General features: G+C 47.6%; 4 protein-coding genes and 1 non-coding gene across 6 annotated transcripts; 2 read left to right on the forward strand and 3 right to left on the reverse strand.

Annotated features, from left to right (window-relative positions):
* Nucleotides 1-14076: 14076 nt before the first annotated feature.
* SNIP1 (Smad nuclear interacting protein 1) lies at nt 14077-33132 on the reverse strand. The gene is made up of 4 exons (XM_039474487.2): nt 32860-33132; nt 31570-31672; nt 18481-19079; nt 14077-15527 (listed from the first exon to the last, which is right to left on the reverse strand). The coding sequence occupies exons 1-4, from the start codon at nt 33081-33083 to the stop codon at nt 15263-15265; spliced, it is 1191 nt and encodes a 396-aa protein (XP_039330421.1). The 5' UTR covers nt 33084-33132; the 3' UTR covers nt 14077-15262.
* LOC120366284 (U4 spliceosomal RNA) lies at nt 15639-15776 on the forward strand. The gene has a single exon (XR_005581011.2). It is a non-coding gene; the product is annotated as a U4 spliceosomal RNA (small nuclear RNA).
* Nucleotides 33133-36192: 3060 nt separating the features above from the next.
* DNALI1 (dynein axonemal light intermediate chain 1) lies at nt 36193-46121 on the forward strand. The gene is made up of 6 exons (XM_010347582.3): nt 36193-36346; nt 36902-37047; nt 39093-39262; nt 40951-41129; nt 41474-41638; nt 44151-46121. Exons 1-6 carry the CDS (start codon nt 36197-36199, stop codon nt 44184-44186), a joined length of 846 nt encoding a protein of 281 aa, XP_010345884.1. The 5' UTR covers nt 36193-36196; the 3' UTR covers nt 44187-46121.
* GNL2 (G protein nucleolar 2) lies at nt 46072-71785 on the reverse strand. 2 transcript variants are annotated; one of them, XM_010347581.3, is made up of 16 exons: nt 71586-71785; nt 69957-70041; nt 68900-68994; nt 66833-66972; nt 64018-64202; nt 61740-61806; nt 60655-60813; nt 59530-59643; nt 56067-56195; nt 55223-55327; nt 54287-54445; nt 53959-54078; nt 48392-48843; nt 47807-47889; nt 47215-47306; nt 46072-46270 (listed from the first exon to the last, which is right to left on the reverse strand). In XM_010347581.3, the coding sequence occupies exons 1-16, from the start codon at nt 71647-71649 to the stop codon at nt 46127-46129; spliced, it is 2193 nt and encodes a 730-aa protein (XP_010345883.1). In that variant the 5' UTR covers nt 71650-71785; the 3' UTR covers nt 46072-46126. The 2 variants fall into 2 exon arrangements, with proteins under 2 accessions (XP_010345883.1, XP_074236633.1); XM_074380532.1 differs by lacking the exon at nt 59530-59643.
* A 17263-nt stretch (nt 71786-89048) lies between these two features.
* Nucleotides 89049-114839, reverse strand: RSPO1 (R-spondin 1). Its single transcript, XM_010347579.3, has 6 exons — nt 114501-114839; nt 109549-109930; nt 94957-95148; nt 92166-92315; nt 91694-91882; nt 89049-90912 (listed from the first exon to the last, which is right to left on the reverse strand). Exons 2-6 carry the CDS (start codon nt 109640-109642, stop codon nt 90746-90748), a joined length of 792 nt encoding a protein of 263 aa, XP_010345881.1. The 5' UTR covers nt 109643-109930; nt 114501-114839; the 3' UTR covers nt 89049-90745.
* Between the last annotated feature and the right edge of the window lie 26966 nt (nt 114840-141805).

A 141805-nucleotide genomic window follows, 5' to 3' on the forward strand; every position in this document is an offset into this window, starting at 1 on the left:
CAAGAGCGAAACTCTGTCTCAAAAAAAAAAAAAAAAAAAAAAAAAAAATTAGAAAAATAGTAATCATGAACATTTTATAGTGTCTTATAATTCAAGAATCTGAAGTCTGTGTGTATCTGAAGTCTGTGTGATTTCTGCTGCTTCTTACCTAAGTGCTTAAAAACATAACTGTATCTTCAGAGAATAAATGTAAATAATTAGAAAGGAGATGTTTTTTAAGAAAAGCAACTCTTGGCCGGGCACGGTGGCTCAAGCCTGTAATCCCAGCACTTTGGGAGGCCGAGGCGGGTGGATCACGAGGTCGAGAGATCGAGACCATCCTGGTCAACATGGTGAAACCCCGTCTCTACTAAAAATACAAAAAATTAGCTGGGCATGGTGGCACGTGTCTGTAATCCCAGCTACTCAGGAGGCTGAGGCAGGAGAATTGCCTGAACCCAGGAGGCGGAGGTTGCAGTGAGCCAAGATCGCGCCATTGCACTCCAGCCTGGGTAACAAGAGCGAAACTCCGTCTCAAAAAAAAAAAAAAAAAAAAGCAACTATTTCTCAAGAAAGTAATTGTATTAATGTTGTCAAAGTTGTCAGAATCAAAATAGATTCACAAATGTTAAAACAAAAACAAAGTCCGGGTGTGGTGACTAATGCCTGTAATCCAAGCACTTTGGAGGCCAAGGCCGGCGGATCACCTGAGGTTGGGAGTTCAAGACCAGCCTGACCAACATGGTGAAACCCCGTCTTTAAAATAAATAAATAAATAAATAAAACAAAACAAAAACTCTGGGCCGGGCATGGTGGTTAACTCCTGTAATCACAGCACTTTGGGGGACTGAGGCAAGTGGATCACCTGAGGTTGGGAGTTGGAGACCATCCTGACCAACATGGAAAAACCCCATCTCTATTTAAAAAAAAAAAAGAAAAAAAATTAGCCAGGAGTGGTGGTGGGCACCTGGATTCCCAGCTACTTGGGAGGCTAAGGCAGGAGAATTGCTTGAACACAGGAGGTGGAGGTTGCAGTGAGTTGAGATCATATGGCTGCACTCCAGCCTGGATAAGAAGACCAAAACTCGATCTCAAAAAAAAAAAACACCCTTAAAAAAGTTAATTAACTAAAATTTTTAAAAATAATTAATTTTGGCCGGGCGCGGTGGCTCAAGCCTGTAATCCCAGCACTTTGGGAGGCCCAGGCGGGTGGATCACGAGGTGGAGAGATCGAGACCATCCTGGTCAACATGGTGAAACCCCGTCTCTACTAAAGATACAAAAAATGAGCTGGGCATGGTGGCAGGTGCCTGTAATCCCAGCTACTCAGGAGGCTGAGGCAGGAGAATTGCCTGAACCCAGGAGTCGGAGGTTGCGGTGAGCCGAGATCGCGCCACTGCACTCCAGCCTGGGTAACAAGAGCGAAACTCCATCTCAAAAAAAAAAAAAAAAAAAAAAAATTAATTTTTCTAGTTTCAGATTAAAATGCTGTCTTTGCGTATGACCAGCCTGGGTGACATAGTATGACCCTGTCTCTGCTTATAAAAAGAAATAAACAAACAAAAAGAAAATGCTGTCTTTTTCATTCTGATTGGTAACTTTATTTCTTTATACATGTATATGTATCTATTTAGTTTTTTAATTTTTTTAGAGATTGGTCTTGTTCTTTTGCCCAGATCAAAATGCAGTGGCACAATCGTAGCTCACTGCAGCATTGAACTCCTGGACTCAAGCAATCCTCCCACAGCAGCCTCCTAAGTAGCTGAGACTACAGGCGTGGGCCACCACACCCAGCTGTCTCAAGGTAAAACTTTTCCTATTGAGACTTCTCAGATTTATATTTCAGAAGCTCAACATTTGCTGTACCTTACTGCATGTGCTTTTCAGGTCATATTTCACTGTCTTCTATATTTTTCTCCCCTTGCCAAAGTATAGCTTTATTTTTGGCTGAGGTGCTGACACTCCCCTTCAACCTGTCAATTCTTGTGATTTTTTTTTCTCCCGAGTCTACTGTTATGGTCTGATGTTGAAGTGTTTCTCTTGAAAGTCTAGAAAAGCAAGGTTTGCCTACAGTTTAACTGGATTCTATGCTCTTGGCTTTTCTTGATGTGTCTGAATTGTTCCATGAAACCAGGAAATGTCCCATGCTGTTACTAAGAGCCATGTACTCTCCTGCTTATGGCATTCCTTTTCTAGCTTATCTTCTTCTCATATACATTCCTCTAATAATATAATGTACACTCATAACACTGGACTCATTCTTCCTGTGTCTAATTAAAGTGTCTTTTTCATCAGGTCTGACTTTCGGGGTATCTAAATGGGCTTCCCGTATGGACATATGGGAAAGCATTTATACTACAGGAAGTTTTTCTTTACCTTTCTGCTAACTGACCGAAAAAAATGACATTACATTTTATCAAGGTAATTCCTGCATTGGCTTTTTTCTTTCTTTCTTTCTTTCTTTTTTTTTCGAGATGGAGTCTTTCTCTGTTGCCCACACTAGAGTTCAGTGGTGCAATCTTGGCTCACTGCAACCTCCGTCTCCCAGGTTCAAGCAATTCTCCTGCCATAGCCTCCCAAGTAGCTGATAAAATTTTAGTATTTTTTAAAATTAGAGATGGGGCGTTACCATGTTGGCTAGGCTGGTCTCAAACTCCTGACACCTGCCTTGGCCTCAGAAAGTGCTGGGATTACAGGCATGAGCCACCGTGCCTGGTTTTTTTTTTTTTTTTTTTTTTTTTTAAACAGAGTTTTGTTCTTGTTGCCCAGGCTGAAGTTCAATGGCATGATTTCTGCTCACTGCAACCTCCACATTCTAGGTTCAAGCGATTCTCCTGCCTCAGCCTCCCAAGTAGCTGGGATTACAGGCACCTGCCACCATGCACAGCTAATTTTTGTATTTTTGGTAGAGACAGGAGTTTACCACATTTGTCAGGCTGGTCTCGAACTCCTCGTGTCTCAACCTCAGGTGATCCACCCGCCTCCCAAAGTGCTGAGATTACAGGCGTGAGCCACAGCACTCGGCTTCTTCTTCTTTTTTTTTTTTTTTTTTTTTTTTTTTTGAGACAGGGTCTTGCTTTGTCACCCAGGCTGGAGTGCAGTGACATTATCATGCCTCACGCCAGCCTTGACCTCCTGGGTTCAGGCGATCCTCCTGCCTCAGTCTCCTAAATAGCCGGGACTGCAGGTAAGGGCCACCATGCCTGGCTAATTTTTAAATTTTTTTGCAGAGATGGAGTCTCACTTTGTTGCTTAGGCTTGTTTTGAACTCCTAGCCTCAAGTGATCCTTCCACCTCAGCATTCCAAAGGTGAGATTACAAGCGTGAGCCACCATGCCCAGCCTACATGTACTCTCAAACAGAGTTCTGATAACTTTAAGATCAATAGACTATACAAAAATTTCCAGAACGCTAATAAAGAAATTGATGGGTTCATGAAATTTGTGATCAAGATTCAAGCAAAACAAATAATTAATTACAGGAAATAAAATAATGAATGAAGACAGTGTTTTTATGGCTTTCACTTAAAGCATTGTTAATTTTTTATTAAATATTTTCCAAATGTAAGGAATTTTTCTGGGTAAGCTATCTAGTTTGCATTTGCTTTTTCTTTCTACTTGATTCCTCCAAATTTTGGAAACTAGTCATGAGTGTAAGGACACTGGTGGAAAAACTGAAGATACAGAAACCTGCCCCACTCACACCCATATGATGGAGGAACTTTAGAAGCTGTTGTCTCAGAGCAAGTCATGCCTGGGAGTTCCTTCTCATAGATGGGGAATGATTTCTGATTCTCACAAAGCCCTCAGTGCTAGTGATTCTTCTATGTTCAGTATACCTTGGTTACTGGATTTTGAAGGCTGGTGACCTTCAATACATAGGGCCTTGGTATCTGCGAAATGTCTGTCCTACCTCAGAGCACACAGAGGGAATGAAATAAACACACAGCATTTGGGAAAAAAAAAAAATCAAGAGTTTTTATTTACATCAGTTCAATAAAAATCTGTTCTCCCTGGATGACAGATAAAAAAAAAAAAAAAAAAACAAAAAAAAAACAAAAACAAAAAACTGCTCTTTCTTTGCAGGCAGGATACAGTTGGAAACATTGGTTATGTTACTAAGGCTTTGACTGAAATGTTACGTTTAAGAATATGCATACAGGCCGGGCGTGGTGGCTCAAGCCTGTAATCCCAGCACTTTGGGAAGCCGAGGTGGGTGGATCACGAGGTCGAGAGATCGAGACCATCCTGGTCAACACGGTGAAACCCTGTCTCTAAGAAAAATACAAAAATTAGCTGGGCATGGTGGCGCATGCCTGTAATCCCAGCTACTCAGGAGGCTGAGGCAGGAGAATTGCCTGAACCCAGGAGGCGGAGGTTGCGGTGAGCTGAGATCGCGCCATTGCACTCCAGCCTGGGTAACAACAGCGAAACTCCGTCTCAAAAAAATAAAATAAAATAAAAAATAAAAAAATAAAAAAAAGAATATGCATACAATACCTAGCTTCAAGAGTTCCTAGCCTTACACTAGGTGAGTAAAAATTGACATCTTGGCTGGGCGAGGTGATTCACACTTGTAATCCCAGCACTTTAGGAGGCCAAGGTGGGCGGATCATAGGGTCAGGAGTTCGAGACCAGCCTGGCCAAAACAGTGAAACCCCATCTCTACTAAAAATACAAAAATTAGGCCGGGCACAGTGGCTCACGCCTATAATCCCAGCACTTTGGGAGGCCGAGACGGGTGGATCACAAGGTCAAGAGATCGAGACCATCCTGCTCAACGTGGTGAAACCCCGTCTCTACTAAAAATACAAAAGTTAGCTGGGCATGGTGGTGCACGCCTGTAGTCTCAGCTACTCGGGAGGCTGAGGCAGGAGAATTGCTTGAACCCAGGAGATGGAGGTTGTGGTGAGCCGAGATCCCGCCATTGCACTCCAGCCTGGGTAACAAGAGAGAAACTCCGTCTCAAAAAAAAACCAAAAAAACAAATAAACAAAAATTGGTTGGGCGTGGTGGCGGGTGCCTGTAATCCCAGCTAATTACAGGAGGAGGCAGAAGAACCGCTGAGGCTGAGGAGAAGAACCGCTTGAACCCGGGAGGTGGAGTTTGCAGTGAGCCGAGGTCACGCCACTGTACTCCCCCTGGGTGACAGAGCAAGGCTCTGTCTAAAAAAAAAAAAAAAAAAAAAAAAAAATTGACGTATTTCAGTGGGTGTGGTGGCTTAAGCCTGAAACCTCAACACTTTGGGAGGCCGAGGCAGGCAGATCACCTTAGGTGGGGAGTTCAAGACCAACCTGGCCAACATGGTGAAACCCATCTCTACTAAAAATACAAAAATTAGCCAGGCGTAGTGGTGTATGCCTGTAATCCCAGCTACTCAGGAGGCTGAGGCAGGAGAATCATTGGAATCAGGGAGGTAGAGGTTGCAGTAAGCTGAGATTGTGCCATGCACTCCAGCCTGGGGGCAGAGCAAGACTTAATCTCAAAAAAAAAAAAAAAAAAAAGACATCTTTCACATTTTTTCCCTTTTGATCAAGATCTGGCAGATCCAAGAACCTTTAAACTGTGAGTAAAATTTAAAGCTTGCCTTGGTGTGACTTCCTAGGCTCAAGAGTGTCTTAAATCTGAGATTTGTATGTAATCAAAGTAGAGAGAAAATGTTTTTGGTTTTTTTGCTTTTTTTTTTTTTTCACTCTGTTGCCTAGGTTGGACTACAGTTGTGCCATCACTGCTCACTGCAGCCCAGACTTCCTGGTCTCCTCCTATCTCAGCCTCCTAAGTAGCTAGGAATACAGGTGCACGCTACCATGCCCAGCTAATTTTTTGTATTTTTCTTTTTTTTCTTTTTTTAATTTAGAGACAGGGTTTCACCATGTTGGTCAGGCTGCTCTCAAACTCCTGACCTCAGTTGATCCACCTGCCTCAGCCCCCCAAAGTTAATTTTTTGTATTGTTAGTAGTTTTGCCATATTGCCCAGGCTATGTCTTAAACTCCCAGGCTCAAGCAATTTGCCTGCCTCAGCGTCCCTAAGGGATGAGATTACAGGCATGAGCCACTGCACCTAGCCAAAAAGTTGTCTTCAAAAGAAAACCTAGGCCATTCATGGTGACTCACACCTGTAATACCAGCCTCTTGGGAGGCTGAGGTGGGAAGACTGCTTGAGGCCAGGAGTTTGAGACCACCCTGGGCAACATAGCAGAATGCTGTCTCTACAAGTAATTTAAAAAATTAGCCAGGGGTGGTAGCATGCTTGTAGTTGCAGCTACATGGGAGACTGAGGCAGGAGGATGGCTTGAGCCCAGGAGTTTGAGGCTGCAGTGAACTATGATTGTGCCACTGTATTCTAGCATGGGCAACACAGTGAGACCCAATCTCTGAAAAAAAAAAAAGTTCAAGGTTGGGCACGGTGGTTCATGCCTGTAAACCCAGCATTTTGGGAGGCTGAGGCAGGAGGATCACTTGAGTTTAGGAGTTCGAGACTGGCCTGGGCAACATAGTGAGAACTTGTCTCTACAGGAAAGAAAAAAAAAAGCCAGGCTAACAGCTGAGGTGAGAGGATTGTTTGAGCCCAAGAGGTCAAGGCTGCAATGAGCTGAGATTGCACCATTGCACCTCAGCATGGGTGAGAGAGCAAGTCTCTGTCTAAAAACAACAAAAAAAAAGGAGGGGTGTGGTGGCCCACTTATAATCCCAGCACTTTGGGAGGCTGAGGCAGGAGATCAGTTGAGCCTAGGAGTTCGAGACCAGCCCTGTCAACACAGGAAAACTCTGTCTCTGCTAAAATTTAAAAAATTAGCCAGGCATTGTGGTGTATGCCTGTAGTCCCAGTTACTTGGTAGGCTAAGGTGCACAGATGGCTTGAGCCCAGGAAAGCAAGGCTGCAGTCAGTGGTGTTGTGCTACTGCACTCCAGCCTGAGTGACAAAGCAATACCCTGTCTCAAAAAAATAATAAATGGGCTGGGCGCCGTGGCTCACGCCTGTAATCTCAGCACTTTGGGAGGCTGAGGCAGATGGATCACATGAGGTCAGGAGTTCGAGACCAGCTTGGCCAACATGGTAAAACTTCATGTCTACTAAAAATACAAAACTTAGCCAGGTGTTGTGGTGGGCATCTGCAACCCCAGCTACTCGGGAGGCTGAGGCAGGAGAATTGCTTGAACCTGGGAGGCAGAGGTTGTGGTAAGCAGAGATTGCACCACTGTACTCCAGCATGGGCGAGAGAGTGAGACTCCATCTCAAATAATAATAATAATAATAATAATAATAATAATAATAATAAATAAAATAAATGAATTGGTTTTCTATAAGTCTAGATTCAAGGCTCAAAACCATTATGTAGATTCGAATTGTCATATTACTATCAATTTTACTATGTATTTTCCCTTTTTTTTTTTTTTTTTTTTTAAGACAGGGTTTCACCATGTTGGTCAGGCTAGTCTTGAACTCCCGACCTCAGGTGATCCTCTTGCCTTGGCCTCCAAAGTGCTTGGATTACAGGCGTGAGCCACCATGCCCAGCCATATTTTCTCTTTTAAAACTTTGTATTTGTTGTTAAATTTTGCCGAAGTACGACTTCTAACAAAATAATCCTGGCCCAGCACTTTGAGATGATAGGAAAACACTACCGAACAGAGAAAATTCAGCTTAATAATGGACCCCAGGTAGATTTATTCTGAGCACCTCTCCCTTGCTCAAATGTGGCTACAAGTGTTCTGACCTGACTCGTAGTCACTGATCACTCCTCCCAGTGTGGGATGAGCCCCACGACCTGGACAGCTCCATTCCAGCATTGAGAGACATCAAAACCTAACTACAGGATGATTGACGAGTGATGCTTTCAGAAAAAGATCTTGATCAAAAGGGGAAAATCTGAAAGATGTCAGAATCAAAATCAAAACCTAACTACAGGATGATTGACGAGTGATGCTTTCAGAAAAAGATCTTGATCAAAAGGGGAAAATCTGAAAGATGTCAGAATCAAAATAGAGTTGGTAACGTTAAGAAAACCCTGACAAATAGAGCCAGGATCGCCACGAAGAGAGACTTCTCATGCTTGTACATAACAAGACTACAAAAACCACAACATTTTTTTCTTTGTATCAATTTTATTCAACTTTTATAAGTATAAAACAATGAACACTCTGCCAGAATTAAATGTTTTACTGTGGTGTTGCATTTACTTACTATTAAATTGTATCTTTGCCAAGTTTCCTTAATTATCTGGTGTGGAAATATAACTGAACTGATCCTGGAATAAATAACTTAAGACAAAACAAAACAAAAACCCAAAGCAGACAAAAAAAAAAAAATTGATATTACACTACACTGAATTCTCCACCCCCAACTCTCAAAGATATGTATTGCACTTCCTTCCTCTCTACTCTCGAACATTGTATTTATTGAATCCTCCTTTTTTTTTTTGAGACAGAGTTTCGCTCTTGTTACCCAGGCTGGAGTGCAATGGCTCGATCTCGGCTCACCGCAACCTCCGCCTCCTGGGTTCAGGCAATTCTCCTGCCTCAGCCTCCTGAGTAGCTGGGATTACAGGCACGCACCACCATGCCCAGCTAATTTTTTGTATTTTTAGTAGAGACGGGGTTTCACCATGTTGACCAGGTTGGTCTCGATCTCTTGATCCACCCGCCTCGGCCTCCCAAAGTGCTGGGATTACAGGCTTGAGCTACCGCGCCAGGCCTATTGAATCCCTTTTTGCACTAAGTATCTGACCTATAGACTTCCAACCTCCTGGTTCAGTAGGGCTAAGTCATGATGTGGATCTGTTTAGCCACTGCCAGCTGCAACTTCTCTTTGCTTTTGCTTGGATCCATTCTTCCTGGGCCCCATATGATCCTCTTTGAAAAACCACAACCTGGCCAGGGTGGTGGCTCATGCCTGTAATCCCAGCACTTTGGGAGGCCAAGGCAGGTGGATCACCTGAGGTCAAGAGTTCAAGACCACTTTGGCCAACATGGTGAAACCCCGTCTCTACTAAAAATATAAAAAATTAGCTGGGTGTGGTGGCATGAGACTGTAATCCCGGCTACTTGGGAGGCTGAAGCAGGAGAATCGATTGAACCTGGGAGGTGGAGGTTGCAGTGAGCTGAGATCACGCCACTGCACTCTAGCCTGGGCAACAAAAGCGAAACTCCACCTCAGAAAAAAAAAAAAAAAAAGAAGAAGACCACTGCAACCTTACACAGAAAATACCTCTGCAGCCAGGCGAGGTGGCTCACGCTTGTAATCCCAGCACTTTGGGCGGCTGAGGTGGGCAGATCACGAGGTCAAGAGATCGAGGCCATCCTGGCCAACATGGTGAAACCCCATCTCTACTAAAAATACAAAAATTAGCCGGGCATGGTGGCTTGTGCCTGTAGTCCCAGCTACTCGGGAGGCTGAGGCAGGAGAATCGCTTGAACCTGGGAGGTGGAGATTGCAATGAGCTGAGATTCGTGTCACTGCACTCCAGCCTGGCGACAGAGTAAGACTCCATTTAAAACAAAACAAAACAAAACAAAAAAAAAACCTCTACAAGAACATTTGCCTAGCAACTGACTGTCCAACCTGGGACTAGCATCCCAGGACGTAGCCAAGGATAATGATTTCAAAACAATTACGTAACCCTCTTCGTTTTTCCCTTTAAACCCCTATGTCTTCCTTTACCTCTCTGAATATCCACATAGTTTACTATGACATGGTATTCTTGTTTCAGTGCTCTACTCTCAAATAAATTTCTTATAGACAGTCTTTCTCGGGTAGGTGCAGTAGCTCACGCCTATAATCCCAGCACTTTGGGAGGCCGAGATGGGTGGATCACCTGAGGTTAGGAGATCAAGACCAGCCTGGCCAACATAGTGAACCCCTATCTCTAACCAAAAATACAAACAATTAGCTGGGCGTGGTGGCGGGTGCCTGCAATCCCAGTTACTTGGGAGGCTGAGGCAGGAGGATTGCTTGAACCCAGGAGGCAGAGATTGCAGTGAGCCAAGACTGTGCCATTGAACTCCAGCCTAGGTAACAAAAGCAAAACTGTCTCCAAAAAAAAAAAAGGTCTATCTCTGTTATATAAGTTGACGATTTCTATCAGACAGACAACCTGGGAGACACTAATAGTACAGGGTCAAGGCTTGTTTTTTCCCGAACTCCCAGGCTGCAAATCCCTGGGAAGACTGGGAAGATTCCATTTCTGATCCACTGTTTTAACTCTGCAAGTTTGCCATGCCAGTTTATTAATTACTTAATTTTTGTGGGAAACATCTACCAAACTCCCCACTGTACATAGGCTTTGGGTTTTGATTTCTACCCCATTCAACATACAGTAAGGTCTGATTTGCTAGAATCAAATATGGCTTGCCTTTTGATCAAATGTGGTTTTCAGGAATTTATGCTCCATTTCTCTCTGGATTCTTGTTTACTTTACTTTAGGCCTGATTACTTTTTTTTTTGAGATGGAGTCTTGCTTTGTCTCAAAGTCAGCCTTGTCTCCCAGGTTGGAGTGCAGTGGTGCAATCTTGGCTTACTGCAACCTCTGCCTCCTGGGTCGAAGTGATTCTCCTGCCTCAACCTCCTGTGTATCTGGGATTACACGTATGCGCCACCACGCCTGGCAACATGGTGAAGATGGGGTTTCACCATGTTGGTCAGGCTGGTCTTGAACTCCTGACCTCGTGATCTGCCTGCCTTGGCCTCCCAGAGTGCTGGGATTACAGGCATGAGCCACCGTGCCCGGCCAGCGTGATTACTTTCTACTAATTTTTCAATTTTTGGATGCCTGTAAGAAATTTTTGTTTTGGCTGGGTGCAGTGGCTCATGCCTGTAATCCCAGCACTTTGGGAGGCAGAGGCAGGCAGATTACCTGAAGGCAGGAGTTTGAGACCAGCCTGACCAACATGGTGAAACCCGTCTCTACTAAAAATACGAAAATTACCCAAGCATCGTGGCAGTTGCCTGTAATCCCAGCTACTCGGGAGACTGAGGCAGGAGAATCACTTGAATCTGGGATACGGAGGCTGCAGGTAGAGAGATTAACAATTCTCCTGCCTCAATCTGGGTAATAGAACAAGACTATGTCTTAAAAAAAAAAAAAAAGGTGGGGGGGCATCTGGAACCAGAGTGACTGGGTCTGAATTCCAGTCCTACTTAACCACTGTGACCATAATGTCCCTGTGCCTCAGTTTTCTTATCTGCAAAATGGAACAACAGTTGAAGCCTGCCTTGTTGGGTTGTGAGGATTAAATGAGTACATATATGAAGTAGGACACATATAAAATGCTTAGGTCTATGGCTGGTACATAGAAAGTGCTCAGTATTGGTTAGTTTTATGATTGAAGTCTCACTTTACATGTTCTTTGGCATCCAATTACTATTGGTCTATTTTTATGAACCAATATGATGATTTCCAAGCAGCTCTAGCTGTGACTTGGTGAGGTAAGGATTTGCTCGAGCCATTCGCCATGGCACAGAGTCCCACCTCCTGTGAGTTCCTTAAACCCCCTATTTATGAATCAGACAGCCTAATGAATCAGTTGTTTTTTCTTTCCTTAAATCTCTCTGCTAAGCTCTGCAGGTAGGAACAGTCCAGTAGGAAGATCACTGAGGCAGGACTGAGGTGATTTCTCATCCCAGGTTTACCACTGACTTGCTGTGGGACTTTAGGTAAACAACGTCATTTATGTGGTCTTTTCCACAGTCCACTGCAGACCTGCTAGTCTCTGGACTCTCAGTCTGCCCCAATGTCCTCCTTTACTACTGATTCACAACCAACCTATTTTCTAAGGTATGCCTCAACTGTTATCTATTCCACAAGGTGGAGCCCACCTCCAAATTATGTGTTTTCCTTTTCTTTTTCTTTTTTTTTTTTTTTTAAAGATGAGGTGTCACTCTATCACCCAGGCTGGTCTCGAACTCCTGGGCTCAAGTGATCTTCCTGCCTCAGCCTCCTGAGTAGCTGGGACTACCGGCACATACCACCACACCTGGATATTGCTCCCGTTCTAACTTAACAGCTGTAAACCAACTGCATAAACGTATGCAACTATTGCTGACTGGATTAATTTAGAGTAAATGTGAACACATTAACTGCTTTTAAAAGTTTCCCATTTGATAAATATACTGGAAATTTTACCCAAGAGACCAAATGAAGCTTTATATTTCAAAACCTGTTTCAATTAAGCAGCCTTTTCACTTGATATAAACTCACATACCCAGGAACACTATGGGCTCAGAACATTATTTCACAAGCAGGCATTGCCAGCACGTTGTTTGTGTCACATTTAGATTCCGATTAACATGACATCATTTTGTTCCTCAGAGCCGCAACTAACTTCCACAATGGGAAGGATGTGGAAAAAAAAAAAAAAAAAACAACCATCTGTGCACTGTATCAAATGAGAATCAACCTGACATACACAATAAAAGTATTTGAAAGTTACATCACCAGTTGCACTTAATGAGCCATCCTTTGTCAATGTTAGAATGAGGGAACCAGGCCGGGCGCGGTGGCTCAAGCCTGTAATCCCAGCACTTTGGGAGGCCGAGGCGGGTGGATCACGAGGTCAAGAGATCGAGACCATCCTGGTCAACATGGTGAAACCCCGTCTCTACTAAAAATACAAAAAAATTAGCTGGGCATGGTGGTGCGTGCCTGTAATCCCAGCTACTCAGGAGGCTGAGGCAGGAGAATTGCTTGAACCCAGGAGGCAGAGGTTGCGGTGAGCCGAGATCGCGCCATTGCACTCCAGCCTGGGTAACAAGAGCGAAACTCCGTCTCAAAAAAAAAAAAAAAAAAAGAATGAGGGAACCAGGATATGCAGGATATGATTAGGAAGGAACTCAAAGGGGAAAATCTGAAGATTCTGTCCCATACCTCTGCAGAACTGTGGACCCCCACAGAGGACTCAGGGGAGGGGCTCAGAAGCAAAGGGCTGTTTTGAAAATAGTTTGATTTTGACACAATGATGTACAGACAAGCCAGCCACAGTGGAGAAAAGATAGAGAATGAATAAGTTTCAAATAGCCAAGATGAACATGAGCTTCTAAACAGAATGAATTTTAATTCGAGAAGAAAGCTTTAGGGTTATATCAAATCAAATAAGAAGTCCGCTGGTGATATCTGGCTGTAGAGGCGGGTACTGTCTTTTGACATGCTTTCTTCAAAGAAAGAGGGGAAGGGAAAACAAGACCAAAAAACACCTTCTCCGATATGTGGTATAAAGAATTTCCTAACCCAGGACGACATTCCTCCACTAAAGCAAAAACTGACTCAACAATTAGGACTTCTTACTGAAAAATGTAGGCAAAGTGGCCATCTATCATAGTGCCCACCAGGATGACGTTTGTAGCAAAACCCAAGGCTACCACAAAGCAGTGCTACTGTAGCACAAACTGAGCAAAGAGGTCCTAGAGTTAGATGCCAGCTCAGTGCTTAAATCCTCAAGAGAAAACCAGTCTGGATCACAAGAAAAGTTCATCAAAACAAAACCTACTTTTCAGACAAGCACATATATATGATCTACGGCATATACCAAAATGAAGAAAATAGCAGTTACAGTGGCCAATATAAAACACATCCTTCAACTTTTTTTTTCCCCTGAGATGGAGTCTGGCTCTGTTGCCCAGGCTGGAGTGCAGTGGCACAATCTCGGCTCACTGCAACCTCCAGCTCCTGGGTTCAAGTAACTCTCCTGACTCAGCCTCCTGAGGAGCTGGGATTACAGGCATCTGCCACCATCTCCAGCTAATTTTTCTATTTTTAGTAGAGATGGGGATTCACAATGTTGGCCCAACTGTTCTTGAACTCCTGACCTCAGATGATCCACCCACCTTGGTCTCCCAAAGTGCTGGGATTACAGGCGTGAGCCACCGTGCCCGACCCAACTTACCTTTCATCTAATAACCTTATTAAATCATTAGATGACCTTCCCCCAACACACCCCAAGTCACCATCTGGCATTCCACTGACTTGGAGGCCACACACCTGCCCCACAAGACTCTAAACAGCTACCTATTTTTATCTCAAAAGTACTGACAGAAGGCTCCATTAGCAGCAAACAGACCTATGAACATAGTTCCTCTATGCTAGGAAAACATTACTCTTTGAAATGGGGCTATATTTACAAATTTTATTACTTTTTATCCCAAAAATACATGTAAATGAAAACCTGCTCTTCAAATGCAGGGAGGCCTTTGCCTAACATTGTCATATGAAAATCAGTATCAGCTCTTTAACACACAATTTACATATATACATACATACATACACACTATATGTAAGCAGCTAATACTTTTCTACTTACACATATTCCTCTGGTGGAAAACTAGGGAACTAGGAAATTCCCCTACTTTCCAGCCTTGGGAAGGTAAATACAACCTCTCTGAACAATTTTTTAAAGGACGAAATGTGTAGAAACATGTAAACAACACAACCTGCTTTAGACATATACACGTTATTAAAGTAAGACCCTGTCACATCAGTGACAGTGTATTTCTCAGAGAGAAAAAAAGCAGGTAACATTTGAATAAAAACATAAAACTGAAGCACAGTTAGTATGATCAAAATTGTTATGTACATCCTCCATGGAGAAATCAGGAATTCTCTCAAAGAACAGATCCATGGCCAATTTCAGTCACTTGCGACACTGAATCAGCACCCACTGGTGGCAACCACGATCCTTCTGTACAGTCATGGGCTTAATTAAGCAGGTGCCATAAAGCATCTGTTTAAGAGTCAATAATGCTTACTGACTGCGTACATTCCCACCCCCAAAACACTAAGTGCAAAATCAACTTCTACGCTCAAGACCTCAACCAGGTCAAAGCTTTGGTATATACTGGAGGTTGTTTGGTGACAACCAAAGCTTAGTAAGATTCTCTGCTCAGGGGTTTGCCCCAGAAGAAAAACACCTGGTCCAGAAAGTTTAACATCTATATAAATAAAGTAACTGTACAAAGAGAACAAGCCACGATTTTCCCTTAACCAAGGGTTCATAGTTTCCTAAGCAGCAGTTCCGAAAACACCAACTAAAACCACAATGCTTCTACTAAAACACAATGTGCTGTAATTGGTGAGACTGTTTTGAAAACAAATGCCTGCAGGCATGTGGCCAATGTGCCACAGAAAAAAATTTAACAAACATTAGTCAGTGAATTTAAATGGTAACACAATCGGGTCAGCAACACAGGAAAAGAGTTAAGGCAATAAGAGGCATTACAGAGAGCACCATGGCTCTCTGAGTCAATCAAAGCCTTCCAAGAAGGAAAAGGTGTCTCAGTCTGTGTTCTTAGTTTGCTAGCTGTCAGACACTTCTTCCTCCTCCTCCTCATCCTCGTCGTCTTTCCTGTCTATTTCAGAAGTGTCTGAGGACTCATGGAGCAAGACGTATTCTCTGCTACTGAACCCAAATTTGAGTACATCCTTTTCTTTTAGTTCATAGTATCTCTGGGGCTCAATACGTTTGTTGTTTAAGAAGGTTCCATTGCCTGAGCCAAGGTCAATGATGTAGGGCTTCACTCTTCGGCCAACCGTGCCATCAGCCCGGGTATATTCCACAAGCCTAGCAGAGAAAAAGGAGAGAAACCTGTGAGCAAAGTCCTGCCTCAGATCATCCAGCCTCTTTAAACCTCTTTGTTAAAACAGCCTAGATGACGTAAACAACCTGGCTTGAGCTTTTGCGCAGTGGCAGTATCGTAGCCAATGAGGTTTATCTGAGGCATGATTATTGCTAATTGAAAACTTTTCCTAATACCTTGCAACAACTTGAAATATAGTCAGCATTGGCAATCTTTGACAGTCTCTACGGAGACTAAAAAAAAACAAACCTGGCTTGACCACAGTTAAAATTAAAATTCTGAGAATCAAATAAATCAAAGGAAAAGCATGGCCCTGGGAAGGGAAATTGGGAATTTACATATACTTAGCAGAAAAGGTGAGAATGGTTTGCCGGAGGGTGGGCATAGTAGATCAAAAGGTAAAAATGAAGAATCCAATGTCTCTTGCTGTGGTTAAGAAAACACATTTTTTGGCCGGGCGCGGTGGCTCATGTCTGTAATTCCAGCACTTTGGGAGGCCAAGGTGGGTGGATCATGAGGTCAAGAGATCAAGACCATCGTGGTCAATATGGTGAAACCCCGTCTCTACTAAAAATACAAAAAACTAGCTGGGCATGGTGGCACGTGCCTGTGATCCCAGCTACTCAGGAGGCTGAGGCAGGAGAATTGCCTGAACCCAGGAGGCAGAGGTTGCGGTGAGCCGAGATCGCGCCATTGCACTCCAGCCTGGGTAACAAGAGCGAAACTCCGCCTCAAAAAAAACAAAACAAAACAAAATATGTTTTTCCTGTCGTTTATAAACAATATAATGTTTCTTTAACCTATATTTCAATATATTTTAGTTCCTGTCCAAATGGGAAAAAAAAGTGGACTTAGACTTCAGAGTCAAGGGAGCTATATTTGAGGCAGAGTTCTACTACGGCAGGGGTCCTCAGCTCCGGGGCCAGGGACTGTGGCCTGTTAGGAACTGGGCCACACAGCAAGAGGTGAGCAGTGGGCCGGCAGGCAAGCAAGCCAAGGTTCATCTGTATTTTCAGCTGCTCCCCATCACTTGTATTACTGCCTGAGCCCTGCCTCCTGTCAGGTCAGCGATGGCATTAGAGTCTCATAGGAGCGTGAACCCCATTGTGAACTGTGTACAGGTGGGATCTAGGTTGTGTGCTCTTTATGAGTCTAATGCCTGATCTCTCACTGTCTCCCATCACCCCCAGACAGGACTGCCTAACTGCAGGAAAACAAGCTCAGGGCTTCCAGTGATTCTAGATTATGGTAAGTTACGTAACTATTACATTATACATTCTAATGTGATAACAGAAAATAAAGTGCACAGTAAATGTAACGTGCTTCAGTCATCCCAAAACCATCTCCACTGATCCATGGACAAACTGTCTTCCACGAAACTGGTCCTTGGTACAAAAAAGGTTGGGGTCCATTGTACTATAGCAATCATTTATTAGGCAAGTCACTTGGTTTTGCTGGGCTTCAGTTTTCTCATCTGTCAAATGGGGATATAAATACTTGTCCATTCAAAGTCAGGCGGCCATGTTAAAAAAAAAAAAATGGGCCAGGCACAGTGGCTTGTGCCTGTAATCTCAACACTTTGGGAAGCCAAGATGGGGGGATCACAAGGTCAGAAGTTTGAGACCAGCCTGGCCAGTATGGTGAAACCCCGTCTCTACTGAAAATACAAATTAGCTGGGCATGGCAGCGCATGCCTGTAGTCCCAGCTACTAGGGAGACTGATACAGAAAAATCGCTTGAACCTTGAACCTGGGAGGTGAAGACTGCAGTGAGCTGAGACTGCTAGGCAATAGAACAAGACTCCATCTCCAAAAACAAACAAACAAAAAAACAACAAAAAAAAAAACAAAAACGGCCAGGTGTGGTGGCTCAAGCCTGTAATCCCAGCACTTTGGGAAGCTAAGGTGGGTGGATCATGAGGGGTCAGGAGTTCAAGACCGGCCTGGACAACATAGTGAAACCCTGTCTCTACTAAAAATGCAAAAATTGGCTGGGCATGGTGGCACATTCATGTAGTCCGAGCTGCTCAGGAGGCTGAGGAACGAGAATTGCTTGAACCCAAGGAGGCAGAGGTTGCAGAGCCGAGACTGCACCACCGCACTCCAGCCTGGGTGACAGAAGAATACCCTGTCTCAAAAAAAAAAGCCACCACCACCAACAAAAAACAAAACAAAACAAACCTGCTGGGTGCAGTGGCTCACACCTGTTACCTCAGCACTTTGGGAGGCCAAGGCGGGTGAATCACTTGAGGACAGGAGTTCGAAACCAGCCTGGCCAACATGAGGAAACCCCATCTCTACTAAAGTAAATATAAAAATTAGCCAAGCATGGTGGCACGCACCTGTAATCCCAGCTACTTGGGAAGCTGAGGCAGGAGAATTGTTTGAACCCGGGAGGCAGAGGTTGCAGCGAGCTGATATCGCACCATTGCATTCCAGCCTGGGCGACAAGAGCAAAACTCCGTCTCAACCCCCAAACCCCCAACACACAAAGAAACAAAAACCTGCCTTATCCTTCTCACAGGATTGTTGTAAGAATCATCACAGATGTCCCATGCAAGCTATCAAGATCCAGGTTCAAAATTAGCTGGCACAGAGGCACATGCCTGTGGTCCCAGTTACTCAGGAGGCTGAGGCAGGAGGCAATTATTTGTGCCCAGGGGGTTGCCACTAGAGTGAGCTGTGTTAGCACCACTGCACTCCAGACAGGGTGACAGAGTGAAATCTTATCTCAAAGAAATGAAAAATAAAAGTTTAATGTTCTTATAAATATATAAGCAATTATTTAAAGGAATTAGTTAAATTAACAATACTCTTTAGAGAAGATAGGAGGGGTATGGGATTCTTCTGCATAAACATGAACAAAAATCTTAGTAATCCTAACGAACCCAGTGATTGTTTCTGCTCACATTAAAGTTTCTTCCTCCATGTTACTTACCGATATTGAAAAACTGCATGCTGCTTTGAACAAGATGGGTGATCGATTGGAATGTCTGCAATGCGGCGGTGTCGACCCAGTAGGTATGCACTCTGTCGATGTATGTACATGACTGGCAGCACCTCATCATTTTTAAACGGGTAGAGACGCCACCGTTTTTTGGGGATACGTGCTTCTGGGGGCTCACTATATTTAATGACTACACCCCGGAAAGTGTTGGTGTCCTCAAGAAGCGCCCCAGAAAGTTCAAAGCTTGGTTTTTCTTTAACAGGCACCTCTTTTTCTTTGTTGTTGCCACCAGGCCGAGGAACCAACTCCTGAGACTCACTACCACCGCCACCAACATCACTCCTCTGGCGATGCTCCCGTCGCCTGGCATTATAAAACTCCCGCTCGTCTTCCTGAGCCTGCAGGTTCTGAGTGTCTCGATCCCGTCCCTGACCCTGCCCACTCCCAGGCCTCTCGTTAGATGTTCTCCTTTGGTGGGAATGGCCCCGGTGTCTGTCCCGGTCACTGTTCCTAGCTCTCCTGTGTTCCTGTTCTGATGGTTCCCTGTGCTGCCGATCCTCCCGTCCTCTCCGGGGATGATCCTCACGCTCCTGAAATTCAAATAGATTCCATAATTTTAAAAGCAGTCTACAATCTAAAGGTAGCCCAAATCTAGTTCATTCAAAAAGTCTTTTGTCATTTGGACTTTGGCATTCAGAACAACATTTCCCACAGAAATAAGATTATTTGGTGGTGATGTTCCCTTGCAAGGCCTCAAAGATTATATCTCATGCCTCTATTCAGCTATAGCCCTCCTAGCACAATCCCATGTCCAGAGCCCTAAAAACAAGAGACTAGTCAGAAAAAAGAAGAATAAATAATTCCCTCTCTTTCAGAACAAAGATAACTATAGGCAAACTTACAGAGAAGAGTATACAGAAAATAGAACAGAGTTAAGTAGTCGGGTACAATATATGTAAAGAAAGAAGCTAGCTTTCTCTCATGTCGAAAATGAAAATAGTATAATACTAAGTTTTTAAATCCTACTTTCCCAGTTAAAAAAAATCAAATAGGAATAAACTTAAGAAACATGAAAGACATGTAAGAAGAAATCTGTAAAAATTCATTAAAATAGATCTTTTTTTAAAGACCTGAAGAAATGGAGAAACATATCATGGTTTCTTGAAAAACACAGCATTGAAAATCAGCCTAGGCCGGGTGCGGTGGCTCATGCCTGTAATCCCAGCACTTTGGGAGGCCATGATGGGTGGATCACAAGGTCAGGAGTTCAAGGCCAGCCTGACCAACATGGTAAAACCCTGTCTCTATTAAAAATACAAAATTAGCTGGGTGTGGTGGCATATGCCTATAATCCCAGCTACTCAGAAGGCTGAGACAGGAAACCACTTGAACCTGGGAGGCTGCAGTGAGCCAAGATCACATTGCACTCCAGCCTGGGCAACAAGAGTGAAACTCCTTCTAAAAAAAAAAAAAAAAAAAAAAAAAAGGGCTGGGCGTGGTGGCTCAAGCCTGTGATCCCAGCACTTTGGGAGGCCGAGGCGGGTGGATCACGAGGTCGTGAGATCGAGACCATCCTGGTCAACATGGTGAAACCCCGTCTCTACTAAAAATACAAAAAATTAGCTGGGCATGGTGGCGCGTGCCTGTAATCCCAGCTGCTCAGGAGGCTGAGGCAGGGAGAATTGCCTGAACCCAGGAGGCGGAGGTTGCGGTAAGCCAAGATCGTGCCATTGCACTCCAGCCTGGGTAACAAGAGCAAAACTCCGTCTCAAAAAAAAAAAAAAAAAAAAAAAAGAAAAATCAGCCTGGTAGAAAATAAAATGTTTGCAACACAAACCACACAGTAGTCCCAGGGGGATACATTCTAAATGTGGTGAATGGCTAAAACCATGGATAGTACTGAACTGCAACACATTTCTGTTCACATCTTCTACCCATAAATTTAATGCTGTTTCCATCTTAACTAAGCACTTATGAACTGTGGCTTTAACTTCTACAGTTTGAGGTACAACAGCAAAACTAGCATGAATTTCTTTTTCCTTCTCCACAATTTCACAACAGAAGATTCATTCTTACTATAAATCTTAGCAACTTCAATATATGATTTAAAAACAATTTTTAAAATTTCCTTGTGAACTTTCATCTTTTCACTTAAAGGAAGCACTTTACAGCTTCTCTTCAGCATATCCCAATTGCCAAAATCACTACTATTGCACTTTGGGGCCACTACTAAATAAAATAAAGGTTACTTGAATGCAAGCTCTGCAGTAGTGCAAGTTATCTGAAAACCAGGATGGCTACTAAGTGATAGACAGGCAGTTAGCTCATACAGCACAGATACACCAGACAAAGGAAGGATTCATGTTCCTGGTGGGACTGCACAAGTTTACACCAAGTGACTCAGGATAGTGAGCAATTTAAAATTTATGAGTTGTTTTTTTCTGGAGTTTTCAATTTAACATTTTCAGATGCAGGAAGTGAAACCACAAATAAGGGGAGATACTGCATATTAATATATCAATAAGAAATAATTCAATAGAAAAGCTGGCAAATGGCCAGGTGCCAGTGGCTCACGCTTGTAATCCCAGCACTTTGGGAGGCTGATGCAATGGATCGAGCGCTTGAGCCCAGGAGTTTAAGACCAGCCTGGAAAACATGGTGAAACCCTGTCTCTACTAAAAATACAAAAATTAGCTGGGCACAGTTGTGCATGCCTGTAGTCCCAACTACTCGGAAGGCTGAGGTGGGAAGTATTGCTTGAGCCTGGGAGACAGAGGTTGCAGTAAGCCGAGATTCCACCATTGCACTCCAGCGTGGATGACAGAGCAAGACTTGAATGTCTCAAAAAGAAAAAAGAAAAAAAAAATGAACTATTTTCAGAAGAAATAAATGTCCAAGGGCCAGGCACAGTGGGTCACACCTATAATCCCAGCACTTTGGGAGGCCAAGGCAGGAGAATTGCTTGAGCCCAGGAGTTTTGAGACCAGCCTGTGCAACATGGCAAAACCCCATTTCTACAAAAAATACAAAAATTAGCCAGGCATGACAGCATGCACCTGTAGTCTCAGCTATTCCAGAAGTTGAGGTGGGAAGATCACTTGAGCCCAGGAGGTTAAGACTGAAGTGAGCTATGATCATGCCACTGCAGTCTATCCTGGGCAACAGAGTGAGACCCTGTCTCAAAAAAAAGAAAAGAAACACATGTCCAATAAATACATGAAGATATGCTTACGCTAATAATCAAAGCATCAAATTCTAAAAGAAGTATGAATTTTCTCTCATTTCGATTAGTAAAAGTAAAAAGATCAATAATATCTAGAGTGAAAAAAGAAGGCACAGGAAAATGGGTATTTTTCAGCCACTGATGGTATAGGTATAAACCAGCATAGCCTATTTAGGGGAATTTGACAGTATTTAATCAAAATCTCATCAACCACTAATGCCACTTATAGGAATGAATCCTACAGAAATACTAGCAGATTTTTACTGTACCTACAGATGTTTACTGTAATTCTGTAATAAAAAATTGGAAACAACCTAATATTCTGCAATGGTAGAATGGTTAAATTATTATCTAGTCATATAAAGAAATGCTTCACAGCCATGAAAAAGAATGACATAATGACATAGAAAGACATTGGCTGGGTGCGGTGGCTCATGCCTATAATCCCAGCACTTTGGGAGGCCAAGACGGGTGGATCATGAGGTCAAGAAATCAAGACCATCCTGGTCAACATGGCGAAACCCCGTCTCTACTAAAAATACATAAATTAGCTGGGCACGGTGGTGCACACCTGTAGTCCCAGCTACTCGAGGCTGAGGCAGGAGACAGAGGTTGCGGTGAGCCGAGATCGCACCATTCCACTCCAGCCTGGGTAACAAGAGTGAAACTCTGTCTCCAAAAAAAAAAAAAAAAAAAAAGAAAGAAAGATATCTAATATATTGTTAAAAGGGAGGGAAAAAAAGAGAAGGGGAAAGTTTCACAGTATACCTAAAAATTACTATATAAGACCAGATATTTCTATATATAGAGTTGGCAGATGAGATCCTTGGAGAGATATTCCCACTATAATTTAACCAGATACCTATTAAATCTTTAATGCTTTTTTGGGCTCTCAAAAAGCAAGGGAAAATCTTCAATGAGAAAAAAATCTACAAAGGGAAAAAACAAGATATGAGCTCTAAGCATGAGCTTAAATACTAAAGAGTATTAGACACACACAAGAAAATGTAAACAAGCCACTGAGCATGAGAGGCAGCAGAAACAAGTCTTATAGTCCAGGTGTGTTGGCTCACACCTGTAATTCCAGCACTTTGGGAGGCAAAGAGGGGTGGGTCACTTGAAGTCAGTCAGGAGTTCGAGACCAGCCTAGTCAACATGGGGCAACCCCGTCTCTACTAAAAATACAAAAATTAGCCAGGCATGGTGGCGCATGCCTGTAATCTCAGCTACTGAGGAGGTTGAGGCAGGAAAATTGCTTGAACCTGGGAAGTGGCAGTTGCAGTGAGCAGAGATCGCACCACTGCACTCCAGCCTGGGCAACAGAGCAAGACTCCGTCTCAAAAAAAAAAAAAAAAAAAAACCCATACAAGTCTTATAGATGTAGATCCCCAAGGACTTCATTCATGGACAAAAATATTTTTGCTTTTTTTCTTAAAAAGAAAAAACTGGCTGGGTGCAGTGGCTCACACCTGTAATCCCAGCACTTGGGGAGGCAGAGGTGGGTGGATCACATGAGGTCAGGAGTTCAAGACCAGCATGGCCAACATGGTGAAACCCCATCTCTACCACTAGCTGGGCATGATGGTGATGCCTGTAATCCCAGCTTCTTGGGAGGCTGAGGCAGGAGAATTACTTGATCGCCTGGAGGTGAAGACTGCATGCAGTGAGCTGCGATTGCGCCACTGCACTCCAGCCTGGGCGACAGAGCAAGACTCAGTGTTAAAAAAAAAAAAAAAAAAAAAAAAAGAAAAGATTGCAGATGAAGATGACAGCAAAAAACAAAAAACAAACCAAAAAAAACCTTCTTGCTATGGACTAGGTGATGTATAAAAATGTTTAGATAATTAAGGTTAAAAATTTTAAAACAGGGAGCAGTAAGAGACTTTCAAAATGATTAGGCAGAAAATTAGAATGATACAAAAATTAGCATGGCCCCTAATTTAAAGAATATATAGGCAGTAATAATAAAAATGATTAAGCAGGCAGGGCACAGTAGCTCATGCCTGTAATCCCAGCACTTTGGGAGGCCAAGGCAGGAGGCTCACTTGAGTCCAGGAGTTCAAGACAAACCTGGGCAACATAGTGACACCCCCATCTCTAAAAATAAAATACAATCGTCATAGGATCCAGCAATCGCACTTTTGGATATATATCCCAAAGAAATGAAAGCAGGGTCTCAGAGATACTTGAGCACCCAGGTTCATGGAAGTACTGGGACTAAGACCTCATTCTCCAAGGCCTTCTCCCTGCCATACACAGGGCTCAAGTGAGGGCCACCTGCTCAGAGTAGAACTGTTTCTCTAGACTTCCTAGCCTAGCAAAGACATGCATCAAGAGAAAGCCTCAGACAACCACCCTTCCTACTCCAAAACATTTACCAGCTTGCCACTGCTATCTGCCTTGAGTTCACAAGGACTAATATCATGTCCTTTATCCCTGATTAAGAGTCACTGTAAGAAGCCATAAAGACTAGGTGTGGTGGCTTATATCTGTAATCTTAGCACTTTGGGAGGCTGAGGTGAGCTGATCACTTGAGCTCAGGAGTTCAAGACTAGCCTGGCCAACACAGTAAAATCCCATCTCTACTAAAAATACAAATAATAGCCGGATGTGGTGGCACACGCCTGTAGTCCCAGCTACTAGGGAGGCTGGGGCACGAGAATCACTTGAACTCAGGAGGTAGAGGTTGCAGTGAGTCGAGATTGTACCACTACACTCCAGCCTGGGTGACAGAGTGAGACTCTGTCTCTCAAAAAAAAAAAAAAAAAAATTGTATATATATATATATATATATACACACACATATAGGGTGTGATGTCTGATTTCTCTGTCATAATTTTTGGCCGGGTACAGTGGCTCATGCCTGTAATCCCAGCACTTTGGGAGGCTGAGACAGGCAGATCACGAGTTCAAGAGATCGAGACCATCCTGGCCAACATGGTAAAACCCCATCTCTACTAAAAATACAAAAATTAGCTGGGCATGGTGGCACACGCCTGTAGTCCCAGCTACTCAGGAGGCTGAGGTCACAGTAAGCCGAGATCACACCACTGCACGCCAGCCTGGCAACAGAGCGAGACTCCAAAAAAAAAAAAGAAAAAAAAAACTGTTTGTTTGTCTTCTCTTAAACCCCTGCAACAAGGTCTCACCCTTACTACTCCACTAAAATTGCTGGTCAAGATCACCAGCAACCTCCACGTTGCTAACTCCAGTGGCCAATTCTCAGTCTTCATTACACATAACTATCAGCAGCATCTAACAGAGTTAATCACTCTGTCCTCAACGCACTTCCTTCTTATGGCTTCAGAGTTACCAGATTCTCTTGCTTTCCCTTCTTTTCAGTCTCCTTTGCTGAAGTCACTGCAATTTCTTCACACTGGATCACAGCTGGATTTAGTGCTTCATTGGTTGTTCTATCTACAGTCATTTCCTTTGTAATTTCATCTAATCCTAAGACTTTTCATACAGCTATATGCAGATGACTTAAATGTGTATCTCCCCTCTTTTTATAAATAGGGTAACTGCAAATGTAGTAAATTAAGGTCAAACTGGAGTAGTGCAGGTCATTAATCCCATATGACTGGTGACCTTGGAAAAGAAGAGAGAGAGAGGTTCATGGGAGAAGGCCATGTGATGTTGGACAGAGAGTCTATCATAGTGGGTACCTCTGGCAAGTGAGGTGGAGGTTTTTGTGTTGAGAAGGTGGTACAATTTTGGGGATGAGACAAGTAAACAATACTCCCATTTTATACGTTACATACCTCAGTATTATTACGATGAGCATATAATCAATACATTTGTTTTGAAAATGGTGGATCAGCTGGGTGCAGTGGCTCACAACTGTAATCCCAGCACTTTGGGAGGCTGAGGCAGGCAGACTACTTTAGGTCAGGAGTTTGAGACCAGCCTGGCCAAGATGGTGAACCCCCATCTCTACTAAAAATACAAAAATTAGCCAGGTGTAGTGGCACGTGCCTGTAATACTAGCTACTGGGGAGGCTGAGGCACGAGAATCGCTTGAATCCAGGAGGCAGAGGTTGCAGTGAGCCGAGATCACAGTACTGAACTGTCCAGCCTGGGCAACAGAGTGAGACTCCACCTCAAAAAAAAAAACACCTCACAAAATGGTGGTTCAGAGATTGAAAAGTCATCCCTCAGTATCCTCAGGAGTTTGGTTCCAGAATCCCTAGTGGATAAAAAAGATATCTTAGGATGCTCAAGCTCCTTATATAAAATGGTATATTTTGAACACATAATCTGTGAATATCCTCCTGCATACTTTAAATCATCGCTAGGTTACTTAGAATACCTAATTCAACGTATATGCTATATAAATAGTTGTTATGTATATATGTATTTTTTTTTTAAATTGCATTTTAGGTTTTGGAGTACACATGAAGAACATGCAAGATTGTTGCATAGGTACATACATGGCAGTGTGATTTGCTGCCTTCCACCCCTTCACCTATATTTGGCATTTCTCCCCATGCTCTCTCTCCCCAACTCCCCACCCCCCACTGTCCCTCCCCTATTTCTCCCCAACAGACCCCAGTGTGTGATGCTCCCCTCCCTGTGTCCATGTGTTCTCATTGTTCAACACCTGCCTGGGTGAGAACATGTGCTGTTTGATTTTCTGCTCTTGTGTCAGTTTGCTGAGAATGATGGCTTCCAAGTTCATCCATGTCCCTACAAAGGACATGAACTCATTGTTTTTGATGGCTGCATAATATTCCATGGTGTATATGTGCCACATTTTCTCTGTCCAGTCTATCATCGATGGGCATTTGGGTTGGTTCCAGGTCTTTGCTATTGTAAACAGTGCTGCAATGAGCATTCTTGTGCATGTGTCCTTATAGTAGGACGATTTATAATCCTTTGGATATATACCCAGTAATGAGATTGTTGGGTCAAATGGAATTTCTATTTCTAGGTCCTTGAGGAATTGCCACACTGTCTTCCACAATGGTTGAACTAATTTACACTCCCACCAACAGTGTAAAAGTGTTCCTGTTTCTCCGTTATATTGTTTTTTATTTGTCTTTTAAAATTTGTTTTTTTTTAAAACAGTGTCTTGCTCTGACACCCAGGCTGGAGTACAGTGGTGCCACCTTGGCTCACTGCAACCTCCCCATCCCAGGTTCAAGCAATTCTCCTTCTTCAGCCTCCAAAGTAGCTGGGATTACACGCCTGGCTAATTTTTGTATTTTTAGTAGACACGGCTTTCACCATGTTGGCCAGGTTGGTCTCCTGACCTCAGGTAATCTACCTGCCTTGGCCTCCCCAAGTGCTGGGATTATAGGTGTGAGACACTGTGACTGGCCCAGACTTTAATCCCAGTTAGTTAGGAGGCTAAGGCAGGAGAATCCCTTAAACCCAGAAGGCGGAGGCTGCAGTGAGCAGAGATCATGCCACTGCAGTTCAGCCTGGGCAACACAGCGAGACTCCATCTCAAAAAAAAGAGAGGAGTGAAATCTTATTCCTCAAAATTGAGAATACGGCAAGAGTGTCTGCTCTCATTACTCTCTTATCTCTCTTTGCCTGCCGCCATCCCTGTTAAGATATGACTTGCTCCTCCTTGCCTTCCACCATGATTGTGAGGCCACTCCAGCCATGTGGAACTGTAAGTCCATTAAACCTCTTTCTTTTGTAAATTGCCCAGTCTTGGGTATGTCTTTGTCAACAGCATGAAAACAGACTAATACAAACAAAAAAAAGAAATAAAATGCATATGGATTGTAAAGGAAGAAATAAAACTGTCCCTATTTATAGATATGATTGTCTATATAGAAAATCCCAAGGAATCTAAAAAAAAACCTAGAATAAACAAGTTCAGCAAGGATACAGGATTAAGATAAACACACAAAAATGAATTATATTTCTATATACTGGCAATGAACATGTGGACACTCATTTAAAATACCCTTTATAATTATTCCAAAAAGAAATGTCTATAGGATTTATATGCTGAAAACTACAACTGCTGATAAAAGAAATCAAAGATGATCTAAATAAAAGTGGAGATACACAGTGTTCATAGATAAGAAGATTTAACACAGTAAAAAGTCAGTTATTGCCCCCAAACACTAGATTAACACAGCTCCTATTAAGATCCTAGCAAGACTTTTTTTTCTGGATCTCACTCTGTTGCCCAGGCTGGAGTGCAATGGTGTGATCACTGCAGCCTCAACCTCCTAGACTTAAGTAATCCTCTCACCTCAGCCTCCTGAGTGAGGGGCTACAGGTACATGCTACCACATCTAGCTAATTTTTGTATTTTTTGTACAGAAGGGTTTCACCATGTTGCCCAGGCTGGTCTGGAACTCCTGAGCTCAAAGGATCTGCCCACCTCAGCCTCCCAAAGCATTGGGATTCAGGCATGAGCCACGGTGACCAGCCAAGACTTTAATAGAGACAAGATTGTTTTAAAACTTATATGAATGACAAAGGAACTTGAATAGCTAAAGCAATTTTTATAAAGAAAAATACAGTGGGAGAAATCAGTCTATACGATTTCAAGATTATACAGCTATAGTAATCAAGACTGTGGTACTGGCAGAATGACAGACGTTGACAAATGGAACAGAACAGCAATCCCAGAAATAGACCCACACATATATGCCCAACTGATTTTTGACAAAAGAGCAAAAGCAATTCAGTGGAGGAAAGATGGTCTTTTCAGCAAATGGTGCTGATGCAAGTGGACATTCATAGGCCAAAAAAAAAAAAAGGAACCTGAAAAGAAACTAAAAACACATCATGGACTTTTAAGAAAAAAATTTAAGAGAAAATCTCAGAGATCTACGGCCAGGCAAAAAGTTCTTAGCCATGACATCAAAAGCACAATCCATAAAAGGGAAAATAGATAAGCTGGACTTCACTGAAATAAAAAACTTTTGCTCTGGCCAGGCATGGTGGCTCACGCCTGTAATCCCAGCAATTTGGGAGGCTGAGGCAGGCAGATCACCTGAGGTTAGGAGTTCGAGACCAGCTTGACCAACATGGAGAAACCCCGTCTCTACTAAAAATACAAAATTAGCTGGGTGTGGATTACATGACTGTAATCCCAGATACTTGGGAGGCTGAGGCAGGAGAATTACTTGAGCCTGGGAGGCAGAGGTTGCAGTGAGCTAAGATCGTGCCACTGCACTCCAGTCTGGGCAACAAGAGTAAAACTCCATCGCAAAACAAACAAACAAAACAAAACAAAACAAGACAAAACAAACTTTTACTCTGAGATAAACCCTGTTAAGAAAACGAAGACAAGGTAGATTGGGAAAAAAAATTCTTTGTAAACCATATACCCCAAAAGGACTAGTATGCACAATATAAAAAGAATTCTTAAAAACTAAAGAGTAGGCCGGGCGCGGTGGCTCAAGCCTGTAATCCCAGCACTTTGGGAGGCTGAGGCGGGTGGATCACAAGGTCGAGAGATCGAGACCATCCTGGTCAACATGGTGAAACCCCGTCTCTACTAAAAATACAAAAAATTAGCTGGGCATGGTGGCACGTGCCTGTAATCCCAGCTACTCAGGAGGCTGAGGCAGGAGAATTGCCAGAACCCGGGAGGCGGAGGTTGCGGTGAGCCAAGATTGCGCCATTGCACTCCAGCCTGGGTAACAAGAGCAAAACTCAGTCTCAAAAAAAAAAAAAAAAAAAAAAAAAAAACTAAAGAGTAAAAAAGCAAATAATACAATTAGAAAACAGGCAAAAGACATGAGACAGTGCACCTGAGAAGATACATACAGATGGCAAATAAGTGCAAGAAAAGATGTCCAATATAATAAGCCATTAGGAAAAGGCAAATTACAGGAAGCTGAAGCAGGAGAATCAGGTAGAGGTTGCAGTGAACTAAGATCTTGCCGCTGCACTCCAGCCTAGGAGACAGAGCAAGACTCTGTCTCAAAAAAAAAAAAAAAAAAAAAAGGGCCAGGTGCGGTAGCTCAGGCCTGTAATCTCAGCATTTTGGGAGGCTGAAGTGGGCGGATCACAAGGTCAAGAGATCAAGACCATCCTGGCTAACATGGTGAAACCTTGTCTTTACTAAAAATACAAAAATTAATTATCTGGGCTTGGTGGCATGTGCCTGTAATCCCAGCTACTCCGGAGGCTGAGGCAGGACAATCACTTGAACCAGGGAGTCAGAGGATGTAGTGAGCCGAGACACTGCACTCTAGCCTGGCAACAGAGCAAGACTCCATCTCAAAAAAAAAAAAAAGCCTGTAATCCCAGCACTTTGGGAGGCTGAGGCGGGTGGATCACGAGGTCAAGAGATCGAGACCATCCTGGTCAACATGGTGAAACCCCGTCTCTACTAAAGATACAAAAAATTAGCTGGGCATGGTGGCACGCGCCTGTAATCCCAGCTACTCAGGAGGCTGAGGCAGGAGAACTGCCTGAACCCAGGAGGCGGAGGTTGCGGTGAGCCGAGATAGCGCCATTGCACTCCAGCCTGGGTAACAAGAGCGAAACTCCCTCTCAAAAAAAAAAAAAACGCAAGTTAAAATCACAATGAAATACCACTAGACACCTATCACAATGGCTAAAATAAAATGCTAACATTAAATGGTGATACAGGGAAACCCGATGATTCAAACAATGCTAGTGGGACTATAAAATGGTACGGCCACTGTTACCAACTAAATTGTGCCCTCCAAAATTAGCTTGTTGAAATACCAAACCCAAGTACCTCAGAATGTATTAATAGCTGTTTTTGAAGATGAGGTCTTTAAAGAGCTGATTAAGTTAAAATAAGGGTAGGGCCCTTATCCGATATGGCTGAGAAAAGACACCAGGACAGAAGAAAGATTATGTGAGGTTGTAGCAAAAAGGTAGACACCTGCAAGCCAAGGAGAGAGGATGTTTTTCAGGAGAATCCAAACCTGCTAACATCCTCATCTTTGACTTCTAGCCTCCAGCATTACAAGACAATGAATTTCTGTTGTTTAAGCCACGTACTCTATGGCAGTTCATTATGGTGGCCCTAGTAAACTAATACAGCCACTCTGGAAAACAGTCTGGTAATTTCTTAAAAAAATTAAACCTGCAACTACCATACAATCCAGCAATTGCACTTCTGAGCATTTATCCCAGATAAATGAACTCTTATGTTCGCATATAATCCTATACACAAATGTCTATACAGCAGCTCTATGTGTAATAGCCAAAAAATGGAAACAGGCCAGATATTCTTTAATGAGTGGTGGCTAAATTCATGCATGCTATTGGATATCACTCAGAAATAAAATGGAACAAACTACTGAGAGATGCAACCTGAATCAATCTCTGAAGGATTCTGCTGAGTGAATACAATCCTAAATTAGGTTACACATTGTATGATTCCATTTATGTAACATTCTTGAAATGAAAACATTACAGAAATGAGGAAGAGAGAGTAGAAGCTGCCAGAAGTTTAAGGAGGATAAAGGTGGGAGTTAAGTGGGTGTGGCTACAAAAGTAGAACAGGAGGTATTCCTTGTGGTGAAGGAAATGTTACCTTGACTATATTGATGTCAATATTCTGATGGTGATGTTGTACCACAGTTCTGTTATGAATAGATGTTACCACTGGGAGAAATCAAGCAGAGTATATCTCTGAATTATTTCTGACAACCACATGTGAACCAACAATAATCTCAAAATAAAAAGGTGAATTTCAACAAACAAGCAGAAAAAAAGAAATACACCCAGTTTTCAGAAAAGCCCATCGGAAGTACAGGTAGAAATGTAGGCGAGTGCGTGTGCGCAGGACTGCACACACACACACACACCCCCCACACACACATACACAGCCCTCTCTAGCTATGACAGGAAAAGGCTCTCAATGTGGCCCCAACATCAGAACACCCCAATCCACTTACCTGCTTCACTTTGACTGTTGAGTGGTGAGGACTTCGGGTCCTCTTACTCCGAGGAGACTTGCTTCTTCTTCCTGAGGACTTGTTTTTCTTTTTGGGTGGGGACCTATACAGGGCATGGTACATATAGGATTTTACTCAATTTCCCTTCCCCCATAAAAATTAGCTTCCAGTATCAGGTTTACCTACGAACACAAACACATTTGTGAAGGTCTCTGCCAGACACATTAAAGTCACGAGGTTCACTTTCCCAGCCCTAACATCTCCCTTGCATTCCATACTCATAAAGACAACTCTTTACTGAACCTTCTCACTTAGATAACACAGCTCTTAATTCCCAAGCCTTCAAAAACCTTTTCTCTCCTACGCTTTGCCATCTTGTTAATTGGTATCACCATCCAGAAGTCACATTTGACTCTTTACCCCTCACCACCAACATCCCTATCGTCACTAACAATCCATCCATCCTGTGGTTCTACTTCCTCCCTATACCATCTCATTCCTACCATCCACCTGCTTGACCCCTATACTCCACTTCAGTCATGATTCATTCTACTTCAAGCGCTTTGCACATGTTGTTTCCTCTGCCTGGATCTTTCAGAGGCTGGATCATTTCTATCAGTCAGGTCACAGTTCAAAGGGCACCTCTTTGGAGAGAAGAAGCCTCTCCAATCTCTCACTATCGCATTACTGTTTTAACCTGTCAATAATACTTGCTACTAACTGAAACTATTTTATTTATTTCTTGTTATTGTCTGTCTCAGGGCTAGATTTGGAAACGGTGAAGACTATCTAACTGAATCGCCCTTGCAGCCCCAAAACCTAGGGCAGTCTTTAACACTTAACAGGCACTCAGTAAAACTATGCTGAATGAACACATAAATCAGTGTGAAGTAACTTTTTTTTTTTTTTTTTTAGTTTCTGTAGACGTGAAAACCTTTTGGGCAGGTAATTGTAAAGACAACGCCCGGACTCCATTCGGGATGAGGAAAATCTCATTCCAATTTAACAGATTATCAGCGCTATCTGCTGGGCCACATTTTGCAAAGTGCTGGGGACACAAGAACGGAGGGGCGGTCTGCTGCCGGTTAGGCATTAGGCGTTGAAAACCGAGCTATAATGCAAGTGACAGAGCAAGCATAACACAGGCACGACTGGATCACTCTCCACCGCCTCAGGATCAGGTCCCGGCGGGCTGCGCCCAGCATTCAAAACCTGTTTCGGACGCTAGCCCTGCCCGCCCTTCTGAATGAGCCCAACCCAAGGTCCATCCTGGACTGCTCCCCCACTTACCGGCTAACTCCTCGGGCTCTGTTCCCACGGTGGCCCGGGCGGCCCGGCTCGCTGGCCGGCGGGGACGGGCTACCGCCGGAGTGGTCCGGACGACGGTGGGCGGGAGGTGCGGCTTCCGGGCTGAGACGCTCCTGCTTCACCACCACCGTCGCCGGCAGCACCACGTCCCCGTCCCGGTGTCTTCGCCGGCTCCCTCGCTCCCGTTCGCTCTTCACCGCCTTCATTCTGTGATTTTGCCTGAGCGAAAGAAAACAGATCCGTTGAGCTCCTCTAGCTGAAGGAAATGACGAGTTTGACTCCTGGTTTCCGCTTCCGGGATGCCCCGGCTCCCAGAAATCTTCGCGGCTGAGAGATGAAACAGGTGACGACTCCCTAGTGAGCGTGGTCATTGACCAGATTGGGTGGCGGGAGTTTCAGTTTTCAAAAACAAACTTCTGGCCTGGCGCGGTGGCTCACGCCTGTAATCACAGCACTTTGGGAGGCCGAGGCTGGCGGATCACCTAAGGTCAGGCGAGACCATCCTGGCCAACACGGTGAAACCCAGTCTCTACTAATGATACAAAACAATTAGTGGGCGTGGGGGCGTGCACCTGTAATCTCAGCTACTCGGGAGGCTGAGGCAGGAGGATCGCATGAACCCGGGCGGAGGTTGCAGTGAGCTGATTGCGTCACTGCACTCCAGTCTGGGCTACAAGAATGAAACCGTCTCAAAAAAAAAAAAAAAAAAAAAAAAAAAAAAAAAAAAAAAAAAGGGCTAGGTGTGGTGGCTGTAATCCTAGGATTTAGGAGGCTGAGGTGGGTGGATCACAAGGTCAGGAGTTCAAGACCAGCCTGACCAACATAGTGAAACCCCGTCTCTACTAAAGATACAAAAATTAGCCGCGCGCGGTGGCACACACCTGTAGTCCCAGCTACTCAGGAGGCTGAGGCAGGAGAATCGCTTAAACCTGGGAGGCAGAGGTTGCAGTGAACCGAGATTGGGCGACAGAGCCACACTCTGTCTCAAAAAAAAAAAAAAAAAAAGTATTCTTTGGCCAGGCTTGGTGGCTCATGCCTGTAATCCAAGCACTTTGGAGGCCAAGGAGGGCGGATCACCTGAGATCGGGAGTTCAAGACCAGCCTGACCAACATGGTGAAACCCTGTCTTTAATGTTAAAAAATTTTTTATGTTAAAAAAAATTATATATATTTAAAAAAGCAGGGCTGGGCGCGGTGGCTCACACTTGTAATGCCAGCACTTTCGTGATGTGTAATGCCAGCACAGGCGGATCACTTGAGGTCGGGAGTGCAAGACCAGCCTGGCCAACACAGCGAAACCCTGTCTCTACTAAAAATACAAAAATTAGCCTGGTGTGGCGGCGCACACCTATGATCCCAGCTATTTGGGAGACTGAGGCAAGAGAATCGCTTGAACCCGGGAGGTTTAGGTTGCAGTGAGCGGGGATTGCACCACTGCACTTCAGCCTGGGCGACAGAGATACCACAAAAAAAAAAAAAAAAAAAAAAACCTGGAAAAAAGCAAACCTCTCAAGGCTGTTTGTTGCCACGTTATTAGTAATTACAAAACTTGGAGCAACGTAAATGCTCAGCAGTAGGGCAGTTAGCCAAATTAATGGGTGTTATGTGGCCATTAGTAAACCATTTACAAACTTTAAAAGACTTGTTAACTGTAAAGCAGGATACAAAATTGTGCATAAACTGTAATTACATTTACATTTGGAAATAGAAGGGAGAAAGAAATGGAAATGCAATCAGAGATGAGGTCAAATCATTAGCTTTCCTCTTCTGTTTCCTAAACTTTCTGCAATGCTCTTGGGGCTTAGAAACCGAAACCCCAAAATAAGGCACATCGATTTGCTGAACTGAAGAAGCTTCCATGTTCTTTCCTCGAACCCACCGTTTTTATCTGTCTAACATCCAGACTACCAAAAGGAATAATTGTTTCTTTCTTTTCCTACCAATAATATAATCACACCTGACCAGAGACCCTTATACTGTCAAAAAGAGCTATTTACAGCTGAGCACAGTGGCAGCAGCCTGTAATTCCAATGCTTTAGGAGGCCAAGACAGGAAAATCGTTTGAAGTCAGGAGTTCGAGATCAACCTGCCCAACATAGCAAGACTCTGTCTCTATAAAAAAATTGTCAGGGACTGTTGGCTCGAACCTGTGGTTCCAGCAGAGACAGGGGGATCGCTTGAGCCCAGGAGTTGGAGGCTGTAGTGAGCCATGATCTCATCACTGCACTCCAGCCAGGGCTACAGAGTGAGACCTTGTCTTCAAAAAAACCAAAACAAAATAAAACAAAAAATATTTACAAATTTATCTCTGTCCCCTTATCCATTCATTCTCCCTAGTAATCCCTGAACAGAATGCCTCCTCTCACCCACCTAAACCTGTTTTATCAGGAGGGTATATAAACTTCTGAACCCTTTTCGGGGTGGGTAATCATGTTGTGATTCTCCCCATGTATACATTTTAAATATATTTGTATGCCTTTTCTCCAGTTAATCTGCCTTTAGATTAATTGGAGAAAAGGACTACAAATGTATTTAAATTTGATTCTCCAATTAATCTGTCTTTGAATTGATTTTTGATCAAATCATCAGGGGGCAAAGGGGAAGTTTCTTATTGGCCTCTACATAGTCATTTCTCCATTTAATTAGAAAAATACTTTAGGCCGGGCGCAGTGGCTCATGCCTATAATCCCAGCACTTTGGGAGAGTGAGGCAGGCGGATCACGAGGTCAGGAGTTCAAGACCAGCCTAGCCAACATGGTGAAACCCTGTCTCTCCTAAAAATACAAAAGTTAGCCGGGCATGGGGGTGCGCCCCTGTAGTCCAAGGTACTCGGGAGGCTGAAGCAGGAGAATCATTTGAACCCAGGAGGCAGAGGTTGCAGTGAGCCGAGATCGCACCACTGCACTATAGCCTGGGCTGCAGAGCGAGAGTCCATCTCAATTTAAAAAACAAAACAAACAGAAACCTTCAAAATACCTAGGAACTCCAGGTGACTTCCTTTGGAATTATCCCTTAACCCTTCATGAGGAGTCAGGAGATGACTCCTGTATTTCAGACAAAATTGGGGCACGACAAAGGTGATCTGCCCATTTCATTCAAATCGCGAGCTAGGCACAGCATCAGCACGCGAACCGCCGTTTCCCTTGCTTCCAAGAGTACACGGGCGATCCGGTGAGTAGAAGGCCTAAGAAGCCAGGCACCAGAGGTTTGCCCGGGAGGCACAGGGTGAAACTCGTGGGCTGCAGGCCCCGCCCCACTTTGAAGCTCCGCCCAGGCCAAGAAGCGCAGGGGCGGGAGAGAGGGGTGAGGGGTGGTTTCCATGGTGACGACAAACAAGGCCCATACTGGAGGGGGCCGCTGCTGGGCTGCTACTCCCGCCGCCGCCGCCATGATTCCCCCCGCAGACTCTTTGCTCAAGTACGACACCCCGGTGCTGGTGAGCCGGAACACGGAGAAACGGAGCCCCAAGGTAAGGACGGCGGCTCAGGAGACAAAAGAGCCTCTAAGCTCCGATGAGGAAAGACACATTCCCGCATTGAGGGTCAGGAATCCCAAGGGACCAGGGATTGCAGAGACTGGGAGTAAAAGAAATTGGGAAGTCGGGGAAGGAGGGTGAGAGGATTGTATAGGAAGCCCAGATGTTAGGTGTAAGCCCAGATGTTGGGTGTGACCCCAGAGGGCAGATTTAGGATGGGGAAGAAGGTCACAGGGAGATGGATGGGGCTCACTCTTCTTCAGAGTACCTGGGTCCAAGAATAGATGAGGTAGTGATTTCCCCATCACCAGAGGTGTGAAAGCACGTGCCTGAGCACCTGTGCCAGGAACACCTGTTCAAGCATTGAATTGGGACTAGACTTCACAGCCTTCTTCAGCTCTGTGACATAATTTCTGCAGAGAAGACCGATCCAAAGTGGCTAGGAAGAGAGAAGGGCTGTGCGGAAGTCCTGGAGCATTTTGGAGGTGGGGGATGTGTAGAGCTGAGCTCCTGAACCATTTCCTGCCTTCAATTGTGCCTTCGTCTCAGGCTCGGGCACTGAAAGTCAGCCCCCAGCAGCCTGGACCCTCAGGTCCAGTCCCACAGCCACCCAAGACCAAGCTCCCCGCAACTTCTTGTGTCCCAGATCCTACAAAGCAGGCAGAAGAAATCTTGAATGCCATCCTACCCCCGAGGTAAGACAGTAGGAGCAGTGGCTGGGAGAATGCCTCCGCTTTTGCATCCTGGATTTTGGGAGTGTGGGAGGAGGCACTCTGCCTCTGTTTCTGGCTGGGATTTCCTCCCGGTATCACAGAGCTCCTAGAATTTACCTAAGGCTGGATCCTGGCAGGGTGGTGGGAGACCTCTTCTCAATCTACCCTCATTTCCTGGATGCCCTCACCCAATCTCATGGCTTTAGATACCACCTATAGGCCAATGGCTCCCAAATGTGCAGAGGAGAGGAGAGAGCTCTGTCCTGTCCACTAAACTCGAGGCCATATAGTCTTCTACCTCCTCACTATCTTCATGAAGATATCTAATAGACATCTCAAACTCAACATATTTGAACAATCACAATTTCTTCCTCCCCCTGTCTGCTCATTCCTCATCTTCTCCTTTTTACTAGGGACTCAAGCCCCCTTTTATTCCTTTTGATCACTCTCACACCACGTGTCCTATCCTTCCTCACATTCTTTTCACTCCACCTTCAAATTCTTTTTTTTTTTTTGAGACGGAGTTTCGCTCTTGTTACCCAGGCTGGAGTGCAATGGCGCGATCTCGGCTCACCGCAACCTCCGCCTCCTGGGTTCAGGCAATTCTCCTGCCTCAGCCTCCTGAGTAGCTGGGATTACAGGCATGTGCCACCATGCCCAGCTAATTTTTTGTATTTTTAGTAGAGACGGGGTTTCACCATGTTGACCAGGATGGTCTCGATCTCTCGACCTCGTGATCCACCCGCCTCGGCCTCCCAAAGTGCTGGGATTACAGGCTTGAGCCACCGCGCCCGGCCTCCACCTTCAAATTCTTTCCCAAATCGAACCACTTTTCCCCACCTCTGCTTCCACCATCTTGCTCTTAGCCACTGGTGGCCACTCGCACGGCTGCAACGGCCTCCTATCTGAAGTGCTGCTTCCACTCTGCTCCTACAGTCTATCCTCCATACAGCCCCTAAGTCATAAGTCAGATCATGCCTGTCTCTGGCAGAAACTCTTTCGTAGCTTCCCATCTCAGACTAAAATCAAAAGTCCTTACAATGGCCTGGAAGATGTGGCATGATCTGGTCTATACCAGATCTGGCCTTACCTCCTGTTATTCTGCCTCTCGTTCACTGTACTGAATCCACAGGGGCATCAGTGCCTCATCACTCTCCCACCACAGGGGTCTGACAGCTGGTGTTTCCACTGCCAAAGATGCTCTTCCCTTGATATTCCCTTGGTACCCTTCATTTCTTCACTCAGGTCTTGCTCCGGGGTCATTTCTTCCAAGAGACCTTCCTTGAGAATTCTCTGCAGAAGAGCAGCCTTCCCCAACATGATCTCCTTTCCTTGCTCTTTCTTCTGCAGCCACCTTGATCACGGACATGCCTTTTTCAACTATTTTTATGTCATAAGTTGACAAGCACAGTTTGTAAATCTATGAGGAAAGGGGAAACAGTCAAAGAGAGACTGTCATCTCCTCTGAGATAGAGGTCAAAGGACAGGGGTAACTTGTCAGTTGATTCCCTCCCACCAATGACACAAATCCTCTTTCCCATGGCAGTTCTGCCTTCCAACTTTCTCCCTGTGATTCCACAGCCTGGCCACCTCCGACACAAGGTTCGTTATGGGGGGCCCACGCAGGCACACACCTTTGAGAACCTCCCCACCCCTGATACACACATCTGCCTCTTTCTGGCTCGAACAAGGTTTGTGATGTCCTGTTTTCCCACCCCATAATTGGTGGGTAATTCCTACTCTTCAGATCAAGCAACAACCATAAATCGGTCTTCAACATGTTGGGAGGGTAAGATATGGGACAGTGGGGGATAATTTCACAGTGGCCCCTTGCCACAGTGGAAATCGCCCACCACCCACTCATTCCCAAGGTCCCTGTGGAGGCAGCATGGTGGGTGTGGCTTTGGAGCCTCACACCCCTTGGGATGGAGGATTCTCAGGCAGGGGGCTCAAAGGGCCCTGTCTCCTCATGTGTTAGGAAGCCTCAAGTCAATGGGTTTTGCTCAGCCTCGCTGTGTCTGCCACAGGGAGTGGGTGGAAGACACGCAGCTATGGATCCAGCAGGTGTCCAGCACCCCCAGCACCAGGATGGATGTGGTGCACCTCCAGGAACAGTTAGACTTAAAGCTGCAGCAGCGGCAGGCCAGGGAAACAGGCATCTGCCCTGTCCGCAGGGAACTCTACTCACAGTGTTTTGGTGAGTGAGCCAGGTGAGGGGTGGGCACTACACACTCTGCTGCTTCCTTCCCTTCACCTTCAGCACAGATCCAAGCCTGAGTACCCTGGAGCTGGAGCCCACCTCATGCTGGAATCCCCTCTTCTCCCCCTGCCTGACCCACCCAGCAATAGCTAAATGGCCCCTTCCCCTTCCCAGCCCAGCCTCTTCTACAAGTCCTCCGGCTGTCAACCACTGTATTCTTGGCAACTTGAGTTCCTCACTCCTTAGCAGATGTTTGGAGTAAGACGAGAACTTCCAGCTGTTTTTTTCCCCAAAGATTCCTATAATAAGCATGTGCTATTTTTTTAATCAGAAAGATTAATGTTCAGTATTTACATCCATTCATCATTCTTTGGCCCTTGGTCCAGAAAAATCTTGTAATTTGTTGTTAACCAACAGACAATGAGAGATTTAAGATGCATCTCCTTGAGTGCTGGTGTCAAATGGCTGTCCCCAGCCCAGTCTCACTGGCCTTCATGGATGCTGATCTGCAAACCCCCTCGAAACCCTCAGGCAGCTGCAGCGTCTAGCAGGCTTCCCTATCTGTGTGTGATTATGGTTTGCTCTCCAGATCAGCATTTATGGGGAGATAGGTGGGCAAGCTGTAGACCCTGGCTTTTCCAGCCCCAAACCATTGCAGCCAAGGGGGCACACAGGATGTCCCAGCTGCTCGAAAACAGCCAGTGGGCTGGGCACAGTGGCTTATGCCTGTGGTCCCAGCACTTTGGGAGGCTGAGGCGGGTGGATCACCTGAAGTCAGGAGTTCGAGACCAGCCTGGCCAACCTGGTGAAACCCTGTCTCTACGAAAAATAAAAAAATTAGCTGGGAGTGGTGGCAGGCATCTGCAACCTCAGCTACTTGGGAGCCTGAGGCAGGAGAATCGCTTGAACCTAGGAGGCAGAGGTTGCAGTGAGCCGAGATAATGCCATTGCACTCCAGCCTGGGAGACAGAGTGAGACCCTGTCTCAAAAAAGAAAAACAAAAAACAGCCACCATCTTTAAACAGAAAAAGTCAGTTTTTTCCTTTTTTTGGGGGTGGGGGAACAATCTCGCCCCATCACCCAGGCTGGAGTGCAGTGGTGCAATCTCGGCTCACTGCAACCTCTGCCCCCAGGGTTCAAGCGATTCTCTTGCCTCAACCTCCTGAGTAGCTGGGACTAAAGGTGCCTGCCACCATGCCCGGCAAATTTTTGTGTTTTTAGTAGAGACAGGGTTTCACCATGTTGGCCAGATAGCCTTGATCTCTTTACCTCATGATCCACCCACCTCTGCCTCCCAAAGTGGTGGGATTACAGGCATGAGCCACCGTGCCTGGCCAAAGTAATTTTTTTTTTTCTAATAGTAGCCAGTTTTTACCTAAGGGCAGAAGGGAGGGAGTCCGGGGCTGTAAACACACCAGAGCACCTTGTCTCCCTCTGCCCTGGCCGACCCAGGCTAGCTGACTGTGCTGCTCGCAAGTGCCAAGTTCAGAGGCGTGAACCTTGCGTGGCAAGGTTCTTTGGGCCACCGAAGGGACCCTCCCTGAGGTCCTTCTCTGAGGTCTTGTACTTTGTCTCCAAGCAAGAACACCTTAATATCCTTCCCCAGAGAAAGGGTGTTTGCAATAGAAATAGCGAGGTCCTCTCCCCGCACCCTGTCTGATCTCCTGGTGTGTGTGCATTGGAAGATGAGTTGATCCGGGAGGTCACCATCAACTGTGCGGAGAGGGGGCTGCTGCTGCTGCGCGTCCGGGATGAGATCCGCATGACCATCGCTGCCTACCAGACCTTGTACGAGAGCAGCGTGGCGTTTGGCATGAGGAAGGCACTGCAGGCCGAGCAGGGGAAGGCAGACATGGAGAGGAAAGTGAGTGGGGATTGCCAGGACCCTTGGGCCCCTGACTCTTCTGTAAACCTCAGGGCCATGTGCTTGTCATTCCAGCACTACATGCTGGCCTCCTAAGGTGCTCTCCTGACATTCAAGACCCCTGGACCTGCATCACCTCCGTAAGGGACCCTTGGCTGAGTTTGATGGCCAGCCTGGTCTTGGGAGAGTTGTCTCTGCTGTGGATGCTCCATGCCAGGCACTGACCTCCCACTGGGTGGCAGTACATACCCTGGCAATGCCTTGTGTCCCATGTCGCTTCCATCCAGGCTCTCCTTTCCGTCCACCTGGCCACATCCCAGGATGACTGGGCATTCTGTCCTTAGATTGCAGAATTGGAGACAGAAAAGAGAGACCTGGAGAGGCAAGTGAACGAGCAGAAGGCAAAATGTGAAGCCACCGAGAAGCGGGAGAGCGAGAGGCGGCAGGTGGAGGAGAAGAAGCACAATGAGGAGATCCAGTTCCTGAAGCGGACAAATCAGCAGCTGAAGGTAATCAACGCGGGGCGGAGGGGCTCGCCGCCCCGAGACCCAGCTCCTCAGCCCAGGCATTCGGTTCTTTTTCCACGGCTTTGAAATGTTTGTCCACATGCACTGCCAAAGAATAAAGGAAGCTGACTTTGGTGGTGGGAGAGGGGAGGACTCCAGAGGGGGGGGTCTCTACTCTCGACTCCAAATCCCCGTGGCGCCTCAGCCTGGCTCTCCAGTGGAGGATTTTTCCCCTTGGAAAAAAGCTGCCCATCCTCCGGGGAGAGGTGGAGATGGCAAAAAGTGGAACTGCTTTCCCCTGGAAGCTGGTATGTTGGAGCCTTCCTGGAGGGCACTGGGCTCCAGCTGGCTTGTGTGGTAGTGTTGTCTCACTGCCCGTCTCCTCTGAGGCACTGTTTCGGGGCACAGCCAGGGAAGAAGTCAGAGCCAGTGGGCAGCAGGGCCCTTTGAGAGGAAGAACCATTTCAAATCAGAAACCTTCCTCAGGAATGTGGTCGGGGAACCCAGCTGTAGGTGTTCTTCCTCAAAGCCCAGTGCTAGCAGAGGATTGATTGATTGATTTTGAGACGGAGTCTTGCTCTGTTGCCAGGCTGGAGTGCAGTGATATGATCTCCGCTCACTGCAACCTCTGCCTCCCAGGTTCAAGCGATTCTCTTGCCTCAGCTTCCTGAGTAGCTGGGATTACAGGCGCATGTCACCACACCCAGCTAATTTTTGTATTTTTAGTAGAGACAGGGTTTCACCATGTTGGCCAGGACGATCTCGATCTTTTGACCTTGTGACCCACCCGCCTCAGCCTCCCAAAGTGCTGGGATTATAGGCATGAGCCACAGCACCTGGCCTAGCAGTGTACTTTTTTTTTTTTTGAGACGGAGTTTCGCGCTTGTTACCCAGGCTAGAGTACAATGACACGATCTCTGCTCACTGCAACCTCCGCCTCCCAGGTTCAAGCAATTCTCCTGCCTCAGCCTCCCGAGTAGCTGGGATTACAGGTGCGCCCCACCACGCTCAGCTGATTTTTTCAGTGGCTCGATCTCAGCTCACTGCAACCTCCACCTCCCGGGTTCAAGCAATTCCCCTGCCTCAGCCTCCTGAGTAGCTGGGATTACAGGTGTGTGCCATCATGCCTGACTAATTTTTTGTATTTTAGTAGAGACAGGGTTTTACCATGTTGGCCAGGATGGTCTTAAACTCCTGACCTCACGTGATTCACCTACCTAGGCTTCCCAAAGGGCTGGAATTACAGGTGTGAACCACTGCATCTGGCCAGAAATGAACTCTTTTTTTTTTTTTTTTTTTTTGAGACTGAGTCTTGCTCTGTTGCCCAGGCTGGATTGCAGTGGCACCATCTCAGCTTAATGCAGCCTCTACCTCCTGGGCTCAGGTGACTCTCCCGCCTCAGCCTCCGCTGGGATTATAGGTGCACGCCACCACCCCTGGCTAATTTTTTAATATTTTTAGTGGAGATAGGGTTTCACCATGTTGGCCAGGCTGGTCTTGAACTCCTGACCTCAAGTGATCCATCTGCCTGGGCCTCCCAAAGTGCTGGAATTACAGGCATGAGCCATCGTGCCTGGCCGAAGTGAGCTATTTTTATTGGCTTAAAGCTGCATTGCAAATAAAGCAGCTTTGCTGTCCCCAAAATATACCTTCCTAAAGATCTGTCCAGTATCATTTTATTGGCTGCCAGAGAATCATAGTAAGTAACTCCCAAGTGTCTTAAGCTTTACATAAAGAGGGCCCGCTCTCAGCTGGGCACGGTGGCTCACGCTCGTAATCCCAGCACTTTGGGAGGCCAAGGCAGGTAGATCACCTGAGGTCAGGAGTTTGAGACCAGCCTAGCCAACATGGTGAAACCCTGTTTCTACTAAAAATACAAAAAGTAGCCAGGTGTGTTGGTGTGTGCCTGTAATCCCAGCTACTCGGGAGGCTGAGGCAGGAGAATCACTTGAACCGGGGAGGCAGAGGTTGCAGTGAGCTGAGATCGTGCCATTGCACTCCAGCCTGGGTGACAATGAAACTCCATTCCCCTCCCCAACCCCTCAAAAGAGGGACAGCTCTCTACTCGCTTGGCAGCATTTCTCTAATAATTAGGTGTCAAGTTGTCTCAGTGGCTGCAATTTGCTGTCTCCCAAACCTCTGGTCCCAGCAGAACTCCCAGGATCCTAAACCAGAAAGCCAAATGTTTAACTTAGCAGACATATTCTGGCCTGAAATCTGAGCCATGGAAAGCCATTACAAAAATGCTTTCAATATCCTTTTCAATGCTTTGTATCATACCCGGAGCCATTACTGTGTGGAAGCCAGGACAGCTCTGGCTTCTCCTCATGTACTAAAACTGTATGCCAAGCCAGAAACTAGCTAATCTAGAAAATACGGATTTGGGGGTGAAGGGGAAAAAGAACCCTTGGAGTTCACTCTCCAATTATTCTTCCCAGAGGCTTTTATTACCTCTCAGCTATTTGTATCAGGCTGCAAGTTTCAAGTATTAATGGAGTTTGTTTTTGTTTTTCAGGCCCAACTGGAAGGCATTATTGCACCAAAGAAGTGATAGATTCCACATGGGTCTACCCCATCATAAGCCCTTTGTAATAAAAAGCTCGTTTCCTGAGTGAACAAGCCATGCCCTCCCCTAACCACCTAGGTGTTTGTCAGAAGTCACACCATTGCTCCCATGTCATCAAAGACGGAAGGCCTGCAGGCCAGTCTCCTGGCTGGGCAGTGGAAGACAGTGTGGCCCTGTTAGTCTCAGGGTGTGGCTTGCCAGCCAGCCTTGGGATCTGCCAGCTCAGATTGTAAGAAAGACACTGCTTTCTCATCATCATTCTATACCACCACTTATTTCTGACCAGATGAAGCGGCTGCTCTGCCCCTCAAACGTTTGGTTCACAGTTCATCTTCTGCCTTAACCTGGGCTTCTGGCCTTATTTAATGTCTCTTTATCCCCACTCGAATGCATTTCTATTAACTCATTTTGGAGCTCTGGTTTTTCTGCTGTACTGTATTACCCCCACTTGCCAGTCAACTGGACCCCTTCCTCCTCAGTTTCAGACTGCCTAGGTTAGTAAATGTTTGCCAGAAAGGAACACCAGTCATAATGGCCTTTGTGAACTGTCTGCAACGAGCTCTTCCCCCAGCACAGATCTGTTCACTTTATCCTGCAGAAAACCAGCCCCTGACTCTGCACTCCCCTAAGTAGTTATGTTGATTCATAACTGAAGAGGGAATCAAATCTCACATGCAGGTCTAATGACTAATGATTGGACTATGGCCGCTAGCCAACTGCATTTTAGTATCTCTCTTCCACTCTCCTGGATTTGTAGACCCAGATCGAATGAGTGACATAAATCTCAAGTTCAGGACAGGCCAGGGTAGGCTAGGATGGTAAGCGGGAGGACTTTCATCCTTCAGTCAGGCTGCACAAGTAACATTACGTAGAAGGCACGAACATTCTCAGGTTCCCGGAGAGGTGTGAGAAGGGGCTCTCCTTAGCAGAGCTTCCATCTGCCATCCATCTTGGGTCCAGTGAGCGTCAAGACTCACTGTTGTCCCCCAGAAATCCTGTGTTCCCCAAGCTGTACACACCACACACAGTCATCTGGAATCTAAGGGCAGCTTTTACCCTGATCCAGTATCCTGAGGAATTATAAGGCTCCACTCGAATGACCTGCCCGTGTTGTCATTTCCATGGGAAATAACTCTTTTCGCAAGATCTGCTAGTTCCAGGATTCTACAACAGGAATGTACGTGCCCTACGTGGGTCCACTTCACAGACTCAGTGAGGAACAGAAGTTACTGTAGTTTTTTTTTTTTTTTTTGAGATGGAGTCTCATTCTGTCGCCCAGGCTGGAATGCAATGGCTGATCTCAGCTCACTGCAACCTCGACCTCCCAGGTTCAAGCTATTCTCCTGCCTCAGCCTCCTGAGTAGCTAGGATTACAGATGCCCACCACCATGACCTACTAATTTTTCTATTTTTAGTAGAGACAGGGTTTCACCACGTTGGTCAGGCTGGTTTCAAACTCCTGACCTCGTGATCTGCCCGCCTCGGCCTCCCAAAGTGCAGAGGCATGAGCCACCATGCTTCTTATTTCAAAGCCCAGGCCACGCACACTAACGTCCTTGAAATCTGCAGTTCTGTGTGTTTCTATTCCAAATTGTTCATTATCACTAAAGAAATACTACCCTTTCCATTTTGTAGACCTCATCCCCTATTTCTGTCAGACATTTACATGACAGGGTGACTGTGGATGAACCTCTTAAATTCATCTATAGTCTACCTGAAGTACTAGACTTTCAGACTCTTATCACTGACATCCTTAAGGGTGAAGAGGCTTTATTTCCCTAGGCTGGTGAAGGGCTTCAACTGTCAAACCTCAGAACAAACGCATTATGGCCTTAGAAATGCCAACGGGGCAGGGAGAAAATGAACACAATTTCTAATTGCATGTTTTTGTATAATTTAATAAAAACCTTTTGAACATGACTCTCTTATCTGAATTTTTTGTGTTTGTGTTTCTGTCCCTCCGTGTCATTGGTCTTCTTTTTGTTCCTGTTCCTGTTTTTCACGTTGTGTGTTTCATAGTAGCGCACACCAACTTTTTTCGGCCGTTGCTGCCGTTCTGCTCGCCTCCGCTGGAAAAAATGGCAAGAAAAGATGAAGGAAAAAAAAAAAAAAACCGATTAAACCCTGAAAGTCATCCACAAAATAGGAGGCTGTGCTTCTCATCTCTGTTCTATTTCCTGTGCTGCTTCCACAGCTACTGGAAGCGGTGCTAATGAGGGAGGGCTCCCCCATAGACCTACGGTCACTCTTCCATGTGACTTGTGAAACTCCGAGTTACAAATCCACATGTGGTCCAACCCTTATCCAATGCGTGAATCCCTTCTGCAGCACTCCTGACAAGTCCCCTGCAGTGAGGCTGAGAGAGCTGCTGATAACTACTCCCCTCCCAAGAGGCCCCACTCCAGCTCTGAACAGCTCAGCTCTAAAGCTGTCCTTCGGACTGCCCAAGCACATCTGCTCATCAGGTCATTTCCCTTGGGACTACAAACTGACTCCTCAGAGGATAATCCACTGCTGCGGAGATGTTGATTAGAAACTCTTCGGCCGGGAGCGGTGGCTCAAGCCTGTAATCCCAGCACTTTGGGAGGCCGAGGTGGGTGGATCACGAGGTCAAGAGATCGAGACCGTCCTGGTCAACATGGTGAAACCCCGTCTCTACTAAAAATACAAAAAATTAGCTGGGCATGGTGGCATGTGCTTGTAATCCCAGCTACTCAGGAGGCTGAGGCAGGAGAATTGCCTGAACCCAGGAGGCGGAGATTGCGGTGGGCCGAGATCGTGCCATTGCACTCCAGCCTGGGTAACGAGCGAAACTCCGTCTAAAAAAAAAAAAGAAACTCCTCAAGGACCTCCATCCAATGGGCCAGGCCCTGACCCTATTTATCTGACTTCAGCTAGGTCACCAAGGACTGGGGCTCCTGGGATTCAGCTCTGGACCATTTGTTTCCGTGGGTCTTGACAACGGGACTTCTATTTACTCTAATTGGGTCATACTAAGACCTACAACACTTACTTCTTTTGATGTAAGCACCCTGGGAGCTTTATTTGAATGTTCCTGTTCCTCTTCCCTTTGTGCCTTCCGCTTCTTTCCCTTTTTGGAAGGTGCTGGATACAAATGATACAAAAGCAGGAATTTTCTACTGAAAATTTGTCTATAAACCCAATGGTGGGAATAAGCTTGACATAGCAGAAGGAGAAGGACACCCGATGTGGACAGGGCGGGTGAGCAGCGTGGTGAGTAAAGCAGGCCAAGGGGAGGCCTCCAGGTCAGGAGGCCCCGAGCCACACACTCAGTGTGGAAGCGGATGCAAATGGAGCAAAGGATAAATGCAGGAAACATGGCCCCATCTTTGTCTGTGGACTCACCCTTGGATTCTAAGGTTAACAATGAACCCTTTCTAAGAAGTTTCCTGAATTGACAATTTAATCCTAAAAGATGTGCAGAATGAAAAGCAGGTAATTTAACTTGCATAACAGTATGTGAATTTAATCTGCCAGGTATGATATGTGGATGACTATATGAGATAATTTGGAGACTGAACTAGGTTTCTCAAAGCTCTAAAGATGCAAATTACATCTAAATGATAGAAATAATTTGTCTTCACCTGTATCACCTATATCTTCTTCTAGTGTTTTTCTTCGTTCTTCAGGTTTTGCAAATATCTTTTCACTCAGTCCCTTGGATATTCTGAAACAGAAAAGCAAAGTAACATTCCTCTCACTCGTCCAAATCACATGCTGACCCGGAGACCTGAGACAAACAGACTAAGGCACCCCACTCCTATCCATGTAGTTTATCTCCAACGGAAGAAGTCAGCACCCAACATGTTTGTGCCTCCTTGGTGTTTCTAAAAGATTGGACAACCAAGCTTCTCATACTGAAGGCAGTGGAAGTTTACAAAATTTACTTCACTTTAAAAAAATGGGTAACAGCCAAGCGTGGTGGTGCATGACGGCAGTCCCAGCTGCTTAGGAGGCTGAGACGAGAGGACTGCTTGAGCCCAGGAGCATGAGGCCAGTCTAGGCAACACAGTGAGACCCCATCTCAAAAAAACAGACAAAAAACCCAACCAACCAACCCACCAACCAGATGGCAATAACTCCATGTAAAAATACGGCTCCAGTACTCATGGCAAATTTATGGAAAAGGAATGAACAATCTGTAATTTGTGAGAAGATGAACATATTACCTGACTGCCGAAAACTTTTTGGCTTTGGCTTTGTCTAAAAACTTCTGATATTTGGCGATCTTCTCATCCAGGGCTTTAATAACAGCTTTGGTGTCATTTCCCACATGTTCCTCCTCGGATTCCGAGGAAGACTCTTCCACAGCATCTCTCTGTTGCTCCTGCTCCTCCACCTCTTCATCAGAAAAGCTGTCAAGCGCTTCCTCAAGATCTGACACCTCTACAGGAACCAGGTCATCCTCAGAAAACTGAGGCACCACGTTGATTTTACCAAAGTTCTGCCGAACCCGTGCGAGAATCTGCTGCATCTCTGTGTTAGCATCGCAGTGACTGTTCTCTTCCGTTTCTTTCTTAATGATGGATTCTGACCCTTCACCTGCAATTTCGGTGAATTCCTCTCCTGGATTATGCTGGGCTGCTTCTGGGACAACTTCCAAAGATGAGGAGGGTGGAAGCTATTAAGGGGTGGAAATAGGGGAGAGAAACAGAATCAGAAAATGAAAACTGGAATTTCTGACTTGCTCTTAAATAGTCCTCTTCTCAGGACTAAGGGAAGGTATTGAAAACACCCAAATTTGAGGCATTTCATTAATCTATTTTTAAGCCAATGTACATTAAACCCAGAGACCAGTATTAGGATCAAAGGAATACATGTGTAGGTACATAGGATGAGGCAACTAAGACTATTTAAATCATTAAATAGTGATGTGGTAAACTAATCATTAAATAGTGATATGGTAAACCAATGATTTACCATAGACAAGCAAGGCTCCCTAGACCTTCCGTAGGGGGCTGTTCATACAAGCACATGCAGAATCAGCACACACAACTATGTAAAAATGAAGGCCAGGGTAGATGTTAAGGATTAGAACAGTACTCAGAGAGGCATCTGAGGACGTCCTCTGATTTAAGTGTGTCCTCCAAAATTCCTATGTTGGAAATGGATATGGTTTGGCTGTGTCCCCACCCAAATCTCATCCTGAATTGTAGCTCCCACAATCCCCACGTGTTGTGGGTGGGACCCAGTGGGAGGTAACTGAATCATTACCTCCAGCGGCGGCGGGCGGGGGGGGGGGAGGTCTTTTCCCTCTTGCTCTCATTATGAGCCTCTTGCTCTCATGATGAGTAAGTCTCACGAGATATGATGGTTTTACGAAGGGCAGTTCCCTTGCACACACACTCTTGCCTGATGCCCAGTGTTAGACATGCCTTTGTTCCTCCTTCACCTTCCGCCATGATTGTGAAGACTCCCCAGCCACGTGGAACTGTGAGTCCATTAAACCTCTTTCTCTTTATAAACTACCCAGTTTCAGGTATTTCTTCATAGCAGTATGAAAATGGACCAATACAGACACTTAAACCCCAATGCAGCAACAGTGTTGGGAGGTGAGGCCTAGTAAGAGGTGATTAGATCAGGAGGGCTCTATCCCCAGGACTGGACTAATGTGATCTCAAGAGGGGCTTAGTTACTTTAAGAGTGAGTTTGTTATGAAGGCACGTTTGACCCTCTCTTGCTCGCTCTTGTCTTCCCACTTTGCACGATGGGATGACCCTTGTCAGATGCTGGTGCCCTGATACTGGACTTCTCAGCCTCTAGAACCGTATGTCAAAACAGTTTCTTTTCATTATAACTGCCCAGTCTGCAGTATTCTTAGAGCAGCACAAAACAGACTAAGATAGGAGGCGTCTTGAAGCAGGAGTATAAGGTAAGGAGGGGGCATTCTGTGAGTGATGAGAGTTCATAACGAGCACTAAGTCTGGGGACCCTGAAATGACTGGCCTGTTTTAGGTGACTGCAAAGATAAGTATGTGCCAAGCTTTCCACTGGTGTTTCACATGTATAATATTTTATCCTTGCAACAGGAACTCACAGAATTTAAAGTGATTTTCAAAGGCAAGAGTGGCCGGGAAAACCACTAAATAAATACGGACCTATAAAATCCAGGAAACCACATACAAAATTTGAACTTACATTTTTCTAGGAAGGGCAATTTTTGGCTTTCAGTTTCTGAAGGGGTTTCTCCCCTCAACAAAAAAGGAAAAACAGAATCACAGAGTAAGGCACACAGTAGTGAAAATGCCTCCACAGGACTGGCAAGGACTACCTGCTGAGTTCTGGACAGAATACAATTATAATGAAGCACTAATTAGGGGGCACTCTGGCCTATTTCCTTGTTGCTAAAAGTCCCGAACACTAGGTGCTGCCCATTTGCATCCCCACTGTCCCTACAGGCAGGATTTCTGACATTCAGGTCGTAAGACTGCGTAAGAATCGATGTGCACCCCCATTGTTCCTATAGACAAGGTATCTGACATTAGAACCATAAGGTTTTTGTTTAAAGATTGCTTAAAGTGTTTTTTCAGATCCCTAATTCTAGCAACCAGTTTGAAGATCCCCAGAGAAATGGGATCTGCATGAGAACACAACTTCCTCATCTCCCTGTCCCCGTGACTTCACCCTACACTCTTCATCCAGTCAACAATTCTCACTCCAGCCCACTCCAAAACCCTTTGAAAACCCTAACCCCCAACTCCTCATGGAGATGGACTTCATGATTCCTCCCATCTCCTCCTCTGGTGACCCTATGATTAAACCTCTTTCTCTGCTGCAACCTGGTGGTGTCTCAGCGTATTGACTTGCTGTGTGCATTGGGCAACCAATCTATCATGGTTACAATAGTTCTTAAGAATTGGCAGGGCGTGGTGGCTCACGCTTGTAATCCCAGCACTTTGGGAGGCCGAGGCGGGTGGCTCACCTGAGGTCAGGAGTTCGAGACCAGTCTGGCCAACGTAGCGAAACCCCATCTCTACTAAAAATACAAAAAATTAGCCGGGCATGGTGGCACGTGCCTGTAATCCCAGCTACTTGGGAGGCTAAGGCAGGAGGATTACTTGAACCTGGGAGGCGGAAGTTGCAGTGAGCCGAGATCATGCCACTGCACTCCGGCCAGGGCAAGAGAGCAAGACTCTGTCTAAAAAAAAAATAAAAAGGGGGTACCTGAACTACTTATCTATACTTAATGACTAGATATGGAGGAAGGGCTGAAGATAAACACTGGCTGAACATGCCAATGTTTCCACACAGGGTCCCCAGAGAACAGTGATACGGATATCCAGAATGATCCTAGAATCCAGCTGCTAACTCAAAACCCTCCAATGGCTTCCCACCATACCACCCTCCCCTGGCCCAAGCCACAGTGACCTTGCCTGGAACATTCTCCCTAGAAACTCGCATGGCTCCCGTCTCATGTTAAGGACTCTGCTAAGTGCCACTGCCTCAGAGGCCTTCCCTGTCCACCCCACACAAAGCACTCCTCGTCTCCCTCAAACCCCGTAGCCTGGGTTTTCCTCACAGCACACAAGACTTCCTGACATTATATATTCATCTGCTTACTGTCTCCCTATGATATAAATATCACAATTCCTGGCACAGAGCTCCCAAGGCCCTTGGAATTTCCTGAGCAATGGGTATCTTTTGTTACTGGTCACAAGCCCCTTTCCACCACACCTGAGTTTATGCTACTGTGGTGACTCATGGTGGAGCCCTAGATACCTTCAGGATGGAGACGTGCTGGTCACAGGAAGACCAAGCACTTGACCATGTGGTTGGTGCTTTCGGCCGCTCAGAGGAGAGATGGGAGACTGGAATTGAGCCTATCACCAACTGCCACAGATTTCATCAGTCATGTCTATGTAATGATGGGGTTGGGTAAGCTCTGGGTTGCTGAACACATCAATGTGCTGGGAGGGCATGGCAGCTCTGTGCCTCTTCCCTATGCCTTATCCTGGGCACCTCTTCCATTAGCTGTTACTGAGTTTCACCATCTATAATAAACCTGACATTGTACACACAGCACCTTCCTGAGTTCCGGGAGTCCTTCTGGCAAATTATCAAACTCCAGAACCCCTGAATTTGTCGTCAGCCGGGCATAAGTCTGGACAGCCTGCAGCTGGCATCTGAAGCAGGTGCAGTCTTATGGGACTGAGCCCTTAACCTGTGGGGTCTGTGCTAACTCTGGGAGTTAGTGTCAGAACTGAATTGAATTGTTGGGACACTCAGCTGGTATCAGAGAACTGCAGAACTGGGATAGAAAAACAGTATGTATTTGGTGTCAGAAGAAACCACACACTCCCCTGCTGGAATATATGTGCAGGAGAGCAGCAGCTTGTTAGCTTCTCACCACAGCACCTCCAGTACACAGAAGAGTCCCTGGCCCATAGGAGACGCTCAATGTGGGATTGCTGAGTGAATGTATCCATGAATGAATGAATGAGGCAATACACGTGAAGAGGGAGAGAAACTTTTGTTGGGTTGTTTGATGGTTTGGGCAGGGAGAAGGGAGAAAGTCAATTAACATCAGTTTTAGGCTAACTTTCAAATGCTGCAGAATACAGTCAACCGGGAATACCTCGCTGCAACTGCAACTTGGAAGGGAGTCAGCTAAGAGGAAACCAGAACTGTATGGACCCAATGACACTAGCATAGATGCCAAATTAGAAGCCACCACTTCAAGAGACTTGGCTGGGTTCAGAAAAGGGCCCTAGAACTAGAAAGGCAAAAGATTAATGTTAAGTCTTGCGGTGGTCCACTGCCAGAGTGAGGGAAACGGGGACCGCAGGAACGCTGCTGGCTCCAGCCTTCAGACTTCCTTCTCCAACTATCAATAGTACCACTCTCCTTTTCCACTGGATCACAGGCTTTTTGAGGGTAATGGCTGTTTTTCGTTCCTATATTCCCTGTGCCTGGCCCATAGGCGATGCTAATAAACATTTGTTAAACAAATTAATCTTAGCAATGATTCTGTTTCTTAAGCAGAAGAAAAGGTACAGGTACCAGAAGATCACTTATATTTAATGGGCCCTCTTTTTCCAAGGCCCTAAAGACTAGTATCTAAGCTTGGTCTTCTCTTATACGTCTATTTATTGGTCTCCAAATGCACTCCCAACAAAGGCCATGGCACTAGCAGTCTAGAAGGAGAAGGGGTGGAGTGATCGCTGTGGGCCAGCAGTGCCTCACAACAGTGCTTCACCAAAATATACATATATGTGTGTGTGTGTGTGTGTGTGTGTGTGTGTGTGTGTGTGTATATATATATATATATATATATATATATATATATGTATTTTTTTTTTTTTAGACTGACTCTCCTCCCTCTGTTGTCCAGGCTAGAGTGCAAAATGGCATGATCTTGGCTCACTGCAACCTCTATTTCCTGGATTCAAGCGATTCTTCTGCCTCAGCCTCCCGAGTAGCTGGGACTACAGGCATGTGTCACCATGCCCAGTTAATTTTTGTATTTTTAGTAGAGACAAGAGTTCACCATATTGACCAGGCTGGTCTTGAACTCCTGACCTTGTGATCCACCCACCTCAGCCTCCCAAAGTGCTGCGATTATAGGTGCAAGCCACCGTGCCAAGCCCCAAAAATATTTTTATATGTTAAAATAAATAAATAAAATGAGAGACTGCAGCTGAATGAAAACGTGCTCTATGAAGAGAGGCAATCAAAAGCTATACCAAGTCGAAGTCAGGACCCATGCTCCCCAGAGGTGGGCCCACCCTGCTCTTACCTGTACCTGGGGGGCCACAGGTGGCTCTGCATTGGGTGGCTTGACAAAGAAAGGAATCCGGCCCCTCTGCCAGTCATTGAGGACCATCTTACCCACAGTCTGCAAGTCGGGCTCTCCACCCTGAAAGGCCACACAAAGATTCCCAATTAAATTCAAAGGACCAAAACCACCTATCACTTTGGGGGTATTTCAGTTGTCCCAGGGGTTCATCATCACTTAGGTGACAAGTTTCACACTGCTCATATAGGCATACCAAAAAAGGGCCCGTATCATACACATACATGCCTGCAATAAGTATTAGTCTAAATTCTCACAAACTCTGGCTCACCTTTAGTAACTTCCCAGTCCGGAAAGCGAGCTTCTCAAGAAAGTCCTCAGCATTCTCCCAAGAATCAATCTTGTATGTTTTGCTGATATATTCTGGCTTTGCGCGTTCAAGTACAGCACCAATGTGGTCTTCAGGAGTCTTAATTTTTTCCACTTGAACCTAAATGTTAACAGGAAATCTCCCTATTACAAACTTTGTTGTGGAAGCAGTGAAGTTCCCAGTGTTCTTTGCAGCACTATTTGAAATTAGATTTCAACACCACAAAGCTAGTGGAGCCTGGCAGGAGCCTGTCTCTAAGGTGGCTAGACATGGTCGGCTGCAAGGAGCACCACTGTAAGCTGACCACAGCCATGGAGCCCAGAACTCAGCTTTAATCCCCACTCACCACAAACTAACTGCTTGTGGCTGCCACAAGCAGTTTAAACTTGGAATGCTTCCTGTTACTCACTTGCAGAAACGGTTAAAAGTCTGCCAATCCCAGGACACAAAAAGAATGGAACAGTTTAAGAAAGGAAGGTAAGGATGTGCGCAGGATGTGTATAGCCAGAAACATGGTCAAGGTTAAGTGGAACCATTTACAGTTTTTGGTCGTATTCAGAAACAAGTGAGGAAATGACTGGGTTCCAAAATGACTCAACCCATAAACCCACGAAGATGAATTATCACTAAGCATAAACAGGCTCTGCTTCCCTTTGGATCCTGTGTGTAAACTACAAACTCTTTTGTGGGATGATATTGACCAGATATGCCCATGGTTCCACTAACTCCTCAAACAGCTTATGCTGAGAGGCTGCCCTGTTCAGCATCATGTTCCCAAAGTTTGGTCAGATGGGCTGAACCTGAACTGCCTTCTTGAGTAAAAACGAAAAGTATCCAGGGTTCCCTATAGAATACTCCCCCGCAGACACAAACAGCCTATCAGGGCCAAATACTCACAACTCCTTTTAGCACAATGTCTGTCTCGGAGTCCTCAGAGGGGTAAACCACACCTGGACAGTCAATCAAGAATATCCGACGCATCAAAGTAATATACTGCCAGACCTGAAGTCAGAAAAAAGTCAGAGATGTCCTGCATCAAATACTTAAAAGAGTCTAATTTCACAAACCCCTGACACTAATGTATGAAGCTGGAAAGGAGGAAGGGGTGAGTCAAAGGAAAGCAACCTGCTGAGTAATTAAGCTACTAACTCTGTCCTCTGTGCCATGCACAAGATACTTCTACTAAGTGTAAACTATAGCTTCCATCAGCTAAGAGTCTAAAAATAAAGCAGAGACAGGATTTCCATCCTGTATTGTGCAATTATACCCAGTGAACATTTCTCTGAGTTTCAAAAATACTCTTGAGAGCTTAGTACTGCTTGGCCTCATTGCCTATAAGCAAAACCATGCTGTTCCCCAAACACTCTGTGTTCTAGGATACGACTCCCAACTCTCAGAACCTACCTGAAGGTTGAAGCTTCTTAACCCATGCATCAAATATTCTTGGGTTAGTTTTGTTTATCAGAGTAAAAGGCTAGAGTGACAATTTAAAACAGACCTAAGTATGAATTGCATTAACCAACTCATGCCAAAGCCGCACGGTAGCATACAAAGTACTCTTAGTCTAATAATCAAAGAGGGCAGAAACAATTCTGATACGTTCTAAACTATTACACGGGGAGCTGAACTCCTAATGGTGGTCTGCATTCAAGAGAAGCAGAGAGATATCAACAAGTCTTAAATGATCACCCTCTATGAAAATAAAATATGCAGAGGTAAGATCACCTTGCACCAAGCGTACCTTTGTTTCGCCTGCAATGGGAGCCACGTTGCAAACTTTCTTAGAACGCAATGTGTTTATCACAGAGCTCTTGCCAACATTTGGATAGCCAATGAACCCAACACTGATCTGTTTCTTGTCAGTGTGCAACTGTTCAAAGAGAGAATACACAGCACATACATGCAGTCACATATATATCCCTTTGGACAAGCAGTTTGTATTACTTTGTTGATAGGAAGAATACAGTGCAACACTGTTGATACAACTCGATTTGAAGCCTACACACACACCACCTACATAATCCGTGTGAGCTGTATACATACGCTTATTAATAAATCAGAGGTGAGTCATTTCCTCAGTCTGCATGTGAAATTATCCTTGTATTTGTTAAGGTTAAACGTATGTAGGTCAAAAAACAAAAGAAGGTCAGGCACAGTGGCCCTTTTTTTTTTTTTTAAGACGAGTCTTGTTGTGTCACCCAGGCTGGAGTGCAATGGTGCCATCTTGGCTCACAGCAACCTCCAACTCTCAGGTTCAAGCGATTCTCCTGCCTCAGCCTCCAGAGTAGCTGGGATTACAGGCACCTGCCTGAGCAACAGAGTGAGACTCTGTCTCAAAAAAAAAAAAAAAAAAAAAAAAATTAAATTAAATTTGGGTCCCTATCCAATTATCCTACAATGAAGTCTATCAGTCAAGAAGGCCATTCCATGAAGAAGAAGAAAAAAAATAACCTATCAGCTTTTTAATGCCTTACTTTTTTTTTTTTTTTTTGAAACAGCGTTTTCAGAAAAGCTCTCTGCCACCTCTGCCTCCTGGGCTCAAGCAATCCTCCTGCATCAGCCTCCTGGGTAGCTGGAACCACAGTTGTGCACCACCATGCCTTGCTAATTTTTTTCTATTTTTTGTACAGATGGAGTTTTGCCACATTGCCCAGGCTAGTCTAGAAGTCCTGAGCTCAAGCGATCTGCCTACCTCGTCCTCCCAAAGCGCTGGGATTACAGGCATAAGCCACTGTACTTGCCCTAATGCCTTACTCTTAAACATAAATAGAGAACCAAGAATAACCAAACATTTAAACGTGACTCTACTTGGGGGTTGAGGCTGCAGTGAGCTATGATTGCACCACTGCACTTCAGCCTGGGTTAAGATAGAACAAGACCCTGTCTCAAAATTTTTTTTCAAGTAAAAGAAAAAATTTTTAAGTGTGATTCTAGCAGAAAAGACAGAAAAAGAAAAATTTGAAGGTAACAGAATCAATGTAGACAGGAAAAATTTCAAAACATCATTTATGTTCTCAGAGACAGAGAAGACACTGTGACTGTGAAATGAGACGTAAAAGGAAGCAGAGCAAATCAGAATTCAACAAGAGCTCTCAGAAATTAAATATTAAAAGTGACTGGCAAAATAAATTTTGTGAAAGGGCAGCTGGATGATCAAAACAAGGAAAAGTGCCCAGAAAATAGACGAAAATGTCATATATGTACCAAAAGAAAGAAAATTCAAGAATTAAACCAGGAGGTAAAATTAAATTTCTGAACAAGAATACAGACAACTGAGGGAGGAAAGAAAATTTCAAAGAAATAATGTAAGACAATATCAGACTAAAGTCTCATCAAAAGGCGAGCTCACTGAGCAATAAAAGGCCCACTTCAAGACACATCACTGTGAAATTTTAGAACAAGAGAAATTTTAAATGTTAGAATGGGAAACGATTGGCCGGGCGTGGTGGCACACACCTATGAACCTAGCACTTCAGGAGGCCAAAATGAGGCAGGAGGATCGCCTGGGCCTAGGAGTTTGAGGTTACAGTGAGCTATGGTTGTACCACTGCACTCCAGCCTGGGTGACAGAGCAAGACCCTGTCTCAAAAAAAGAAATCACAGCCACACAAAGTATGAGGGGTCAGAATGGTCTCAGATTCCTCAGAAGTCAGAAAACAGCACAGTGGTGTCTTCAAGTTTCTTGGGAAAAACAGCATGAGGGTAAAATAAAGATATTTTCAGGACGCAAGGCATGTCTCGAAAATGTTCTCTTCATGTATTCCTTCGCAGGGAACTTTCAGAAAATATGTCCCATCAAAAGGAAGGAGTAAACCAGGAAAGAAAAAGGTCCTATAAACAAGAGGTCCCATACAGGAAAACAGCCAGGGAAACTCTCAGGATGACAGTGAAAGGAAGTCTCAGAAAGACGCTGCTGCAGCAGAGTGGCCAGTCCTGAGGACGGAGTGCTGGCCACTCAAGGGAACTATCGGCGGTGCCTGGAAGGGCTGCAAGTGCCCATGTAGCAGAGAAGTCGGTAGAATGACAGTGATAGATACAAATACAACAGAGCAAAGTAACGCCAGCGAAAAGAAAAGCTCTGATCAGAAAGGAATTATACTCACAGCACACTATGTGGGTCAGCTGTGACTAATATGTTACAGTCAAGACAATGTATACACTGAATGGCCGAGGTTACTCTTCCCAGCCTGTTAGAGTAGCCACCCTGCAGGCTGCAACCCTGTATGAGAAATAGAGCTCTTCCCATATTAAAACCACCACCACCAACTAACACTGAATGTATAATACTATAACCCAACACTGCCGTCTAACAATACAGGGAAAGTAAAGGGGGAAGTACATGTGGAGGAAGGATGGCTATAAGGAAGCACATCCTCATTTTCCATAGTTGGAAATTAATAAGCATCTCAAACTGGGGGTAGGGGTTGGGACAGATCAAGAAAATAAAATCATAAGCATGTACTAAAAATCTGGAGGAAAATAACAGAACTAATGGCTAATGATCGCAAGCACTTGCTTCTGTAAAGTGGGGAAGGGTGGGACAGCAGACATGTCTTTTGTTAGAAGCCAGGTAGAATGAACTAAATATACAAATTCAAAATGACGGGTACAGAGCATGAAGCTTTGAGAATATTTGATAGGGGAGTCTGGTCCCAGGGTTTCCCTCAGGAGCTAACATCTGACCAGGGACCTGAAGCTTGAATTTTGGCAGGGCCCTCTCCAACCAGCAGAGCCAGAAGCTGCATGGGCCCCATGGGCAAGAGAAGCACTGCAGGCCTGGAAAGCCCAGCAGAGGGTGGAACGTCAGGTGCCAGGGCTGTGGCAGAAAGGGAAGCAACAATGGTCAGGGACACGGTGCAAAGACTGACCAAAGATAACACTTCAGAATCCCTTCTGAGTCTCTCTGAGTTTTTACGTCTCTGCAAGTTTTTACACCTTTTTTTTTAGAAACACGGTTTTGCTCCGTCACCCAGGCTGACGTGCAGTGATCCATCATAGCTCACTGTAGCCTTGATCTCCTGGGCTCAAGCAATCCTCCTTCCTCATCGTCCTGAGTATCTAGGACTACAGACCTGCATAACCACGTCCGGCTAAGAATTTGGTAACTGTCTGCTATGTCACGGCAGATTCTTAGACCAGAAGACAGGTTCTTACACCAACTCACAGCTACGCAACTCCAGGAGGAACAGATCAGGGCTCGATACCTTTCCAAACTGCCGCAGAAGCTGAATGAAGGCTCCCTTGCCAAACGGGTTAGTAAGGCTTGCATGGAAAGCAAGTGTTGGATAATCCTGGGAGAGGACGGCAACCCACCGTTTCTAAAGGGAGAGATGAAAACATGCTGGTAGACTGCACTTCATTTATTTACGTTACGGGGAAGAATCAGAGCTCGAATTACAGAACTGTTTCAAATATACTCTTTTCTAAGGAAAATGTTAGCTATAATTCTTTGAAATGTTTTTTTCCAAGTATGATAGCGAATGCTTTGTCTTCTGTCTTCTTTTTTTTTAGATGGGGTTTCACCGTATTGGTCAGGTTGGTGCTTTGTCTTCTGTCTTCTTTTTTTTTAGATGGGGTTTCACCATATTGGTCAGGTTGGTCTCGAACTCCCAACCTCAGGTGATCCACCCGCCTCGGCCTCCCAGTGCTGGGATTACAGGTGTGAGCCACCGCACCCGGCCCCATTTCCTTTTTTTTTTTGAGACGGAGTTTCACTCTTGTTACCCAGGCTGGAGTGTAATGGCACAATCTCGGCTCACTGCAACCTCCGCCTCCTGGGTTCAGGCAATTCTCCTGCCTCAGCCTCCTGAGTAGCTGGGATTACAGGCACGTGCCACCATGCCCAGCTAATTTTTTTTGTATTTTTAGTAGAGATGGGGTTTCACCATGTTGACCAGGATGATCTCGATCTCTTGACCTCGTGATCCACCTGCCTTGGCTTCCCAAAGTGCTGGGATTACAGGCTTGAGCCACCGCGCCCAATCTCCCATCTTCTGTCTTACAAATAGAAAACAATATTCCAAAAAATGTCTTCATTGTTACTAAATGCAATTAAAGGAGCATAATGTGAAGCAGGCAGTCCTGCAGCTGCAGCTCTCTCCTCACGATGGCACACAGTCGCTCATCCAGTCAGTAAGGGTGCTGCGCTGTCCTACAGAGGACAGATGGTGCCTCTGCCCACCATCAATGAGCACACTATTGTGTTGTTTCCACCAAGGGCACTCCCATTACTACATTCTCAGCAGTGCAACAGTTTATCCTAAAAACCCTAAAATGGACTCATTAACAGGTATCTTAATAGTCTGTTCTGGTTTGGTAGCTGTACTTACTGTTGCCCAGGTTGGAACAAGGTCACATTTGTTAAGCACAAAAATGAGGTGTTTCCAAGGTTTTTCCTTCCTCAGGTAAGTTTCAATGTGAGGGGAACGAGTACCCATTGGATCTCTCGCATCAAGAACTTGAACTACAACATCTGATGAATCTATCACCTGAAAATTCAGAGAGGCAAAAATGGTTTGGCACGGTACAAATATAAGAGGGATGACATTTAAAGGAGTCTGGGGAAAATAAAACAATCATATTTAGAGACAACTTCAAAACAATCTCTGGGTAGAGTTGGTTGTAGGTAATCTCAATACCCAGTGATCAGAACTCAAAAGGTCTTCCATCCTGTAGTTTTTGAAACCTGTTGAATTTCAAACACGAAAACTGGCTTAGATGAGACTCAACATTTCCTAACTACTATAGATTATTGAACTAAATCATTTACTTCTTAGGACTTCTTTAAGTTTGTAATATTATAGGTTTTGTGTATTTCACAAAAAAACTAAAAAGTTTGGTTTGCCTTCATGGTACTAGTTTCCTATTATGTTATTATTTAATTACATGATTATGCTTGAAAACCTTTCCTCTGAAGATGATTATTAGTGCATGGACATAAACCCCTGCCAGCTAAAGGGCACTGGATCAGAAATCAAGATACATAAAGCCTCCTTCACTAACAAGCTAACTTAGCTAGGTACCGCATCAAACCTTTCTAGACAGGAGTCCTCATCTATAAAAGGAGACGGGTGGACTAAATAACTTAAAACGTTGCGTATGACTCTAACTGGGCATGATAAATCTAAACAGGACTTTAGATTTGGCAGGAAATCTAAAAAAATAGACAGGTAATAAATATATGAGTGTATAAAAGATAGCTGTTACTCTCATACAAGTACCTTTAAAGATGCAGTTACCTAGCACAATGGTAGTACGTCTTCCTAGTTTCTTTGCACGAGGAAGAGGATGGAACAGGCAGTGGTGCCTGTACTCTGGGCAGCAGAGCTTCAATATATGAAAGTCAGTTTCCTTCTACAAAATTATGAAAGCCAAAGGAACCACTCCATGGGAGAGAATTTAGGAGTCTTCTTACCTTGTAGAGTTCACCCCATATTCTCTTGGACTGTCCCTTTTTATAGATCTCTTCTTGAGCTTCATTTCTAAGTAAGAAAGCACCCCAAATGAGCAACTGAAGCACCATCAAGACTAAAAGGACTCTTTAGGACAAAGTCAATGTACCAAAAGAAAGAGTATCAAACCCGGCTGGAGATGAACAGGAAACAAATCGAATTTTAAAAGTGACTGTATCCAAATGTCCATCAAAAATGGTTTCATTTTTACTGCATTACCTACTATACCTTTTGGGGGAGGAAAAATTCAAATCAGCAGAATACAAAGCCAATGAAAGTTCAAATAATTCTAAGAATAAATAAATGCACTCACTGCCTCTTTTTGCTTGGCCTTAAATGGCCTGACATTATCTCTAGACGGCCCAAGGCTTGAGGATGGGCTGACAACAGCAATGGATAGTAACACTGATGCAGTCAGAGGACAATGCCTCTTCACTAAGACAGCAAAACCGCCACTTCATTTAAAAGACACGAGGCGGACAGAGAATGGGAGCTCTCTGGCCCTGCCCAAGAGAAACAAAATTCAACCCTTTCTCAAGAGCAACGCGGCAGCCGCCTATCAAAAAGCATGCATACCTTTTGACATCACGATTTGCTCCGTAAGAATATATCTTTGGGGAACAATTAAGGATGAAAAAGATTTGGTCACATTGATGTTTCATCCTTGTGTTGCTCACCATAAGGAAAAACTAAACACAGCATAGATGTCCAACAATGAGACTGGCCATAACAAACCTAATATTATTCTGAAATAAATATTATATGGTTGTCGATTATGTACCGACATAGGAATATATTCCTAATAATCACAGCTCACTGCAGCCTCAAATTCCTGGGCTCCAATGATCTTCCCACCTCAGCCTGCTGAGTAGCTGGGACTACAGGTACACATCACTACGCCTAGCCAATTTATTTATTTTTTTATAGAGACAAGGTCTCGCTATGTTGCCCAGGCTAGTCTCAAACTCCTGTGCTCAAGTGATCCTCATGCCTCGGCCTCCCAAAACACTAGTATTACAGGTGAGCCACTGCACCCAGCTAGTGCCTGATTCTTTTGAGTATGGATCCCTATGAGAATATGATGGAAGTTATAGATTCTTCCTCTCTTCCTCCTCCCTCCGCCAAAAAAAAAAAAACCCAAAAAAGACAAAACTGGCCAGGCTCGGTGGCTCATGCCTGTAGTCCCAGCACTTTGGGAGGCCAAGGCGGGCGGATCACGAGGTCAGGAGTTTGAGGCCAGCTTGGCCAACATGGTGAAACCCCATCTCCACTAAAAATACAAATACTAGCCGGGCATCATGGTGTGTGCCTGTAATCCTAGCTACTCAGGAGGCTGAGGCAGGAGAATTGCTTGAAGCCAGGAGGTGGAGGTTGCAGTGAGCCAAGATCATGCCACTGCATTCCAGCCTGGGTAACAGAGCAAGACTCCGCCTCAAAAAAAAAAAAAAAAAAAAAAGACAAAACCCTATGGCCTTTATTTATGCTCATACATTTTCCATGTTTTCTTCAGAAGAGTCAGAGAAACCTCAAAGGCCATCCATGAACTCAGAGACCTCCAGTTAAGGAAGCCCCGATACTCATTGAGGCATTAATAATGCTTGATATCTGCAATGGGATTATGAGTTATGTTCTTTTTGTTGCATTTTCCGACTTAACTATATTTCCTAATTTGTCTACAACATGTGTATTACTATTATAAATGACGAAAACGTTATTTGGGGGATGAAGAAAGACCTTTCTCAATCAAGCCACCTTAAACATTTTCAGTCTAGCCCCAATTTCACCAACGTCTCCAGTCTGCGGGAAGAGGATAACTCCGTATGAGTTAAAGCACCGAGCTCTGCACAGGTAGAGTAAGTTTAAAGAAAAATTTTGTTGCAGAAGAGCAAATGATGAGACTTGCAGGAATTCCAAAACCGTACCTCGGCCGGGTGCAGTGGCTCACACCTGTAATCCGAGCACTTTGAGGCTGAGGGAGGTGGACTGCCTGGGCTGAGGAGTTGGAGACCAGCCTGGCAAAATGGTGAAACCCTGTCTCTACTAAAATACAAAAAATTAGCCGAGCGTGGCAGCATGCACCTGTAGCCCCAGCTATTCGGGAGGCTGAGGCAGGAGAACTGCTTGTACCTGGGAGGCAGAGGTTGCAGTGAGCTGAGATCGTGCCACTGCATTTTAGCCTGGATGACAAAGCGAGACTCCATCTCCAAAACAAACAAACAAAAGACAAAAAAAACCCTGTACCTTACACCAGTATCTTCAGTTACCAAATCACGATCCTTGCCCTGGTCATAGCTCTCAGTGGACATCTCAGCATTTTCTATAAGAGACTGCATATCACTTGTAAATAAGTTTGGTCGCTTCCTCTGTGACTTAGGGCCAAATGTACTCTCAAAACTTTCAGTATCAAGAATGTGCACCTTCAAGTTCTGAAGAGAAAGGAGAATTACAGGTAAAACTAAGGAAAGCACTGAGGAAAAGCAAAAAGAAAAACACCCATCTACGAGAGACTTTCTGATTTTATTTTTCCAAAGTTCAACCCATACCAAAACCTACAAGAACATGGATTCATTCTGGTTTCAAATCAGAAATACTTGTTGAAATGGCACAAACACTGGTTCCCTTATTTTAAAGTTCTGTAAGCTTCCTTGGAGAAATACAAAAGTAATACAAATAATCAAAGTAAATATGAATAATTGTGCAAAACCCTGCCGAACAATCTGCTTTACTTCATTTATCATAAACTTTAGTCAAATGTAATTAGGGCTACAGTGATGAAAATTAACTTATCTTCTCTGCCATTTTTTTTGAGCTTTAAACAAGTGCATAAAATTTGCCAAATTCATAGATTTTGTCAAGGACAATCATACTCAAATTTACGTGTGTGTGTGTGTGTTTTTTTTTAAACCAACTGCAAACGCCAACTTTTTCTTGGAAGTTAATTTCTTTCATGGCTAAAAGGAATTGCTTGTTTTGTAAGATGCATTTTAGTTTCAGATAACATTCTCCCTAATTTAGGTAACGTTTTTATTAAATGCACATGGCAAGTCTTCAGATGAAAAACATCTAGCGAAAGTCCAAAATAATAGTTTAGATGTGATAAAAGGAACCTGATACTAACTAGAACTTGATGTGCCAGTAAAGGAGTTACAGGCATAGGAATTTTTGAAGCAAGATAAAAGTGAAAGTTTGACTTAGGATCTATCACATAACAGAATGTTAACAGCTGGCAGAGAATATTCTAAAAAAAAAAAAAAAAAAAAAAAAAAAAATCACCCTTTTCCCTCTAGTACAGGCTCCTCCATAACTACCACTATCAAAAGCTGTGAGGATGATGGAGCAACCCCCACCGTTTCTGAACTTTAACAGATCTCCTCTTCCAACTTCTAAAGATCCTTAAACTATTATCATTTTCTCAGATGCTCTAACCCACAACTCCGTTTATTTTTAGTCACTATCTTCTACCCAGGAGCATCCCCAAACAGAGGCAGCTCGTTTGACATGGGAATAGGTTCTAATGTCACTGGGTAAAATCAAGTGTGACCAAAATTATCCCTGAAAACCTCTTAACCTATCAAGTACCATATACAAGGCTTTATGTCTATAAACCTACACATTCATTAAGTATAACACAGCAATATCCAGCATATAATACAGTACACAGGCAAAGTTACAGTACTCTCACTGTACTGCTAGAGAAATACAGTAATGCTAAAACACATATAGATGAATATGCGTATCTGATCTGACTCACTGTGCAAAATAATCTCAGGTTTAGATTTTGTAAGTAGTAGATATCCCACTAAAATAAAATAGGTACGGTTTTTCAAGGCCAAAGCAGAAACCTCATCAATTACTCTGAGCAGCTTTTTGCATCAACAAAGAAGCTGACTGCTGCCACTGCAGACCCTTCATTCTACACACCAGCTATTTAAACACTGAGTTTTAGAAGCACTGACAGGAACAGGCAACAAAGCAATAAATCCATAATAGAACCTCTCTGTTCCTCTCATAAACACGATTCAATAGTTGCTTAAAAGATGGCTTTAGGGAGAATAGACAAAAGAGAACAAGGGAAATGAGCAACTTGTCTGTGGTTCATGAATTACACTCATGTGTTCTCCTGAAAGAAAACAGTCACTCCACTAATAGGTGCCATTCTTCTAGTCCATCATAAAACAAAACATCACTGACAAAACCTGAGGCAATAAACCAGGCCTTGGTTTTTATTTTGTTCTGCAAGTAAACACTTTTCTTTGAACTATTTAATCCATGTATGCATGTCAATGTTTTCCTCCCCTCCTGATACTGGAACTGAGGCTTAGGTACTGGCTACACTTCTGGGAATTATTATTCAATGCAAGTAAAAACGAGCAGGCAAACGTTAGGCTCTTTCTTTGTTCTGTGTGAAACTCCTTCCACTCAAGCCAGATTGAATCCTTACTGCACTTCAAACTTCAGCAACTGACAACCAATGTGACCAGCACCCCTTCCTTCAGCTGACGAGAAATCTCAAGGATCTCACAAAAGCTGAAAGTACGAAACACCAAAGTTCTACCAACTCAATCCTAATTCTATGCTGTCCCAAAGTTTGATGGAATTACCACTTAAAACAAGTCTGCCTACCAAAATAAACAGTAAATGATATCACTAAGAGCTGTTACTGATTTAGCTCTTATTAGGTGGTGTGTTATGGGCTCACTATGGACCAAGTGCTTTACAGATGTTTCATCTGTAGCCAATCACCCAAGGAGGTGGGTTATTTATGCTTTCAAGGCAAAGAAGTTAAAGTTCCTGCAGAAACCCAACTAAAGGCACAGGAAGGGGTAGAGCAAGGATTAAAATTCAGGTCTCAACTCCGAAACCTGCGCTTTGACCCACTACCCTACTGCATCTCATACTAGAGGAGAAAAGGTGAAAGGAGAAGTCTGAGAAAGGTTATCATGGCTACATTAAAGTCGTTGTTTTCTAAGGAAAAATACAAGACAAATATGTTAGAGAGAGATCTGCATGGAGTTTGCCCAGGAAATTCCATCACCAGGGATATCCTACATCTTACATGAGGCCGGATGCGATCATGGAGAAGAGACATTGGTAACTTGCTTTGCTTCATGACAACTTTGTATGGATCCTTCATAACTGTATCCATTTCCTCTTGAAATTTTTGTAATGATGACTGCTTAATCACACGTGTGTTTCCTGTTTTACAAATAAAGAATGTTTCCACTTAACAAATATTTGCACATCCATCTTCCACTGACATGGTAAAAGGCAAGATTTTAAATAACCCTCACTCACACAAGTACCTGATCCATCCATCCCTTAGAGCTGTTTTCAAACTTAAAAGAGGAAAAAACCAAAGAACTGCCTCTCCTGCACTTGCGCACCACGAACTAGTCCACCAACCCAGACACGCAAAGAGTTTCAATAGCTTTCCAAGACCAGTTTCCTGACTAAATGAAACCGAGAAATAGTGTGGAACGGAAACTGAGATCTGACAAATGTCCTACTTCCTGCTAGATCCAGCAGAGAAACTTGGAGCCAATCACTCCGAAACCTGTGCTTTGATCCACTACACTACCGTACCTCATACTAAAGGTGAAAAGGTAAAAAGAGAGGTCTTAGAAAGTTTTGGAGCTGATCACTCAGTACAGAGAATCTTGAAACACAAAAACCTGAGTCACAGTTACCACTTTTAGGGTTATGAAGATTCAAAGGGACTATTAACCAATGAATCCATGCAAGGGAACAAGACAGAGTCCTGCGATACCACCTGGAAAACAGCTTGCAAGTGAGAGATCCTGAAAAGCATTCAATTAGACAGCATGCTGCAGCATGAATGCAAAACAGCAAGCTGGTAATGACGGCAGCAAGAAATGCGTATACTATACCATTTGCTAGGCACAATTCTAAGCAGTTTATATGTATTTACTCTTGTTTTTTGAGACAGAGTCTCACTCTGTCACCCAGGCTGGAGTGCCAGTGGCACAATCTCAGCTCACTGTAACCTCTGCCTCCCGGGCTCAAGGGATTCTCCTGCCTCAGCCTCCCAAGTAGCTGGGATTACAGGTGCCCACCACAACGCCTGGCTAGTTTTTGTACATTTAGTAGAGATGGGGGTTTCACCGTGTTGACCAAGCTGGTCTCGAACTCCTGACCTCAAGTGATCTACCCGCCTCAGCCTCCTAAAGTGCTGGGATTACAGGTGTGAGCAACTGCACCTGGCCTGTATTTACTCACTGGATTACCACAACAGTCCTATGAGATAGGTTCCATCTTATTCTCATTTTAGAGATGAGAAATCTGATGAACAGCCAGACTTAATAACCTGCCCACTGGCACACAAATGACAGAACCAGGATTCAAACCCAGGCAGTCTAGATCTGGAGCCACAGTACCCGGCAGCTATGCTAAATGCTTCTCTGTAGAGTTTTTGTTGACACTTTTCTGTGCTGCAGTTCTTAGGAGGTATCCTATCAAAAGGTATGAGACTCAGAGGTAGCTGCTATCTGCCCCAAGCACAGAGTGACAGGCAAATACCGGAGTCTCATCATCTGAAGTGCCCATACATTTACCAGCGGCTAAGGGCAGAGTCAAAAGCCCAGACCGAAAGTGGAACAGGAAGTTTCCCAAGAAGCTGTGATCACCCTGAGACTGAAGATACTCTCTTCACTCTTGGAATGTTCAACAGTGAGACGCTTTCACTGTCACCCAAGTTCAAATAAAAACCTCACTAACAAGCGTTTCAGAGGAACTTCTCGCTAATGCACTTACCCTGTGGGCTAAATGCACAAACACACCTGCAAGGCCACCTCTCGAGCAGTATCTCTCCAGGCAAGCAGAAAAGATTAAGATGAGCATTCTACGATTTGTGAATGCTAGTCATTAAGGATGGCCTTATCTGCTTAAGAGGATTCAATTATAATCACTAATGTGAGTGCTCTTCAAAGAGAAGCTATTTATTAAATCTACCACCACTACTTTTCCCAGTACTTTTTCTTATCCTTTTCTCAGATAATCCTTGACAGTTCCACTCACCAAAAACTCCTACCGTTTAGACATTTAAATATCCCAGCCTTTTCCACTCAGCATACATTTTGTACAGGTAACAGGGGATAATACTCACCAAACCATTTAATGTTTGGCTCTACTCTTGCCACTGTGCCAGAAGCCACCGTTGATTGATACTGCAGGGGTTTAATGATTTTACCACGACTGTTCCTAAATTGAAGAAATAACAGATTTTGATTGACAACACAAGAAAGGCAACGACAACGTTTGATCCGCAGAATATACTTTCCAACAAAAGGACTTCTTACTTTGGTTTTAAATGATCATGAAATACAGATTCCAGTAAACACAAAGTACTTCTACATTTGAAACAGATTGCCCAAAAGCCATTTAACCTCTTGCAACAGAGCACATAATGATTTCTGCTAGATGAATAACAATAATGGTGACGTTTTAAAAAATCTGTTTACTGTTGGTTTACTTAAAAAAAAAAAAAAAAGGCCACAAACTTGAGTCTTTTGGGTATTTATCTGAAGGCTGGTTTAAATAAATTTTTTAAACGGAGGGTGATTTATGCTGGAATTCCAAATTCTAAAACAAACTGCAAAGGAGGTGACTAATGCATATTAAGTTCATTGACATTTGTATTTTAGTCCCGTCTTTTAGAACAGACAGAGACGGAGAATCTAATTACCAAACAAATTAAGACCAGCTAGCAGAATGCCACACTCAGCAAATCCCTGTGGTAGAGGCTACGTCAGCAGAACTCAGAGTTATGATGAGTGTTCAAGTGCCACAATGTTGTGATCTTCATTTTGGCATTAAAAAACAAGTTTTCTGGTGGCTTTCCTAACTATAGTCCTAGAGGCTTTATTGTATCTGGCCATGTTTAACTCTGAGATTCAACGCACCACTTGCAGAGGCCAGGGCTGTGAGAAACAAGACCTCTACTTTTGAGTATTGTGAAACAACTACTATTTCAACACCGGCTATCGCGCCCTTAAGCAAAAATTAACAATTTATCATAACAACATTCATATAAAATGACATTTCAAAATAGATAACTCCTACTTGGCGGAAGTGGGAGTAAGAACAGCTAAGGCTTAATCAGTCTCAGCTAGCGGTCAAGGGCATGAAAGAAAAGGGAAAGGATGATAGCACCCAATGCTCACCTGCGCTCCTTTTGCCTATACATATTCAGGCGCCGGATGGTGGCCCGGTCCCTCATGTTTTGGCCTCCTGCTCCCTGCACTCGATCTACAAAAGGCAGAAGTACACAGTGCACTATCTGATAACCGATCAGTATAACCAACAAGTCGTTGCTTAAAACGCAACAAGTAGTCCACTCAAAGCAGGTCAGCAGCCACCAACCACAAAAATCTCTATTTTCTCCATATGTTGTTCCAATAATTATAACTTGAAGCTACATGGTATGGCAAAGCTGAACCAATCTTTGATCTTCGATAGGACTGTACCTGAGAAGAATAAAAGCTACTATTTTTGAGCACTTATGATGACACTGTAAGATCCACATTATAGGCATCATCTCATTTAATTCATACAATAATCTCATAGAGATACATTATCCCCATGCTGAAGAGTGAGAGACTGAGTCACAGTGGTCAGACACCTTGCCCAAGGTCAAACAGTTACTAAATGGCAGAGCCAGAATTTGAACACGAGCATTTATGGTCTTAACCACGAAGACACCTACCTCTGTGTCTCAGTTTAACAAATATCGAGTGCCTGCTCCACGCAAGGCACCATGGAGCCTATGATTTTGATATGTATGTGTTCTTGGTCAGTTTCTTAATTTCCTAATGTTTGATTTTTGTTTCATCAACGTAGCAATTCTTGCCTCACATCTCAAAGAGAAAGAGAAGGACAAAAGAGCAGGGTAATACTAGCCTAGCTTCTCATTTTGGGAGCCCTTTAAATCACCTGCCTGGTCCTGAAGTGATGCAGACGGCAGGCTGACACCTGCTTTCTACAACACTTCAGGACCAGGCAGGTGATTTAACAGTAGAGACTGGTGGCTCTACCACTACTGTTGCAATTATGACAAGCCGCTTCCTGTAAAATCATGATCTCTAACATGATTCTTTTGGGTCTAACATCCTGACATTCCAGTTTGTGCAAAGTGAATAATTTATGATCAATCCAGGGAAAACATTCAACACGCATTAAAACTGTCAAAAATTCTAAACCATATTCTGAAAGAAAGTTTGATTAACTAAACCTGAATGGAAGGAACTCGCCCACAGGACATCTTGTTAATTCTACAGGTGGAACCTCGCCAAAACGTACACACATCTCCAAAACAGCCTTACTGTAATGATTATATTGATTTCTTTGTAGCGTTCTCTAAGAACTTTACCAGATAGAATGATTCCAAGGGCCAAAACTACAATCCTTTTCTCATTTTAAAGGTCAAAGCTAAGGTGGCAGGCAAGTATGATCACGTGTAAAAGGCCCGACAGGACAACCTACACCATTTTAAATCTGACTTTCTCTGCATCTCTGAACTGGAGAGGACCCAAGGCTGCCAAAGCCTGAGTGTTTACTTTCCTTGACTTCAGACCAGTTGACTACACTTTGGCTTGCCAGGCGCGCAATGTCAGCCCTCCTCAGTGGCCCCCGGGAAGAAACCACCACAAATAGTGCTTTCCTTGTCATCCCCAACAGCCACTCCGCTCGTGGTCATTTTAAGCAAGTGCCCCTCCCGCCCCTCCAGTCCTCCTCGGAGCCCTCCCCTACACTTCCCTCCAAGCTCCACCCTCGATCACCCCTGCCGCCTGTACCCGGGTTTGTGCTGGCCTTGGACGGGTTGATGGTACTCCGTCCTTTGTATTTGGGCTTCACCATCTTGGCGACGAGATCGGGACCCGAGAGCTAGGTCCGGCTTACGTCGGTCAAACGAACTTGGAACTTCCCAGGCCCGGCCGAAGTGACCCGCGTGAACCACGCCGGCCCACGCGTAAATGACCTCCGTCACTTCCGCTCGCGCCCCCCTCTGACTCTGCGCGACTTCCGGTGAACGCGCGGCGTGCGCCACCGTGTTCCCGGCTCCGCCCCCGCCCCGGCCCTCTAGGCGTCGCCCTGCGCAGAGGCCCAGCCCTTTCCAGCCCTAGCAACCGCCAAGCTGCCCCTCCATAGCAACCGCCTAGTTACCCTGGATGCGAGGCACAGAGCTCCCAGTTGGGTCCACCTCCAAATAAAGAAGACTCTTCCCAGGCCAATGGCACAAGCTTAAGCTGTCTTCTGAATTTGTCTTCTAAGTCCTTCCAAAAGTTGCCGACCGCTCAGCAGCCAAATACCCATTACAACATGTCATCCTCTTCCTTACAACTCCAGTGGCTTATCATGACTGTTAGAATGAGGGGTAGGGGAAGGGAGAAGGGAGAAACAGAGACAGAGATTGAGTCAAACGTTGCCATCTCTGCAGGATTCTGTGATCAAGCCCCTCGCCCCTGCCTATTTATCTGACTCGATGTGTACCTCCCTCCCTCTGGTTATTTTGACATTTGCACTGGATATTCTCTCGCTCGCTCGCTCTCTTTTTCTTTTTGTTTCTCTCTCTCTCTCTCTCTCTCTCTCTCTCTCTCTCTCTCTCTCTCTTTTTACGCGCAGTCTCACCCTGTTGTCCAGGCTGGATTGCAGTCGCATGATCTCGGCTCACTACAACCTCCACCTCTCGGTTTCAAGCCATTCTCATGCCCCAGCTTCCTGAGTAGCTGGGATTACAGGTGCCCACCACCACGCCTGGCTTATTTTTGTATTTTTAGTAGAGACAGGGTTTCACCATGTTGACCAGTCTGGTCTCAAACTCCTAACCTCAGGTGATCTTCCTGCCTCAGCCTCCCAGTGTGCTGGGATTACAGGCATGAGCCACCACACTGGCCTACACTGGATATACTCTCTGTCTGAATCACTCTTTCCCAGAATCTTTGTGTTACTGGTCATTCAATTCTCAGCTCAAATATTACCTATTAGTAGGCTTGCAAGAGTTAGCGAATAGAAATACAGGACACCAAATTAAATTTGAATTTCAGAGAAAAAAATGAATACTTTTTTTAAAGTATGTTTTCAACAGTGCCTGGAAAATACTTCTAGTAAAAAAGTATTCATCATTTGCCTGAAATTCAAATGTAACCGTATGTCCTGCATTTTATCTGGTGACTCTTAGTACTGGGAGAACTCTTCCCTGTCTAATTTGTCTAAATCAGCCACCTTTCACCCTTTCACAGTTATTCCTTTACAGTATTCTGTTTTATTTCATGGCATTTATCACTAGCTGATTTTTTTTTTTTTTTACAACTTTCTTGGCTGCTTCCCAAACTAGAATGTAAGCTTCTTGAGAGCAGGGACCTTGTAAATTTATTCATTACTGTGTCCTTAAGACTCGAACAGCACCCGAAACAAAGGACTAAAAAAAATTCATTAAATGAAAGAATAAGTAGATGGGGAATGTCTCTTGCCTTGAGGGTGAAGGAAGGCATTAGGACCCATCGATTTCTGTTTCTACTAGCCAAAATAAAGTCTCTAGATGCCAATGTTTCAACCAAGAAGCCCTCTCTCTTTCGTTTTTTTGTTTTTTGTTTTTGAAATGGAGTCACACTCTGCTGCCCAGGCTGGAGTGTAGTGGCATGATCTCAGCTCACTGCAACCTCCACCTCCCGGATTCAAGCAAGTCTCCTGCCTCAGCCTCACCAGTAGCTGGGATTACAGGCATGTGGCACCATGCCCAGCTAATTTTTGTATTTTTAGTAGAGACCGGGTTTTACCACATTGTCCAGGCTGGTTTCAAACTCCTGACCCCAAGCGATCCATCCACCTTGACCTCCCAAAGTGCTGGGATTACAAGCATGAGCCATTCTGCCTGACCCCTCTCTCTTTTTTGGTACCTCAAATTGTCAGGAAGTGGCTATCTTTGTACCCTCTGGATAGGCCAGAGAAGAGATGGTTAGGCAAGAGGAAGGGTGGATTCATGCAGTGTAGCTCATTTTGTAAAAACAAACAACTTGTTATAAAGTGAAGTATTCTAATTGAGCAGGGGATGATTGAACCTTTATTTCTCTGAGTTTGAAACAAACCCCAAAACATTCTTTTTAGAGCGAAAGCAGGCCATGTCATAGGCAAGAGCTGGAAATACCTTCTCTCCCTCGAACTTCACTTTTATTGCCCCAAGGGCAATGATCATGAAATTAAATGCAACTCTGCTGGGAAGGCCCTGACCCTGGCCTGTGTCAGGGAAGCTCTGAGAGCTAGTTGGGAAAAAACTTCATGCTCAGTGAAGATGCCCCCTTCCACCACACCCTGTCCCTTTGATCCCCAAAACAAGGGTATGATAGCCTCCTCCCAGAGAGAAGATTCAGTTAATGTGTTTCTGATGCCTCAAGTTGGTGCAAACCAGAATAAACACGGATGGCAAAAATCAGCCCATGAGCTCATTCAGGCTTTGATCAGAGACATAATTTCATTATGAAATTTTAGATCAGGCTGTTGTGAAGTCTTGCCAAGGAGTTTCATTTTCCCAGATGATATGGTGGGTTGTTTCTCTCCTGTTCTCATCCTCTGCTTGCATTTATCATTCAAACTTTCCATCTATTTTTATAATCTGACCCATCAATCCTTTTACAATAATTGTCAATCTCGACAACCAGCTTCAACTCTACCAGCAGATAAAAAGCCTGATCAAGGTAGGCCAAGCTTAAGTTATCGGTTTGGTTTGCCTGCCCTGCTTGCCGCATTGTAATGCAGTGACTATTTCACTCTTTTCTGATGTCATGCCGATCAGCAGAGGCAAGACACACCTCCAGGTCTACAGTTCCTCAGCTTTAAAACAGATGCAATAACTTCACTCCCCAGAAAGACTGCAATAAGATCATATGAGTTATGGTATATGAAAGCATCGCGGACATGGTACACATCATACAGATGGGATGCTTTCTGTTTTTCTCCAAACACGGGGTTAGCCCCTCATCCCCTCAACTCTTGCTCCTGGTAATGAGAACGCCTTAACGGAGACTGGCTGGAAATGCCATGTTCCGGACTGGTGTCTTCACAGGAGGCAGAGAATCCTGACCTCACTTTTTTTTTGAGTGGGAGTTTCACTCTTGCTGCAGAGGCAGGAGTGCAATGGTACCATTTCGACTTACCGTAACCTCCGCCTCCCAGGTTCAAGCAATTCTCCTGCCTCAGGCTCCAGAGTAGCTGGGATTACAGGCAAGTAATAGGCCCAGCTAATCCAGTGGTGCCCAGTGGGATTAGCTGGGCCACCATGACTGGCTAATATTGTGTATTTTTAGCAGAGATGGGGTTTCACCATGTTGGTCAGGTTGGTCTTGAACTCCCGACCTCAGGTGATCCACCTGCCTCAGCTTCCCAAAGTGCTGGGGTTACAGGCGTCTGCGCCCGGCCTTTTTTTTTTCCTGAGACAGAGTCTCGTTCTGTTGCCTAGGCTGGCGTGCAATGGCATGATTTTGGCTCACTGCAACTTCCACTTCCTGGGTTCAAGCAATTCTTCTGCCTCAGCCTCCCCAGTAGCTAGGAATACAGGTGCCCACCATGACACTCAGCTAATTTTTGTATTTTTAGTAGAGATGGGGTTTTGCCATGTTGACCAGGCTGGTCTTGAACTCCTGACCTCAGGTGATCCACCCACCTTGGCCTCCCAAAGCACTAGGATTACAGGCATGAACCACCGTGCCCGGCCCTGACCTTACATTTATCTTCATTCTGTAAAAAGTTTGTCATTGGGGGCTAATGGGCAAATAACAGCAACTTCTAAAGTAGCATTTTTCAAAGTGTTGTCTGAAAACCACAAGCATCAGAATCACCTGGGGGAGCTGTTTAAAAATGCTGTGCATAGTGGCTCATGCCTGGAATCCCAGCACTTTGGGAAACAGAGGCAGGTGGATCCCTTGAGCTCAGGAGTTCGAGACCAGCCTGGGCGACATGGCAAAACCTTGTTTCTACAAAACATACAAAAATTGGCCAGGCATGGTGGCTCAAACCCGTAGTCCCAGGTACTTGGGAGGCTGAAGCTGGAGAATCCCTTGAACCTGGGAAGTGGAGGCTGCAATGAGATCGTGCCACTGCACTCCAGCCTGGGCGACAGAGTGAGATCCTACCTCAAAAATAAAATAAAGTAAAAATGCAGATTCCTGGGTTTTATCCCAGAGCTTCCAAAATCAGACCATCTTGGGGGTGGGGCCGAGAGAATCTACATTTTAGCAAGCTCTTCAAGTGATTCTAATATGTACCACAGTGATGTCTTTTCCAAAAATCACTCTGAGGCTGCCTGACAGCTGACCAGAAGGCAGTCCTGGAAGATCCAGCTTCTTTCCCACCTATTTTAAATCTCGTTCTTCTTAGCAGAGGCAGGGTGAGGAAGGCTGCTGCAGTGTCTAATGCACTCTGAAAATATATGTCTTGGCTCTGCCCCAAATGCCTTGATATTTATGCCGAAGCCAGAGGGTCCTTATCCTTTGGCAATGCTCCATTGTAAGGCCATTACCTCTTAATTAGTGCCAGCTTGTTGGGTATACTTCCCAGTTGAACTGCTAGCAGAAGCTGCTCTTTTCAGGCCTCTTGTATCTCTCCTCTGGCAAGCCGGTGATTCAATGACCTTGCCTGCTGGGGCCAAGAGTTGGGCCCCTGGAACGACCACTGCCAAATATGAAACAGTCCTAGTCCCTAAGTGCTAGGTTCTGGGACTCTGGAAGAACAGAGAAAGACTCAGAATATATCTTCAGGGTTTTGTTGTTTTGTTTCATTGCTAGAAAACAAAAAAAGTGAGTCCTTGGTTATACAACCTCGACAGTTTCATAAGCAAATTCAAATATAAGAAAAGTAAAGTGTATTAACTTTGGCCAGGCATGGTGGGTCATGCCTGTAATCTCAACACTTTGGGAGGCCAAGGTGGGCGGGTCATCTGAGGTCAGGAGTTCAAGACCAACCTACCCAACATGGTGAAACCCCATCTCTACTAAAAATACAAAAATTAGCCGGGCATGGTGGCACACACCTGTAATCCCAGCTACTAGGGAGGCTGAGGCACAAGAATTGCTTGAGCCGGAGAGGTGGAGATTGCAGTGAGCCAAGACTGTGCCACTGCACCCCAGCTTGGGGGACACAGTGACACCCTGCCAAACACACAAAAATAAAAATCATTTTAAAAAGGAAAGTAAAGTGTATTAACTTGGAGCCTCATAAGCCAAGTTACCCTCAGTTTTCTGTCTAGGATGCCTGGAAAATTCTCGAGCAATGACATAGCAGACTGGTGGGCTTGCTAGCTATAAAAATGGCTAGGAGACTCACCTCTGGGAACCCCAAGAAACTTCTCTGTATGGTCACCACTTCTAAGTGGGAAGAACAGTCTGTGTTAGTCTTGGCATGCCTCTCACTGCTGGGTAGGAGCTCTTCAAAAAGATCCCCAGATTAAGCTTTGGAAAAATAACTAGAAGCAGTTTGCCCCTTCATATCACTGAATCCCCTGTGGTCTTCGGCATATTCTGCTGAAGAAAATCTGAGGGGCACTTTTATGAGATGCTATTAATGGCCTCTAATTTTCAGCCTGGTTTAGGTATCTTAAGACTGCCAGCCATGTCCTGAGAAATGGATCGAGAACACACAGTGATGTGGGAATTTAAAGAATAATTCCAAATTGCAAATAATTGTTTAAGCTCTGCCGGGGCTGAAGGGCCTCTGTGAAGTCATCTCCCCAGGATCAGTGTGTTTCCTATTACTCTTGATATCTATCTGTCCAGTGATCCTTTTGATTTTGAAGCCATTAGACCAAATCTTTGTGTAATTCTTTACCCGCTTGTCTCCTGTTCACCTCCCTCCTTTTTCTTTAGGAAAACACTTTTTAAAAATTTTAACCAGGTCCCTTGGATTGTTTCCCAGCAGAATAATGTCACGTTAAAGAATCTGAAAAGTCAACTTCCCGCCGGGCGCGGTGGCTCAAGCCTGTAATCCCAGCACTTTGGGAGGCCGAGGCGGGTGGATCACGAGGTCAAGAGATCGAGACCATCCTGGTCAACATGGTGAAACCCCGTCTCTACTAAAAATACAAAAAATTAGCTGGGCATGGTGGTGCGTGCCTGTAATCCCAGCTACTCAGGAGGCTGAGGCAGGAGAATTGCCTGAACCCAGGAGGCGGAGGTTGCGGTGAGCCGAGATCGCGCCATTGCACTCCAGCCTGGGTAACAAGAGCGAAACTCCGTCTCAAAAAAAAAAAGTCAACTTCCCACCTAAAACCCCAAGTCAGGGAAAGTTCTGTCTGTCAGATGGTCAGTCTGGCCCTAAGGGCAACCTTGGCCCAGCAAGACACTGAGATTTTCCTTGACCTCCTCGGTCTCTCTTGCTCTCCTGTCTAGTTTAGTCTAGACTAGGAACAAAATCTTATTTCTGAAATAGGGCTTCAGGTGAAGGTATGGAAGAAAGTCAAGGTAAATATCTTCTCAAGCAGCAGGGGAAGAAGTGGTCAAAACCTTTAGCTCTGGTTCCTTTTTTAGAGCCCTGATTAGAAAAGGAAAGTCTATAACTCCCCCACCTTTGGGAAAAGCAATCCTTCCTACTCACTGTACCACCCAGGTTGGAGGACTCTTCTAGGCGCTTTTTTGTTTGTTTAGAGATGGACTCTCACTCTGTCATCCAGGCTGGAGTACAGTGGTACGATCTCGGCTCATGGCAACCTCTGCCTCCCGGGTTCAAGTGCATCTCCTGCCTCAGCCTCCTGAGTAGCTGGGATTACAGGCGCCTACCACCATGCCTGGATAATTTTTATATTTTTAGTAAAGATGAAGTTTCGCCACGTTGGCCAGGCTGGTTGCAAACTCCTGACCTCAAATGATCCACCTGCCTCGGCCTCCCAAAGTGCTGGGATTACAAGCGCAAGCTACTGCGCCCAGCCCTTTCTAGGTGCTTTAAAAGTCTATCTGAGAAACTTTAAAGTTGTCAGTTTTGCTTCTAGCTAGAGCTGGGCAAATCCCCAGGATGCCCTGTCACTGTACCCAGAACCTGGGGACTCAGGTTTTGCTGTGTCCTCCCCACTCCCCTACATCAACAAAAGGCATGAATCAGGCCGGGCGTGGTGGCTCACACCAGTAATCCCAGCACTTTGGGAGGCTGAGGCAGGCAGATTGCGAGGTCAAGAGATCGAGACCAGCCTCGCCAACATGGTGAAACCCTGTCTCTACTAAAAATACAAAAAACTAGGTGGGCGTGGAGGCACAGCCCTGTAATCCTAGCTATTGGGGAGACTGAGGCAGGAGAATCACTTGAACCAGGAGGCAGAGGTTGCAGTGAGCTGAGATCGCACCACTGCACTCCAACCTGGCGACAGAGCAAGCAAGACTCCATCTCAAAAAAAACGGAAAAGGCATGAACCAAACCACAGATGAGCAGCCACAAGCTAAGAATAATCTTTGCTTTTAAATGATTGGACAAATTCAAAATGAGAATATTTTGTGTCTGGGTGCAATGGCTCACGCCCGTAATCCCAGAACTTTGGGAGGCCGAGGTGGCCGGATCACGAGGTCAGGAGATGGAGACCATCCTGGCCAGCATGGTGAAACTCTGTCTCTACTGAAAAACAACAAATTAGACAGGCATGGTGGCACGCACCTGTAGTCCCAGCTACTTGGGAGGCTGAGGCAGGGGAATTGCTTGAATCCAGGAGGCAAAGGTTGCAGTGAGTCGAGATCGCGCTACTGCACTCCAGCCTGGCGACAGAGTAAAACTCAGTCTCAAAATAATAATAATAATAATAATAATAATATTTTGTGCCGGGCGCGGTGGCTCAAGCCTGTAATCCCAGCACTTTGGGAGGCCAAGGCGGGTGGATCACGAGGTCAAGAGATCGAGACTAACCTGGTCAACATGGTGAAACCCCGTCTCTACTAAAAATACAAAAAATTAGCTGGGCATGGTGGCGTGTGCCTGTAATCCCAGCTACTCAGAAGGCTGAGGCAGGAGAATTGCCTGAATCCAGGAGGCGGAGGTTGCGGTGAGCCGAGATCGCACCATTGCACTCCAGCCTGGGTAACAAGAGCGAAACTCTGTCTCAAAAATAATAATAATAATAATAATAATAATAATAATAATATATTTTGTAACTTGAAAATTATGTGAAATTCAAACTTCTGGGTTTATAAATGAAGTTTTATCGGTACACAGCCACACCATTTGTTTACATAAGGTCTACGGTCTTTTGCACTACAAAGGCAGAGATGAGTAGCCACGACAGACCACGTATGGCCGGTGAAGCCTAAAAGATTTACTACCTGGCCCTTTACAGAAAACACTCACCTATGACCCCCTGTGTTAAGGCACTGGCGTGTGTTCTGATCATTGAAGAGACAGGAAATCAACCATTCAATGACTATTTGCGATGGCTCTCTGAGAGTGCACATTGCCTATGCCACTATAGAGTTATCTTTCATTTTTTCTGCCCTGGGGATTCAAATGAGGGGGTCCACTCCACACCTGAGGTAGCTGATGCTTTCATGGACCAGCAGGGGGCTCTCTGCAGGGGTTTAAAAGTCAGGGAAGAGGGCTGGTGGTGGAGGGCAAAAGCAAGTCTAGGGGGAGCAGCGCTGACCTGTCAGTCCCCTAGCTGAGCCCCACAATTTTTTTTTCCTGAGCTCAAAGGAGAAGGGAGCTTCAGGCAGAAATCCAGAGCACTCCTTTGTCCACAGCCTTTGTGAAAGCAACTTTTGGTGACTTTGAAGCAAAGCACCACAGAAAGTAGAGGTGCCGAATGGTTCTGATGCACCCCGGTCTGTAGGGGCTACGCCCAGGGTGGGCAGCATGGCATGGGGGCACACACTGGTAGGCATGGCAGTGGTAAGGTGGTCTTGAGTAGCTTTGTGAGCAATGCGTGCTGACGAGGGGCTGGAGATGAGAGGTGGGGGCGGGTGGATGTCCTTGAAGACCCTATAGTGTTACTTGTGAGCACATATGATCCAACCCTCAGAATCCCCTCCTGCCAATACATGAGACACTCACCAGGCTGCATATCATGGTACTAAGGTATGGAAAGGGACAGGGAAAATGCAAGTTTCCACATAGGTAAGTAGCAGCTGAGCCAGACTACCTGGGGTCCAATTCTGACCTCACTATTTATTAACTGTGTGTCCTTGGTCACATCCTTTCACCTCTCTGTGTCTCAGTTTCCTCATCTGTAAAATGGGCCTAATAATGTATCCACCTCACAGGGCTGGTTGAGCTTAAATGAAGCAATGCAAGTAAAAGGCTTAGAATAAGCACTGTGTCCATGTGTAGTACTGTACGTGCTACATGTATGCACATACCGTAAGCGCTATGAGGGTATCTCCAACTCTACCCACAGCCTCCAGAGACTTGGGAAAGAACAGGAATGCAATAATAAATCCCATGGTTTCTGCTCTTAGGAGCTGACCTTAGGCTGTGGGACACAGACATGGATGTCATAAACGTGAAATAGTCCACAGAAACATAGGAGGAGCAGCTATTGGGGAGGGGCCTCCTTCACAGAGGAAGAGTAATTCCATGTGGGTATGAAATACGAGCAGAAGGTCTACACATGAAAGCAGGGAGAAACACACTTTAGGGTGAGAGAACAGCATAGACAAAGGCACGGGAACTTGAAAGTGTATTTGTACCGGGCACCAATGAGTAATTCTGAGTAGAAGAGTCAATGGGGTGGGGGATGGGAGTGGCAGGAGACGGCCCTGGAAATCTGTGTGGTCATCGCCAGTTGTGGCCAAATGACAGAAAGATTGAGACTGCATTGCTTTTGGCTCAGTGCGCCACTGAACTTCGATGCTTGCCTCATTTTTCCTCCCAGAAAGAAAAAGGAGTAAGCACCATCAATAACTATCATCTCCAGGGACAATATAAGAACATATCCGCCCAAGAGGGACTGGTTCATTCATTCACTCAATGAACATCTAGCCTGCGGTACCAAAAGACGAATGCAACTGGTCAAATATACAGGAGAACTACGGACCAGGCAAGCCGTAGCTGTGAAGAACATGTGGCTACACAGCCAAAGGAAAGCAAGCAAAGGCAGACAAAGGGGAGTGGTGGATGGGGCGCTACAGGCCGTCTGGGAGAGCAGAGAAGCCAGCCAGGCAGCCAGGGTGGAGAGGGATCAGGAGGATCAGAAGGGTGAAACAGGTTTGAAAAAAGTGAGGGGGAAAAAAAAGAGGGAAGCGGAAGGGTAAAGCATGGGAATGCGATGAAAACGTGTTTGTGAGAAATTGAGAGGCAATGTCTGTGGACGTTTTGTTGGTTTGGCGGTGGGAAAAGAATTGTAACTATGCGTGGTAGGCAAATACCTCTGTACAATGAAATACCTTGTGAGAATGAACGTGCGGGCATGAGAGAAATCAAGCAGTCTATCGGCAACGGTCCTGCCCTTGGGAGAAAGGCCAAGTATATATTCAAGGCAGTTGTTGCCAGAGTCTGCAAGGCCCCGGGGCATATCGGGAGTCTGAGCCAGATGGGTTATGTGTATCTCAACCTGGAACAGGCAGCTTTTTATCAGACTTTTCTGTCCAAAGGAGGGAGGTGCTGCTGCCCTCCTCCACGCTGAGCCCAGCCCTGGAGGTAGCTGGCCAGGCTGGGCTTCTACAGAGGGCCCACAGAGAGGTGGCTCCAGCTTCAGGCCCATCTCAGGGCGGTGCTCACTTTGGGCATGCTGCGCCATTGGCTTCTGAGGCCCAAGGTACGGGAACTTGAAAGCGTATTTGTACTGGGCACCAGTGAGTAGTTCTGAGTGGAAGAGTCGATGGGGATGGGGGACGAAAGTGGCAGGAGATGGCCCTGGAAAGCTGGGCTGTCATCGCCAGTTGTGGCCAAATGACAGAAAAGATCGAGACTGCATTGCTTTTGGCCTGGTGCCCCACTGAATACCCTTTAGGGCAGGCGTCCCCAAACTACGGCCCGCGGGCCACATGCGGCCCCCTGAGGCCATTTATCCGCCCCCCCGCCACACTTCAGGAAGGGGCACCTCATTCATTGGTGGTCAGCGAGAGGAGCACAGTATGTGGCGGCCCTACAACGGTCTGAGGGACAGTGAACTGGCCCCCTGTGTAAAAAGCATGGGGACGCCTGCCTTAGGGTGTGGTTTTCTCAGGCTCTAGGAAGCCAAGAGAGCAACAGCCAGACACTGGCCCAAATCGGGAGCCATCACCCACACGTAAAGCCCTCAGAGAGAAATCTGATGGGAGGGATGATCAGATTAAAATGTTGGGTTCTGTGCTCGAGAATGTGATAGTCATTTGGCCTCAGCACCAAGTCCTCCCTCTTCAAGTCCTCCCAGATGAGACAGTGGAGTTCAACCGGCTGAATGACCATCCTCACATCCCCACGGGGCAGGCTTGGGTCAGCAGAGCCACAGCTCACTTCCCCACCCTCCCGACTGCCACAGCCTCTTTCCATCTTCGTGTCTTGCTCCAGCTCCGAATCCTGAAGAGAACACTTTCCATGGTCCCTGGGACTGTGACACCCTCATCGTCACACCTTTGCCAAGTGAGCCTTCCAGGACTGGCCCGGGAAAGCACTTCTCTTTGTTCCTTGAGCTGCCAGCTTGTTTGACAGGCTTGGATCTGATCTGGCTGTCACAGCATCACTGTCATCCTCCTCTGCCCCCCAATCCCTGTGTCCCCCACCCACTGCTTCTGTTTCCCAGCCCTAAAGGCAGCCAGTTGATTCCTTTTGGAGATGAACTCATTGTTGACTTTAACTCACTTCGATGATTCCCAGGGAAGCATTCTGGCAGGACGCCCGCCACAGCTCCTTGAAGAAGATAGCCAGGCCGGGGCCAAGACTGAGTGCCAGGGGCCTTGGAACTGCCAAAATGCCTCCCATTTTATGGACAGGCCTGGCTCACCCTGAAGACATTCCAAGCATTTAATCAGCAGTCCATGGTACATATTGGGTTGCAGAGGGAGCCCTCAGAAGCCAGCCTTGTAGGAGACAAAACTCAGCCAGAGGAAGGAGCTGGTCTTCTCCATGGACCAGACTGATGCTCGGCAGATGGAAAAAGTGCACCCCAATCACAGGAATCAACCAAAGGCTGACAGCTGCAGAGACCCGGCCTGAGGGGTCCCCCTGGGGACTCGGCTCTGCCTCTTTCCCACACCAGACCGAGTCCAGCCAGGAATCCATCTCACCCACCTCCCTGCACCAAGCTCCGGGAGAGCGAACGAGCGAGGGAGGAACCATTTTTCACATACTTTCTCTTTCAAAATGTAGTCCTGTTTCGCAATTTCCTACTTAAGTTCTGGAAGGCTCTAGGGCAGAACCCAAGCCACCTTCTCCAGCCACCGGCCTGGGTCTCTTGTCACCAAGAACCTGGTAGGCTAGCGATGACAGAGAAAGGAAGGGGGCCCAGATTTATTAACTCTTCCACTGTCCGCCATCCATGCCTGCTCACCCAAGGGTCTATTTAGTGCAGGTCTCTCTCTCTCTCTCTCTCTCTCTCAGTAGAAACAAAGTCTCACTATGTTCCCCAGACTGGTCTTGAACTCCTGGCCTCAAGCTGCCCTCCTGCCTCAGCCTCTCAAAGTGCTGGGATTAGAGTCATGTACCACCACGCCCGGCCTCACATTCTTGATGCAAAAGGAGCTTCAACCAAGCCTCCAGCCAAAACCTGTTCATTGTTCCCCGTGTGTTGGCTTTCTCTTGGGAGAGCCAGGAGGTGTGCCACACCAAAGCAGGTGCACCCAACCCTGGTATGCTCATGTCTCAGCAACCCCTGAGGCGTCTCATCTTCAGATCTTCTCTACTCCCCTATAACTAGGCTTTTGTTCTGGCTTACTTATACTGGCAGTACCAGACAGTATTCCAGCCCTTTTGCAATGAATCCATTTAGTCCTTCAAAATGAAACCTGTTCTCTCTGATTGTTTTCCTCCTACCTTATCACTGTTCACTGGGTTTCCACCTGCTGCCCATTTAAATCTGGTGTGGACTACGGCTGGAGGAGTGAGAGGCAAAAAGCCAGCACCTGGGTTGCTGGCCCTGCATCTGGGACTTGTAATAGAGCCCAAGAAGCTGACCCTTTTCCTAAATTCCCTCTCAGTCCTCCTACACCAAACCAAACAAACCAGAAAGAAAAAAATCCCCACTTAAATAAACAAATCCAGAAAACACAACCCCATCACCCAAAATACTGAAATGGAAAACAAATCTACACTCTGGAGAGTTGATCTGAAACATACCAGAGCTGGAACTGCGTATGGTGGCCAGAAATGTGTTAGTCTGGGCAAATCTGTGGCCCCGTACAAGAAAAAGCTAACATTTTCCAAATAACAATGTGGGCACGTAACAACCGCATACAGTCACATGCTGTTGTTCCCTAAACCTGGGAATAGGGTTAGGCAGCTCTCCGTCTTGACATAGATTCCCTCTCTCCAGTACTCACTCATCCTGAAAAGCACAGCGTATGATGTCTGGACCAACTCTGGGCTGCTCTCAGCACTTATGGTCTCTGCCTCAGGTGGATTGCTTCCAGGATTGTGAGCAGGTTTTAAAACACATATCCCTCTCCAGCTCAAAACAGGACACGGTGAGACAGACAGGAGCAGGTCCTGGTGGGGCTCATTGTTTTTTAGGAAGGTACTGGAATCACATCTGAAAACACCCAGTGTGTCAGTATCAGATGCTCTTGCCAGGAATTCTGCAGATGCGGAAGCTCAAGTGTGATATGTACATCAGTAAATTCAGGATTTCCTGAAACCCATCCTGTGTTTCTTGTCTTAGCTGCCTGAAGGACTTCAGGAGCAGCTTTAGGTGGCTGAAAGATGTGATGTAAAGAAGCGGGATAGCTCAGAGCATCACAGAGTCGATGGCAGGAGATACAGGAGGATCCAGCTCTTTCTTTGATGTTGCTAAGATTCTGGATTTCTGCTTTGATGTTGGTGTGGAGGAAAGCTTATGACAGTACTTCTCAAATTGTTAAATATCTGCACAGATTTCTGAAGGGATCTTCTTACAAGGCAGATTCAGATTCTTTAGGTCTGGGAAGGGCCTGAGAGTCTGTATTTTTAGCAAGCTTCCAGATGAAGCCAAGGTCGCTGGTCCATGGCTACACTTTGAATACCATGGGCCTAAGGGTCAGGGGAATATCAGAGCCAAAGACGGCCAAAACATACTGGGACTGAGGATTGATGCCCAGAAGTGAGAAACAGGAAGACAGAGATAATCCATGGTGCACAAAAATAGAGTCACAGAGGCTGAAGTGAGAACAGAGGAGGTCAGGGTGACAAAAAGAGGGACCGAGAAGGCCGAATTACAGATGCAGAGAGGGGCAAAGGCAGAGAAAACAAACACAGAGATGGAAGGTGGATAGGGACAGAGAGACTTGCAAAGACAAAGCCAAGTTCAAGGAGAAGAGAGAAGGTAGAGAGTGAGGGAAGAGGGGCAGGGTGGCTCACACCTGTAATCCCAGCACTTTGGGAGGCCAAGGAGGGCTGAGGTCAAGAGATCGAGACCATCCTGGCCAACGTGGTGAAACCCCGTGTCTACTCCAAATACAAAAATTAGCTGGGTGTGGTGGCCCATTTCTGTAGTCCCAGCTACTCAGGAGGCTGAGGCAGGAGAATCACTTGAACCCAGGAGGCGGAGGTTGCAGTGAACCGAGATTTCGCCATTGCACTTCAGCCTGGCGACAGAGTGAGACTCTGTCTCAAAAAAAAAAAAAAAAAAAGAAAAAGAAAAAAGAAAAGAAAAAAAGATGAGGGAAGAGGGGCTGCGGCTGGCTGTGGGCAGCCTGTGACTGGCAGTGAAGATGACAGGTGTAGACGGGACAAGACCTGCAGGTGCACAGACATGAAATTCCCCACTTTTCTCACCTCCCAGCCTCCCCATACCTGCATCACTCTCTCCTTGCTCCTGCAACGCTCTCCCTCCCCATGGAACCTTCCACTACTGATTTCCCCTTCTCTTGCCTGTGTACTCAACCACTTTCTCTTAAGTGCACCCCTACAAGAAGGTTTTAAACACCTTCAAGTCTTTCCCACCTAAAGAAAAAAGACTCTCTTGACTCATATTTCTTTCTAGCTCCTGTCCTATTTCTCTTTCCCCTTTTCACAGCTCAAGAACTGTCTGCTTCCATCACCCTCCCCAAACACCCCTGCTAAGTTTCTGTTGGCACACATGTTGCTAAGTCTAATGGTCACTTTCCAGTCTTCTTTTGCTTGATCTCTCCCTCCTTCTGGCTAGCTTCTGGGACTTGATATTCCCCTGGGTTTCCTCTTGCCTGCTCCTTCTTTAACTCATCCTTTGTGATCTGATCTTTATATTTAGAGGGCCTTTACATTAGAGCTGGGCGAAGACTCCTCTCTTCACCCAGTGCTGTCTTTTCAGATGACCTCTTCCAAACCCACAGCCTCGATTGCCTTCTGTACACCAGTTTGCATTCCAGCCCAAACTCTTCCTGTGCAACTACAGCTGTGTTTACGTCTAAGCAATGTCTGCTCACCATCTTTACCGGGTCGAAACCAGATTTATGTTCTTCCTTCTTCTCCCAAAGTGGTCTTCCTCACAGGTTTTGTGTGTCAGAACACAGAACCGTCATCTGTCTGGGTGTTCAAGCCAGAAACAGGGATTTCATCCTTGATAACTCCCTCCCAGTCTCTCCCCTCTTCCATATCTAACGCATCAGCAAAGTCTGTCAACTTTGTGCCCCAAATACCTTTTGATTTTGCTTGCTTTCCTCCATTTCCACTGCCACCACCCTACTCCAAATCTCCAACATCCCTCACCTAGGTGACAGCAACAGCCTCCTAAGCAGCCACTCCTAATCTGTCTTTCAAGCAACAAAGTGATCTTTGCAAAATGCAAATCTGGTTGTCGTGGCCTACTGCTTAAAACCCCTCAGCAGTCTCCCTTGGCTCTGGGAATAAAGGGCCAACTCCAGGCAATCTTTCTAGAATCTTCTGAACTCACTTGTGCCCCAGGCCTTCCAGCTATACTGGCTTTCTTTCAGTTACTTGGCTAAGCTACTTTCTGCCACCGGACAGTTGCATATGCTGCGTCTGTAGAACTCCGCTGTCCAACACGGTAGCCACTGGCCACATGTGCTTGTTGAGCATTTAAAAGGTGGCTAGAGCAACTGAAGAACTGAATTACTGACGTTATTTAATTTTAATTAACCAAATTTAAAATTTAAAAATGTATTTCAGCCGGGCGCGGTGGCTCAAGCCTGTAATCCCAGCACTCTGGGAGGCTGAGGCGGGTGGATCACGAGGTCAAGAGATCGAGACCATCCTGGTCAACATGGTGAAACCCCGTCTCTACTAAAAAATACAAAACATTAGCTGGGCATGGTGGCGCGTGCCTGTATTCCCAGCTACTCCGGAGGCTGAGGCAGGAGAATTGCCTGAACCCAGGAGGCGGAGGTTGCAGTGAACCGAGATCGCGCCATTGCACGCCAGCCTGGGTAACAAGAGTGAAACTCCGTCTCAAAAAAAAAAAAAAAAAAAAAAAAAACGTATTTCATTCAGTTACTGAAAAACTGTTAAGTGTTCTTAAAACAACTTGGGTATGGCTATCTTCTTTTTCAACTTTAGTTTTAATGCAATGTCATTATGGATCAGGTATTTCTGGTGAAAATTTAGCATCCAAATTAAGATATGCTATGAGTGTAAAAATACACACAGAACATTGAAGACTTAGTTTTAAAAATGTAAAAGATCTCACTAATAATTTTTTACCTTGATTGCATGTTAAAAAAATAATAGCTTGGGTCAGGTACAGTAGCTTATGCCTATAATCCCAGCACTTTGGGAAGCCAAGGTGAGAGGATTGCTTGAGGCCAGGAGTTCAAGACCAGCCTGGGCAATATAGTGAGACCTCGTCTCTATGAGAAAAAAAAAAAAAAAAAGTAGGGGGGTCGGGCGCAGTGGCCCACGCCTGTAATTCCAGAACTTTGGGAGGCTGAGGCGAACAGATCATCTGCAGTTGGGAGTCCAAGAGCAGCCTGACCAACATGGAGAAACCCTGTCTCTACTAAAAATACTAAATTAGCCGGGCATGGTGGCACATACCTGCAATCCCAGCTACTCAGGAGGCTGAGACAGGAGAATCGCTTGAACCTGGGAGGTGGAGGTTGCGGTGAGCCGAGATCACACCACTGCGCTCCAGCCTGGGCAACAAGAGCGAAACTCCATCTCAAAAAAATAAAATAAAATAAAATAAAAATAACACTTTGTATATATATAGTTAAGTAACAGATGTAATTAAAATTAATCTCATCTTTTTCTTTTTTGTTTTTATACTGTGGCTACTAGAAAAAATTTAGGGGGGATTTGTTTTAGAGATGGGGGCCTCACTATGCAGCCCAGGCTGGTCTCAAACTCCTGGGCTCAAGTCATCCTCCCGTCTTTGCCTCCCAAAGTGTTAGGATTACAGACATGAGCCACCCTGCCTAGACAAAAAGTCTGAACAACATATGTGGCTCACATATTTCCAATAGACAGCACCTGTCTTTGTTTTAAATCCTTCTACCCGTCCTTCAGAGTTTGGCTCAAATATCATGTCCTCTGAGAAGCCTCCCTGAGAGGAGGTATCTTATTTTTATTCTGTTGTATGCCGTTTCCTAGCTGTACATAGATGCCAGTGGCCGCCTGCCCTTGGCTGCATCCTTTTGTAGTTATATATGCGTTTGTACAATTCCTTGGCGCGTGCCTACGATTTTCCCCACCAACTCCCAAGCTCCGCAAGAGCAAGGCCTGTGTTTGGCTCCTCCCTGGAAACCTAGCGCCTAGTCCGGAGCCTGGTACACACTTCAGAATGCCACAAGGAGTCATTCCATCCACTGCCCTCCCTTTGAGCAGGACTGCCCCAACCATCACTGGGAGCCTATGCACCCTTTTCCCACAGCAGTGCCACTAGCCCTTCAGAATACAGATTCTGCCTCTTCCAGATGGAAAGTCCTCCTTTATAGCTGACCAGAATCCCTCCTGCTGCAAGATGGTCGGGGTCCTTTGTCCCATCCTTTAAGGGGAATTACAGCAGCACTTCTCACATTTGGATAACACACCAATCATCAAGAATGTTGTTACAGTTCAGACTCTGGCTCACCAGGTCTGAAATGAGACCTGAGATTCTCATTCCTAACAAGCTGCCCCGTGACAACATTGCTGCTCCGGGCCACACTCTGAGTAACAAGGATATAGAGAGCCTGTTTACCACCCTCAGAGTATCCCCGATATTTTATTCCTTCTCTGCATGACCCTCTACTCAGCAGGCTATTTGCGGTCTCCTGAAATGCCCTGTCCCTTCTTGCTCCCACGCATACCTTGCCAATCTTCACACCTGCAAAGGAATGTGGTGCCTGTGGTTACTGCTGTTGTTGATTTTTTGGTTTTAATTTGAAATGAACCTTTAAGCAGTTTTCAGAGTCAGGTTAGTCCTGATACGTATCATGGAAGGGTAACAGTACTCTCCAACGATAAGTCACACAGCTGGGAGTGCCGACTGGGGTGGGAAGAAGGCTTCTCCCCGGGTCACCAGCAGTCCTCAAGCTTGGCTCCCGTCTACCACACCGACTGGCCCGATCCCAGTAGCTTCTCCAGAAGGCTCCCCTCTGCAGTTTGGTCTCAGATGTGGGAAGCATTGTCTCTGACATGTCCACTGGGAGCACTGGAAACCAAGTGTGTACTGCTGGGCCGGAGGGATGGAAGTGTCTTCTGGTGGCCTCAGGTGTGTGTGTGTGTGTGTGTGTGTGTGTGTGTCTGTCTGTCTGTCTGTCTGTCTGTGTGTACATGCACACACATGTGTGCGTGTATGTATGGTTGTCTATGTGGACAGGGGTTTGAGTGTATATGTATCGTGTCTATGTGTGAATGGATGGATGGAGTGTGTGTGTATGCTTTGCCCCCGACATTCCAGTTCGGGAAAGCTTTAATCACACAGAGCAGCACTGAACTTTTTCTGCATGGGCCTGGAGGCTGGACAGTGTCCCTAGGTGGGCCCTGCAGATGTGAGTGGCCCCACCGTCCCTTGCTGCTGCTGCTGTTGCTGCCCCTTGCGTCTTCGAGAGCCAGTGCCCGCCTCCTTGCTCTCCTTCCTGGCCAGGTTCCTGTTGGCATTCTCCCGCCGGCCCTGGCCTCCCTTCCTCCTCTTCTGCCCTGCAACAAGCAAACAGCAGGAAGAATCAACAAAGGATGTGCGAGGAGGCCCTGGGCATGGCCACAGGCCCTAGGAGGGGAGTGTGAGGAAGCCAGGAAGGGGAGGCAGGGAGGAGGCTGGAGACTGCCGTTAGGTAGCTGGGTCATCGTGACCTCCTCTGGCAGCAGCCACTTCAGAGGACCCTGCGGCATGGGCGCTGGAAGGTATCCCAAGAGCCCTTTCACCCCCCAACCCTCAAGGCACATAAGACATCATCCTCTTCCTCATGGGTTCCTCAGACCTTGGATCCCAGTGGATCAAGAGCACTTCCTAGGTGTTCAGTGCACCCTTAGAACAGGCAGGACTGCCCCCATCCCCTACCCGCCACCAGCCACCTCTGGGGCCAGGCAAGAGCAGCGGCCACCTCCTTGCCAACTGCAGGCTGTGTGGCTTCGGTGGAATCACTACACCTCTCTGGGTCTTAGTGCCCCCTTTCCACCCACAAATCCGGCCTCCGAGGGGCCTTCTAGTATGAACATCCACTAGCTCAGAAGAAATGGGGAAACTGGAAGGATATTGCCCACAGAAGCTTCCAGCTTCTACCATACAGAGTCCTGGGGCCCTGTTCTCTTTCAGGACTTGACATCTGGATTGGACAGCATGAGATCGTAAGTTGCGGGTGCCCCATCTGGCCTTGCCCTGAAGCCTTCTCCTGAGCAGTGGGCAGCAAGCAGAAGTGGTGGGACCTGCTGTGGCCGGTGCCTGAGCTCTGACCCCAGGGAGGCGGAGGCTGCAGCTCACCCTCAGGACACGGCACCCTCCTCACTGTGCACCTCCGGGTCTCCTTGGTGTCAGAGCAGGCAGAATGGTCCCCCCCAGGGGCCTGGAGCACTCTGCGTGTCCGCTCCTCGGAGCCCCTCCGGAAACCACAGAGCTTCTTCTTCTTGGAGCAGGGCCCCCAGGGGGACCACTCGCTCATTTCACATTGCGCTAGCAGGAAGAGAAGAGAAGAGAGAGAAGAACAAGGAGGTGGGGATCAGGTCTCCATCCCTGGCCCAGAACACCCCAGCGGAGCGCCTCCCGCTTGCCTTCTGTCTGGACCTACAGGCATCTTTAGTCCAGAGGGCAGAAAAGTCCTTGGAGACCCAGAAAGGAGTGTAGGATGAGCTGTCCCTGCAAATTGCCCCAGCCCACCACTCTCTGGCCAGATGCCTACCTGGCTTCGCCTCCTGGGGTCCTGGACCCTCTGCCCACAGTACCTGCCGTGGCTTACCAGGACTACTGCACTCCGTGGTGCCATTGGCAGCTGAGGAGCCCGCAGGACAGGCTGGATAGCAGCGGCCCTTGTGCAGATACAAGCCCTCCTTGCACTTGGTGCAGAAGTTGTGGCTGAAGCAGGCCTCGCAGTGCTCAATCTTGCATTCTGAGGAGAGGACAGATTGGGGGCCTCTGGCCCAGCCTGGAGGGAACGTTTCCCCTCGTCCCCAGCCCCAACCCCCTCCCTTCCGTCCACACCCAACGACATGGAGGGCAGGACCCTGGCCTAGAGCTGCAGTTACTGCAGAGGACTCTGGGGAGGACAGGGAAAGGAAGGGCAGCAGCAGGCTGGACAGGGAAGAAGAAGCTGGAGTGGCTGCTCCCGAGAGCTAGCTGGGACTCCCACTACCATCAGCCAGCTCAAACTAGAACCCAGGCTCCATCCCTGGAACCCAAGGTGATGCTCCAGAGAGCAGTTTCAGAGGAGGAGGGTGGGACTCTCTGGGCTTGGTGGGGTGGGACAGGAGTGTTTTAGCATCTCACAGCATCCAGAGGGCCACCCTAAACAGAGTTGAACTGAGGGACAGAATGACCCCCAGAGAGTGGCTTCGTGATCTCCCCTTCCCTCATTGCCGGGCATTACAATGTCCCAAACTGTGGTTCTCCTCCTGCCTGGGGCAGGAGGAGGGGGAAGCCATCCCAGGGCAAATTCCTCTCCCTCTGCAAGGCTGAGTTCCAGGAACCACCTTGGTAGGACTCCTGGGTCCCTCCCTGATTCCCTGCTGCCAGTTCCCTCCTCTGGGGGAATGGGGGCAGGGTGGGTCCCGCAGGGCTTGGCTGGAAGCAGGCAGGGTCTTTCACAATCTCTCCTTCCCAGAGTGCAGGCAGGGCTGACTTCCTCCCAGATTCTGGCACCTGAAGCCCATGCTGCCAGTTTTCTAGAAGCTGGTGTAGCCAAGAGCTCCCGACCCTAAGCACCCGAGGACCAAGAGGACGGCTTCCAGGGTCCCACCTCCGTCCTCAGAAACTCCCATGTCCTCCATGCTTGTCTCAGCCTCGCCTCTCCCTTTCCCTCTTTCCTTCCCTCCCTAGTGCTCTGATTCCTGGGTTTGGTTGCCAGTCAATTAAGAACAAAAATAAGAACAATAGCAGCGACCATTCATTGAGTGCCAGACACTAAGGCTTTACAGGTGTGTCTCGCAACAACCCTAGGGGGTAAAAACTCTTAAAGATGAGGCATTGAGAGCTTGAGACATACTCAAGGTCACACAGTGAAGAAGCGGCAGAGTTGAGCTCAGAATCCAGTCTAGTCTTGGGCCAGTCATTTATGCTCCAGGTCTCAATGCTGTCAGCCCTGGAAAGGGCACCATCCCTTGGGTCCTGTCTCCCTCCCAATGTTGTTGTGAGGCTCAACTGATATGAGACCTGCAAATGCATTCTAAACGGGAAGGCATGAACAGGTGGTGGGGGCATTGGCACTGCTCCCCCGAGTGTGCCCACACGTGTCCCCAGCACATTGCAGGTGCAGCTCCATAGAAGGGGTGGAGATAGGATGGCATGTGCCTTGGAGCACGTGGAACTGCAGCTGGTGTGGAAACAGGGAGCCAGCAGGCCAGGGAGAGGAGAGAGTGGACGAGCAGGCTGTCTAGGCTTGGATCCCCTGCAGCCCATGTGGAGCTGATGGAGGTTTTTAAACAGAAGTGTGATGGGGTAAGGTATGTGTCTCAGAATGTGATGGGACAGGGTGTGTGTCTCAGAATGTGATGGGACAGGGTGTGTGTCTCAGAATGTGATGGGACAGGGTGTGTGTCTCAGAATGTGATGGGACAGGGTGTGTGTCTCAGGAGTGTGATGGGGTAGGGTGTGTGTCTCAGAATGTGATGGGACAGGGTGTGTGTCTCAGAATGTGATGGGACAGGGTGTGTGTCTCAGAATGTGATGGGACAGGGTGTATTTCTCAGGAGTGTGATGGGATAGGGTGTGTGTCTCAGAATGTGATGGGACAGGGTGTGTGTCTCAGGAGTGTGATGGGACAGGGTGTGTGTCTCAGAAGTGTGATGGGACAGGGTGTGTGTCTCAGAATGTGATGGGACAGGGTATGTGTCTCAGAATGTGATGGGACGGTGTGTGTCTCAGGAGTGTGATGGGATAGGGCGTGTGTCTCAGAATGTGATGGGACAGAGTGTGTGTCTCAGAATGTGATGGGACAGGGTGTGTTTCTCAGCATATGCTGGGACAGGGTGTGTGTCTCAGAATGCGATGGGACAGGGTGTGTGTCTCAGAATGTGATGGGGCAGGGTGTGTGTCTCAGAATGTGATGAGGTATTTTGTGTGTCTCAGAAGCCTCGTTCTGGCTGCAGTGCAGAAGGTGGGTTTCAGGGAAGCAGAGGAAGGCTGGGGGATGGATGAACAGGCTATTGCAATGGTCCAGGAGCAAGGTGCTGGGGGCCAGGGAGCCCGGGGAGGACAGTGGCAGTGAGGACCGAAAGGCGATGACAGGCAGGCTCTGGTGATTTGATGGATGGGGTGGGAGAGGTTGGCACCCAGGGCTATGGCTTGAGTGACAGGTTGGGTCATGGAGTGCGACCTGTGGGAATAGAGGTAGGGGCAGGTGCAGAGTCGGGAGACGGGGTCCTGCTATTTACACACCGAGTTGGAAGTGTGATGCTGGATACTTGAATTGGAGTCTCATCTCCTCTCCTCAGAGCCCCCTCTGCTCCTGTGGCCTGTCACCAATAGTTCAAAGCACCTTCCCCCAGTCCAGAGCTTCTAGAGCCTCCACCCCCGAGAGCCCTGCCCACACTCACTGATGCACTTGTTCATGTCGGGGTTGCGGGCGTCGAAGTATCCAGGTGGGCAGGACGGCAAGCAGACGCCCACCTGGCGGATGTCGTTCCTCTCCAGCAGGATGAACAGCTTGGGCGAGCACTTGAGGCAGCCGTTGACTTCAGAGCAGAGCTCACAGCCTTTGGCACAGGCCTGGCTCCCCTCGGCACTGACTGCAAAGGTGGAGCAGGCATGAGGAGGCGGCTGTGGGAGGGAACCTCGCCTATCCAGATTCCCACAAGGATGGGAAATGAATAGATCAGCGTTTCCTTCCATAGAAGGAATGTGCTTCTCAGAAACCACAGGCCAGGCTGGCAGCTCTCTGCAAGGCTGCTTTATATGTGGAAACCACAGGCCAGGCTGGCAGCTCTCTGCAAGGCTGCTTTATACTCCCCCCAGTAGCTTTTCTCCAGAGAGCTAGCACCGATGCGGTCCCGCGTGCCTCCCTAGCTCCAGGCACAGCACGAATTCATCCTCTAGGCTGGCTCCACCATCCCCAGAGAATCAACCCAAGCTGAACCCTTCCTGGAACTTATCCATTCTCCCCAGAGCACAAAACATTCAGCCTTAGGTATGGAAGGAGGGTTTTAAAAATCTCTGAGAGCTGGGCGCAGTGGCTCATGCCTGTAATCCCAGCACTTCGTGAGGCAGAGGCAGGTAGATCACGAGGTCAGAAGATCTAGACTATCCTCACCGAGATGGTGAAACCCTGTCCCTACCAAAAATACTAAAATTAGCCGGGCGTGGTGGCAGGCACCTGTAATCCCAGCTACTCAGGAGGCTGAAGCAGGAGAATCGCTTGGGAGGCAAGATTGTGGCACCGTACTCCAGCCTGGGCCACAGAGCGAGACTCTGTCGCAAGAAATAAAAATAAAGATAAATCTCTGAGAAAGTTTTAAGGGCAAGAGGGATAAAGAGTAAAACAGAAAAGGGCCGCCTTCCCTTTTCAAAAACAACTGGAATAATCTATGCCTAGAAACGGGTCCTAACCACTGATGATTTTGCTCCCCAGGGGACATTTGGCAATGCCTAGAAATCTTTTTGATGATCACACCTGGGGAGAGGGGTTGTTACTGGCATCAAGTGGGCAGAGATCAGAGATGCAGCTAATCACTCTACAATGCATCGGGCACAGCAAAGAAATCTGGTCCAAAATGTTAATGGCATGGACGTTGAGAAACCCTGGCTCAAAACCATCCTTTGAAGCCGGGCACAGTGACTCATGCCTGTAATCCCAGCATTCTGGGAGGCTGAGGCAGGCAGATTGCTTGAAACCAGGAGTTTGAGACTGGCCTGGTCAACATGGAGAAACTCCACCTCTACTAAAAACACAAAAATTTGCCAGGTGAGGTAGCACGTGCCTGTAATAACAGCTACTTGGGAGGCTGAGGCAGGAGAATCGTTTGGAACCCAGGAGGCGGAGGTTGCAGTGAGCTGAGATTGTGCCACTGCACTCCACTCCAACCTGGGTGACAGAGCAAGAATCCATCTCAAGAAAGAAAGAAGGAGAGAAAGAAAGCAAGAAAGCAAGAAGGAAGGAAGGAAAGAAAGAAAGAAAGAAGAAAGAAAGAAAGAAAGAAAGAAAGAAAGAAAGAAGAAAGAAAGAAAGAGAAAGAAAGAAAGAAAGAAAGAAAGAAAGAAAGAAAGAAAGAAAGAAAGAAAGAAAGAAAGAAAGAAAATAAAAAAAGAAGAAAAGAACCATCCTTTGAGGCTTCAAGGTCTTCCATTCCAGCACCGAGTCTCAAGATCTTTGATCTCACTCACTTGTTTCATCCTCATGGAGCCCCTTCCATGGACCTTGCGCAGTGTGACCCCCCGGACAGAGGCATATAAGCCACGCTGTAGAGGAACTGATCTTTCAGTGGAGCAGACAGATCCCAAACAGGTGAATGCTGAGAGCCCCAGGGCCAAGCAATAGTGGACCCAAAAAGAAGGAGGAAAACAAGCCACAAAGGAGGTGTCACTGGGGCCAAGTCTTAAGAATTTGTACAGATTTATCCTTCAGAAAATAGAACTAAGGGCGCTCAGGGAGCAGGACCACAGAGGTGTAAAACTAGCGAAAGGCGGAATTGCAGATAACTTGGGGTGGAGGTGGGAATGGGAGGGGAGCAGTGAAAGGTAAGCTTTTCTATCTTTATATCATGCTAAGGAACTTGAACTTGATCCTGCCAGATGACGTTTCCCAAAAAGTACTCCTTACAAGTTGATTCCCCCAAATGTGACTAGGAGGATGTGGGGGAAAGACTGCCATATCAGGTAAGTCCAGGAGCCCGTGGGTCAAGCAAATCTAAACAGATTTCTTTACTGCAGGCCCTCTTTCAAGCTGTATTACTCCCCTGTGCACACTGACTCTCTAAGCCGGGGCAGAGTGAGCTGCATTTCCCAAGCATTTTGGCCACAGAACACTTGTTTTGGGACCTTCACAGACTGTTTAGACATCAAGGAGCCATTAGAACATTTTAAGCAGGGTTAAGACCTGGTCCAATTTACATGTTGGGAAATTTTCTATAGTAGCCAGGGTGGAGACCAGAGATGGAAGGACTGTCTGGGAGGAAGCTGACTAGATCGTCCAGGTGAGAAAGTCTTAAAATTATGTTCCACAGGGATAGAGGGGATAAAGACAGGTTTGAGAGACGCTTAGGAAATGCAACCAGTAGGCAGGCCATGGCGGCTAACAGGCAGAGAGGAAAGAGGCATGGGGAGGAGCCTGGGGTGGTTCCCGGATGTTTGGCCTGGGGTGTGGGTGAGCTGTGGGGCCACACATAAAAAGAAGCCAGGAAGAGAAGCAAGGTGAGGGGGAAGGAGAGGAAGGAAAAGTAGTTACTTGGGGTGGAGATGGGACTGGTGAAAGGTCAGATATCCGGTCTTTATATCATGCTAAGGAACCTTGACTTGATCAAGGAGGGCAACAAGAGCCGAACAGCGGCTGGTCATGGTGGCTCACACCTAGAATCCCAGCACTTTGGGAGGCTGAGGTGGATGATCACCTGAGGTCAGGAGTTCGAGACCAGCCTGGCCAACAGGGCAAAATCCTATCTCTACTAAAAACACACAAAATTAGCTGGGTGTGGTGGCGGGTGCCTGTAATTTTAGCTACTCAGGGGGCTGAGGCTGGAGAATCACTTGAACTCGGGGAGCGGAGGTTGCAGTGAGCTGAGATCGCGCCACTGCCCTCCAGCCTGGGCAATAGAGCAAGACTCCATCTCAAAAAAAAAAAAAAAAAAAGAGCCAGGCATCGAGGAGCTACAGATACAGGCAGAAGACAGAGAGCTAGGGGAAATCAGAACAGAGATGGTGGGAGATGGCGCAGAGTAGTGGACCCAGAGCCCAGGCTTCAGAGTCAGTAGGACCCTGAGCCAGATCCCCAGTCTGGGAAGCTGGGCAAAACAATGAGTCGTGTGTGCTTCCCCGAAAAGGATAGGTGAGGATGTCCGCTCTGGACAACTGCTGGGTGAGTCTGTGCTCCAGGAATCATTCCTGGTTTCAGAACAGGAGAACACGGAGGAGTGAAGAAGGAGAGCCACCGAAGGCAGGAGGGTGATAACAAACACCAGCTTATCACAACAACACAGCAGTAACCACGATGGCGGCAGTGTGTCACTAAATGTTGAGCACGGACTCTGTGCCAGGCACTGTTCTCAGTGCTTGACAAGTATCAAGTCATTTAATCCTTACAACAGCCCATGAAGTAGGTACTATTGTTATTTCAAAGAAATTTATAATCCACTGTTCTTTTTTCAGACGGAGTCTCGCTCTGTCACGCAGGCTGGAGTGCAGCGGTACAAACTTGTCTCACTGCAACCTCCCCTACCCGGGTTCACGTGATTCTCCTGCCTCAGCCTCCCGAGTAGCTGGGATAACAGGAACCCACCACCATGCCTAGCTAAATTTTTGTATTTTTAGTAGAGACGGGGTTTCACCATGTTGTTCAGGCTGGTCTAGAACTCCTGACCTCAGATGGTCCACCCGCTTTGGCCTCCCAAAGTGCTGAGATTACAGGTATGAGCCATCCCACTTGGCCTATTATGCAGAATTTTATAGATGAGGGAATGGAAAGCTAAATTACTTGGACAAAATTTCTCAGTCAGTATGTGTTTCAGGCAGAGGAGACAAAAGTATAGAGAGACCAGCGTGGGACAATATGAGGCGGCATGGACACTGAAAGTATGTTTAGACTATATTTTTTGAAAATGGAATTTATGCTGGGCGAGGTGGCTCACACCTGTAATCCCAACACTTTGGGAGGCCGAGGTTGGGCAGATGACAAGGTCAAGAGATTGAGACCATCCTGGCCAACATGGTGAAACCCCGTCTTTACTAAAAAAAAAAATACAATAATTAGCTGGGCATGGTGGCTCATGCCTGTAGTCCCAGCTACTTGGGAGGCTGAGGCAGGAGAATTGCTTGAACCCAGGAGGCGGAGATTGCAGTGAGCTGAGATTGTGCCACTACACTCCAGCCTGGTGCCTGGCAACAGAGCAAGACTCTGTCTCAAAAAGAAGAAAAAGAAAAAGAAAATGGAATTTACAGACTGGGTGTGGTGGCTCATACCTGTAAGCCCAGCAATTTAGGAGGCTGAGGTGGGCAGATCGCTGCCCCCCAGGAGTTTAAAGACCAGCCTGGGCAACAGGGAGAGCCCGTCTCTACTGCAAAAAATAATATACTGGCTGTGGTGGCTCACACCTGTAATCCCAGCACTTTGGGGGGCTGAGGCTAGGAGTTCAAGACCAGCCTGGCCAACATGGTGATGCCCCGTCTCTACTAAAAATACAAAAATTAGCCAGGCGTGATGGCATACACCTATAATCCCAGCTACCTAGGAGGCTGAGGCATGAGAATCATTTGAACCTGGGAGACAGAGTTTGCAGTGAGCCAAGATTGCTTCTGCACTCCAGCATAGGTGATGAGCGAGACTCTGTCTCAAAATGATAATAATAAAATAAAAATAAAAATCACGATTGTTCTTGTTAGTATAATTATTGTAGGGGTAAAAATACTCCAAATGCAGCATTGGAGTTATGAGGGAGCCCTTGGGATTATTTTTCTACTCTGGGCCTTTATTCGGCTGTGTTACAAATTCATGAGTCATAGATTTTAGGCACCCCTTCCACCTCAAAGATATTAAATTGTCTACGACTCACTGTTTTTATTTAATTCACTGTTGAAATGAATGTGCCCTCTAGGTTTTTGCTTTAGTTTCAGTAACAGCCATGATCCCGGCGTCCCATCTGCAGCCCTCCCAAGCTATGCTGCCATAGACGTTTACGCCTTCATTATCCCCTATGTTAAGAACACATTTGCAGGGGGGTGGGGAGTTGGGGAGAGATAGCATGGGGAGAAATGCCAGATACAGGTGATGGGGAGGAAAGCAGCAAATCACACTGCCACGTGTGTACCTATGCAACAATCTTGCATGTTCTTCACATGTACCCCAAAACCTAAAATGCAATAAAATAAATTTAAAAAAAAAATAGAAAATGATGGGCTAAAAAAAAAAAAAAAAAAGAACAACACGTTTGCAAAAGGCGCCCTTTCAGATCCGCTGCCCACCTCCCATTCCACCAGCAACAATTCCCCCTGTGCATTTTTCGAAGCGTGGCACACCCGGGGAAGGCAATCTGGAATCAGGTCAGCATGGCGGGGGTGTGGAGCGAGTGATAGGCAGGAAGCTGGAAAGGGAAGCAGGGGCTGGATGAGGAAGGGTCTTGAGCCCGGATGGAGGAGTTCACACCCTATCCCGAAGGTCATAAGGAATCAGTGGGAAGTTTACAACAAGAGACATGGTCAGGATTCCATTTTAGAAAGATCACTCCATGGAGAATGGATCATCCGAGCGCAAGAGTGGAGACAGGAAGACTCCCAGGCTAGAACTCCAAGCCAGTAGAGCTGGGCTGAGCCAAGGAGAGGGGAGGGAGTGGACACATGTGAGATGGTCAGGCAGCAGGGTCAATGAGACGGGGTGACACATTCAACAAGAGGGGGCGAGGGGCAAGCACAAGGTGAGCTCGAGATGCTGGGCTCCTGTAATAGCCCTTCCCTGGGAGAGGGACCACAGGAGGTGGAGGGGCTTTGGGAAAATGACGAGTAGCTAAGTATTAGACATGTTGAGTTTGTGGTTCCTGCGGAGCATCCAGGGAATGATGTCTATTAGGCAATTGAACACGTGGGTCTGGAACTCAAGAGAACTATTTTGGCTGGAGATTCAGACGTGGAGTTCTTTCTTTTATTTTTTCTTCCTTTTTTTTTTTTTTTTTTTTTTTTTTTTTTGAGACGAGGTCTCACTGTTGCCCAGGCTGAATTGCAGTGTCACAATCGTAGCTCACTGCAGCCTCAAACTCCTGGGCTCAAGGGATCCTCCTGCTTCAGCCTCCCTAGTAGCTGGGACTACAGTCACATACCACTATGCTTGGCTAAAAAGAAGTGGAGTTCTTAACATCAAAGAGTCCTCAAAGGCATGCCAGTCCATGAGATGGCAAGAAGAGTGGGTCTAGAGTGAGAAGAGGAACTGGCTATTGAAGAGGAGGATGGAGAAGTCTTAGGTCCACGAAGAGGCAGAGAAGGAGCCAACAGAAAGGCAGAGGGACCCTGAGAAGTATATTGCATCATGGGAGCCGAGAGAAGAATACACTTGGAAGAGGGAGGCATCAACACACCAACTGCTTCTGAGATGTCACGTGAGCCCAGTCAGGTGGGGGCAACCCTGGTAAGTGCAGTGTCAGTGGGGTGTTGGGGTGGACAGCAAGAGGCAGTGGTTGAGCAGTGAAAGGAAGGTCAGGAAGTAGAGAGAGGAATTTTTTTTTTTTTTTTTTTTTTGAGATGGAGTCTTGCTCTGTTGCCTAGACTGGAGTGCAGTGGCACAATCTCAGCTCACTGCAACCTCTGCCTCCAGGATTCAGGTGATTCTCCTGCCTTAGTCTCCCAAGTAGCTGGAACTACAGGTGCCCGCCACCAAGCCTGGTTAATTTTTGAATTTTTAGTAGAGACAGGATTTCACTATGTTGGTCAGGCTGGTCTCCAACTCCTGACCTCGTGATCCACCTTCCTCAGCCTCCCAAAGTGCTGGAATAACAGGCATGAGCCACCACGCCCGTCCGAGCCCCTTCTTTTAAGAAGTGGCTGTTGGCTAGCATGGGGGCTCATGCCTGTAATCCTGAGATGTTGAGGCTGGAGGACTGATTGAATCCAGGATTTCAAGGCTGCAGTGAGCTATGACTGAGCCACTGCACTCTAGCCTGGGTGACACCACAAAATCCTCACTCCAAAAAAGAAGCTGATAGTTAGATCTGTGGGAGCAGAAGAGCCTGGATGGTGCCTTGGGCAATACCTGCATTCAATAGCTAGGCAGAGGAACAGGGGTTCGAGAAAGACATGGAGAAGGACCTTTGGAGAGCTGGGGGGAGTCTGAGAGACAGAGGTGCCAGGAGTCAGGTGGAAAGGGGAAAGCTCTTCAGGGGCCAGGGCTAGGAGGAAGCAAGACCAGTGAGCTCTGAAGCAAATCTATGACTTGACTCTCAGTGGTCATCGACTGGGTGACCTTGAGAAGGGCGGTTTTGGTGGAGAGGTGGAGATAAGAGCCAAACCACTGTGGGCTTCGGAGTCAGTGGAAGGGAAGGAGTGGAGATAACGCCAGGAGGGAAACAGAAAATAAGAGATCACAGATGGAGAAGGGGAGAGCATGGCTGGGGGTGGGGAATGTGATTACAAGACTCAGAGGCAGGGGACATTGATGGAGTGGAGACCCAAGGACACGAGGACACGGGAGTGTCACGACACAGGCTCAGACGGTCAGACTGGCCTTGGTTAGCAGGAGGAACCAGGGGCTGCAGGGACAAGGGAGTCAGAGAGGCTGTGGGGGCTCACGAGAGGAATGGGGGTTCAGTGATAGGCAGGGGTCAGTTCAACAAGGAAAGGGATGTTTATCAAGGAGACAGGAAGCACAGGGTGTTCTCAGCTCGGAGAGGCAGTGAGGGGATGGGGGGGGATAGAAGAGGAGGCTCCACAATGGGAATGTGGCCTTGAAGGATCCAAGGAAGATGGTACGTATTTGGGGGAATGCATAATGATTTAGAAGGGGAAAGCCAAGGCTCGTTCATTCCACAGATGTTTACTGCACATCCCACAGGTGCTCAGGACTGTTAAGAGCTGAAACGTGGAGGTATAGCCACAAAAGCCCACCCAGGACGAAGGAGGCAGGGCTGGTCACACATCTGGATGCAGAGAGGCAGAGGGCACTCTCTGACCCAGAAGCCTAGAGGACGAGGGTGTCCCGCACAGGAGGAACAGCCAGTGCAAAGGCTCTGAGGCACTGCATGTCCTGGATGGACCACGGCATGGAAAATAGGGCTTTATACAGCTGGGTGCAGACGCATGTGCCTGTAATTCTAGCTACTCGGGAGGCTGAGGCATGATCACATGAGCCCAGGAGTTGCAGGCCAGCCCAGGCAACATAGCAAGACCCCGCCTCAAAAGAAGAAAGGAACATAGGGCTATATATATTCTCTTGGTGAGGAAAGCAACCAGTGGAAGGGCATCATCAGGTTGGTAGTTTAGAGAGCTCCCCTCTAGCTGGGCACAGTGGCACACACTGTAGTCCCAACTACTCAGGAGGCTGAGGCGGGAGGATACCTTGAGCACAAGAGTCTGAGGCCAGCCTGGGCAACATAGTGAGATCAAGCCCCTGTCTCTAAAAGAAAAGAAGGAACAAGAGCAAGAAAGCTCCCTTCTGCTGCTGTCTGTTATGGGGCCTGCGCAGGGGGGCGGCCTTGCAGGTCTGTAAGCCTGGCTGAGGAGGCTGGGTGGACTCAGTGAGGGTGAGGGGTGCTTGCAGGGGAGGGTCCTCCTTCCTGGATTCTTCAGCACCCCCAGCTCCACCTTCCCCACCCACCCCGACCCCCCTCAGCTCCCAAGCACCCTGCTCTCCAGCCCACTTCACTGAGCCAGCAGTCCAGGGCTCTGCCCTTAATCTCCCCTCTCCAAGCCTCCATCCTGTGCAAAGCCCTTCCAAGTTGCTGTGGCTATCATGAGGCCTTGCTCCGGGGCAGCTCAGCCCCACACCCCGTGAAGAAGACCCTGGACCATAGCCTGTCCTCCCCAGGGGCTTCACTTCACCCAGTTCCCAATTTCTTCATCCTCAGGAACCTTTCTTAAGCTAAAAAATCTGATGGTTTTATACCCCTTCCTGATATCTATCAATGGCTCCCATCACTTACAGAATTAAGACCCAGCTCCTTGCCTGAACTACAAAGCTTTTGTGGGCCCATCCCACCCACCTCACCCTTCAGCACCACCCCTAAGCAGTATCAAACCATTTTTGTTTGTCTGGACACATCACACTGTCTTGCACCTGGGTGCCTTTGTTCAGGTTGGTCCTTCTGCCCGGAACACTCTCCACCTCCTCTTGAGCCTGACCAACTCCCTCAAGCTTCAAAACTAAAGTCACCTTCTCCAGGAAGCCCTCCTGATCTCACCTCCCTGCAAAATCTCAGTGGAGTGTTTTTCTGTGTTCCCATACCCCCAGTACTTGACTTTGTCATGGTGAACGTCACCTTATATTGTTATTATCTGCTAATACGTCTTTTTCTCTCACTGGAAAGAACTTTGGCAGGCAGAGCCCATCACTTCTGAATGGGAGCTCAGTAAAAGATAAGGCTCCACAAGGGTATAGGGTTGAGGGTATGTGAGTGAGACAGAGGCTTAAGATGAGGGGTGGTGTATGGATGGATCTTAATGAATATTCATTACAGTGGCAGGACCAGGATGGAATAGGGACGAGGGACTTGGGTGGAATGCGTTACGGACAGGGGCGGGTGAAGAGAACTCACCATGAGCCAGAGAGTGATGATCTTGGTTCTGGGGTGGAATCGGGTCTTGGAGGAACTGGATTCGGTAAGAGAGCCCTGAGTTCAGTTGCTGATGGTAGGAGGATAGGGAGCAGGGCCTCAGTGTGGAAACCAAGGAAGTGGGTAGGGCAGAGCCCCTCTCAGGCCACACACTGTCCCAGGAGGTGGATCTATTCCTGTGGCTTCCTGGGACCTGCATGTTCAGCAAGCCCTGGGCATCTGGGCATGACCCACTGGGAGAACCCAGGATTTTTTCTGAAACAGAGTCTCTCTCTGTCAGCCGAGTCTCAGATCCCGGCTCACTGCAACCTCCACCTCCAGGGTTCAAGCGATTCTCCTGCACCAGCTTCCCAAGTAACTGGGATTACAGGTGCACAACACCAGGCCAAGCTAATTTTTGTATTTTTAGTAGAGACGGGTTTTCACCACGTTGGGCAGGCTGGTCTCAAACTCCCGACCTCAGGTGATCCGCCTGCCTTAGCCACCCAAAGTGCTGGGATTACAGGCGTGAGCCACCATGCCTGGCTGTACTTAGGATTCTTTAGCTCAACTGTGAGCTTAGTTTAGATCCTCACTTTTTCTTACCTGGACTGTTTGCCTCCTGCCTCAAGCCACCTCCCCCACCCTCTACGCAGCTGGGCTCTGGGCTCCCTGGTGAAAGCCTCAGTGGCTCCTCACCACCCGTAGCTGGAGTCAGGCCAAGTCCAAACTCCTCAGCCTCTTCGAAGAGCTTAATGACCCGACCTCTCCCCTGCAGCATCGTCTCCCCTAACCCTCCCCTCAGCCCCAGACAGCTTCCTTGCTCTATCCCAGTGGGCTCTGGGCAGCTTGTTTAGCAGCAGAACACTTCTCTCCAGCAGAAAAGATCCCAGTGTATCAAATAGATACGAGCACAGCTTCTCCAGTGGAAATCCTAGGGCTCCCCAGAACCCCCTCTACATTTCCCCAGCTACTCCTAGCGCACCTCACCTCCTAAAGGAACACTCTATGCCTCCTCCCAGTTCCCGGGGACTCTCCATGCCCCCAGGTTTTCTCCCGTGCAGCACTCCCAAACTGGATTGACATGCTGTCTTCCCCCACTCGCTTGCCGGCTCCTGGAGATTCATCTCTGCGATCAGAGCTAGCTTGCAGGATCTCAATGAACTCTTGCGGAATGACCCAAGGAAGGAACGGGGATTCAGTGAGGGATGAGGGACTGTAAGGCTGCCAGTGCAGTGAGGGTAGAGGCTCTGGATGGAGGATGGGTACAAAGGGAGCTCCTGGCTTCTGGAGAAGTCAGGGCTCAATAAAGAAATGGAGGCTTCCTTGGGGTCAGGACTGAGGGAGGGGGCCCCAAGAATCAGAGAGGAGAAGGGGCTCAGGAAAGAGTGTACTAAATGCGAGGGATGAGTGGGAATGAGGACCCAGAAAGGTGCAGAGACCCCAGATCAGGGGTGAGCAAGAAGACAAGGGGCTTAGTGAACAGGAGTTCAGGGAGGGGCAAGGGCCTCAGTGCACGGAGGAGGGGAAGAAGGCCTTGCAAGGGGACTTCATGACTCACAGCTAAAGAGAAGTTCTTGCCGGGTGTGGTGGCTCACGCCTGTAATCCCAGCATTTAGGGAGGCCGAGGCAGGTGGATCACCTGAGGTCAGCAGTTCGAGACCAGCCTGACCAACATGGAGAAACCCCGTCTCTACTAAAAATACAAAAATTAGCCAGGCATGGTGGCACATGCCTGTAATCCCAGCTACTTGGGAGGCTGAGGCGGGAGAATCGCTTGAACTCAGGAGGCAGAGGTTGCGGTGAGCCGAGATCGCGCCATTGCACTCCAGCCTGGGCAACAAGAACAAAATTCCATCTCAAAAAAAAAAAAAAGGAAAAAAAAAGAGAGAGAGTTTGTTTGCTCAACTTTTCTCACTCCATGCAGGCAGACCATCACTCAGACTCCGAGGTCAGACATGTCTGGCTTCAAAACTGGTGTATAATAGCTCAGGATCAGGTTTAGATTGCGTGGCTTCTGGTGGCCCTCCTAACCTGCAGCCAAGGGCTGCCAGCCAGAGTCAACAGCCCTGAGGCTCATACGCAGCATGATCACCCCTGCCCCCAGGTCCACCCAGTGCCCTTCCATGCTTGTCTTGTCCAGAGGCTGAGCAGGCACACACAGGCGTCTTGGTCTTCCTTCTTCCCTCCCCTACTCCCCCAGAATCCCTAATGCAAAATGGTCTGCACATTGTTTAGATAACAGTGATTTGCATCCAGAGTCTACTCAGAACTTGATGTTTTACAAAGGTTGTTAAACACGTATACCTTTTGAGGTGGGTGGATCACCTGAGGTCGAGCATTGGAGACCAGCCTGGCCAACAGGGCAAAACTTTGTCTCTGCTAAAAATACAAAAATTAGCTGGGCATGGTGGCATGTGCCTGTAATCCCAGCTACTTGGGAGGCTGAGGCAGGAGAATAACTTGAACCCAGGAGGCAGAGGTTGCAGTGAACCAAGATCCCGCCACTGCACTCCAGCCTGGGTGATAGAATGAGACTCCATCTCAAAACAAAACAAAACAAAATAATATGTGTATATACCTATTATCTCATGTAAGCCTTACTATCCTCCTATACATTACATTTCAGCTTCCTGCTTGCGATGACTATGGCTATTACGTAACAAGTATCGCCAAACACACAACCTTCATTCCTCCCTGCACTCCTGAGCCTGTCCCCACACCTCTCCCCACCCTTGCCTTTTGTCATCTAGGATGTCTGTTACTCACATCACTTGGTAATAAAAGCTGGCTCACATGCTTCCACAGCTGTTAGATGTGGCCGTATGAAAAGCGAGCAAGTCAAAATTGCTGCAGGAGATTCACCATTGCTAGGACCAGGCCCTTTCTGATGCCAAGTCTAGTACTACCTTTTCTTTTCTTTTCTTTCTTTCTTTTTTTTTTTTTTTGTGACAGTGTTGCTCTGTCACCCAAGCTGGAGTACACTGGCGTGATCTTGGCTCACTGCAATCTCCGCCTCCCGGGTTCGAGCAATTCTCCTGCCTCGGCCTCCCGAGTAGCTGGAACTACAGGTGAATGCCACCATGCCCAGCGAATTTTTTTTTTGTATTTTCAGTAGAGACGGGATTTCAGGTTCAGGTTTTTAGCCAGGCTGGTCTCGATCTCCTGACTTCATGATCCGCCCGCCTCGGCCTCCCAAAGTACTGGGATTACAGACATGAGCCACTGCACCCGGCCACTTCCTTTTCTTTTTAATACAACAGGCTTGAACTTAGGTCCCATGACCTCTGGTGTAGGCGGGTGTGAGGCTCTGCATGCGTGAGGGTCAGTGATAGGAACATGAGCATGTCACAGAAGCGTGAATGGTTCCTCCCATTCTCTCTCTGTCTCTCTCGTTTCGGAAATACAGGAGACTGATTATAAACCGCTAAACCGCTTCTGGCCCATGGAGTCCAAAATACTGGCCACAACAGATGAGAAGGGAGGAAAATCAAGGCCTTGCTGCTGATTAAACCTAACCGTCTCTAATTGTTTGTTAAGCCAGGGATTTTCAGCTTCACCAATTCTCTGAGCTTCACTCCCTGGGCTGAGTCCTGGCCTTGGCTGCTCCCGTGGAGCCCCATCAAAACCCCATGGCCTTTCAGCCTTTACTGGGGGGCCTTCGTCTGCAGGGAAACATGAAACAAGAGGGAGCTGGGCTAGACTTCAGGAAGACCTCCTCCCTGTGGGCGTGGTATCTTTCCGTGGGGGTTGTCAAAAGACAGATGAGGACTCGGGACTCTGGAGCCCCCACCTCTCCTTTGTGTGGGCCCCTCACACATGGTGGCCACCCCCACAGCACTGGGACCCCATCACTGGAGATCTTAAGCCGAATCTGAGGAGTGCCCATCAAGGGGCTGGGGACAGATTGCCCTTGACCTCTGTCGAACTCGGCTTTCAAGAAGACTGGGCCCACAGGCATTAGGAGACCTGGGTCCCAACATCAACTGTATCTCCTTAGGCCGGTTTCTTCCCCTTTCTTAGCATCTGTTCGACGATAGGATTTTGGTTTTGTTTTTAAGCGATGAGAACCTTCTCTTCCGATGACATCTTACGTGGACGCTTATTACCAAAAGCAGGGGAACCTGAGGCTGCTCTGGGTTGAAGGGTGGAGAGGCCAGACCCCTGCCTGCTTGTCTCCCCTTCGATACCACTGTAGCTCCCTGAATCCCACTGGGCATGGTTTAAAAGCCACAGCAGTGGACAGTCTCCCGACCCTCCCTACTCCACGGTTCCTGCCCCATGATCTGGGCAGGGGAAGCCCTGTTGCCCAGTGCTAAGCTGTGCAGAGCTCCTAACCCAAAAGGGTTGAGGGCTGCACGTTAGCCAAAAAAAGGAGCCCCAGGGCAGGGGGTTTGGGGAAGCATCTCCATGGATACCACACAAAGATGGTGTTATGTCAAAGCGCGTAATCCTCAAAGGCGTAATCCACAAACTGGATCCTCACAAGAGAGGGGTTAATCTAGAAAGCAGAGTCTACAAAGGGGAAAACAGACAAAGTGAGTCATCTACAGAGTGGGTAATCTCAGCAAATTAATCCACCAAATGAAGAATCCACAAACAGGATCATCTACTGAGTAATCTACAAAGCTGTAATGGACAGAGTGGAAATCTGCAGGGGTCATGATGGAATAAAACTCCTGAAGACCCCTAGTTCCCAGGTGGCCCCCTCCCACTCCCAAAGCCGGCTGTGGCCCACCCCACTCCGTTACTCACTCCGCCTCTGCCTCTTCCCCTTGATCCCCCGGCCGCCGATGGTGAGGTGTGTCCAGCTCAGAACCAGGGCCACCACACACAGCCCAAGCCGCATAGTCACGTGCCAGCTCCAGGCCCCCGGTCGGAGGGGTGGTCTCGGGGAGGGTGGACAGCACGCGGCTCTTGCTAACACCTCCGGGGCTGGGTCAGCAGCAGGAGGCCCAGGCCTGGGCCGTAGCCCAAATCCACCATAATCTCAGTTGGGGACAGAGAGGGTGTGGGGAGCCCAGTTCTCCATCAGCTCAAAGGGAGGTCCTCAAAGAGAGACTTCCTCAAAGGCACCTCGGAGTGTCACATGGGAGATCTCTTTGCCACGTCAGCAGGGTCTACTCCAAAAACCAACCTGTGCGAGGAGGAGAGAGAAGGGTTAATTCTACAGTACCGGGGCCCTCCCATCTATGCCTCCTACCCTACCCAGAAGACTGTGGGAACTCAAAATGTTTGGACATTACAAGTTACCCACCTAGCACCCTTCTAGAAGAAACCCACTCCTTTTCCTATCTTGCAGAATTCCATAAACTGGGACTGGAGCTGGCAACCTGTGTAGCCAGAATATGGTGGACGTTCAAACCAAACTTGTGGGTCACTGATGATTTCTCAGTAATGGGAGTCAGCTGGTCCCCTGCCTGCCATTGTCCAGCTCTAACTGGAAGTCCTTCTTTAAGTCTACCCTGTAGATCTCATGCTGCAGTACTGTCCTGTCTCTCGAAGAGGAGCTCTCTCTGTCTTTCCATGAGTGACCCCTCAGCCTTCTCTTCCCAGGGCTGAGTCACCCATGTGCCTTTCACCTGTCCTGGAGCTAGAGCAGTGGCCCCCAGCAAGCTGGTAGGCTCTGCGTGGTGGCCCTCTGGGCTTGGCGGGAGAAAAGGAAGTAAGGTTCCCCCGGCCACAGAAACTCTGACACAGCAGGCCCGGCGGGCCTGGCCTTTGTGAGAGGATAAAAGAGGCAGCAATGCCCGCCCTGGCCAGAGACACAGAGAATGGGGATAATCCCCCAGCCCAGCGAGAGCCAGGTCTCTGGACCCGCTGGCCGGCTGGGGTGATGGGGGCAGGGGAGCTGGTCCCTCCCCTGATCAGATGTGTCTGGGAAGTTGGACATCTGAGCCCAACCTGGGAGTGAGAATGAAAACCCTGCTTCCCCTCACAGGGTCACACACTCATGCTCCGACGCTCCAGTGTTCTTTCACAGCAGCTGCCTGCCCACGAACACCCCACACTCCCCCATACACACCCACACCACCACAGAGCATGCAGGTCTGTAGCACAAAGGCTCTGTGGATGCCAGGGGGCTGTCACATTCCCCTCCACTGGTTAGATGCCTTTGAACAAGTCATGGAGCCTCGCTGAGCCTCAGTTTCACATCTATCAAATGGGGACAAGCATGACTATGTCACAGGCTAACCAAGAGTCACAGTTCGGGCTCAGGAATGAGAAATCTGAGGTGCTGGAGTGGAGGTGCCCCTCCCACCCCCTGTCCTAACCCTTTACCCTCTAGGCTCTTCAGTGCCAGCCCACCCCCTCGCCTCTCAGGGAGGCCCCAGCGAGCCCACCTGCATGGGAGATAAATCATTATCCCCTAAGGGAGTTCAATACCTCCCTCCTTGGCCTCTCCCGCTGGCTTTGAAGGCCAGACACACTCAAGTGGTTAAGCTGCCTGTGAGAAGTGTTTACATGAGGCTGATAGATCCCACCTGGTGCTGTGGCTGAAGCCAGCAGAGATGCCCCCAGCCACCCCCAAATGCCCGTCAGCTGCCAATCCCCGCACGCCCCTCCAGTACTCCCTGCCTGACTTACCAAAGCCTTTCTATCCTCCCCAGCCCCCACTACACACTTCTATCACCTACAAATTATAGATGTCCAGTTGAGTTTATCACACTGGGGTCTTCAGGCCCAAGTGTGTAGTCTCAGAGGCTGGCCTGTAAAGCGAGATAGTCACGGGCGTAAACTTCAGGGCCAGACTGCCTGGCTTTGAATATTGGCTCTGCTACTTATTAGCTGTGTTACCTTGCTTAGCTGGTCTGAGCCTGTTTTCTTATCTGCAAGAAGGTTATTGTTGTTTATGACTTAACTGAGCTAATACATAAAACTGCTTAGAATGGTGCTGGGTACATAGTGACGACTCAGTAATATTTGCTGTATTTGTTACGACCAAAGCTTCATTTTGCGTCTACATTCAAAAAGCAATATGAACATGTTCTGAATCATATAGACACTAACCTTAATATTGAGCACTATTACACAATTTCCATATTTGCATTTATCTGTATGGTTGATTGCCTTGACACCAAAGCGATCACTCAGAGTGATAGGATTTGCCTTTAATGGCAGCATTTCTCAAACTGAGGTCTGAGAATCCCTGGCAGATCTGTTCCATGAGTCCTTACAGTTGACAAACACTGCATTAGACAAACTTGGTGTTAACCCTGGGTCTGCAAGACTCTGGACTCTGTGTGATCAATATCCTGGGGTTCTTTGGGGCACAAAAGGTCCCCTATGTATCTCTGCCTTCCTTATGCCCACCTGTCATGGTGTCTGGCAATTCAGGGTGAGTGCTCAGCAAACATTAGCTCCCTCCCTCTCCTCTCCCTCTAAGTTCCTCCTCAATCCTCCCAGGCCCTCGTTTTCTTGACCCCTGCCACACTCACCCAGTCCTTGCCAGGGGTGATCTTCCGGCCCACTCCCACCTGAATTACCAGGGAACCACAATCTCAGCTGGGCAATCATAAGAAGGATCCAGATGTGAATTGCACTGAAGCGAGTGACATTGGCCTCCCTCACCCCTGGGATGGGAAGAGTTGCAGGCACTTCTTGAAAAGGTACATAGAGAACGAACCCTGTAAAGAAGCTAAGAGGTCCTCTATGCCAGGGGGTACAAATGACATATACGATTGAAGCTGGATGTGGACGGGGTAAACCGGAGGGCAAATGCCCCATCTAAAGGGAGCATATGCTGTTCAGCTCTGGCTGATTGTTGCCAGATCTTCTGATTTTTCAAAAGAGGAGTGGAAAATCCAGGATCTTATAAGAAATCTGATTTGAAAGGCTGGACAGGTCTTGAACTAGGAACCCTGCAGCACCAAGTCCCAGAGGGCCACAGGTCCCTGCCTCATTCCTGTAGCTAGTCCCTGATCCCGCATGTGCACACACAGGCACGCACACTTGCAGACACAGACAGCGTGGATGAGGGCTGAGAGAGGAGGTAGGAGCTGACGACTCCCTTTTAAGCAGCCTGCCTTATTTCTCTGAGTCCTCTGATTTCCTTTGGGCTTTGGGTGATATGGCACTGGCAGTTTATTTTTTGAGGCTTGCTCTACACAGATAGAATGGGAACTGCTGGCAGTGCCTCAGGTATTGGTGTGGATAAGAAAGGGCATTGCGCTCTGCCACTGTGGGGGTGAGGGATTCACACTTGTTAGATGCCGTCCACCGCCTGCCATGTGCCAAGTCTTCCTTTACTCTTCACAATGGAAGGAGGAAGGTAGAATTACTTCCATTTTTCAAGGAGAGAGACCTGGCCCTGAGTGATTAAGGGTCTCAGGGCTTACAGACCTAATTAGTGACCAGCCCTCAGGTTTGCCACCCAGGACTGGGTGTGGGGTGGGCGGGGCAATCCGCAGGGAGCTGCGAATTGTGGGGCCAAGCCCGGTTGGGGAGTGGACCTGAAAAGTGGGGAAGAGGCTGGGGGCAGAGGCAGAGCTGGGACGGGAGACCAAAGCGAGAGGCCACAGGCATCTAGGAGGGAAGGGCAGGGGCTGGGGAGAGGACACAGCTGGGGATGGCTCTCAGGTCAGAAAGTCCCAGGAGAGGGCTGGAATCACGTTCACCTTCTTGCCTGCAACACTGTCAGAATAAAGCGGTACTCCGTCAGGGGCCAGATACAGACCCCAAAATGTAAACTATCCAGATAATTTCTCATTAGCCCTCCCCGGGCCCGGGCCAACTACAGGCTGGAGAGTTCTGGCGGCCCAGCAGGCTGGCAGGCGGGGGCAGAAGAATTGCGGGTGGGGGGCGGGACCAAGTAAGTGTCTGTCCGACCTGTCTGGATTAGCCTGTCGGTCGGAGCCAAGCCAGGTGCTGGGGCAGTGCCCCCGCCTCCAAAACGAAGCGCAGCGGAGGAAGGCTTCTTCACCCCTCCGTTATCCCCGCAAGCGCGCACATTCTTCTTCCCTCCCCGACTATCCCGCAGAGGCCCCAACAGGTGCCGAGGGAGACGCGGACCCGAGGTCCCTCTGGCTATCCCTCAAGAGCCAAGAGAGCTGTCCACGTCCGAGAGGCCAGTTTCACAAGAAAACTCCTGTCTCCCAAGCACCCTCGCCCCAAGTCCGTCCTGGCACTACTGGGAGCCCCGGGCGAACAGACCCCCACCTCTACCCAGCTATGCGATACCATCGGTTCCAGAGCGCCGGACCTCGAGGGCCAGAGAGCCGAGTCACTTGGCTGCGCACCGGGGGCCATCTCGAATGCCGCCTGCCACGTCGAACCCAGGCCCAAGCTGCGGACTGGGGTGGGGGTCACCAGAGACCGTGGGACTTAGGGAAATCCGAGTCAATGAGACCAGGGATCGAGAACTTCTGGATTGGAGGCGGGGTGTGAACGGGGCTGGTGGAGTTAGCAAATTCAGGACTGCGAGTGAGGACGCTCACCCGGGGCTGCGGGATGGAGGAGAGTTCGAGGGGAGGGGGCTGCCCGCCGGATGGAGGGCCGACGGGCGCAGTAGACTTGCAGGAGGGAGTGCAGGAGGTGCCCTCTCCTGATCACCTACCGGAGAGCGATCAGTGCTGTCTCCCCCTTCCTCTTGCTGTCTCCCCCCAGCACCCAGCCCGAACCAGCCCCGACGGGAGGGCCCGCCGCGCCCCAGCTCCCGGGAAAGGGGGCGCTGGGGAGGAGGACGGGGCAGCTACGAGGGGACTCACCGTGGTGCTGCCAGTCGCGGGGGGTGGGGGGCAGGCCGGGGAGGGGCGAGGGCGCGGTCAGTTCGCCCGCCAGCTGCGGGACTGTCTTGGGCGCCCGGCTCGCCTGCGCTCCGCCCGCCCGTTCCCAAGTTGCTCAATCTGCGGACGGCTCACGCCCTCGGGGCCAGCGCCCCACCCGGCGCATCGGTCCTCCGGGGCGGCTCGGAGCGGCCCTGGTTCTCTGCAGCGCCCGAGTGAATGCCCTACTCCGGCCCGCCGCTCCCTGCTCTCCGCCCTGCGCTGGTGCTCTCCGTCGCGCCTCCGCTCGGCCGGAGCTCCCAGCCCGGAGAGGGGCCAGTCCTCCGCTAGCACGAGGGAGGGAATCCCCCCCTTCGCAGTCCCACCCCCGAACCGGCCCCCCTTCCAGGGATCCGCAAGAAAAAACGGACTGGAGCTCCGGCCCGGGAGTCCGCACGTCCTTGCCCGAAGCTGGCGCTCTGCGCTCCGAGCGCGGGGCTGGCCGAGGGACAAGTCCCCGGGACCCTGGGGCAGACCCTCTGCCTTTGTCCCCTGTCCCGCCCCTCGCCCCGGGGATTCCACTCAGCCAGAGAACCCGCAACAACTCCGCTCATCTTGGGGTTAGATCGGGGCCAAAGACCCTCATGAAAACCTCAGTTTCCCCCATCAGGAACCCGGAAAGTGACAAGGAATAGGCTCAGTAGAGCCTTGTGGTTCTGACCACACCCTCTCGCCCTTCAAGGTCAAATCTGTGCATCTTCTCAGTGCAGAAGAAATATCAAGGCTATCACATCCTGAGCACCGAGGTGAGGACACCTCCAGAGGCAGCTGGCAGATGAGAGTGAGGGAGATGATGGAATCACACCTAGAATCATGTCTGGCTCCATCGCTACCAGCTGCGTGGTCATGCCTAGGTTACTTAACCTCTCTGAATCGAAAGTTTTCATCTGTTTTGAAGGTTCAATGAAATGAAGGCTGCAAACTCCTGGTTAATGGCAGGAACTCCATAAATGTTTGTGGAATGCGTCTTAAAGGGCTGCAGACACCTGCAGTGACCCCGATGATGTTGAAGTCAAGCCTGAAGAAGGGAGGGAAGGATACTCACTTCTCAGAGTGGCAAACAGCTGTTCTCCAGCTTCACTTCAGATTGGGAAAGGAAAATGGGCTAGAACTGTAGTTAGTGGAAGTTAAGCTAGAGCAGAAAAGTTGTACTGATTGTGTGTGGGGGGGGGGGGCGGTGAGTAATCAAGATAGGCTGTGGAATCTCCCTCTTAGGAGAGAATTGGGGAGCCGTGACTATTGAGTCAAGGGCACAGGGTCGTTTACAATGACAGAAGAATGGATGGAATGACCCCTAGAGGGTCCCAATGGCCAGGGAACAGGGATAGTGGAGAAAGTGGAGCAGTTGGGTCCCAAATGCCCAGCGTCTGGGTTCATTCAGCCAGAGCATTGCCAAGTTTGCAGGAGGCAAACAGCCATTTCCGAGTTGGTCCAGGGGCCCCCTCCAACCTCCAACCCCCTCTCAAGTCCCTCCCCTCTCCCCTCTGCCCGGAGCCTTCTCTGCATCTAACCGGCCCTTGGCTCTGCTCCGTGTCTAATCAAACAGCCCCAAATGCTGAAAACTCTATGTTTATTTTATTTTATTTTTTTACACACTTGCATAACTCTCTGACAAGCCACGCCAGGCGCTGGGCTTTTTGTTTGGTTTTATTTTGTTGCATTTAGGAAAAAAGAGAAAGAGAGAGAAGAGAAGAAATAACACAAACCACACAGCCCTAGAAGCTGTCCTAGGCCAGACAGTGGGCTCGGGTTTCCTGCCTGAGGAAAAGTCTGTGGAAGTTGGGGGGCCTCGCTACTAGGCTCAGGAATGAGTGAGAAAGGAAAGAAAGCCACCTGGGTCACAGAAGATAATGAATTAAAACCATGTGACAATAATGGATGAATAAGAAAGAACGTTTCTTGTGCACCTAATGTATGCCAAGCACTGTGTTTTGCATATATATATATTCTGTTACCTAATTTCCCAACCATTGTAGTTCTTTTCTTTTTTCTTTTCCTCCCATTTTTTCCATAAATGTAAATTCTGAGCCTCAGAGACACCAAGTCAATTGCTCAGGGACACACGACCTGCAAGTGGCCAGCCCAATTCAGGTTATGCCAAATGAATAGTTGCCCTGGGAAAGCTGTGTTGTCCTAAATTTGCATATGCTATTCATTCTGTTTAGAAATGTATTTTTCTGGCTGGGCACAGTGGCTCATGCCTGTAATCCCAGCACTTTGGGAGACTGAGGTGGGTGGATCATGAGGTCAAGAGATCGAGACCACCTTGGCCAACATGGTGAAACCCCATCTCTACTAAAAATACAAAAAGTAGCCAGCTGTGGTGGTACATGCCTATAGTCCAAGCTACTCGGGAGGCTGAGGCAGGAGAATCACTTGAACCCAGGAGGCAGAGGTTGCAGTGAGCCAAGATCGCACCACTGCACTCCAGCCTGGAGGCAAAGTGAGATTCTGTCTCAAAAAAAAAAAAAAAAAAAAAAGTCTTTTTCTCTAATCCTTCTTGTGTCATCCTTCAAAAGGCCTGTGCAAAGTTTTGCCTGACCATCTTGAAAGTCAGCCTCCAGACCTTGTGTAGACCTAAACATCACCCATCATTGGCCAGCCATGGTGTCTTCCACTGCAGCGTGAGTTCCTTAAGGGCAGGGACTGTGTCTGATTAGTCTTTATGATCCCAGCACCATGGACATACTTAATCGACATTCAGTAAACTGAAGCTCCAGATGGCCAGGACTGTACTTTTTGTAGGTCCTGCAGGCTTACTCAGATGAGGTCCCAGGTCACTATCTCTAGCCACCCAGGCCAAGATCATCATTCTCATTAAAGAACAAAGGTCAGTGGACCCTGGCCAGGGTGGTAGCTCCTAGAGGTTAGTGAAGTTCCTCATAGTTTATATCACTTTACAAGACAGGAATTATTTGACCACCTTCACTGTCACTGTATCACAATACTTTTAGCTACAAGGAATAGAAGACCAATTCAAAGTAGCTTAGACAATAGGAGTGACTTATTATTCAAGTATCAAGAAGGGCTGATATAGGAATGGTCTGGAAATTCAACAACCCCAACAAGAATCAAGTTCTTTCCTATGTTTTCATTCAAGCATCCTCAGTGTGCTGGTTCCAGCCCTCATGAGCAAAAGATGGCTGCAGGAGCTCTAGGCACCACATCTTCACCCACCAAGGCCAGCAATTAAATCCAGCTGTCTCTTTTTAATAGTTAATGGGATTACATGCCCACCAAGGAACCAATCACAGACAAGAGGGATCACGCTGCTAAAATTAGTTTGACCAGTAAGGATTTACCTGAATGACCTGTGGGAGGGTGTTCACAGACAAATGCAGAAGTTTGTCAGCACTGAGGAAGGCTTTTGGATTGGCAACTAATGGCATCTGTGATCATTAGTTACTCTGGAAAAAGCTGACTTTGTTATTGTCAATTTACAAACTCCCCTGCAAACTCTAGTCTTCACAACTCTGCTGTTCTCTGAGAGCTTCTCTCTCTCTCTCTCTCTCTCTCTCTCTCTCTCTCTCTCTCTCTCTCTCTTTTTCTTTTCTAGAAAAAGTCTTGCTCTGTTGCCCAGGCTTGAGTGCAGTGGCACAATCTCAGCTCACTGCAACCTCAGGCTTCTGGGTCCAAGCAATTCTCCTGCCTCAGCCTCCCAAGTAGCTGAGATTATAGGCACACCACCATCCCCAGCTAATTTTTAGGGGGGTGGTATTTTTAGCAGATACTGGGTTTCACCATGTTGGTCAGGCTGGTCTCAAACTCCTGATCTCAAATGATCTGCCCACCTCAGCCTCTCAAAGTGCTGGGATTACAGGCATGAGACACTGCGCCTGGCCAGATCTTATCCTTTCTTTCGTAGAGGCAGTATAGCATAATAGCTAAGTGCATGGACACTGGAATAGACCCTGAGTTGGAAGCCCACCTCTATAACTGACTAGCTTAACGTCCTCAGGCAAGTTACTTCACATCCCTGAGTCTCAGTTTCCTCATCTGTAAAATAGGTATAGTAACAATATTAACCCACCACAGTTGTTTTCTTTTATTCTTTTTTCTTTCTTTCTTTCTTTTTTTTTTTTTTTTTTTTTGAGACAAAGTTTCACTCTTGTTGCCCAGGCTGGAGTGCAATAGCAGGATCTTGGCTCACCGCAAGCTCTGCCTCCTGGGTTCAAATTATTCTACTGCCTCAGCCTCCCGAGTAGCTGGGATTACAGGCATGTGCCACTACACCCGGCTAATTTTGTATTTTTAGTAGAGACAGGGTTTCTCCATGTTGGTCAGGCTGGTCTCAAACTCCCGAACTCAGGTGATCCACCCACCTCAGCCTCCCAAAGTGCTAGGATTACAGGCATGAGCACCCGGCCCTCACCACAGTTCTTACAGGGATGACATAAAACAATGCATTTAAAGAGTTTAGCACAGTGTTAGGAATTATAATAAGTACTTAGTACATGCTAGCTCTTCTTAATAGCTATAATGTGGTCAGCGTCTTTATTAGATATCAGCTGAGCACTATTGTATCCCAGTCACAGGGCTGGAAATGGAGGATAGAGAAATGAGCATCACACTGTCTTCCTAAGGAACTCCTAGTTTAGTGAGGAAGGCAGACTCAAGAGCCTGAGGAGAGGGCAAATGAGGTAGATGGGGCAAAGCGAGGGGAGACCATGACTTCTTGAGGGAATCTGAGAAGGCTTCTCCCAGGAAGAAATGCTTGACACATTTATTGGCATTTTCTTCTTTTTCCTCCTCCTCCTCCCCCTCCTCCTCCCCCTCCTCCTCCCCCCCTCCTCCCCCTCCTCTCCTTCTTCTTTTTTGAGACAGAGTCTTGCTCTGTCGCCCAGGCTGGAGTGCAGTAGCACTATCTTGGCTCACTGCAACCTCCACCTCCCAGGTTCAAGTGATTATCTGCCCAGTCTCCCAAGTAGCTGGGATTACAGGTGCCCGCCACCATGCCTGGCTAATTTTCATATTTTTTAGTAAAGATGGGGTTTCGTTATATTAGCCAGGCTGGTCTTGAACTCCTGACTTTGTGATCCACCAGCCTCAGCCTCCCAAAATGCTAGGATCACAGGCATGAGCCACCACGCCCGGCGATTTGTTGGCATTTTCTAGGCACAGGAGACGAAAAGGCATTCCAGGCAGAGGGAATGGCAGGTGCAAAGGCCTGGAGGCTGGCGGCAGTGTGGCGCCTGCCCTTAGTGCTATGAGTAGCTCTGCTTCATGAGAGAGGTGGAGAGGTGGGGAAGAGGGCAGCAGATGGGGTGCTTCCAAAAGGACCTTATGGTACCGGCCAAAGAGCAGGGACTTTACCTTGAGGGCAATGGGCAGCACCTGAGTGTTGATAAGGCAGAAAGGCAGGATGAGAGTTGTGCGTTAGGAGTGTCTGTCAGCTCTGGGGAAGGCTGAATTTGAAGAGGAGAGACTGAAGGGAATCAGGAGCCCCAATGAGCAGTAATAAAGTAAATCATTCCCAAGAGCGCTGCCCAGCTCCTCCTCATTCCTCTCCCCACCTCCCTCCCAGGGGGCCTGCTGTATCCTCTAGAAGCCACATACAAGCATAAACACATCTCTTAGATTCTCCACCTTGTGAGTGAGTTCAGGCTCCTCTAACACACACCAGCAACACCATCCCCTTTGCCCAGCAAAATCTGGCAAAACCACTCAGTCTTCCTGCACGAGGGTGTGGCATCTGCCTCTTTCCACACGTGTCCCCTGCCCTCCCTTTTGTAACTTCCTCCTGTTCTACCTCCCTGCTCTCCTCACCTGGGTTATTTCTCCCATGCCCTGCTATGCTTTATTTGCTCACAAAGGAACTTGGCATCTATCTGGAGGTCCCCTTCTTCATGGCAGGCTCAAACATCACCTTGGGGACCTCATTCTCTACGTCCTTGCTGCTCCCAACGCCTCTGGGACCTTCTGGACCATGTTGACACTCTTGTCCATTCCACTTCAGCCTCCCACTCACATGGCCACCCCCTCTTGACCTCACCCAAACTACTCCATCCCTGAAATCATAGGCTTCAAGATCCTCAGGCCCCCACTCTAAGCTTCTTCAGCTCCCAATCTCTCACACCCTTCCTTCTAATTCAGATTCTTGGCATTTCACCTGCCTGATAACCATTTCTGCACTGGCCTTGCCTCAACGTCTCAACTGCCCCACAAACCCCCTGCCAGTTTCTGCTGAGCTCCACTGGACATTCCTCCAGCTACCTGGGACAGTGCCACTGCAGATCCACAGCCAGCCTCCACTGGGACTTCAGCAGGCACACGGATGACCCTGCAGACTTCCCCTCCCAGCCCCTCAAGCCACCCAGGCCCCACCCTCCTACTCCCTCCCAGCCCTCATCATCAAGCAACTAAGACAGCCAAGAATGATCCCTTCAATTCCCTGCCCCAAAAACCAAACTCTTGAGACCTGCACGGAACCTCTTTCATTTTCCCCAGATTTTCTCCTTGGAAACAGTGATGAAGCCGATAAAGCAGGAAACTGGGAGTTGTTTTGCATTCTTCTCTCTCACCTCCCACATCCACTCCACTGGCACATTCTGTTGGATCTGCCCCCAGAACATTTTCTGCTTTAAGCCAGTTTTGCTGCTTACCTGGACAAATTGTTAGTGTCCCTTCCAAGTTGCCCTACTCCCGCTCTATCCCCCACCAACACAGGCTTCACGCAGTAGCCAGAATAAACTAAAAATTATAAAGCAGATCCCATCATTTACTCCCTTGCTTAAACTTTCCAGTGATTTTCCATCACACTTAGAACCAAATTCAAACGCCATCCCTTATAAGGCTACATCCCTCCAGCTTTATATATCGCCTCTCTTTCGGCTCCAGCCCTCCTGGGTTTCTTTCAGTTCTTTGGTAATTCCAGACTCTTTCTAATCTCAGGGTCTTTGCATGCATTCTCTGCCGGCTCGCCCTTCCCATAACTCTTCATATGGGCCATTTCTTTCCTTTCTTTCTTTCTTTTTTTTTATTTTTTTTGATTAAAATTTTTTTTAAAAATAGAGATGGGGTCTTGCTATATTGCCCAGGCTGGTCTCAAACTCCTGGACTCAAGCAATCCTCTCACCTTGGCCTCCCAAAGTGCTGCGGTTACAGGTGCGAGCCACTGTGCCCAGACTTTTTTTTTCCTTCCAATCTCCACTAAAAATTATTTTGTTTTTACTACATCTGAGTAGCTCCCCCATTATTTCATATCACAGCTTCCTTTCTGTTGTAGTGTATGTTGTATTTGTTGTTTGTTTTATTTTGCTTTCAGAGTCAGGGTCTCTGTTACTGAGGCTGGAGTGCAGTGGCACAATCATAGCTCATCCTTCCACCTCAGCCCCCCGAGTAGCTGGGACTGCAGGTGCATGTCACAATGCCCAGCTAATTTTTTACTTTTTTGTTTGTAAAGATGGGGTCTCACTATGTTGCTCAGACTGGTCTTGAACTCCTGGCCTCAAGTGATCCTCCCACCTCGGCACTGGGATCATAGGCATGGGCCAGCATGCCTGGCCCTATTTTGCATTTTGTAGCCAGTTACTTGCATGCTCCTGTACTAGACTCCAGTTCCCAGCCTTTGCATGTGGACGAGCACCCCTCCTTTCCACAGTTCTCACTCTCCCTGCATGATCCATGGCTGAGGTCACCCACAACCTCCTTTATCACCGAATTCTGTGGTTCCTTTGTCTTCCTCCTTCTCTATCCCTCTGCAACTCTTGACACCTCCACCTTCTTGGAATGCTTCTCTCCACTGTCCTGGTTCCTGTTTCCCTGTAGTCCACCTCCCCAACCCACCCAGTCAGCTCTTAACTGTGGACAAACCCAGAGTGATTCGCAGCCGTCTGCCTTTCTCGTTAACCATGAACTAATATAGCTAAAAAGCACAATGCCCAATAGTAAGAAAAGTAAGTATCAAGTTGGCTAGGCCATGGGAAAAACATTATGCTTTTTGTTTCTCTGCAAGTATTTCTTCAATGAGATTAATACTGAAATCAGTAGACTTTAAGTAAAGCAGATTACCTTCCATAATGTGAGTGGGCCTTATCCAATCAGATGAAGGCCTTCAGAGAAGACCGAACTCCCTTGAGCAAGAACACATTCTGCCTCTGGACCTGAACTGCAACATCAGCTCGTCCCTGGGCCTCCAACCTGCCAGCCTATCCCTGCCGATTTTGGACTTTCCAGACGTTACAGTCATGCGAGCCGATTCCTGAAAATTCTATCTTTCTCTTTCTCATTGGCTCTGTTTCTCTGGAGAACCCTGACTAATACAGTAGGTGCTAAATAAATCTTAATTTAAAAATCCCAAACTCTCTCCTTAGTGAAATGTTTCTGGCAGATCCAGATATCTCGGATCTGAGAGTCAGGACACCTGAGTTCTAGTTCTGGGTCTGCCACTTGTTGACCGGAATGATCTTATCCAAGTTTGTGACGTCTCTAAACCTGCTTCTCTCTCAGTTTTTCCCATCTCCATAAAGGCACCTCTAGCCCTCCAGATAAGCGGATTAAAACCCCAAGAAGTCGTTCTTCTGGATTGCTGCCTTTCCTAACTTTATTTCCCATGCCTGATCACCAGCAAATTGTTTCACTTCCACCTCCGGAGTGGGTCTGTGTGTCAGACCCTATCACTTGGTCCAAGCGCCACTGTTGCCTGCCTGGGTGATGCCTCAGACTTGCTGCTGATCTCCCAACTTCCCCTTTGCCCCCACAATTTGTAGCAGCCAGGGTGATTTTTTTAGAAATACAGATCCAATCACAGCCCTTGTACTGGTTTCCTATTGCTGCTACAACAAATTGTAACTTAGTGGCTCCCAATAACACAGGCTTGTTCTTTTTACAGTCCTAGAGGCCAGAAGTGCAAACAGGTTGTTAGGGCTGCATTCCTTCCACATACTTTGGGAAGATCTGTTTCCTTGCCTTTTCCACTTGCATTCCCTGGTTGGAAGCCCCTTCGTGGCATTGCTTTGACCCCCACTTCTCTTCACATCTCCTCCGACTCTGACCCTCCTGCCTCCCTTTTATAAGAACCCTTGTGATTCCACAGAGCCCACCCAGATAAGCCAAGATATTCTTCCCATCTTGAGCCTTAATAACATCTGCAAATCTCTTTGCCGTGTAAGGTAACATATTCACAGGTTTGGGGATTAGGATGGAGACATCTTTGGAGGCTGTCTACCACAGCACTCTTCAGTCCTTCCAGTGGTTCTGCCTTGCTCTTAAAATTAAAGCCAGATATCTCATCTGACTTATAAAACCCCCAGGAACCTATCCCTGCCCGCCTTGACCTCCTTGCTATTCCTTGAGTGCACCGAACCCAATCCTGCCCAAAAGTCTTTCCTTTGCTTTTTCTTCTGCTGAGTGCCCTTCTCCCAGATCTGCAGGTGGCCCGCTCCTTCTTGTCATTTAGGTCTCAGCTCAAGGGTCACCTCCTCAGAGAGGTTTTTCTGCTGTGTAAAGTACCTCTAGCAGGTCATTTCGTATTGTTTCCTTCATAGTGCTTTATCTCCGCTTGACGTTTTCCTGTTCACTACAGGCTCAGCATCCCTTATCCAGAACGCTTGGGACCAGAAGGCTTCCTGATTTCAGATTTGTTTGGATTTGAGAATATCTGCATTTTACTGGTTCAGCATCCCAAATCCAGAAATTGAAAATCCAAAATGCTCCAATGAGCATTTCCTTTGAACATCGTGTCCATGCTCAAAAAGGTTTAGATTTTGCAGCATTTTGGATTTCAGATTTTTGAATTTGCGATGAGCAACCTAAATTTGTTTGTTGTCTGCCTCCTGAATAAGAATCCAGGCATCTTCAAGGCTGGGACCTTGTCTCTCCTGAATCCCCAGCACTGGAACTCAACCAGTATTTGCTGCTATGGCAATGAGCCTCAGTATATCATTTTGTCAATACACCATTTTCCCAATGGGTATGATCACACTTTTTGTCTCACCAGGTTTCTTTGAGGAGCACATGAAATAATAGTAGCTACAGTCTTTAGTTCCCAGTGATGAGTTAAGCACCGCACCAGGAACTTTACACTTAAGATGCGTTGTTCATGTCTTAGTTCAAGGTCACGTGGTTGCAAGGAACAGAAACCCTCTTAAGCCAGCTCAGGGTTTATTGCAAGGTTATAACAGAGAATCAGATAGGCATCCAAGAAGAAGATAACATGCAGGAGAGACAGGCTGCTTATCACCCCGCATCACTCCTTCCAGGGCAGCCTGGTTCCTTATCACTACTCCCCTCTGTGCAGCTGGGCCTCCTCTCTGAAGACTAGCTGCTTCTGCTTCCACACGGTCACTCATGGCTCAGTATGGCCTCAACTCTCGGTGAGCTTACAGGGTAGCTGCTTTGTAGTTAGTGTCTCTCAGAGTCCTAAACCCCATTCCAGGGAGAGAGAGTCCAGTTGCCCTGGACTGAACAACTTGCCGACCCCTGGGGCTATCACCTGTGGACAGATGAGGACCTCATCTGTCCTGTTTGGCTGCCTGTTTGGCTGCCTGGGCACATGCCCTCAGAAGGGACTGTGGATGGGAGACAACCCCAAAGAAAGAAACGTGGCTGGGCAGGCACCCCAAAACATGTCTGCAGTAGTGCAAAGCACTGAACACACACTCTGGCTCTCAACTGACAGGAGTTCCATCTTTTCCAACCACCTTTCCATCTACTAGCTCAGAGTCCTCTGGCTCCCTAATAAATACATCTCCAGGTTGGTTCTTATCTTCACACCAGTCAATGCTTCAAGTTGCCTGCGACATATTTCCGACAAGTGTATCCTGCTATTTCGTCAAATTCAACCTAGGAAAAGCTAGATTACTCTTTCTCCAGAAACTGGCTCCTCTCTCTGATGTTCCTGCCTCTGACATGGTCTAACTCTTCCAGGCAATGCCCTTCTGAGCCCTGGGATCTGCCATCGGCCATCTCAGGGCCTTGGAAAGAGGTCCTTGCCTCCCTGACCTCTCCCTCCACTGCTGGTCTCCACGTTAACCCATGGCATGGCAGAGCAAGATGGCTAAGGTGCTTTGGAGTCAGACAAACCTGGGTTTGATCCCAGCTCTGCCTCTTAACCTTGTTTCGGTTTTTGTTTGTTTTGAGACAGGGTCTCGCTCTATCACCCAGGCTGGAGTTTTGTGTCGCCATCATGGCTCACTGCAGCCTTGACTTCCTGGGCTCAAGCGATCCTCCCACCTCAGCCTCCCAAGTAGCTGGGTCTGCAGACACATGCCACCACACCTGGCCAATATTTGTATGTTTTTGTAGAGACAGGGTCTCACTATGTTCCCTAGGCTGGTCTCGAACTCCTGGGCTCAAGCAATCCTCCCTCCTCAGCCTCCCAAAGTGCTGTGATTACAGGTGTGAGACACTGTGTCCTGCTCCTTTTAATTCTGTGACCTTGGCAAACCTCTTTCTCTCTCTCTCTTTATTTTGAGATGGAGTCTTGCTCTGTCACCCAGACTGGAGTGTAGTGGCATGATCTCAGCTCACTGCAACCTCTACCTCCTGGGTTCAAGCAATTCTCCTGCCTCAGCTTCCCTAGTAGCTGGGACTACAGGTGTGCACCACCACGCCTGGCTAATTTTTTTGTGTGTATTTTTAGTAGAGATAGGGTTTTGCTACATTGGCTGGGCTGGTCTCAAACTCCTGACCTCAGGTGATCCACCCGCCTCGGCCTCCCAAAGTGCTGAGGTTATAGGCGTGAGCCACTACACCTGGCCAAATCTCTTGAGCTTGATAGGTTAGGTGTCCTTGTGTTTCCAATGGGAATAATTGTAGTTCCTGCCTCACAGGGTTGTCAAAAGAATGATATAACACATGTAAAGGCTACAGATCTACATTTTCTCAGTGATTGATTGACTCATTTCCAGCAATGTGCCTAGAAAACAAAGAGAAGTAAGATATGGTCCCTGGTTTTAATAAACCTGACGTTGCTTGACAAGTCTGTGTCATCCATTGAAAGAGCTTTCTTACTCTCTGCCTGATGAGGCCCTTCTGGCAATAGGCTATTATAATTATTGTATTCTATAACATTCATTATATGTAAATATATATTATGTATAATATGTAATTATAGATAACTAATTTCCAGTTAGAGGAGCAATTTGTGATTTTCTAGAAAACACAGGGGAGGATTAGAATCACCCTAATCCCTCCATTGTGGTTGAATTCGTTCCTTCCAGATATGCTGCTTGGCAACAGTTATATCACACACCACATACGTCTGGATCAAGTGTTACTTTGCAAGTATTCAGCTATGGCATTAAAGATCCTTTCAAGAACCCTTTGAATGGCTTCTCAAGGTGACACACATTTATCCTCTCTCCCAATATTAGAGATGTGGGTGGGTTTTTTCTCTCGGTGCTAATACAAAATAAACATTATTATTCAGGGATTAACTTTACTTACTTATTTTATTATTATTATTATTATTTTTAGACAGAGTCTTGCTCTGTCACCCAGGCTGGAGTGCAGTGGTGCAATCTCAGCTCACTGCAATCTCCACCTCCTGGATTCAAGCCATTCTCCAGCCTCCCAAGTAGCTGGAATTACAGACACCTGCCATAAGACCCAGCTAATTTTTGCATTTTTAATAGAGACGGGGTTTCACCATGTTGGCCCAGCTGGTCTCGAACTCCTGACCTCAGATGATCCTCCTGTCTCGGCCTGCCAAAGTGCTGGCATTACAGGCATAAGTCACTGTGCCTGGCCAGAGATTCACTTTGGTTCTGGTCTTTATTTTATTTTATTTTTTAGTTTTTTTCAATAGAGACAGAGTTTCTCCATATTGGTCAGGCTGGTCTTGAACTCCTGACCTCAGGTGATCCGCCTGCCTTGGCCTCCCAAAGTGCTGGGATTACAGGTGTGAACCGTAGCGCCCAGCTGGTCCCGGTCTTTTATATCTGTTGTTTTACTTCATGCTCACCACAACGCGATGAGCACTGGATGACATTATTATCCCCATCGTACAGACAAAGAGATAGAGGGTTTGGCCAGTTAAGCAGCTCCCCCAGGGTGGCCCAGGTTCCAATGACAGTCTCTGGGTTTGGATCCACATCTGTGTGAACTGTCAATACCACCTGGCTCAGCCTTGCCCATGGTGAGTGCTAGAAACTCCACTTCTTCTTGCAGTGCTGCTGTGAGTACTTTCAAGGCTCTTTGTACACAGCCTCCAGAACAGTGTCCAGTATGTAGCATGTGCCTGATAAATATCAAACTAATAAATGAAAACAGTGGCAGTGTACGAGCTTGCCTTTTTCACTATGGTAGTACCTACATGGGGGATTCTTGATAACGAAAAAAAGGCAGAAATGTTATTGTTACTTTAATTTGCACTTTTACCAAGTGTGGTGGTTCACACCTGTAATCCCAGCACTTTGGGAGGCTAAGATCGGGGGATCACTTGACACCAGAAGTTCAAGACCAGCCTTGCCAACATGGCAAAACTCCGTCTCTACTAAAAATACAACAGTTAGCCGGGCGTGGTGGTGGGTGCCTGTGATCCCAGCTACTTGGGAGGATGAGGCAGAAGAATCGCTTGAACCAGGGAGGTGGAGGTTGCAGTGAGCTGAGATCGTGCCGCTGTACTCCAGCCTGGGCAACAGAGTGAGACTCTGTCTGAAAAAATAATAATAATTTGCACTTCTCTGATTATCGGTGAGATGAAATATGTTTTACAAATATCCACTACTACGTATTTACAATTTCCATCTTACGGATTTTACTATCCATATTACTTGCCCCTATCACCTAGATCATGAGATCCCACTAACATACTGGGGCCTCTGTGGGGTTTTTAGCCCTCAAGTTATGTAAGATTGTTATATGGCAAGAACATTAACTATTTTCTTGTCATATTAATTGCAACAATTTCCTCCAACCTGTCATTTGCTCTTGATCTGAGATCATGTTGTTCCATCCCACAGGGTTCCTGAGTAGGCATCCATTCTCCTGGGTAAATCACAAGTCTCAAAAAGCAGGCAGCAGGCTGGGTCCGGTGGCACACACGGAATCCCAGCGCTCTGGGAGGCCAAGGCAGGAAGTCGCTTGAGGCTAGGAGTGTAACACCAACATGGCGAGACTCCATCGCTATAAAAATAAAATAAAATAAATTGTCCAGGTGAGGTGGTATGTACCTGTTGTCCCAGTTACTTGGGAGGCTGAGATGGGAAGATCACTTGAACGCAGGAGGTGAAAGATATACAGCCTAGGTGACAAAGCCAGACCCTGCCTCAAGGAAAAAAAAAGCAGATAGTAGCTATATCTCAGACTTTTCCTCTCTTAGATCTTTGTCAGGGGTCTGACCACAAAGTTGTGGTTTTTGTTTATTTTTGTTTTTCTTTGTTTTTTAAGACAGGTCTTGCTCCGTCGCCAGGCTGGAGTGCAGTGGTGTGATCACAGCTCACTGCAGCCTCGACCCTCCAGGCTTAGGCCATCCTTACACCTCAGCCTCTCAAGTAGCTGGGACTGCAGGCGCATAATCCACCATATCCGGCTAAGTTTTGTATTTTTGTAGAGACAGGGTTTTGCCATGTTGCCCAGTCTGGTCTTGAACTCCTGGGCTCAAGCAATCCTCCTGCCTCAGTCTCCAAAAGTTCTGGGACTATGGGCATGAACCACCACACCCAGCCACAATGTAGATTTCTAATGAAGTTTTCTACAGCCTCACACAACAAAAGTGGATGTACTTGACAGACACTGTCACTTCTTTTCAGCAAAGCCTCCCAAGTTAGAATGTATCACCATTTCCATTTTGTTGATGAGAAAACAGAGGCACATAGAGGTTAAGCAATTTGCCCATGGGCACACGGATTGTAGCAGCCAAGCCTGGATTTATATCCTGTGCTTCCTCCACCACGTGGAGTACCCAGGTCAGTGACAGGCAGCTGGTAGAAGTCTCAAGCCCCTTTTCCTTGCTGGGTTGGACTCATGGACTTGGCTAAGCTGTTGTTCTGTCCAGTATCTAAGAGAGAGAGAGAGAGAATAAGTGTGTCTAAGTGTTGCATGGGATGAGGGGAAAAAATTACATAAGGAAGCAGTTGGACCGAGATTGCATTGTGGGCCTTGAATGCCAAGCTGGGGAGTGAGACTTCATTCTATAGAATATGTAGAATAAGCATACTCAGATTTCCACCACATCCCCTCCTCTTCCCAGAAAATAGGAACAACCCCACCCTGACTAGGAGGCCCACGGCTGGGAAGTCTGAGACCCTGGGTACTTGAGGTGGCAGAGCTGGAAGGGCCTTGAGAAACACCTGACCGTAAGCTCTCATCTGCCTCACAGAGGAGGGAACCAGGCCCAGTGAGGGGTGGTGACTCAGCCAAGGTCACATGACAATTTAGGGATTAGAACCCAAGTGTCCAATGCCCAGCTGAAGACCCTGTCTTGTGATCACGCAGCCCCTCTAAACATAACCAGGGTGTCTGTGAGCTAGGGTGAAGAACTCATTCGCTCACCCACTTATTTCATTTATTCAGTTAATATTTCTTTCTTTTTTATCATCTCTGAGAACCTGTGAATATTCAAGTCATATTTATTGAGCACTTACTATATTTCGAGTTCTAAACAAAATCAAAACTAAAGCTAGAAAACAAACAGGACAGATAATCCCTGCTGTCAGGGGTAGCACAGAGGAGGTGAGGAGCACGTAATACAGCAGTCACAATTCTGAAGGGCGCTGGTCCCTTTGGGATGAGTCAGAGGCAGTGGGAGCCCTGAGCAGAGGTGGACGGGACATCAGCACTCCTGGAGAAAGTGACGCTTGGCTGGGACCAGACAGCACAAGTTGGTTAGGCCCAGAGTAGAAGGGAAAGGGCTCCTACGGAGAGCCAGTGCTTGCGCGAAGGCCTGGAGGCTGCAGATAAGTCGTCATCAGAAACCCACAGGAAGCCGGTGATGATGGGGCCTATGCCATGAGCAGGAGTAAGGAGACGTGAAGCCTCAGTGAGCAGGGACTGGCCAAGGAGGGCCCTGAAGGCCGAGTTAAGGAGTCGTTTCTTCACTCAGAGGGTAGAAATTCTTTTTAGAAATTCTTTTTATTAGTAGGGGTGTTGCATAGTCAGGTTTCTAGGAGAGACATGTCACTGCATTGCAATGTAGAGGGCAGATTGGAGGGGGATGGCACGGACGCAAGGAAGCCAGTGACAGGCAGGTGCCATGGGCAGTGGGGGAGGTGGGGCTCGGTCCTGGGTTCTCTGGAGACCAAGCTGAGAGCTGGCCTGGCCCGGCAGTGCGGGGGTGGCTGAGTCCAAGTCCCTCAAGTGTTCGTGCTAGCCCCTCCTGCCAGCCTGCCCCAGACACGAGTTATACAGGGTAGGCTAGACAGCTAACCAGGTTGAGGTGCTCTGGCCGCTGGCCTCTGTGGGGAGGGGGTGAGCAACGGAGAGCCCCATGCCCACCCCTTCCTGCAGAGTAAGGCCTCAGCGCAGTCCGCTAGCGCAGTTCATCCTGAGCCAGCTCAGGTTTAAGTAAAGGGAGGTGTTGGTGGAAGAACAGGGTGGCTGGCGGGAGGTGGAGGCGGGAGGTGGAGCAGGCAGGCTCCGGCGAGGCTTCTGTGCTGGGACTGTTCATACACTGTGTGTGTCTGCAGATGTGTGTGCTTGTCAGGTGCGTGTGCATGCTCCTGCCGTCAGTAACATGAACCTGTGTCAGTATGCACGTCCAGGCAGGATGCATGGTTGTACATGTGTATCTGTGTGTGTATTTGTGTGTGTGTGTGAGAGAGAGAGAATCAGTGGGCATGGGTGTGTGCTTGTGTCCACGCGTGTGTGTCTGCATGTTTCTGAGTGTGTTTGTGATCTCACTTTGACTCTGCTGCGTTCCTCTTTTCCTGGAGGGTGGGGATTTACTAACTCCCAGCCCAAGCGTTACTCCCAGTCCACGCTTGAACTCACCAGGCTTGTCCCCACCCCCAGCTGCCCCTCTGTGAAGCACCCTCCCACTTGTACCAGGCTGAAAGTCGACTTCTTCCAGCGACTTCGTCCAGCTTTTCCAGGTGTCTGATTTGTTTGTGAAGAGTTGGACCCTGAAGTGGGGCAGGCCAGGATCCCTGAGGCAGAAGCGGCTCAGGTTCGCAGGTATACACATGCATATCCAATACATGCATTCGCACAGACACGTGTGCACCATGCACACCATGCATGAGTGCCAATGTGCACACACCTTCATGTTCTCTGGGCACCTGGCCAAGAGAGGTAGAAAGGGTCAACTAGGGCGCGATGTGCCCTTGAGAGGCCCGGGTGCCCTGTCCTGCGTCTTGCACCCTGCACGCTGTGTCCACTCTGTATCCAGGGACTGTCCAGGTGAACTGAGGTGGGCTTAGTGGAGAGCAGCCTTCTGTATGTAGAATCCACACAGGAGCCTCTGGTGCACACTGGGACACAAGAACACATGACAGCTTCTATGTGTGACCATGGGACTTGTGTTGTCAATGAGCCTCTAAGATAGGACAGTACACACACACACACACACACACACACACACACACACGGAGTAGCTGTGGTCATCTGGGCCTGCTTAAGAGTGTGGTGGTCAGAGCAAGAGCTTTACAGCCAGGCAGTCCCAGCTCTGCCACTTATTTGGCTGTGTGACATTGAGCAAGTCACTTAACCTCTCTGAGCCTCAGCTGAAGATTATGTCATGGCAATAATATTTATACCTGCTTCATAGAGTTATGATGGGCATCACAGGTACACATTTGTTTATTCTGCATGTGTTTATTGAGTTCCTACTATGTGCTAGGCACTAAGGTTACAACAGTGAATAATAAAACAATCATCTCCACCCTCATGGAGTTTACATTCTAGAACATACATGCTAACATGTGGCTCCTATGCAATGCCTGGCACACACTAAGTGCTCAATAAATGTTTATTTCTCAACCTCTGCTCCCATCTGGCAGTATGTCCTGGGTCAGAAGCCGGGTGGGAGCCTCTTTCTTCTCCTCCTCTCTCACTTCCATCTGCAGTTCTTAACTCCAGCCCCAGTACTTTGCAGAAGCCTCTGGCTCCTCCCTCAAGGGTAGGAAGCGGGTGGGCACACGGCTGCAAACACTGCAGATGAGCAATAGGTAAAATCTTAGTGGTAGCAAAGCTGCCCTTGGCCTTGGGGATTTGATAGGAAAACTGAACGAGGCCGGTAAGGCAAGAGGGTGGTGTCTGGGATTCTGCCCTCCTTGTCTCGACCTAAAGGGGAGTATTTGCTTGTGAAGGGAATTCCTGACGGTGCAGTCTGCTTTGGACTGGGGACAGGTCACCTGGCTCTAGGATCAAGTCAACCAGCCTTCACTGAGTACATACCACCAGGCTGATTGGAGACCACGATGTAAACGGATCTTCTCCATAAAGCCTACACCCTGCACATCCGAGCTGGGAGGGATCACAGAGCAGCAGGTCAGCAGCTGAGAGAAGCTGAGCCCAAGCCTGTTCTGTCCGACTCTAAGGCCAGCACTGACTCCAAGACAGAGGAGAGAAGGAGGAGGAGGTCCCAGTTGGTCCAAGGGCCCAAGGCACCAGTAGTGGGAGGGAGGGGGCTGGGGAAGAGCGAAGCATCCACAAGTGCGGCTCAGATTCAGACCCCCAACACACAAAAGCTGAGCTGGCTCTGGCAGGGAAGGGGGTTTCCCAGCTGCTCTGCAGCCATTGAAATCTAATGCAGGCCAGGTGAGGTGGCTCACGCCTGTAATCCCAGCACTTTGGGGGACCGAGGCGGGTGGATCACCTGAGGTCAGGAATTTGAGACCAGCCTGGCCAACATGGCAAAACCCCTTCTCTACTAAAATTACAAAAAATTAGCCAGGCATGGCGGCGCACACCCGTGATCTCAGCTACTCGAGAGGCTGAGGCGGGAGAATCCCTTGAACCCAGGAGGTGGAGGTTGCAGTGAGCTGAGAGCATGGCACTGCACTCTAGCCTGGGTGACAGAGCAAGACTCTGAAAAAAAAAGAAAAAGAAAAAGAAAGAAAGAAGAAAGGAAAGGAAAGGAAGGAAGGAGGGAAGGGAAAAAGGAAGGAAAGAAGGAGAAATCTAACACAAGGAAAATACTTCCTCCATCTGCTTTGGAGTCTGGTTTGGCTCAATGTAGCTCCTGCCTTCCAGGTTCAAGCAATTCTCTTGCCTCAGCTTCCTGAGTAGCAGGGATTACAGGTGTGTGCTACCACACCCAGCTAATTTTGTATTTTAGTAGAGACGTAGTTTCACCATGTTGACCAGGCTGGTCTTGAACTCCTGACCTCATGTGATCTTTCAATTACCACTGTAGGAGCAAATACATAGGTGGGTTTGTGTCTGTACACAGGGGAAGGAGGAAGTACCAACAGGAACCATGACAGACACTCTCAGAGTGCCAGGCCAGGTGCTTAGCACACAAGATTGTAACCAGCACAATAACCTCGGGAGGTAGGGAAGGTGATAGCCCACTTTATAGTGTCTTGACTGGAATGCAAGACTTCGTCCAGGCCCCCCGGCACAGGAACCATCACCACGAGCTGGGAAGGGGGTGCGAAGCCCCAGGAGGGGACAGGTGTAGGCGTGAGTGTGCACACCAGGCTGTGTAGGGGAGGCGAGGGCGGAGAGTGGGCACAGCACGGTCTTGGCACACACCCGGGGCTGCGTGGAGCACAGGGTCTGGCTGCAGTGAAAGCGAGTGAGGCTCTGAGTGTGCATGAGGATGAGGGCACGTGCTGCGAGGGTCTGGGGGAGGGAGAGAGAGCAAGGGAATGTGTGAGCCTGTGTGCATCTGAGCGAGGGTGTGTGAAACGCATCGAGTTTTTCCCTTTTTTCTTTCTCTTCTCTGCCTTCAACCAGGAACAGATGTCTGAGCAGTCCAACGAATTGGAAACATCTGAAACAACTGTCCGAGCTGAAGTATAATAAATAGAGCTTTCATCGCATTCCCTAGAAGGGGGTCGCTGAGGACAGGCTCCAGGGGACATTTAGAGGGGTTGGGGTTGAGAGTGGCCCGAAGATGGGTGAGTGCAAGGACAGACAGACTGGTCTCCACTTTCCTGGGAAGGACAGACTACCCTGGGAGGAAGGGAAGACAGATCTGCCCCCAGCACCCCCTAGTATCCATAGGCCTCGGTTTTCCTATCTGTGTAGTGGGCTTGGTATTCAGTCTATGCAGCAGACCTGGTCTGGGACCTGGCCCCCAAAGGAAGAAGCATTTTTTTTTTTTTTTAAGATAGACTCTCACTCTGTCTCCCAGGCTGGAGTGCAATAGGGCAATCTCGGCTCACTGCAACTTCCACGTGATTCTTCTGCCTCAACCTCCCGAGTAGCTGGAATTACAGGCGCCTGCCCCTGTCCCCGGCTAATTTTTGTATTTTTAGTAGAGACGGGGTTTCACTATGTTGGTCAGGCTGGTCTTGAACTTCTTACTTCAGGTGATCCACCCACCTCAGCCTCCCAAAGTGCTGAGATTACAGGCGTGAGCCACCAAGCCCAGCTAGGAAGAAGCATTTTAACTTGGAAACGGGCTGACAATTAACCAGACAATGGCGCTGAGGGACAGAAACCAGGCTCTTGCCCCCTGCCCCTGCCTCTCCTTGGGCCTGGCTACTACCCACCCCCGCCACCTCCCAGTGCACACATGGGGCCTCCTAGATCCCCAGCGCATACTTCCCTTAAACTTTCCAAAGCAAGATGCACTGTCCGCCCTCCTCCCCGAGATGTGTTGGTTTGAAGGGGCTAGTGAGACTATTATAACTGGGGTTGGTGGAAGCAGGCAGGGGCCTGGAGGAGGGAGCTCAGCGGTGTTGGATGGAGGGTGTTCTGGCAGCCTTCACTTCCACCCTCATCACTGCCTGATCCCAGGCCCACTGCTGCAGAGGCACATTCCTAGAACTACCCAGGAGGTGGTGACCCAGGGGCCTCATTCTCAGAGGAGCCAGATGCAGCGCCCAGGGACCCCAGAGAGGGAGAGATGGGCAGAGGTGAGCCCAGGGAGCCAGGGACTCCAGTCCAGGCCCTCAAGAGGCTGGTGTGGGAGGAGGGCAGACCACAGGGCTCAGGATGGACAAAGGTCTTCCAGAAACTTGGGCTCCAGGGATTTTGATCTCAGAACCCCCAGGGGCTGTGCTGCAAAGGAGAGCGCCTCGGGAGCCTGTCCCCAGCCTGCCAGTTCTTGCCTGGGTCTTTTCTGCTCAGTGGTTCTCTACAGTAGCAGCAAAGAAAACATTCCTCTGAACCCCCAAAGCCAGGAGAGAGAGAAGGCAGATGGTCCTGCCTTTACTACAGATCCAGGATCTGTGTGACCTTGGCCACCTCTGTAAGCGCTGAGCATCACCTCTGTGAAACTGGTGTACGTTAGCTCCCATCTTACCAGGTTGCTACAAAGATCCCATGCAATGAAATGCAGAGGCTGGTAAGCAATCGCTGCTCCAGTCAACAAATATTGACTGGCCTGGTATCATGCTCAGCCTGTAACCCCAGCGCTGGAGGGGGCCGAGGCAGAAGGATTGCTTGAGCCCAGGAGTTCCAGACTGGCCTGGGCAACAGGGCTAAACCCCGCCTCTACCAAAAATACAAAACTTAGCCAGGTGTGGTGGCATGCACCTGTAGTCCCAGGTGCTTGGGATGCTGAGGTAGGATGATGGTTTGAGCCTAGGAGGCAGAGGTTGCAGTGAGCAGAGATCATGCCATTGCACTCCAGCCTGGGTGACAGAGCCAGACCCTGTCTCAAAACAAGCAAAAACAAAAACAAATATTGACTGACAATTTGGTATGGCCAGGCCATGGGCTAGACCCTGGAGTTGAGAATGAGCTCAAAGCCTTTGTACATGCTATGCTTTCAGCCTGGAGCCCTCTCCTCCCCATCCTCACCTGGTTACTTCTGCTCATCCCTGCAGGTTTCACCTTGAAAGTCCCTGCCTCAGGAAGCCTTACCCCACCCCACTGCCTGGGAGAGGACCTCCTGCCTCTGCTCTCTTAAAAGTCCTGGCTTCTCCCATTACAATAGTCATTACACATTATCTCGGCCATTTGGTCAAGGATGACTCCCCATCCTGTCCCCGAGGCCCCAAGACTGAGCTTGTTGAGGGCAGCACTGTGTTTATCTTATTCTCTGCCATATACTCAGTGTCTGTCAAATGTTTAGCACGGGACTGGTTAGGTTTGTTTTTGTTTTTTTTTTTGAGACGGAGTTTCGCTCTTGTTACCCAGGCTGGAGTGCAATGGCGCGGTCTCGGCTCACTGCAACCTCTGCCTCCTGGGTTCAGGCAATTCTCCTGCCTCAGCCTCCTGAGTAGCTGGGATTACAGGCACGCGCCACCATGCCCAGCTAATGTTTTGTATTTTTTAGTAGAGACGGGGTTTCACCATGTTGACCAGGATGGTCTCGATCTCTTGACCTCGTGATCCACCCGCCTTGGCCTCCCAAAGTGCTGGGATTACAGGCTTGAGCCACTGCACCCAGCAAGGGACTGGTTAGGTTTTTAAAGCTTGTATGTGCAGCATTCATTTTGGGCCAGAAGGTGGTTTTTCTTTTTCTTTTCTTTCTTTTTTTTTTTTTTTTTAGAAGCAGGGTCTCACTCTGTCACCTAAGCTGCAGTGGGGTGCAGTGGGATGATTCTTAGCTTACTGAAGTGTTGAACTCCTGGGCACAAGCAACCCTCCCACCTCAGCCTCCTGAGTAGCTGTGACTACAGGTGCATACCAACATGCCAGCTAATTTTTAATTTTCTTTTTTTAGAAATGGGGTCTCACTATGTTGCCCAGGCTGGTCTCAAACTCCTTGGCTCAACTAATCCTCCTTCAATCTCTCAAAGTGATGAGATTACAGGTCAACTGCCCCTGGTGTAGGTGATGTTCTGTGACATTTACACATAACAACTCATTCCAAACTAAAAATCCGATAAGGAGCCAGGCACGGTAGCTCACACCTGTAATCCCAACGCTTTAGGAGGCTGAGGCGGGTGGATCAGCTGAGGTCAGGAGTTCAAGACCAGCCTGGCCAACGTAATAAAACCGTGTCTCTACTAAAAATACAAAAATTAGCTGGGCGTGGTGGCACCTGTGATCCTAGCTACTCGGGGTGGAGAGGGTTGAGGCAGAATTGAACTCAGGAGGTAGAGGTTGCAGTGAGCCGAGATCACACCACTGCACTCCAGCACCGGCAACAAGAGTGAAACTCCTTCTCAAAAAAAAAAAAAGAATCCTATGAGACACTATTATCCACGTTTCAGAGAAGATAATTCAGCCTCAGATTGTATAGCTGATAACAAATGAATAAATGGCATGGAACAAGCTCACTGCCTAGTGAGGTAGACAGGTAGTTGTTAGAATAGCAGCCCAGTAGCTCTGGGAGCTCAGCAGGATCTAACCCGGGATTGAATGTGAGGGGGACTGAGTGGACTAGAGCTCAGGCCCCAACAGCTGGTGGATCCTCTTTCGGCTCCTCCTCAAGGTGCTCCTTCTGGTCCCTCCAGCCAGGAACACGGCGGGCCTCACCTCTTCACAGTATCCTGGTTCCTACCCTCTTCCCTCCCTCAAAACCCAGGACGCCTCTTCACCAGCCCAGAGCCAGCCTGCCCTGCCTAGGGGGTTCAGATCAGCCTTCCTGGGCTCAGAATCTCTCACCTGCCCTGGCCTTGGTCTCTACCCCTGCATCTTCCCTGTCTGCTGAGGACATCATGGGGTCAGAGGGCCTGGGTTTCTTGCTTCTTTTGCTTAAGTAAACAAATAAACCGAATGTTCTCAGCTTGGATGGGAGGAGGTGTCCTCCCTAATCCAAACCAACGCTTCTCTTTGGCAAGGCCCCTGCCCCACCCCCGAGACTCTTCCTCCCCTCTCACCCCTCCCCAGAGCCCCTTCCCTTTGGGAGTCAGCCTTGGGCTCCAGCACCTGAGACTTCAATCTATCAGAGGTGGTTCCCAAAGGAGCAGATCCACAAAGTCCGTCTGACCAGCCAGATGCCATGAGGACTCCCAGGGGCTGGAGCCAGGACTAGTCTAGGTCTCGCCCTGGGTGGTGTCACAGCAGCTGGGGAGGCCTAGAGGGAGGGCCTGCCAGGCAGGGGCTGGGTATGGTGCTCTTTCAAGGTTCCTCCTAGCTGGCAACCTGGGGTTTCTTCACATTTGAGCTTGCACTGAGATTGAGGACAGGCCCAGGTGTCTCTGCTGTGGTGTGCCCCAGCCATGTAGACTGTGAACAGGTGTCAGTGTGTGTGTGTGTGTGTGTGTGTGTGTGTGAGTTGTGGGTTGACATATATATGCCTGAGTGTGTGCCTGCAAAAGTGTACTTGAGTGTGTAAGAGACTATTTTTATTTTTTGAGGCTGAGTCTCACTCTGTCACCCAGTGCAGTGGTGTGATCTCGGCTCACTGTAACCTCCGTCTCCTGGGTTTAAGCAATTTTCCTGCCTCAGCCTTCTGAGTAGCTGGGATTACAGGCATGCGCCACCACACTGGCTAATTTTTGTATTTTTTAGTAGAGATGGGGGTTTCGTCATGTTGGCCAGGCTGGTCTCGAACTCCTAACCTCAAATGATCCTTCCCACCTTGGCCTCCCAAAGTGCTGGGATTATAGGCATGAGCCACTGCACCCAGCTGTAAGAGACTCTTAAGTGCCTCCCTAGGGTGGCTGTCTCTGTGTGTCCATATGTGTTAGTACCCGGAAGGGACACGTGTGTGTGAGTGTGTGTGTGCATGTCAGTAACTGGAGTGAGGGTCTCACGTGCGTCTCCATGTGCCTCCATGGCAGTGACGGGGCGTGTTTGTGTGCAGTGAGATGTGACCGGGAGCTCGGGCAGCCTGACATTCACACCCTGCCCATCCCTGGCAGCCCTGCCTTGCCAGGCTCAGACTCTCAGAGAGCATTTTGGAAGGTTTGAGAAGGCGGCATCCTGGCCCCTTGCAGTCACCCAGACAGACCCACTGGGTGAGGAGGAAACCAGAGCCTTTGGAGGCTCCCATGAGGCTAACTCGGTTACACGCTCATTACTCAATTTCCCCACTGTGAGCCCAGCACTGCTGGCACCCCACCACCACCACCACAGCTCTGCAGCCCTCCCGTGGGGTGTGGGGAAGGTTGAGGGAGGGCCCCCAGGCCTCAGTATGAGGGGAGACACAGCCCTGCTTTGGGGAAGGCCTAATAAGGGTGGTCCTAGAGGACTCCAGAGGTGGACAGTTAGCAGATAAAGTCAGCGTGGCCTCATCTCACTTGTCTCAGCCCCGATCAGCCCCTCCCCTCAAGGCCACTTAGTGCCAGTGAGGGCACAGCTCGCTCCCGGGTGCTGGGAGGCACACTAGAAGGTGGGAGGGGCCTGACTGCCCTCCCCCTCCAGAAGATATGAGGTGCAGAGATGCACAGTTCCTCACACCCCCAAACCTTCACCATTAGAGATGCGGTTTGCAAAACCCAACGCCAGCCTAATGAGAAGCACATTGTCTCCCAGAAGATGCCGGGAGGAGAGGAGAGGGCAGCTCCCGCACCCTGCCATCCCCAGGAGGGCCTCCGAGCTAGAGGGAAGAAGGCCAGCTGGCCCCTCTGCCCACCCCTTCTGGCATGCCCCACCCTCCCTTGCTCTGTCTTCCCTTGCCACAGGGTCCCCAGCCTTTCGCCTTCCCTCCTGGGGGGGTCATTTGGGAGCCAGATGTGGAGTTCCAGCCTCTAGGAGGGAGGAGCACAGAAGGAGAGAGAGGGAGAGTGGCCTTTAGAATCAAACAGATGTAACGCTGGAATGCCGGCTCCACCACTTGCTCACGAACTGTGATCTTGGGCAAGCATCCGAAACTTTCTGGGCCTCTGTGCCAACACGCCCGCCCCCGAGGATGGCCTGAGAATGACAGCAGATCCCTAAGGCCACACCTGAGAAGCAGTGCCTGGCACATCGCAGGTGCTCCACGCTTGGGGATGCCACGGGAATGGGAATGGCGAAGAGGGGGAAGACACGGGGGAGTTTCCTAGCCAATGCTGAGGAGGAACAGCAAAGGCAAAGGAGCAGGCCCTGTGGGTGGAGGCGAGAGCTGGGTGCTGAGTGCAGGAAGCCTGCGGGAATTCCAGCTCTTCCCCTGGTGCTCCCTAGGGCTTGGGACAGGCAGAGCCAAGGAGAAGCTGCAGGGCGGGGGCCAACTGCCTGGGCTCGGCTCCCAGCTCCTCACTTACTGGGTGTGACCTCAGACCAGACAGTCATAGTCCCCTCTCCAAGCCGTGCATGCCTCCTTTGCAAAATGGAGATAATAGTACTTACTGCTACCCCCAAAGTTTCGGTGTAAGAAGAAAATGGCTGTCATCTGCTTCCATGTGTACCTGGTTCGTAGTAAGTCTGCAAAGAAATTTCTCCTCTCCTTTCTGCTTCACCCATGTAAGATGACCTACTTACTGACCCAATCATGTTACACACAGTACCTTATTCAACCCTTAAAATTCCCTGTAAACAACCGAAGGTCCATCAGCGGGTGAAGGGATAGCACACAGCCATCCACACTGTGGAATACTACTCAGCAGTGAAAAGGGGTGAAGTGGGCCACACATGGAGGAATCTCAAAGCGTTCTGAGAGAAGCCACACACAAAAGAGCACAAACTGCATGATTTATTTTAAATGAAATGTCCAGAAAAGACAGAAAATAGGGCTGGATGTAGTGGCTCACACCTGTAATCCCAGCACTTTGGGAGACCAAGGCAGATGGATCACTTGAGGTCAGGAGTTCAAGACCAGCCTGGCCAACTTGGTGAAATCCTGTCTCTACTAAAAATGCAAAAATTAGCCAGGCGTGGTGGCGCATGCCTATAATCCCAGCTACTCAGGAGGCTGAGGCAGAAGAATCGCTTAAACCTGGGAGGCGGAGGTTGCGGTGAGCCAAGATTGTACCACTGCACTCCAGCCTGGGCGACAGAGTGAGACTCCATCTCAAAAAGAAAAACAAACTAACAAAAAAGAAAGGTGGTGGCTCAGGGTGGAAGTGGGGAAGTGGGGCGTGATTGCAGATGGGCATGAAAGACATTTTGGGGGTGACAGAAATCTTCCAGAGTTGGGTGGTGGTGATGGGTGCACAACTCTACACATTTACTCAAGATCATTGAATTGTGCCCATGAAGTGCGTACATTGTATGTGTGAATTTTATACCTGAAGAAAGTTATTTAATAATAATAATAAAAAAAGCTATGAGATCAACATCACTAGCCCTTTGCCTTTAAAAAATTCATAGTAGGTTTCTGGAATTCAGTGCCAGATTTGTTTGCCTCCAAAGCTCGTGGTCAGGTTCTTTCGTTTGGGTGGTAAAAGGAAAAACAACAACATGAGGTGAACGTTCTTTTCTTTTTTCTTTTTATT

The sequence above is a fragment of the Saimiri boliviensis genome, chromosome 11, assembly GCF_048565385.1.
Source record: "Saimiri boliviensis isolate mSaiBol1 chromosome 11, mSaiBol1.pri, whole genome shotgun sequence".
In the NCBI taxonomy this organism is placed as follows: Eukaryota; Metazoa; Chordata; class Mammalia; order Primates; family Cebidae; genus Saimiri; species Saimiri boliviensis.

What these genes read in the sequence shown, in the direction of transcription:
- SNIP1 (XM_039474487.2), bottom strand. Translation starts at nt 33,083, where the DNA reads ATGAAGGCGGTGAAGAGCGAACGGGAGCGAGGGAGCCGGCGAAGACAC. An exon ending in AGAGCCCGAGGAGTTAGCCG is followed by an intron (nt 31,673 to 32,859) that starts GTAAGTGGGGGA and finishes TGCCCTGTATAG; the next exon opens with GTCCCCACCCAAAAAGAAAA. An exon ending in CAACAGTCAAAGTGAAGCAG is followed by an intron (nt 19,080 to 31,569) that starts GTAAGTGGATTG and finishes TTTGAATTTCAG; the next exon opens with GAGCGTGAGGATCATCCCCG.
- DNALI1 (XM_010347582.3), top strand. Translation starts at nt 36,197, where the DNA reads ATGGTGACGACAAACAAGGCCCATACTGGAGGGGGCCGCTGCTGGGCT. An exon ending in CGGAGAAACGGAGCCCCAAG is followed by an intron (nt 36,347 to 36,901) that starts GTAAGGACGGCG and finishes CCTTCGTCTCAG; the next exon opens with GCTCGGGCACTGAAAGTCAG. An exon ending in ACTCTACTCACAGTGTTTTG is followed by an intron (nt 39,263 to 40,950) that starts GTGAGTGAGCCA and finishes GTGCATTGGAAG; the next exon opens with ATGAGTTGATCCGGGAGGTC.
- GNL2 (XM_010347581.3), bottom strand. Translation starts at nt 71,649, where the DNA reads ATGGTGAAGCCCAAATACAAAGGACGGAGTACCATCAACCCGTCCAAG. An exon ending in CAAGGCCAGCACAAACCCGG is followed by an intron (nt 70,042 to 71,585) that starts GTACAGGCGGCA and finishes TGCCTTTTGTAG; the next exon opens with ATCGAGTGCAGGGAGCAGGA. An exon ending in AAAAAGTTTTCGGCAGTCAG is followed by an intron (nt 47,890 to 48,391) that starts GTAATATGTTCA and finishes TTTCTGTTTCAG; the next exon opens with AATATCCAAGGGACTGAGTG.
- RSPO1 (XM_010347579.3), bottom strand. Translation starts at nt 109,642, where the DNA reads ATGCGGCTTGGGCTGTGTGTGGTGGCCCTGGTTCTGAGCTGGACACAC. An exon ending in GGGGAAGAGGCAGAGGCGGA is followed by an intron (nt 95,149 to 109,548) that starts GTGAGTAACGGA and finishes CCACCTTTGCAG; the next exon opens with TCAGTGCCGAGGGGAGCCAG. An exon ending in GAGGGTGCCGTGTCCTGAGG is followed by an intron (nt 90,913 to 91,693) that starts GTGAGCTGCAGC and finishes TGCTTGTTGCAG; the next exon opens with GGCAGAAGAGGAGGAAGGGA.